Source organism: Apostichopus japonicus, chromosome 11 (assembly GCF_037975245.1).
Source record: "Apostichopus japonicus isolate 1M-3 chromosome 11, ASM3797524v1, whole genome shotgun sequence".
In the NCBI taxonomy this organism is placed as follows: domain Eukaryota; kingdom Metazoa; phylum Echinodermata; class Holothuroidea; order Aspidochirotida; family Stichopodidae; genus Apostichopus; species Apostichopus japonicus.
This window is the reverse complement of record NC_092571.1, coordinates 24,856,581-24,994,094: the sequence shown is the minus strand read 5'-3', so window position 1 is coordinate 24,994,094 and position 137,514 is coordinate 24,856,581. Positions and strand designations below refer to the sequence as shown.

At 37.5% G+C, this 137,514-nt stretch overlaps 5 protein-coding genes and 1 long non-coding RNA gene across 10 annotated transcripts; all 6 read right to left on the bottom strand.

Annotated features, from left to right (window-relative positions):
• Positions 1–5,466: 5,466 nt before the first annotated feature.
• Positions 5,467–44,636, bottom strand: LOC139975646 (eukaryotic translation initiation factor 4 gamma 1-like). 2 transcript variants are annotated; one of them, XM_071983731.1, is made up of 24 exons: positions 44,479–44,636; positions 43,550–43,693; positions 42,605–42,667; positions 42,098–42,223; positions 40,974–41,177; positions 40,093–40,200; positions 38,600–38,731; positions 37,630–37,791; positions 37,025–37,162; positions 35,637–35,696; positions 34,797–34,931; positions 34,094–34,330; positions 33,373–33,477; positions 30,722–30,970; positions 30,234–30,406; positions 29,307–29,485; positions 28,586–28,683; positions 12,520–12,692; positions 10,935–11,139; positions 10,081–10,179; positions 9,421–9,567; positions 8,442–8,523; positions 7,961–8,107; positions 5,467–7,353 (listed from the first exon to the last, which is right to left on the bottom strand). In XM_071983731.1, the coding sequence occupies exons 4-24, from the start codon at positions 42,098–42,100 to the stop codon at positions 7,175–7,177; spliced, it is 3,015 nt and encodes a 1,004-aa protein (XP_071839832.1). In that variant the 5' UTR covers positions 42,101–42,223; positions 42,605–42,667; positions 43,550–43,693; positions 44,479–44,636; the 3' UTR covers positions 5,467–7,174. The 2 variants fall into 2 exon arrangements, with proteins under 2 accessions (XP_071839832.1, XP_071839833.1); XM_071983732.1 differs by having other exon boundaries at positions 37,630–37,770.
• Positions 44,637–46,438: 1,802 nt separating this feature from the next.
• Positions 46,439–54,124, bottom strand: LOC139976142 (cationic amino acid transporter 4-like). The gene is made up of 4 exons (XM_071984595.1): positions 53,537–54,124; positions 50,355–52,257; positions 48,420–48,528; positions 46,439–47,503 (listed from the first exon to the last, which is right to left on the bottom strand). The coding sequence occupies exons 2-4, from the start codon at positions 52,230–52,232 to the stop codon at positions 47,340–47,342; spliced, it is 2,151 nt and encodes a 716-aa protein (XP_071840696.1). The 5' UTR covers positions 52,233–52,257; positions 53,537–54,124; the 3' UTR covers positions 46,439–47,339.
• Positions 54,125–58,437: 4,313 nt separating this feature from the next.
• Positions 58,438–64,072, bottom strand: LOC139976298 (uncharacterized). The gene has a single exon (XM_071984958.1). The coding sequence runs from the start codon at positions 63,640–63,642 to the stop codon at positions 60,106–60,108; it is 3,537 nt and encodes a 1,178-aa protein (XP_071841059.1). The 5' UTR covers positions 63,643–64,072; the 3' UTR covers positions 58,438–60,105.
• A 6,041-nt stretch (positions 64,073–70,113) lies between these two features.
• LOC139975637 (uncharacterized) lies at positions 70,114–121,540 on the bottom strand. 4 transcript variants are annotated; one of them, XM_071983706.1, is made up of 13 exons: positions 121,004–121,540; positions 111,707–111,787; positions 108,016–108,093; positions 98,947–99,093; positions 94,732–94,980; positions 94,316–94,330; positions 87,894–87,979; positions 86,091–86,196; positions 84,064–85,286; positions 81,007–81,081; positions 80,096–80,200; positions 77,769–77,943; positions 70,114–75,764 (listed from the first exon to the last, which is right to left on the bottom strand). In XM_071983706.1, exons 1-13 carry the CDS (start codon positions 121,283–121,285, stop codon positions 75,567–75,569), a joined length of 2,820 nt encoding a protein of 939 aa, XP_071839807.1. In that variant the 5' UTR covers positions 121,286–121,540; the 3' UTR covers positions 70,114–75,566. The 4 variants fall into 4 exon arrangements, with proteins under 4 accessions (XP_071839807.1, XP_071839808.1, XP_071839809.1 ...); XM_071983707.1 differs by lacking the exon at positions 94,316–94,330; XM_071983708.1 differs by lacking the exon at positions 81,007–81,081 and having other exon boundaries at positions 121,004–121,539.
• A 2,619-nt stretch (positions 121,541–124,159) lies between these two features.
• LOC139976071 (protein SCO1 homolog, mitochondrial-like) lies at positions 124,160–132,812 on the bottom strand. The gene is made up of 7 exons (XM_071984507.1): positions 132,667–132,812; positions 131,172–131,327; positions 130,041–130,131; positions 129,046–129,243; positions 128,352–128,444; positions 127,245–127,360; positions 124,160–125,571 (listed from the first exon to the last, which is right to left on the bottom strand). The coding sequence occupies exons 1-7, from the start codon at positions 132,772–132,774 to the stop codon at positions 125,431–125,433; spliced, it is 903 nt and encodes a 300-aa protein (XP_071840608.1). The 5' UTR covers positions 132,775–132,812; the 3' UTR covers positions 124,160–125,430.
• Positions 132,813–132,818: 6 nt separating this feature from the next.
• On the bottom strand, positions 132,819–137,215 carry LOC139976072 (uncharacterized). The gene is made up of 3 exons (XR_011795985.1): positions 136,841–137,215; positions 135,697–135,992; positions 132,819–134,555 (listed from the first exon to the last, which is right to left on the bottom strand). It is a non-coding gene; the product is annotated as an uncharacterized lncRNA (long non-coding RNA).
• Positions 137,216–137,514: the final 299 nt, after the last annotated feature.

Sequence of the window (137,514 nt, the reverse complement as noted above, 5' to 3'; positions counted from 1 at the left end):
CTAGAAGATATTTTTTTTACTATTCGTTCTAGTATGTAATAGTTGCTTGGGTTTCCATGGATTATTGCTTGCTGGTTCTTTAGTGGTTTGGTATGATGTTGAAATGAGAAGGTAAGATATCTTTACGATTTTTTTCAGAAGGTGTTTCGTTTGAGTGTTTATCAAGGGATTGGTTTCAAATACGTGATATGTGACAATAGAAATGTACTAGAAGACATTTTCTTAACTATTTGTTCTAGTATGGATTAGTTGCTTGGGTTTCCATGGATTATTGCTTGCTGGTTTCTCAGTGGTTTGGTATGATGTTGTCATGAGAAGGTAAGATATCTTTACGATTTTTTTCAGATGGTGTTCTGTTTGAGTGTTTATCAAGGGATTGGTTTCAAATACGTGATATGCAAGGGCGTAGGAACCGGGGGGCTGGGGGCGCCAGCCCCCCAGTGAAAAATATGGAGGGCGGAAGTATCATTCCGCCCCCCCCCCCCGCTTCGCAAGTCAGAAAACCCCTTTTTCATTTCCAAATGGGAAAAAAATCTCATTTGGAGCACCAAATTGCATCTACGGCCAGGTAAAAATGCAAAATTATACACAAAAAGGAGTGGGTGGGTTGAAGTGTGATATATTGCACCAAATTGCATCTGAGGCCACCTGGAATGCAGGGAGGTCCCTCCCCTTAGACCCCTCCCCCAGGCCGGACATCGGTCTGCAGCACCCCCCCCCCCCACTCAAAAGTACCTTCCTACGCCACACTGGTGATATGTGACAATAGAAATGTACTAGAAGATATTTTCTTTACTATTTGTTCTAGTATGTAATAGTTGCTTGGGTTTCCATGGATTATTGCTTGCTGGTTCTTCAGTGGTTTGGTATGATGTTGTAATGAGAAGGTAAGATATCTTTACGATTTTTTTCAGATGGTGTTCCATTTGAGTGTTTATCAAGGGATTGGTTTCAAATACGTGATATGTAACAATAGAAATTTACTAGAAGATATTTTCCTTACTATTTGTTCTAGTATGGAATAGTTGCTTGGGTTTCCATGGATTATTGCTTGCTGGTCCTTCAGTGGTTTGGTATAATGTTGTAATGAGAAGGTAATATATCTTTAGGATTTCGTAGATAGTGTTCCGTTGAGTGTCACAGATTAAAACATGAACACGTAGTAATTTTTTGCAGGATTTTTTAAGCAGTCTTCCGTTTGAGTATCACAGCTTCGATAACAAACATGTAATAACCGCTTTATAAAAGAACGTGGCACACATTATCTAAATGTAACCAAGCAGTTCATCTTTAGAATTCAGTCATGACGTTTGGTTGGAAGGAAAGAAAATTCAACTTTCAAGTAGAATGTAAGACTTAAAGGTAGAGTTATATAGATGCACAGAATAATTCCACAAAATGTTTAATTTCTGGTCGGGGACGGTAGGGGGGGATAGGGTGTTACCGAGGTGCTCGGTAACCAATTGGTGCTCGTTAACCAAGTTACTCCGTAACTAAAGTACTCGTACCAGAGAGAGAAGAAATCATGACCTATCAGTACTTTGATCCAGCCTACTATTGTTACGTAACAAATTACAGTAAGTTGTACCACAAAAATAGCTTACTATAAGAAAAATCTTTTATTAAGAAGGTTACTTTGACTACTTACGAAGGTTTAATCACCACATTTACGATAAATATACGTTCACACATTATAAATTATCCGGCATCAAATATGTTTAGCTCATACACAACGATTGCTGTTGCATGGTTGGTTCTTTTCTAAGTTTAAGTCATCACAATACACTAATACGGGTCGCTGCATCCTTCAAGCGGGGTAAACATGTACAGCATTTACTGTCACGTGACATCTCTCAGATATCATGAAGCACAAAACATAATAACTTACTACTACAAACTACTATACTACTATTATAAACACGTTACACATTTTGGCAAATGTTACAATTCTAAAATAACGTTGATTGACAAATCAGACAGTCTGCATGCGTGGAGCTACCTCTGCTCTTCTAAAGCTGCATCTAGTAGCTTGGAACCTTCAGAACCATAGAACCTTCAGATGAACCTCCTGCATCTAGTAGCTATTAGAACTTTCAGGAAAACTGTCCGTAAAAATCCCAAAGAAGCCAGAAACGACTACATTTCTAATACCCTTAAAAACTCGCTAACAAAACCCCATGCATGGCTTTTTGGTCCTACATAAATGACTAAACAATAACTCTGTGGGAGTGTCTGACCTCTCAAGCAATTGCAAACTCCAAAGTGACAGCAAAACCGAAGCAAATCTCCTAACTGATAAGTTTTTCAGTGTATTTACTAAAGAAGATACTTCCCAAATCCCAGTAACCAAACCAATTATAAACAGCAACATAAACCAACTTATATTCACTCTGAAGGGTGTTTACTAGCAACTACCAACCCTAAACCTAAATAAAGCCACAGGCCCTGACCAAATACCATGCACCATGGTTCTTACGTTAAAAGCACATGCTGATAATTTGCATAAAATCCCTGAGCACATAATCCACTCACTTGTGATGAAATTCCTTGATTTGCATATTATCCTAACTGATTCCCAACATGGCTTTCGTGCTAAAAGATTTACTGAAACCCAGCTTCTCCTAACAATAGATGATATCTCTAAACAAACTGAACAAAACAGTACTGTCTCCATGGCTTTACTTGATTTCTCTAAAGCTTTTGACAAGGTTCCACACCAACTCCTTTAAGTTTTAGCTAGAAGCTATCTGCCTATGGCTATTAATGGAAATCTTCTGGCTTGGTTTGCATCTTTCCCCAGCAACCGCACTCAGCATGTTGTCTGTGACGGTGAAATATCAAATTTTAACAATTTTATCTGGGGTACCCCAAAGCACTGTTTTGGGTCCTTTACTTTTCCTTTTAAATGTAAACGACATCCCTGTTAATATCAGTAGCATTGTTAGACTGTTTGCTGACGATTGCCTTGTGTATAGAAAACTTGATAACCCAACTGACCAGCAAATCCTTCAAGATGACCTAAATAAACTGGAATGGCAAAATAAATGGCAATTTAATTTTAACCACTCTAAATGCTACATCCTCTCAATTTCATTTAAGAAATCTTACAAAACACCCGTCTACATCCTATGCAAAGAACCCCTAAAATCGGTTGACTCTCACCTTTACCTAGGTGTTGAAATTGATAACAATCTTACACGGGATAAACATATCAATAACATAACCATTAAAGCAAACCATGTTCTTGGCCTTCTAAAACATAACTTCTCAAGCTGTCCCAAAGATGTTAAAATAACAGCATACAAAACGCTTGTCAGGCCAGTACTCGATTATGCTTCAGTAGTCTGGGACGGCCCCTATCACCAGTGTGATGTGTAATCTTTTCAGAGAAGAAAAGCCAGATTTTGTATGGCAGACTCTAATTAGAAAAACCCAACAGGGTCCACCGATTCAAATCCACATATGACATAATTTGTGATTCATCTAGCATTCCCTTCTTGGGGAATGGTTTACAAGCTTTCTCAAACTTTGATTACAGACCTTTGACCTTTAATGAAAATAACATGGATCAACATGCATAGGCGTACGGGACCATTTCAGTTTGGGGGGGCAGAACTTTTTGTGCCCGAAAGTTCCCGTGACACTATCTAAGTGGAGCGCCACCATCGGTTGGCGCGTAGCGTACAAGAAAAGTTTTGGCAAACAATGCCTCTCAGATTGCCGGAAACGGCACTTCTGAGGCCTTGCAAGTTGCATCTAACATTCTTTATTTTATAATCTCACGTTTTAAAAATTTACACTTCCCCAAAAATTTGGTAAATTAGAAGAAGAAAAAATGGTAACATCACTTTGAAAAAAATTGATGGGGAAAAATGGGACAGTATATTTTTTAAGCTCCTATTTAGTTACCTTATTTATTATTTTAACACAGTACTCAGCTACCTCCAGAAAAAAAACATACATTGTTCAACGACACGTAGGCGGGATAATGTCGCTGTGTCGGGTGAGACTGCAATTGGTCTCACAAAAATGTATAAAATATAACAAAGAATATGATAAACCTGTACTTCTAGGCTTATAGGCACTCCCCCCCCCCCACCATCCATGGAAAAGAATATATTTCTTATATACACTCATGTCGGGGATGTCCAGGTCAAGGGCGGCGGAAGCACTTTAATCTGGGGGGGGGGGCACCGACATCAAAGGGCACTTTGCAGAAATTCGATTGGACTGATGCAGCCTTATATTTAGTACCCTTTATAACTCTTATTGTATTATCTTATTTGCGTATACACATCACTCCATCAACACCCCCCCCCCCTCAAAGAAAATATGTATACTAGCACTGCAATATCCAATGCGCAAGTTGGGAAACAAGGAACAAGTTTTCTTTTGAGACAAAATGAGGTGAAATCATGCTAGTTGCTAATGTAGGAATCTTCCGAATTAGAGATTTTTTTCTTGTTAATATCTTAACAATTTTTTTTCCATTCGAAATAGCTTTGAGTTTGACCCACAGAAATTTATTAAAAATCACGGGCTTAGCCAGGATTTGCAAAGTTGTATGCACGACTATCTGAGCGGAGCGCCACCATCGGTTGGCGCGGAGCGTACTAGAAAATTTTTGGTTTTACAAACCCCTCAGATGGCCGGAAACGGCCGTCCCCGAGTGTTCATTCTGGTTCCCTGGCCTCTTGCTAACTTGAGGCACCTCATTTTTTATCTAGAAAAAAGGCACATTTTTAACCTGAGGAAAAGTGGGGGGCACGTGCCCATGTGCCCCCCGGTTCCAACGCCCTTGGTCCAGGTATACAATTGACTAGTTAGAAAAAAATTGATCGTGCAAAAAGCGTGGTAGCCCAGATGAACTGCGCTTACGGTGGTGTTACACGGAAATATTCGGGCATCATGATGCTAAATAAAGAAAATCATGGAATTGTCGGGCAAAAATTTGAAAAAGATTCGGGCAAGCTACTGCATATTTATATATATATATATATATATATTTCCAGAGGACAAGAAATTCGGGCAAAAGTCCTGAAAAATTCGGGCAGCCTAAGAGGAGAAAAAAAAAAAATATATATATATATATATATTTTTTTTTTCTCCTCTTAGGCTGTCCGAATTTTTCAGGACTTTTGCCCGAATTTCTTGTCCTCTGGAAATTTGGGGGGGGGGCAGTCTGCCCCCCCCCCCGCCTCGTACGCCTATGTCAACATGAGGCATTGACATAATAAATCAGATTCATCCAAGTTTCTATTCCTGGGATCTCCTGTTTTAAATGTTTTAAGACTTTGACCTTTGCCCACTTCTACAAACTAGGGTTCATCTAATCAATATGCATGGGCATCCCATACTAAATATGAGATTAATCTAAGTTTCCTTTCTTGAGATATTGTGTCTGCATTTACATATGCACACATAATTATAACAAAATACATCAATACAAGATGACAAAAACAATTCGACTTTTTTTATAATTATTTATAAACACTAATTATGTTTTAAATAAATGGTTATACTCCAAATTGTAAGCAGTACACAAATGAATACATCTGTGTGTGATTATACCGCTTGTTTTAAATCCATACAGGTTGGACACGACCTGGAGAATGTATTGCAGAAGTAGCACATGACTTATCCGTCAGAGATTACGTAGGGACAAATCAGGACATTTGTAACTTTGTATCTTTCACAAACTTCTGAGTATTGCTGACTTAAGCCTTCATATCATATATTTATTTTTTTCTTCTTCTTTTTATTGTTGCTAAATATTGAATTCACTTCTTCATCAATTACTTAATATTTCCCTTTAAATTTAACCTTCTTTTGGGCTCTACAACAAGAGATCAACATTGCCACTCTTATTAACTAAAACCTATCCCAAACAGCGACTGACATGTTTGTGTTATTGTCAAAAGTTGGCACCAATAGTCCCTTCACACATCATAACAGCTGTTACGTTTAACACCCAAAGTCTCATCTTAAAACCACATATTGTTAACAACCACACAAGGTGTTGTAAATTAAACTTGTATGGCATACAAATATTTCTATTTGACTATCTTACTCAATGACGAGCTCCTACTAACAGATTGTTCTGTATACTACATCTGAAGACAGTTTCCCAAAGACAATGATACATTTCGACCATGTTTTAATCATTTTAAGAGCATTTGATACGAACCTAAACACATTTTTTCAGATGCACAATTTAAAACAAAGTGGCTTCTTTCTTATTCCTACCATCTTGTAAACTTTGCTCAATTGAGACATGCAAGGAGGATCACCTACTGAAACTTAGAAAATCACTCACTACATAGCATATATTACTTCCACAAACTTGCTACCTCCCAAGGGTAGACACCTTACTGAAAGAAGTAGGCCTAAACATTCTTCTCATATTCTCCATAACATGTTCCTTTTTTTCTTTTTACCAACAACTAACATACTTATTAATGAAGTGGGGGATCACCTGGACCCACTTGTACAGCACTAATGAATCTGAAATGCTAACATTCCCTCAGAACTTTTTATGGTTATTTTTAAATACATGCTTCTTTTTCTTCCTGTTTCTTCATTAATAGGAACTTAAGCATCTGACTATATTCCTTCAGCAATATTTGAGTTAATGCTGACACATTTTTAATAAACAAATAGAAATGAAATTGTTTCCTTAAAATAAAACCGTATTCATAGAAAAAGTTCTTAATATATATATATATATATATATATATCTTTCAATTGTTTTTTATTTCCTATCACCTGTTTTATATTTGTCTCCACTTTGCGGTGTCTATCATTGCCTGTTGTGTACCAAAAAACTGTATGCTGTACCAACATTTATCCCTCCATAACAACCATACATTGAGAGGAAAAGTTTTGCTTCAATTTTTCTCTCTTTCTTTTCTTCGGTTTTTTTTAAACTATTTTTTGTGGAGGTACATTCTTCTTTGCCTCACAATCATAAGCCCTTAGTTACTTCGAGGTAAACAAGCGGTTATGTAGGCAATTGGAGAATTTGTAGAAAATACTCGAATACTGCGTAATCGCCGCAGCCAAATAAAAATGTTCAGCAAACAAGGAAGGCTTGGTGGTTGCTTCGTACCTCAATTGCAAAAGAAGGCTTTTAGACTAACATACGATGACATCTTTCAACTGAAGCTCCGCGCGGTCACCAGTAATTCGGAGGGTTTGATTCCTCCAACCAAGTGAAGAAGCTGGTTACTGATTTCAAGGCGATACCTTTCCCCGTTTTCTCCGCTGCATCGTCGCTGTCCTTCCAAGAGTAGAATGTTTCTTCAGAGATGACATCTTCGTCGTATAGCACATCAAAGTACAAGCGTAGAAGCCCTAATGAAAGATAAAGATGATGTTAACATCACAGAAAAACCTGTCATCCTACAAGAACTATAACTTGATGGAACAAATTCAAGTTCACCACAACTATAGCGGTAACATGGTCAACACCATAGTACCGATACTAGCTCCAAAGGAATACCATCTTTAACCACATCCTCTATAGCTGCCTTTGCAATGGATAAGCTGCGATCTTACTGTGTTATACTCTACAATTAAAGGAACGATAAAGGACCCTTAGACATTTCCTTTTACTTTATTCACCAAAATCAAAAAATGATACAACAAACTCAGGCAAAAAATCAAACCTAAACAGTTCAAGATTAAACAGGAGATAAAAGTTTCCAATGAATGTTGCCTAATCTAAAAACAACAACATATGAACTACTGATGCATACACCTGTTCATTAATGGAACAGCCAAATAGTTTCATCTTTATAGATCTGCTAAGTAAATTTAGTAGGTAATCAATCACTTGCAAATATTACATGGCGTTAGTAACAATAACACACAGTTACCACCAGGAGCAAAATGAAGGCAGCTAGTTGCTGGAACAACTTTCAATAACTTTCTCTGAAGTTTTAACTTGTTTAAAACTCACCTGGTGGGTTTTCTAGACTGTAATTCAAATGTTGGACTGCAAAGAGAGCTTGTAATTCTAGTTTGGCGTCACTGTCAATGTACCTCTGCATTAAGACTGATCGTTTCTTCAGTAACTCATGGTCACCCCTACTATTTGTGCCTTCCCCTATAAGGTAAAAGCAAAGAAGTAAATTGGCAACGAGGTTGGTTGAAGTTCCAAAGCCAATGTTCTTTTCTGTAATTTCACAACCAGTTTTAAAACCAGCCATTCCATGAAAAGCAAACCAATCCTTTTGTCCAAGACTAACCTGGTAAACATCGGGAAGTCCGAGACAGATCTGGTAATTTCTCAAACAAGTAAGGAATGGATTCCGGTGAGCCCACAAGAATATGCACAAATTTACACTTAGGCTGCAGGGTATAGTCAGACCTGAAATGTTCTACACAAAGATGGGGGGAGGGGGAATACTTTTTCCTTCCCCTCATATAAGGTTACTAACCTTTCACAGCTCCAAAGCACATAGCTGACACTACGGCACGTATAAATTCCTTGGTCTTCCTCACATCTGGTGGAATTGATTTCTGTATAAGACAACAGCAAAACCAGTTTCTATTACTAGAAGAATCTTATTTTCAAACATGTTTTCAATAATCAAGAGAGTTACACCATACATTCATGCCAGTAAAAGCTTAATAATTGGAAAAAGACAAAGGAATTTGGCATAATTTTAGTTTATTAGAGTTTTTGGCCAGTTTGTACCACTGCTTAACAATAATATTGAGTTCTTTAAAAGTTGTGAGATTTCTAAGTGCTCAAAGATTAGTTTCTTGCGACTAGAAGTGCTGGAAGTGCTGGGGAGTGCGAGTACAATTCTAGGCAATGGAAAACCCAAGTAATGTAAATTTATAGCATATTGTTTCTGTGACAATAAATGATTAAAATTAAAATCAAAATCAAAATGATATTCCTTCTCATTTTGATAAAGCCCATCTTGAAAATTCCAATGTGACACCTGCCTTTCCATGTTGCAGGGATTGTATCACTCATTGCAACACTACTGTCGTAAGTGCAAATCTAATCCTAATTTGAATATTAAGTGGCTTCTAAAAATACGCACAACTTGTATTAAAACCTTGCGATATCTCTGATCTATTATTGTCTTAATAGCAATAAGGTGTTCCACTTGACTACACACACTTACAGACTCTGCATACAAGGTTCACAGTGATCAATAAGGTCAGACATGTCTCCATGAATATGCATACATTTCACTAAGGTCAGTCAGGTGTCAATGAATTTGCGTAGTTTCCCTAAGATGACCCTCTTCGTCCAGTACCAACACGAACACACCTCAAACAATCGTGGTTACCTTCTTTGCCAAGGGAAATTGTTCCTGTGCCATTTCTCTTACACAATCTTATTCATTTAACTGACATCACAAAACTTGAAATGCAATCTAAATGTTGAAGCTCACTCACCTCGATGAAGTCTTTGACTTCATCGTTAGTAAGACTTTCATTCTGGAACTGAAGGATTAGATCCCGCTGGAAGTTTCCTATCCTCGTCTCTTCCTTAGGGGTGCTCTGTGATACTCTCTCTACTGGCTGCTCTGTGAATGATACTTTCTGTAAACAAAATACAAAACCAACAAATAAACCTACAATGAATTTTTACCCACCAGCAGTGAAAACAATGGTTTACAATGCAAACTACCTGAATTACTATTTGATTCTTTGATTGATTGATTGATCGACTGACATCAAATATACACCAACGTCAGCCTGGCTGTATCAAACTTCTGAATGGCTTTTTTAAAAGGCAATTACCCATACCATAGTTTCAAATATAAATGTACACAATTTCACTCTGAAAGGATCTTCAAAGCCACCAAACAGGTGTTAATATGGATATGGCGAAGTATTCAATGACATGAATGACCGACAATTAACATGCACACTGAATATCAATATCAAACTAACTTGTTTGTCTTATTTAATTGATGAAACAAGGTAATTAAAATATTGTTTATAAATGTGGGGGAAAGGTACATGGGCGAGCAAAAGGCAGAAATAGTGGATGCGAGTAGGGGACCTGAGATGACAATGGAGTATATTCTTTGATTTCAAAATAGTACTTACCTTATTTTTGACAAATTCCTGGATGTTCGTTCTGGAAGGTAAAAATAGACTCCAGGTGAAATTAGATGTTTTCCATATTTTGGCCATATGTGTCTCACTCTGTTGAGGGGGAAAGAACCACTAATATTAATCTCCATGCTTTCTGGTGTAACTCCCATATGATATCATAAAGAAAGTCTATTTTCACAACTCTCACAGATCAACCTAACATATCTCATAATGTCGTCTCATAGTGACTGAGACATCATGTTGGTAGTAAGTCTCAAACTGAAACAGCAAAACTTTCAAAAGCACTTGCCTTAAACTGTCCTGAAATAGTACTGGAATGTCAATAGGATACAATTTGTTTTCTTTTACTGTACATTCTACAGTCAGCTCAATCAGTCATTGGAGAGGCTGTGTGTAGGGGCAGGGAGAGAGGGGAGATAGTGATGGGGACTGCTATGGCAGGGAACATCTGAAGGGTAGAAGGACATTATTTTGTACAGGGATGAGCCTGGGGTAAAAAAAAAATCACAGAATTTTGCAAAAATTGCGGTATAGGCTCCAGTTGCATATGCTACAGTGTGTTAGGATAAAAAAATTGTCCCCGAGGTAGAAAATAAATCATGGAAATTCCGCGAATTCGCGGCAAAAGCTCATGCTTGTTTTTAGGTGTATAATGTTCTACATACTGATCTGATACTACACTGTAAACTACTGATAATACAATGTAAAAACACATCACACAGTCCTCAGTCTGTAACATCTATGACGACGGCACTCTATAAAACACTCCTCTCCACAGACCAATATTTGTCTTTCAATTCATTCCCTAAACCACCAAGTCTTCAATCTACAAAGTCTATACTCACTGTTAAATTAACACCAGCCTTCAGGATCTCAGCCATGCACTCGGCTGATTTCCCTTCCCTGGGTATTTTTTGGACCACATCTCGGAGGAATGCAAAGTTGGTGGCCCCTTCGGCAGCCATAGCTCCGATGATTTCACCCAAGTAAGTCCAATATAGTGGAATTTCTCTCTCCATGTCCTCTGCAAATTCTAATATTTCGTTAAGACTGTAAACAAAATTTAGATCAACATTTGTTACAGAGAGAAGAAAGTCTTTGAAAAAGAATAATTTGCAGAATTCAGCAAAGAAAGGAGATGTCTTCAAAGTATGGCTGCATGGGGAGTATGTTTCTTTGCAAAAAATTATTTATTTTAATTTCTTCATCATGAAGAAGACCAGAGATCATCCACAATGTTTAAAATCTCACCTCTTCGTTACCAAGAAAGCTTTGGTGCTTCAAATGGGGTTACTTTTTTAATATAATTATGTCCATTTCTAATAGTAATTTTTGTCTTTCCACCATTTTATACCTGGTGTGTTTCAAAGGAAACAACCCTGCAAAGATCAGATTAACCAGAAAGTCAGTTGGCTTAGTGATAACTTGATACACTTTGTATGAGAACATTGAACAAGATTCTTATGTGTTGACCATCAGTGATCGGCAAGATTCTTGCACAAATGCAGACCTGCCTATCACGTAAGAAGGTCATCATCCAAGCTTAAGTTTTGTCAGTACAATGTCTACGTGATTTTCAGATCTATATTAATCTAGAATGAACTTCAACAAAGTAAAACCTTTTGAGTTACCAGGTGCGTGCTTACAAAATTAAAAGACTGACCTAATATGACCTTTGACCTCCCCAGAAAAGAAGTTGTTTTTGTACCAAATAAGGTGGATCATTCGTACCAAGTATGAAAATCATCTAACCCTTACTTTAAGGGTAATTATGTTGCAGAGGTTTTCAGATTTTGAGCTTGGTTCACCTCAAACAACCTTTGACATCTACCAGTCTCCATAGCATACTTGCACACATCAAGGGAGAGCTACTTACCAGTACAAACTGCAACCAAGCAGCACTTTTTGACTTATTATGCTGACAGAGTTTTCACACTTTTATCTCTGTTGACATTTGATGATCTTTAACCTCTACTAATTTCGACAGGGTTCTTGCACTCAGCAAGCAGTATCTACATACAAAGTATGAACTTTAACAAAGATGCACTTTTAGAGCTATCGTCTCTACAAGGTTTTCAGACTTTGACCTCTGTTGACCTTTGACCTTCACAGAAAAGAAAAGGGTGCTAGTACTCCATAGGAAGGATCCACATACCAGCATGACATTAACCCACCATGAACACTTGAGTTACCGTGTTTACAAGCAGGTATCTCACACACACACAATCATCATCCCATACATTCTGTCCCTTCCAGCAAGGAATCAATATTTGAATTTGCTACCAGTTATAAAATCTGCTGTTATTATTGAAATTGCTGCAAGTCACTTGCACTTAATATCCAAGACAGCAAATTTTGTCTTTTCTAAATCAATTCTTTCTTTCTTCCAGGTGCAAAAACTGTACCCAAAATATTTCTCAATATACCTACCCATAGTTAAATTGTTCAACTGAGATGGTGGATGATTGTAATAGCCTGTGGAAGAGCCTGCCAACGGACTCTCTCATACCGCTTGATTTTTCTAGAACATCTTCAATGGCTACGCGGACAAATACATGTTGAAGTTTAGGTGACTTCAGTTCCTCTAAACAAGTAATAGCTTCCTGTAACGGATAAAAAAACAACATCTGACTGTTTAACTCCTCTTTCCCATGTTGTGATCATATAATTGTCCCCCTGGGGGAAAAATATTTACACATTGTAATTACTTAAAATCTGTTCATTTTGTCAATAGGGACCCAAGTATTGACAAATAGGTATTGAAATGAGGTTTTAATTTTTATAATTTTCTTTTATAATTAAGCTAATTAGATATGTAAATATGCAAATGAGGTTATGATACAAACAATGTACTTTTTTTGCCCATTTGAAATTATTTTGATGAAATCTGCTGGACTTTTGATAGTATGATGAGTTCAAGACATGTTATTTCATAAGTAAAATATAATTTGATGTTTGAATGTGAGGAATATGACTGATTTTCCCCCCTTTCTCCAAAGTACTGTATTATGTAATACAATGGTAGCCACGCGTAACGGTAAGTCATATAGGCTATACCAATTGCGCTACGACAGTACATGTATACACAATACATAGTACATACAGTGTGCAACTATGCGGCTTACCATATCAGAATTTCATCGTCAGAATCTTCTTCTCCAACGGCTGGATGGTCAAATTGCCCATAAAAAGAAGGTCTAACGCCTCTTAGAAGTATTTAGCCATGATAATATGTGCTATATAGTTACCGTTTCAATTACGTGAGTGATTGCATTAACCCTAACTACGCGAATCGGGCTGAAGTTGGCGAACAATAACAGCGACCAATAGCAGCGAACGTTAAGCACTACCAGCGACCATTACCAGCGAACAATAAGAGCGAACACTAAGGGGAAAATGATACTACGGAGAAGCTTAAGGGCAATTCTAATGTTACGAGGGGAAAAGTAAAGTTTTAAAAACTAAACTAATTGACACACTTATTCAACAGAGTCATGGGTGTGTTATCAGACAATAAAAGTTTTCAAATTGTGCAAGTAATAGCTGGCAACCCTCTCTATCACCCCATCAAAACCACCTTGAGAAAAGATTTCATCAGAGAGGGCATTAATAACGCCAAAACTCGACGCGAAGTCTCATCTACCGTTTATATACGGGTTTTCAACACGATTTTTGGCTAACAAATCAAATCTGTAACTCAGTATCATTGGGGTCCCCAAAGTAGCTGACGTTACCCACTATCACCCATTGCCAACAAACCTCGGGGGACGGTATCATTTAGGGTGTTAATAACACCCAAACTCGACGCAAAGTCTCATTTACAGTTTATATACAGGTTTTCAACACGATTTTTGGCTAACAAATCAAATCTGTAACTCAGTATCATCGGGGAGCAAAAACGTAGCTGACGTCACCAGCTATCACCTGCATACCAACAAACCTCGGGGGACGGTATCATTTAGGGTGTTATTAACACCCAAACTCGACGAAAAGTATCATCTACAGTTTAAATGAGGTTTTTCAACACGATTTTTGGCTAACAAATCAAATCTGTAACTCAGTATCATTGAGGTCCCCAAAGTAGCTGACGTCACCAGCTATCACCCCATACCAACAAACCTCGGGGACGGTATCATTTAAGGTGTTATTAACAACCAAACTCGACGCAAAGTCCCATTTACAGTTTATATACGGTTTTTCAACACGATTTTTGGCTAACAAATCAAATCTGTAACTCAGTATCATTAGGGTCCCAAAAGTAGCTGACGTCACCAGCTATCACCCCATACCAACAAACCTCGGGGGACGGTATCATTTAAGGTGTTATTAACACCCAAACTCGACGCAAAGTATCATCTACAGTTTAAATGAGGTTTTTCAACACGATTTTTGGCTAACAAATCAAATCTGTAACTCAGTATCATTGCGGAGCAAAAACGCAGCTGACGTTACCCAGCTATCACCCCATACCAACAAACCTCGGGGGACGGTATCATTTAGGGTGTTATTAACACCCAAACTCGACGAAAAGTATCATCTACAGTTTAAATGAGGTTTTTCAACACGATTTTTGGCTAACAAATCAAATCTGTAACTCAGTATCATTAGGGTCCCCAAAGTAGCTGACGTCACCAGCTATCACCCCATACCAACAAACCTCGGGGGACGGTATCATTTAGGTGTTATTAACACCCAAACTCGACGCTAAGTCGCATTTACAGTTTAAATGAGATTTTTCAACACGATTTTTGGCTAACAAATCAAATCTGTAACTCAGTATCATTGCGGAGCAAAAACGTAGCTGACGTTACCCACTATCACCCCATACCAACAAACCTCGGGGGACGGTATCATTTAAGGTGTTATTAACACCCAAACTCGACGCAAAGTATCATCTACAGTTTAAATGAGGTTTTTCAACACGATTTTTGGCTAACAAATCAAATCTGTAACTCAGTATCATTGCGGAGCAAAAACGTAGCTGACGTTACCCACTATCACCCCATACCAACAAACCTCGGGGGACGGTATCATTTAGGGTGTTTTTAACACCCAAACTCGACGAAAAGTATCATCTACAGTTTAAATGAGGTTTTTCAACACGATTTTTGGCTAACAAATCAAATCTGTAACTCAGTATCATTGGGGTCCCCAAAGTAGCTGACGTCACCCTCTATCACCCCATACCAACAAACCTCGGGGGACGGTATCATTTAGGGAGTTATTAACACCCAAACTCGACGAAAAGTATCATCTACAGTTTAAATGAGGTTTTTCAACACGATTTTTGGCTAACAAATCAAATCTGTAACTCAGTATCATTGGGGTCCCCATGGTATATCACCCCATACCAACAAACCTCGGGGGACGGTATCATTTAAGGTGTTATTAACACCCAAACTCGACGCAAAGTCGCATTTACAGTTTAAATGAGGTTTTCAACACGATTTTTGGCTAACAAATCAAATCTGTAACTCAGTATCATTGGGGTCCCCAAAGTAGCTGACGTCACCAGCTATCACCTGCATACCAACAAACCTCGGGGGACGGTATCTTTTAAGGTGTTATTAACACCCAAACTCGACGCAAAGTCTCATTTACAGTTTATATACGGTTTTTCAACACGATTTTTGGCTAACAAATCAATTCTGTAACTCAGTATCATTAGGGTCCCAAAAGTAGCTGACGTCACCAGCTATCACCCCATACCAACAAACCTCGGGGGACGGTATCATTTAGGGTGTTATTAACACCCAAACTCGACGAAAAGTATCATCTACAGTTTAAATGAGGTTTTTCAACACGATTTTTGGCTAACAAATCAAATCTGTAACTCAGTATCATTGGGGTCCCCAAAGTAGCTGACGTCACCAGCTATCACCCCATACCAACAAACCTCGGGGGACGGTATCATTTAGGGTGTTATTAACACCCAAACTCGACGAAAAGTATCATCTACAGTTTAAATGAGGTTTTTCAACACGATTTTTGGCTAACAAATCAAATCTGTAACTCAGTATTATTGGGGTCCCCATGGTAGCTGACGTCACCAGCTATCACCCCATACCAACAAACCTCGAGGGACGGTATCATTTAAAGTGTTCTTAACACCCAAACTCGACGCAAAGTCCCATTTACAGTTTATATACGGTTTTTCAACACGATATTTGGCTAACAAATCAAATCTGTAACTCAGTATCATTGGGGTCCCCAAAGTAGCTGACGTCACCAGCTATCACCTGCATACCAACAAACCTCGGGGGACGGTATCATTTAAGGTGTTATTAACACCCAAACTCGACGCAAAGTCTCATTTACAGTTTATATACGGTTTTTCAACACGATTTTTGGCTAGCAAATCAATTCTGTAACTCAGTATCATTAGGGTCCCAAAAATAGCTGACGTCACCAGCTATCACCCCATACCAACAAACCTCGGGGGACGGTATCATTTAGGGTGTTATTAACACCCAAACTCGACGAAAAGTATCATCTACAGTTTAAATGAGGTTTTTCAACACGATTTTTGGCTAACAAATCAAATCTGTAACTCAGTATCATTGGGGTCCCCAAAGTAGCTGACGTCACCAGCTATCACCCCATACCAACAAACCTCGGGGGACGGTATCATTTAGGGTGTTATTAACACCCAAACTCGACGAAAAGTATCATCTACAGTTTAAATGAGTTTTTCAACACGATTTTTGGCTTACAAATCAATCTTACTTTTGAATTTGTCATTAAAATTAAAACCTGCAGGGTTCTCGCCCGCTTTTTTGTCAAACCGGGTGGTCTCAAGTGCCGATGATCAATTCGGATGCCAAAGGTATCCGCGCGATCGCGTACCATAGCGATCGCACTCTCGGCGTGTGGTCAAGGGGCAAAGTTCGTTGTGTGGGTCCCCGGAAGCTCCGCGATTTTCGTCTTTTCTAAGTAGGCAAACTGCTGGAAATTGACTTTTTCGAGCTATGATTTATAAATGCTCAAATATTTTTCAATAACTTAAAGTTATACATGACTGCCGAATAATAAAGACAAAATAAACTGGTCCTGGTGATTTTTCCAGCAGCCAAGCCACTTGAAATTCGCGCTACTTTACAAAGCTATGATTTCTTAAATTTTCAAATGTATGGCAATAACCTGGACATTGCTGTTAGTTATATTCTACAGTATAAAGAAAAATAGTCAGCTGACCATTGACTAGAGTCAACATTACATAAACTGCTACATAAACTGAATGACTATTTATTTTTGTGTGTGTGTCACGGCGATTCAGTTGTGACTTCATTTTTTTCCTGCCCTGGTTTAGGTTATGTACGATGTTTAAATACAAACATTCTGGCATCTCTCAGTACCCAGAAAACACAAACTTCGTTCGCAACCTTTTGCTGTGTAAAAGCAGGGATCGTTTGTGTGGCGATATCACTATACTGAAGCGCTTACGTGATACCTGGATTGTGTTTGCCGTGGTTGCAGTTGGGAATAGGAAGAGTACTGAAAAGTGTGAATATTTAGTCGATGGTTTTATTCACATTAAAAATGTCAAAATGTTTCAGTAGTACTTGCTAACGCTGATTATTTATAACAGCTATAAAACCAGGCACCCAACTTTCAAACAGCTAGGGCGCACAACTTTCGAACCGATCGGCGAGAGCCAAAATCAAATTCAAACCTGGAGCCCCGCCCGGTTAAATCGGACTGGCGAGAACCCTGGCGTTATTACCTGGTTAATACATATTCAAAATTCATGAAGGGCAACTTCAGAACATGGAACAAGAGTGATCATCACAACCTTGGATAAATAACCTTATCATGCATCGATACGAATGTACTAATTGAATTAGTGCTCCTGCTTTTGTATTTTTGATGGTGAGTGTATCTTATCAGATCTGTATTCAGCAGTTGTTAGATCTGTGGTAGAGAAACATTATCATTGGTTGAGTGCACTTTAAAGGGAACACGCATACACCCTTTGTTCATTATATGACGTTTGTAACTTATAAAATACAAGTTGATCCCTTCATATCCAATATATGTCTTCTGAAACATCACGAGGGTACCTTTGTTGGAACATAAAAGGAGATTGAAGAATTTAGCCGACGATAGAAAACAAGATTTAGGTAACTGCATGCCTGTTGATTATGCCCTTTAAAGGAGTTGGTTAACGGTATAGTACGGATTAAACCGATAGTGACTGAAACAAAAAACTTGAGGTTTCATCGGTTGTTGATTACACAGACTTGTGTAGGTACGTTTTGTTGACCTGGATTCAGGTCTCTCTAAATGATACACCAATAGTTAAAAGTCGAAAGAGCTATTTTTAAAATTTTCATTCCAGTGAAGTTAGAGCATGTGTACACATCAATGAAAGATGACCAAACTTGATCATAGTGTCCTTGAGTAGTGGGTCATATGGGTGTTTAGTAAGTTTATGCCAAAGGTTATACAGAGGTCATCTGGGTTAATTGTGTGAACACACTCAAAATGCTTCTCCTATATGGGTGATCACCAGGGTTGTCACCAGACCATTTTTAGAGCCGGGTAATTTGTGACAGTGATCCGCGCCCTGGGGGAGGGGTATAAAGGGAGGGGGTGTCCCCTCCCCTTTTGAAAAATTTTCAAATCCCTATGGTGCCTACATGCAAAATGGTGGCATTTAGAAAGGGTTTTGATCCTCAAAATTCTTCTGAGATACCTTTGTTTTTTCATGTGGATCACTGAATTTTCCTGGGATCTTTTTTTGTATTTTTTTGTATTTAGAGCCCCTCATCACTCACCCCAGTGTTATTGTTCCAAATGCACATTGTTCTCATTTAGTATGCATAACCATTAAATCCCCCCAAAAAGGAATTCACATTTTACCTGTACGGCAGTGTACGCGGGAAATCATTGGTACAGCAGGCTGTCGTCTGATGATTTGCATGCTACAGTACTGTACAACATTCTTACAATGTGCGTGAAACACTTGTTCTTAGTTAAACTTGGCAAATCGCCAAGAAACGATTGGCAGTGGAACGTCTCTACATGCATAGCTAAAGCAGCGAACAGTATCCAATGCACCGAGTCTTGTCTCGACATGTTTTTCGAACAGTACTCAGTGCAACGTTTCCTAGCCTAATGTGCCTAAAGTCCACACAAAACGCGAGGCCCAATGTTACTACTAAAAATGATATGTAACCCCGAAAGGATAAGGCACGAAATTTCCTTCTTGCTTTTTATTACTTCTGGTAACCAGGAAATATCGGGGAATAAAATAAACATGTATAAAAAGGTTTTGCCCTTCAACATGAAACTATTCTCGTTTAAAACTTTCTTTCAGTCAAAGTTCGTAAACTTCGTACTCGTAGGCCTTCTCTGGATGTTTACAATAAACAATTGCATATAACGTGTGTTGGTTACAAGCGATCGGTTTACGCTACCTCCACGCTATGAATAGCGTTGTATCGATCGGTTCACTCCCATTGTGTCGGTGGTGAATAGCGAGCAAGGGGAATTTGCGTTCCTTTATTTGGAGTGCGGGGAAAGTAGCGTTCCTTTATTTGGAGCGGGGTTAATTACAGATAAGCTGCGTTTTGCAGTGAATGGCGCTAATCTTTACCAAGTTACTTATTGGCGGTACTGTAGGCTAATTTGTGCCGGGCGGTAAGGCTGAAATTGACCTTGAGTACCGGGCGGAAATTTTGAGAGCTGGGTAGCACCGCCCGGCGCCGCCCGGCGTGGTGACAACCCTGGTGATCACCATGCTGGGTCATAGTGTTCACTTAATATGGAGGCATAATTATGGTGAGTTCAAAATATGGATGTCAAAGATCATCTACTTATCTTTTGCAGTAAGTTGTATGTAACTACCGAAAGTTCTTTTCGTGCAGTTTGCATTGGATAATGAAGAATGTTGGTCATAGTGTTACTTGAACAGTAGTGGTAAGAATTTGGGGCCAACGGTCATCGGGGCCCAAATTTGCGATTTTGTGTACAACACTGTGATTTTCTTCAGCAATAAAAGTTTTTTCAAAAGAAATATGACTAAATTTTTCAATAAACTTTCAATTTTTTATAATTCAAGAAGGTAATCCATAATTAGTATACCCTGTAATTTGCTTAAAAAGTCATGGTCTTTTCTCTTCTCTTCTACTTAGATATTAATTTCATTACTTGTCGTTTGTTGCATGTCTATTGAAGAATTAGGTTCTTATCAGCTTACTGCTGAATGCCGGAAGATCTATGAAGATTCATGTGGAGTTTGTCTTTGTTTGTTTGTTGTTTGTTGTTTGTTTGTTGTGTGTATGTGTAACTAAAAAAGTCAATGCAACTTAAAACTTCATGAAATGTACGTATAACTTGAAAAGATATCAGCCCAGCTGCTTTTCACGTAGTTTTGGCCGTTATGCGTTTGATTGCAAAAACTGGTACACAATCAAATCATCATCTTAACATTGTTGAAAATATGAAAATATCTCAACTACTTATACAGTAAGTAAACCTTGATTGAAAGCCATACTTGATATATACATTCCCCTTATTATATACAAGAAACATATTGTATATGTGCTGTCAATGTTAAATGCCAGATATCGAGTCAATATATTAGGTTAATTTATGTATTTCGAATCATGAGCCGTTTAATTCTTTTTTATTCACTTTAACCAGTCATTTATAAAATAAGTTTTTTTCGGCACAATTTGAACAAGGAGGTCAGATACGTTATATCCTGTGACGGAATTGATGCTTTAACGCAAACGTATTTGAGAGAAATAACCAAAAACCATGGATTTGATCATCGTGTTTGCAACTCGGTGGTCCAACGTCTTAAAACAATTCACATGCTTATATGCAATTAGGTTGATTGAAGACAATTTGAGAAAAATGCCATGATAACATTTATCGCTAACCAATTTATATGATATGTTTTGTCTAAACCAAATTTACAGTTGGATCATTGTCATTCGACTACCCATCACATGTTATCTCAAATTGGTTCTATGGATCCCATTTTAGGAAAATCGGGCCTGAACTTTCACAATTTACTTATACTGTCGACATAATTTTGTTGTCTGTCAAATAAATCCATCTTTAGTTCACGGCGATTAATTCCTTTGGTATTTAAAAGGAATACAACATCGCTAAGCCTTCTATTCTCCATTGCGGTTGCATATCGATAAACTTCTACACATACATTCTGAATGAAGTTTGGAGACATATTAACTATATTTTGTCTAACTCTTGTAATACGGTGAATAGTGACTGTACACTGACACTACAATCTATTCCGAATTGGTCCGGATATACTGATCGGGGAAGTTTCTTGTTATTTCATTTCAACGATACTATATGAGTAGGGTCATTTTAAGTTTACTTATGTATCTTTGTATATAATAAACGGTATTCCGTAAAAAAATCATAGCTTTCCTAATAGCTTCATTTTAATTTATGGCTTTCTCAATTAACTTCTCTTCTTTCTATAATGTGAGACACATTCTATCTACACTGAATATAAATCGGATAGCTTGCGTCGAGTTTAGGTTTTAATAACACCCTAAATGATACCGACCCCGAGGTTTGTTGGTAAGGGGTGGTAGAGGGTGACGTCAGCTACGTTTTTGCTCCCCAATGATACTGAGTTACAGATTTGATTTGTTAGCCAAATATCGTGTTGAAAAACCGTATATAAACTGTAAATGGGACTTTGCGTTGAGTTTGGGTGTTAATAACACCTTAAATGATACTGTCCCCCGATGTTTGTTGGTATGGGGTGATAGAGGGTGACGTCAGCTACTTTGGGGACCCCAATGATACTGAGTTACAGATTTGATTTGTTAGCCAAAATTCGTGTTGAAAAACCGTATATAAACTGTAAATGGGACTTTTCGCCGAGTTTGGGTGTTAATAACACCCTAAATGATACCGTCCCCGAGGTTTGTTGGTATGGGGTGATAGCTGGTGACGTCAGCTACGTTTTTGCTCCCTGATGATACTGAGTTACAGATTTGATTTGTTAGCCAAAAATCGTGTTGAAAAAACGTATATAAACTGTAAATGCGACTTTGTGTCGAGTTTGGGTGTTAATAACACCTTAAATGATACCGTCCCCCGATGTTTGTTGGTATGGGGTGATAGCTGGTGACGTCAGCTACCTTGGGGACCCCAATGATACTGAGTTACAGATTTGATTTGTTAGCCAAAATTCGTGTTGAAAACCGTATTTAAACTGTAGATGATACTTTGCGTCGAGTTTGGGTGTTAATAACACCCTAAATGATACCGTAACCCGTGGTTTGTTGGTATGGGGTGATAGAGGGTGACGTCAGCTACCATGGGGACCCCAATGATACTGAGTTACAGATTTGATTTGTTAGCCAAAAATCGTGTTGAAAAAACGTATGTAAATTGTGAATGAGACTTTGCGTCGAGTTTTGGTGTTAATAACACCCTAAATGTTACCGTCCCCCGAGGTTTGTTGGTATGGGGTGATAGCTGGTGACGTCAGCTACTTTGGGGACCCCAATGATACTGAGTTACAGATTTGATTTGTTAGCCAAAATCGTGTTGAAAAACCGTATATAAACTGTAAATGCGACTTTGTGTCGAGTTTGGGTGTTAATAACACCCTAAATGATACCGTCCCCGAGGTTTGTTGGCATGGGGTGATAGCTGGTGACGTCAGCTACTTTTGGGACCCTAATGATACTGAGTTACAGATTTGATTTGTTAGCCAAAAATCGTGTTGAAAAACCTCATTTAAACTGTAGATGATACTTTTCGTCGAGTTTGGGTGTTAATAACACCCTAAATGATACCGTCCCCCGAGGTGTGTTGGTATGGGGTGAAAGAGGGTGACGTCAGCTACCATGGGGACCTCAATGATACTGAGTTACAGACTTGATTTGTTAGCCAAAAATCGTGTTGTAAAACCTCATTTAAACTGTAGATGATACTTTTCGTCGAGTTTGGGTGTTAATAACACCCTAAATGATACCGTCCCCCGAGGTGTGTTGGTATGGGGTGAAAGAGGGTGACGTCAGCTACCATGGGGACCCCAATGATACTGAGTTACAGACTTGATTTGTTAGCCAAAAATCGTGTTGAAAAACCTCATTTAAACTGTAGATGATACTTTTCGTCGAGTTTGGGTGTTAATAACACCCTAAATGATACCGTCCCCCGAGGTTTGTTGGTATGGGGTGATAGAGGGTGACGTCAGCTACCATGGGGACCCCAATGATACTGAGTTACAGACTTGATTTGTTAGCCAAAAATCGTGTTGAAAAACCTCATTTAAACTGTAAATGATACTTTTCGTCGAGTTTGGGTGTTAATAACACCCTTAATGATACCGTCCCCCGAGGTTTGTTGGTATGGGGTGATAGCTGGTGACGTCAGTTACCTTGGGGACCCCAATGATACTGAGTTACAGATTTGATTTGTTAGCCAAAATTCGTGTTGAAAAACCGTATTTAAACTGTAAATGATACTTTTCGCCGAGTTTGGGTGTTAATAACACCTTAAATGATACCGTCCCCCGAGGTTTGTTGGTATGGGGTGATAGAGGGTGACGTCAGCTACTTTGGGGACCCCAATGATACTGAGTTACAGATTTGATTTGTTAGCCAAAATTCGTGTTGAAAAACCGTATATAAACTGTAAATGATACTTTTCGCCGAGTTTGGGTGTTAATAACACCTTAAATGATACCGTCCCCCGAGGTTTGTTGGTATGGGGTGATAGAGGGTGACGTCAGCTACTTTGGGGACCCCAATGATACTGAGTTACAGATTTGATTTGTTAGCCAAAATTCGTGTTGAAAAACCGTATATAAACTGTAAATGGGACTTTTCGTTGAGTTTGGGTGTTAATAACACCCTAAATGATACCGTCCCCGAGGTTTGTTGGTATGGGGTGATAGAGGGTGACGTCAGCTACCATGGGGACCCCAATGATACTGAGTTACAGATTTGATTTGTTAGCCAAAAATCGTGTTGAAAAAACGTATATAAATTGTGAATGAGACTTTGCGTCGAGTTTTGGTGTTAATAACACCCTAAATGATACCGTCCCCCGAGGTTTGTTGGTATGGGGTGATAGCTGGTGACGTCAGCTACCTTGGGGACCCCAATGATACTGAGTTACAGATTTGATTTGTTAGCCAAAAATCGTGTTGAAAAACCTCATTTAAACTGTAGATGATACTTTTCGTCGAGTTTGGGTGTTAATAACACCCTAAATGATACTGTCCCCCGAGGTTTGTTGGTATGGGGTGATAGAGGGTGACGTCAGCTACTTTGGGGACCCCAATGATACTGAGTTACAGATTTGATTTGTTAGCCAAAAATCGTGTTGAAAACCGTATATAAACTGTAAATGATACTTTTCGTCGAGTTTGGGTGTTAATAACACCCTTAATGATACCGTCCCCCGAGGTTTGTTGGTATGGGGTGATAGCTGGTGACGTCAGTTACCTTGGGGACCCCAATGATACTGAGTTACAGATTTGATTTGTTAGCCAAAATTCGTGTTGAAAAACCGTATTTAAACTGTAAATGATACTTTTCGCCGAGTTTGGGTGTTAATAACACCTTAAATGATACCGTCCCCCGAGGTTTGTTGGTATGGGGTGATAGAGGGTGACGTCAGCTACTTTGGGGACCCCAATGATACTGAGTTACAGATTTGATTTGTTAGCCAAAATTCGTGTTGAAAAACCGTATATAAACTGTAAATGGGACTTTTCGTTGAGTTTGGGTGTTAATAACACCCTAAATGATACCGTCCCCGAGGTTTGTTGGTATGGGGTGATAGAGGGTGACGTCAGCTACCATGGGGACCCCAATGATACTGAGTTACAGATTTGATTTGTTAGCCAAAAATCGTGTTGAAAAAACGTATATAAATTGTGAATGAGACTTTGCGTCGAGTTTTGGTGTTAATAACACCCTAAATGATACCGTCCCCCGAGGTTTGTTGGTATGGGGTGATAGCTGGTGACGTCAGCTACCTTGGGGACCCCAATGATACTGAGTTACAGATTTGATTTGTTAGCCAAAAATCGTGTTGAAAAACCGTATATAAACTGTAAATGGGACTTTGCGTTGAGTTTGGGTGTTAATAACACCTTAAATGATACCGTCCCCGATGTTTGTTGGCATGGGGTGATAGAGGGTGACGTCAGCTACTTTGGGGACCCCAATGATACTGAGTTACAGATTTGATTTGTTAGCTAAAAATCGTGTTGAAAACCGTATATAAACTGTAAATGATACTTTTCGTCGAGTTTGGGTGTTAATAACACCCTAAATGATACCGTCCCCCGAGGATTGTTGGTATGGGGTGATAGCTGGTGACGTCAGCTACCTTGGGGACCCCAATGATACTGAGTTACAGATATGATTTGTTAGCCAAAATCGTGTTGAAAAACCGTATATAAACTGTAAATGCGACTTTGCGTCGAGTTTGGGTGTTAATAACACCCTAAATGATACCGTCCCCCGAGGTTTGTTGGTATGGTGTGATAGAGGGTGACGTCAGCTACCATGGGGACCCCAATGATACTGAGTTACAGATTTGATTTGTTAGCCAAAAATCGTGTTGAAAAACCGTATATAAACTGTGAATGAGACTTTGCGTCGAGTTTGGGTGTTAATAACACCCTAAATGATACCGTCCCCCGAGGTTTGTTGGTATGGGGTGATAGCTTGTGATGTCAGCTACTTTGGGGCCCCCAATGATACTGAGTTACAGATTTGATTTGTTAGCCAAAAATCGTGTTGAAAAAGCGTATTTAAACTGTAGATGATACTTTGCGTCGAGTTTGGGTGTTAATAACACCTTAAATGATACTGTCCCCCGAGGTTTGTTGGTATGGGGTGATAGCTGGTGACGTCAGCTACGTTTTTGCTCCCCAATGATACTGAGTTACAGATTTGATTTGTTAGCCAACAGTATATATATGCTACGTTTTACTTTCAGTTGCCGAGTTAATTGTTAATAACCCCCTGCCCGACATCGTCCCTCACGGTTGTTGGCATACTTTGGTAGAGTGTAATGTCAGCTTTAACGTTCACCCCACCCTTCTGCATGTTTCCCATTAAGCTTTGTTTCCAAATATGTTATCTTTTACCCCAAACTTACGCTTTTCGCTGATATTCGGGGCAGGTCTGATATTTTAAGAGCTATAATTTTGCTTTACCACGATAATGAGTTAGGCCATACCCTGACTTTGGGGATATTTCATACCCCGTTCCATAATTACGAGTTTGTCGGGTTTGAATCTCTTATAATAAATTATTTAATGCATGGAACGTCCAAAAGCCTGTCTTTCCCTCCTAATTGCAATCGATTGAAAGCATTCGATCATTCAATTTGCTTTAAACACATCATTTTTGCCACATGGCCCATTACGAAGGCCACTACACAACTCCGTAGTATCATTTGCACTTTCTAGCATTTTTTGGTCGCCCTTATTGGTCGCTCTTATTGTTCGCTACTATTGGTCGCTCTTATTGTTCGCCAACTTCAGCCAGATACTACGCGAGCATATCAACTGTGGTTGTGGTTGACCGAAATTCTATACCGTAGAAATGCTTGAGTTGAATTGCTAGGGATTACTCAAAAAGTGGAGGCGCTATTGCTAAATTGTTTCTATGTAGACTAGAAGTTCAGTGTGGCGCTTCTGGAGAGCTAAAAAATTTTTCTGTAGGGTGAGGCATTCGGGAGAAATATTTTCGGAAAGTTTACCGTTTTTTGGCCGTAACATAGACCGAAAAACGTTATTTTTTGAAATATTTTCCCCAAATATAGAGCCATCTCTCTACATATGCCTGTGAGGCTCCTGATTTGATTCCTTGTATGTCTTAGCTAGTTGTATGAGATAAGGTCAGTTGACTTGAAAGTTTTCACTGTTCTCACGATTTTTTGGAAAAAAAGGTCAAAACGACCAGTTTTTTGAATGTAAACAAATCTTTGAAGACAAAAAAAAAAAAAAAGGTCCATGTGATCCCCTCGGAAAAAGGTTGTTTATTGATGCAGGCTGTCTTATGTGCAAAATAAAGCTATGGGAAGCTCTCTAGTGTATTCCTATCTCGAGTAATGATTTTCTAAAGGCATGTGTTCACATACGGGCAATCGGGATTCAAGGATACAATTTGCGAAAGCATGAAGGAAGGAAACATGATATAATGTGTTGCAGTTGTAAGATCTATGAATTTTATTTCCCATAATAGACTGAAAATATTTTATGTTTCAGTGGGCAAAATATGCTATATATGCTTGAACTTATTTCATTGCCCTTGCATTTCTGCTGTGTGACGCCTGATAACATTATACTCCAGTGAAATATGCAGCACCAACAAAAGCTCTTGCCACAGTTTTGTACCACCCCTTGTATCCAAAAGACCTCAATCCAGCATGTCCTAAAGAAAGAAACCTTCCAGACATAAGATAGAAAATGTTCCAGGATAGAATCCCCTGTAACTTTTACCATTGTGGATTTTGCTGGGCAGCTCATTGGATCTTGATACCAATTACATACATTTACCAATAAAACCTTGTCACGATAATAGCAGACTTTAAATTGCTTCTCTGATGATGTCCTGTCTTATGGAAATTTAAAGGCCTATAATAAAGGCTTTCAATCATAAGGTCCCCGGTTCGAGTCACTCACAGATTAATGTATGTCGTCCAGTTACAGAGTTGTTGACAATTAACAATTCATAATCATGGACGTTAAATATGAATGTAAAAGACTGACTTCGGTCAGCTTGCGGCCTTGATAAGCCAATGAGGCTTCTTCGCGAGTTCCTGCTTGCAGGAGGATCTAATATACATACATACATAATATATATCCATAATAAAGACTACATTACTATGCATACAATGGAATAACTCTCTAATCACACTCTCACACAACTTTGGGCAGGACCTGCAAAAATGGAGGGCTCTGGTAGCAGACTGTTACATTTTCTTTCATGTACAAAACAGAAGCACATGGTCACCTCTGATGCATCATTTGAACCCAACCTGGGATTTACTTACAGCCCAGCCAAGGGGTCTGATGCTAACTAAGTGTTTGTGATAACAGCTTGGAATAGGCACATCTAGTAAAGACCATTCAAAGGGATGGCAGGCCATCCTTAAATCCAATTGGCATACAAGTATAAATAGCCTTCATTGATTTTCTTTACTGTGGGCTCGGAATATTGTTTTTAGTTTAGTCTAGTAGAAAAAATGGATCAGGAGGGACACATAAGTCCCCATCAAGGACCCTATAGGAGAGAAAAAAACTGAAGACCCAACACTCAGACCCGATTACAATGCTTAAAGTGCTTGTCTAAAGCATTCTTAAACCCATTGACACTACTTGCAAGTACAACTTTCTCAGGCAAACCGTTCCACTCATTCACAACCCTATTAGAAAAAAAGTTATGCTGAATATTTTTGTCGAGTTGAGGAGAGCGGTGGGGTCGGAAGTAGACATTGAATGCCTACATTTATGATCTCTTCTCACCTTGAAATCTTTGATGCTGACAAATTCCTTTATAGTGGACCTGGACCTCTTCTCATACTCCTCTTCTGATAAGGCTACAGCAGCAGGTGGCTCTACTCCTGAAAAAGAAAACAGAAATAGACAAAATAATCGAATGCAAAAACTAAGATCCAAAACACATTCAAATGTGTTATGAAACAGAATATCTACTTGTTGTGTACTACAGGAGGACTGTTTAAATTTTGTCATCGGTATTCTAGTCCCATTGATGTATGATGTTCCTTCTCCCAAAACCATGCTGTTCATAAGATCATTCCTGCAGGCTTGTCTATTTGAATGGAAACTTTTTTTTACGACTCTACACCTTGTGCAAAACATTTCCAGACCACAATCTAAGATGTTCGCCAGACGGAATCACTCATCACATAACCAACAAAGAGCAGTGAGATGTACTCACCTTTGCTCAATTCTTGGATCCATGCGAGAGTCGACCATATTTGTGTTTAAATATGAAAGTATCACTTTGCAGTCATAACAACAAGCCTAGTTTATCATATGGCATATGCTTACTGTCATTTTACCTCCTGTACACTAACAGTTGAGATCCTTTCGAACATGGTCTTGACAATTGCTAACTTGATATTCTGTATCACACACGGATTAGCTAGACAAACGCCCCTTACACGGATTAGCTAGACAACCACCCCTCATCCCTCCTACTACTTTCCTTTTATCTACTTACTCTTTTCCTGGTTTCTGTCAAGTTCGTTAGACCTTGACTTCAGTGACCCTGTGAATCGCTGCGTGTCCGCTATCGCCGACTGTCTCTCTCTCGAACGATCAATCTCCCTCTCTCTGGACCGCTTGGAGCCGGAAGATGACCTGCCCTTGTTATCCCTCGCTGATGGTGGTAACATGGACCTACAAGCATACCAGGAAGAAAATATTTCAATTGCTGCATTTAAACTGGTGCAAAATTAGGGTGGGTCAGGACAGAGGGTATACTGGGATAGGGAAGAGTAAAGGAACATTATACAGGGTCTCCAATTATTCATCGATTCTCATCAATATCTGAACACTGGATAATGAAGCCAAAAGCAGGGTTAACATGAGTTGAGAAAAAGCTGTGTGTATATGGTCTTGTAGAACCATAACTTTTTGCTGCCTAATACCCCATTGGGTCCTTCCTCAAGATGTAGATTGCTGCCCTTTTATGAGCAATCCCACAAACTTAGGAAGTTCTACTTTGTCTGTAGAATGCTGTAGGTATCCAGCGTCCATCTACAGAACCTTGCTAAGATCTGCTTGTTTATTTTACAAATGATTCTTCAAAAAAAAAATTCTCATTTAGATCATTCCTACTGTATTATTCTTTAACTGAAATGCATTGTTTCAATATTTAACATTTTTTTTATACCTTTAAATTGATGAAGTGTTAACTATTTTCCACTATGCATCATTTGGGGGTGGGGGGGGGGTTAACTTGCAGCAAAAATTGAAACCATGGTACAATATATCCAGTTTGAGCTCAGTTTCAATAAATCCAGTTGACATACCCAGTACAATTACCTATTCTGTTTGCCCTTGTTCTTTATTTTGTAATTCAATATTGCATTTTGGCATCCACATTTTAAATTCCTACTCTACTCTGCACTCTTTAATACATTACCTTGATTGTTGTTTATCCTCTCCGAGCATCATGAACCTGTTACCCTGAGAAATTTTAGCCTCCGAGGAACCCGAGGACGACTTCCCTCCTCCTCCACTTCTGCCTTTGCCCCAGCCCCCTAAGGAGCCCGGTCTGCCACCTGGACCCAACTGTACATTATCATCAATGGTTTGCTGAAGAGTAACAAAGAAGGATTATGCACCAAACATACTAAATGTGAAAACAACAGTGAAATAAAGAAACTTCCAACTGGTGGAACACAAGAGGGTCACCTAGTGGGATTGGGGGGGGGGGAGATCCCATTTCATTTACAAAATGGTACATGGCACATGGTTTTTTATGGGCTCAGGGAATATGGCAGTTTGAGGATATGGTGTATTGTGTATATGTGGGTAGGTTTAGCAGGGTCAAAATACACTCATGCCTATGAAATATAACTGAAGTGCATACCTTGCCACATAATTATAACAAGTTTAATCAACACTCACCCTTGTAATATTAAGCTTGGCTGGGTTGTCAATAACGTTTTGTTTGGTACTCCTGTTTCCTGCGACAGTATTCCATCCATCGTCCTGGTATTTCTCCATGCACCCCAGCCTTCTATTTGACCAATGTTGGGGAGCTAAACGAGCTGTAAGTTGCTTCTGTTCTCTCCTTTGCTTTTCCATCTCGGCTTCCTTTCTAATCTGGTCGATCATAACTGGCTTGGCTTCATTTCGCCTTGGCTTCCAGTTGTTCTGTAATATATCAAAATGGTACCATCAAGCAAGTGTGTTCTACAATGTCGTCGCCAACACACATCGGTAGAAGCATAAATGGGATTATGCATAATCACTGCCTCGACCCGGTAGACCTAAGGCTGTATGGTTTCACTAATGTCAGAAACCAGCTGAGTCAAAGTGAGCTTTCACTAATGATGAAGTGTTTAGTTCATTCAACTATATTCAACCTTCATCAGTTAGTCAAAGGCCCACTTATTATTCTCATAAAAGTTGTTTTTATTACCCATGTGTGACAAGTTCAATACTATAACAGAGAGCATTTTACAATTAACTTCCCATTCTCTTACCCTAGGTTTACCTTTACAAACTCTTAGCTAGTAGCACAGACAGGAAAGGAAGTCCTCCTATGTCACACTTCCCAGAAAGATGACTAACAGTTTCTATTTACAAACCATAAACATAATAACATACTTTCAAACCTCTTAAGTCCCAGTAAATCACTTACACTTTAACCTCCAGAGTAACTCTCTACAACAGAAACCCTACACCTTTCTGTGCACCGAATATCTGATGTCTTCCAATAAAATAACTTTCAGTATGATGTCATTCCCATTGATGTCATAGTGGGGTCATTTCTTAGTAGCTTAACTTCTGTTTCAGGTGAAAGTTAAATATGTGGGTAGAGGAACTTACTGTCCCATCCTCTGTAATCCATTGTCAAGAGTATATAAGATGTAACTTTCACCCATATTAGTCAGTGTGATTCAACCTGTAGGAGCCGTGCTTAGCACAGTTCTCTCAAGCTAACTTTTCCCTGACACACTCACTGTACTCAGTAGATATATCTAGCCAGTTGAAGATCTAAAATACCGTTTAATTCTACTACTTGTTCATGTCCTTATTTCTGGTTTACATACCGCGACAATACCATTGTTTCTTATTTACAAATAAATCTGTACAATTTACATGTACATATTTGAGTGTCTGCTTAGATCAGTTTCATGGATTCTTTCTACATTGTCCCAATTTCAAAGTAAAGCACAACTGCTGTGTAACCAAGGCTTTGTGCCAGCGACAAACAGCCAGAGCATGGCCATAGACACGATCCACAAGGCCACAAGTTTGTCATCTAGGCTATGAATAGGACCACTTGGTACTGCATATTTCAGTGGCTAAAGCCTTGCCTGGAACTGCCGTAATCATGGGAGAACTATGAGACAATGCAGACTAAGAGATCTACAAATTAAAGGCATCGTTAATAAACCAATACAAGCAACCTCTGAAGCTCTGGCGGGTCTCTACTGCAAAAGTTGGAGCTAAATGATGCGTTTTCTTCGCTTTCAAACAAATGCAGAATTTTCCCATGACACAATGTCCTTCAAGCACAAGCCCCTAACAGATAATACTACAAACAAATACAAATAAACAAATAGTACAACAAATACAAACAAACAGTACAATCCAACAATAGTACAAGCAGATTGTATATAGTTGAGTTTGTCTCTTATCATGCATAAGGTCTCAATCTTTTATCAAATGGAAACCAAAGTTTGCACATTAAGAGTTTCTCTGCCCTCCATTACTAGATAGGATTCTTACAAAGGGGAATCATACCACGAGGGTTGGAGCTTTAGTCCTGAGTACTTTCTTCGGTTTATATGAAGAAAATGTTAAACTTTAAAAATAACTTTTGCGTTTAAATAACGTTAACCAAAACATACAGGTCAGAATGGGAACAACCTTTTGCTTTACAATTTGCAAGCAATAAGTTCATGTTTGTTTGGACCATGTTTCCAATGCTAAGAATCTGTATACAAACACTGTGATAAATCATTACAAATTCAGCTTGCATAGCTAGCCATGTGTGGGGAAATAGGATCTATTTTAACTTGTTGCTAGGCAACTAAGCAGGATGTCAGGCTCCACGATTTGTTTACTTTTTGCGTTATCGGGTCACTCGGGAAGGATAACAAGCAGTTTCAGGTTTTATCTCCAAAAGCACATTGTCTCGCTCTCTTTCCATTTGCACATTGAACATATAACACACTCTATGTCTCAAGATTTCCGTTGTAACTTACCTGCAAATTTTACTTTATTCCTTTGTGATTTCAAGACCACAGCTATGTGAGACTCACAGCTAAAGTTCTGTTGCATCGCATTCCTCCACCGCCTCTTGTTTAAGTTATTGTGTTACTGTAAGATTTGTACATTTCACTGGCTAATCATACCCAGTGTGCTGTTGCCGAACCGTTGCAAATAAAAGTGTTCAGAGGACTTTTCTGTTCATGTCATTTGTTGGTCCCACTACACATGTCAGATAAGTTATTTCCTGTAGAATTTTAAATTCCAGAACTTGTGCTTGCCAAATCAAAACAAGACAAAACCCTGTTGATGAAATGTAGTAATATCCACCTTACCTCTCGTAGATCCTTAAGATCTTGCAGCATAAATCGTATCCCAGAGGAAACTTTCTTTTCTTTGATAATTTTGTCTACTTGGTTGAGGATCTGATCCATTAATGCCTGCAACACGAAGGTAAGAACAGGAATTTCGATACCATTGCTTTGATTAGCCCTTCCAACAGTAAATAAGTGGATTATCAAGTCCATAATTTCCAAGTGTAATTAAAATTGCATACGGATAAACATATTGGTCTGACTTCCCCCACCCTGATAATTATATAGCTTCATTCAGATCAGAATTTCACACTTGCCAACTGAAAAATGGAAAACATCGGGGTTTTTCTGTGCTACTTACTTTTTGAAGTGAGCTTTCACTAGATGAGCCTACGAAACAAATTAACTACAACATTCTTCTATGAAATAGCATTGAAAAAGTTTACAAAATCAGCTCAAACTTTTCTGCTTAAACAAGCTGCACACACTTGGACACCAAAAAAATTAACGCCTTAGTTTAATCAAACTGTTATCATCTCTACCCTAAACCAACCTCCTCATTTGATCTAATAACCCCAAACTGAAGCAACCTACACAATACACCTTCCCACCATCATTCAAGTTTCTCAAAACAGTTTGCTCTCTTCCTTCATTGAACACTGCTTGCCACATCATCCCCTTCCCCTCCCTCTTCCCCTCGTCCTCCCCACACTTTCCCATAATAGATTTTCAGAAAACCTGCCTTGCCCTTTTGATGGTCAAGACAGTGTCCGACAGTCGATACCAGCACGGACACGCACTCTAAGGACTCTTCATCGTTAGCCTTTAGTAACAGGAAGATGCAGCCTTGCATAATCTTCTTTGTCAGCAGAGATAGTTTGAAGAGTTCTCCGATGAATCGGATATTGCCAATAATCTGTTTCTTAGCAATCATCTGTTGGTGCTCAAATTCTGCTAGGGCTTCTTCTTGTTCTTTTTCCTTTAACACGTAATTGAAAAGGCGAAAAATGTGAAGGATAAAAGAGATGAATTACAGATATTCTTGGCATCTCAAACAATGCAACAAGTCTAGTGACAGCGGTCCAACAAACCATTGAATGAGTGAGATAATCAAAATGGTCGGGAAATGTTTCACATCTTTTTGTCTGGGAGAAACAGATTTGAAGTAAATCTGGTTCAGATGAAAATCCATTATTTGACTTTTTTCAAGGAGAGATGCAAAGAAATGTACAGAAGAAAACTTTCGAATGGTATCTTCAAAACGGAGTTACATTTTTGGGGGCCAGTTTGACCTAGTCCATCACAGACGTAGAAATGACATAGACCTATTTCTCCATCAAAGACTCCGAATCGTGAATGAAATGACAAGTTTGTAACGATGGTTGTAACTTAATTCCTTTCTTTAAATCATACAGAAGAAATCAGGTGGGTAGGAGATGTCTTACAGACAGAGCTGCGATCCTCTTCTTCTCCATCTCCATTTGTTCATTACTTCTCTGTCGCTCAAACTGTTTCTGACATTTAATTATAATCAGTTTTCTGAATTGCACTGTGCCACCATCCGCCTTAGTCACCTCAATCTAGAGAAAACAAAGGGGAAACAATAAAATCTTTAATGAGCTGCTGGAGAGTGAAAACTTGTAGAGTTTCTGACAAACTCACGGTGAAGCAGATGGCAAGTTATTGATTCCAGCAACAGTTTGACACCAAGACGACAGTTTTATTCCCTAGATATACTACACACAACACTGGTGTCTTTCATTTCATTAAAAACTAGACTTTTGTCTTTGTTTTGTAAGTTTTGATGAATAACGTAAAAATGACTTTATGAAAGTTTTTTATCTTCTTTCTGTCTATTTGGCTTTCAAACATGGTACTATACCTTGAAGCAAACAGTGAGTTCGCACAAGAAAAGATCTAGATCGTAAAAACGATTGTACAAGCAATGATCATACAAGGAAAGATGTACTGTAAGGATTGTACAGCAATGATTGTACTAGAGTGATTCCTTGCAATGGCAATTGCTACCAGAATAGGCTGCTACACCTCACAAAAAGGTAGAGTCGTAAGGAGTGGTGATGGGGCATAGACCTGGAGGTGGGTGAATGGGAGGGGAGGGGCAGTGCTAAACTGTTACCACTTAATTGGCTAGGTAGATGGGAAAGTGCAACAGTAGAGCCCAGAAAGGTTAGAGAGGTCGTGCAGTATATTCATCATGCTACCTTTCTGTCATGGTGATGTTATTGAATTATGACTAGGTTCAATGGTTCACAAAATTAACTTACATTTTGCATGACTCTGCACATGTTTGCATATGCCTGGCTGAAATCAGGTTCCATTATTGCCTGAAAACAAACATGGATCGGTGATTTCAATCAATCCTGAGGAAAAGTTATGGTTAAGCGAACAAAAAAAAATCAGTTCTTTCCATATTTTGAAATATTTCAAAGATTGATAGTTACAACTTTTAATGGAAACACACTTCCAGCTATCACTATTAGTGACAGAAATAACAGTCATGAATAAACCTCTCCCACTCCCCCACCACCACACGCACCCTTATCATCCCACCCTTGACAGCCAAGAGACACAACCCAACCATCATTCTTAGTATATGTGATAGAGATAACTTTCACGAACAACTTCCCCAAACAGCTAAAGGAAAACAAAATGTTATTCCATTCGGGAGATAATCACAAATTGTTCACGTTTCTTCAGAACAGTCTAAAATATGGCATCATTGAGCCATGTGTGCTTCATGTTTTTTGTCTTCTTATATACTTCTTTATTTATTAAAAAAGTAATATTTTTATGTAAACAAGATGGGTTTTCTAATAATGTCAAATCTAAAAAGTGGAAGCTCTTAACATGACCTAAATGATGGCAATGGTTTCAGTGTCTACAATTATAACATTTTACCTGGAAAAAATTAAAAAGACAAACATAAAGAAAGTGAAAGGTTTGAGATCCTAGTAGTAGCACTATGAAATGACAGATTAACAAAATGTCCGCCCCAGGATATGTGACTTGTAAACTACGACATCTATCAAACATAGCAGCATTTTGCTAAGCTGGTTTGGGGGAGTTGATCTTCACAAAGATCTTCTGTCATATAAGATAAAAATGATGGTTGGGCTTGTGTCCCCTTTAAAGGCCAAATTTCAGTTGAAGCAAATGCACCATTTTTGCTTTGTTAAATTGACGAGAGCCTTTGTGACAATAGAAACTCTACAGATATGAGCATTCTAATGACCAAGAACCTAATTGGTGACTAATTAAACTGATGACCATTCCGACCGACCGAGCCACGTAATGTTTGCACAGACATGGGCGGCAGCCCTCAGCAAAACTTAGAAATCTATTAAGTTACAACTGCTCCAAATAAGGAAGACTTTAACCCTTATAATACAATCCAAACAATGTTGTGGCCAACAGATAGTGGAAGTGAACCATCTAATGGATTATTGTTCCTGGTACAATTTTTGAGAAGTATCAGAAGTAACACATTGCCTTTCAGATGACTATCTTACCTTTAAATATGCTCATTAAAATCATCATAACTCTGCCAAAAGAAACTTCTTGTACTTAAATAGGTTCTATTGCAAAACTTAGGCTACAAGGTCTGATATTCCTTGCAATATTTTATATACATAGAGAAAAATAAATGACCAACCTTCTTAAATACAAGGTCAGTGACCCCTGTCAATCTTTCCTCTGAGTTGATGGGTAACTGCATGGTTTGGTCCATCAACTTCTGGAAATTTTGAGGAGTGAGTTTGTTGAGGATACTTTTGAATCTTCTCAATAATTCCTGTTGGGGAGGAAAAACGAAGAAAAAATTAACTACAGCTTTTTTCTTCAAAATCAATTCAAAAAAGGCAGTTTTGTGAACTTCCTAAAATTGCTTATAATTACCTTTCGTAAATACATTCTAACTAAATTTATTCCATTTGTCAACACATTATTTCGCCAAAGGGTGCAATTAGCTTGTAGCACGCCTAATAATTAAATGACTAGCATCTTCAGCCTTATCCTACATGTTATTATATAACTTATACAATTAGGCCAAGTACATAACTAATACAAAAATAACAATAGGTTTATTATCTATGATAACAACATGTGGAAAGTTTAAGCTAGTAGGATGATGTTTGTTTCACAGAGCAGAATATTTTCTCAAGGCTATTGTGGCATTCTCTGTTCAGGCTTATTGGATAGCATGAGAAAAGTATGGCTGCAAATTGAACCACCAGCTTTGGCATGAAGAAAGAGACTCACTTCATCATCATGTTTTCCTTCTGGTGCCTTCTTCTTCTTAGAGTATGGTTTCCAGGCGTTCTCTGAACGCCTAAGCGTCTCCTCCTGAGAGGCAGAAGGCCCCGGTATGATCTTTCTCTCTTTAGACGGTCTGTTATTGCCCTGTGGATAGGAGGGATCTTGCTGGTTATGAATTTGAAGAAAGAAAACATGCGTTTAATATGCAGACTTTGTCTCTACTGCAAAAGTTGGAGCTGATTGATGTGGTTGTTCTTTCGCTTTTCAAATAATGCAGACTTTTCCATAATATGAGAAGGGAGAGGGTGGATTAATGGTCTGTTGAGCTTGAAATAACAAGTACAAACCTTTGGTGGGATACTAGAAGGTGGACCCTACACTTGCCACCTGATAACTGACTATATGAGGAGGGAGAGGGTGGACTATTAACAGTCTGTTGAGCTTGAATACAAACCTTTGGTGGTATACTAGAGGGTGGACCCTTCACTTGCCACCTGATTACTGACTATATGGAGAGGGGAGAGGGTGGATTAATAGTCTGTTGAGCTTGAAATAACAAGTACAAACCTTTGGTGGGATACTAGAGGACCCTTCACATGCCATCCAGGCCTACATATATGGTAAATGGTCTACAGTAATATTTCCAATTCACAACCTGACTATCATTTTGTTTTTTGTTTATTACTTACGTTACATCATTTGACTTTTTTTGTGCACATTAGAAACCTAACACGGTATTTACGCTTCCATTGCGCACAAGCCCATGTACCGTCAGGGGTCTTTACAACCAATTATTGTTTTTACGGCAGACTGTATAGGGACGCATGTTTTCTGAGCTGACACAAACATTGTTGAGGTGTTGCGTCCCAGGGTCGCAAATTTTAAAATCCTTAAGTAGCATTACTGTTTCTATCTATTAATAACTGGTAATTACTGGCATACATGATATCCTAGACCAGTTTCTTTTACTCACCATTGAATTCATTTGTCCTGCTTGAGGTTGCATTCTGTACAACAGTGCTTGCTGGTGATTTACACTCATTGGTTGTTGTCTTCTGATCTTGTCAAAAGTGTGAAACTGAGCCTCCACGGTTTCTTGATTTTTCTGCAATTTTAGAAATGAAAATGATAAATTAAATGTGATGAAATTAAAAATGATAGTCCTTCTATAAACTAGCACATCAGGCACAGCAAAATCCAAGACTGTTTCTTTCACAAATGATTTCAATGTTTAAAATGTTTCATTTCAGCATCATGAAATAAAAATATACAAGTGAAAAAAACTTATCAACTGTATTTATTTTAATAGATACATACCTGATTACATGAATACAATAATATCAGAAAATCAATAATTTACATACTCAGTGACAATATTTAACAATGCCAAAGGGGCAAACCTGTATATTTCTGTAGAAAGTAAAATAACGACTGAAAACTGCATTCAATTATAAACGACTGGGTTAAAGGCAACTAGCTAATTTGACTAACTATTTTAAAAGCTTGCCAACTAATTATACCCAATTCACAATGTGCAATGAACTATGTAAAAGTCTTGCCTCTGTAAACTGAGGCAAGGACTTCCGTGAAGACCACGAGAGCATACGGATATATATTTTGTTAAAGTAACGCACGGACTGTGTCGTCTTTATTAAATTATTTCGTTTACTTTATAGTTTTTCCAAGTGTGACTGGCAGGTCCCTGATATTAACTTCAATTTAAATCCGGCCAGCGTCTACATTTCTTTAGATAGTCTCCACTCTCCCCCTCCCTCCCCCCCCCCCCAAAAAAAAAGATAAAAACAAAAAGAAACATCATCAGAGTCAATCAGCATAATATTTAAATGAGTAGAACAGATTGAAAATGTTTTTATATGATAACATCGTCTAATTTTACACTGCCCTACACGTACATGATGTAACAACAGTTAATGAATGATAAGTTAAATTAATCATGAGTTATAATGTAACTTACTTCATTATTATTTCCTTGTTAATGTCGTACTATTGTACACAGTTAAAGGTCAAATAAAATTTGAATGGGCAAAGGAATTATTGGCTTGAACAGTTGTGTAACCTCCTCCTTGCAATATGAAATAATGAAAGGGCATAGGCCTGACGTTTCAATCCTAGCAGGATCTTCGTCAAGGGCAAACTGAACGTAAAACAGATTATGGACATATTTAAAATGAGACAGACAGACAGACAACTAAATTGGACTGGTGAACATTGAACAGAGTAAAAATAGACTGAACAATGGAGATGATACAGCTAAGAAAAGAAGAATTGGCTATGGATAAAGGTGCAAAAATAGTTACTAGGGTGATAGGGGAATGAAAAATCCATTTACACTCCGCACTTGCTATAAATCTAATACTGAGGGGCGTAGGATGGTATGGTCAATTTTAACTGTTCAGAGTGTACACAGTATGACCACATGTTAATGTATGAAATATTAATCCTTACCTCTTCAAGGTCATTCAAATCACAGAGCATGAATCTGGTTTGAACAGAGAAATGCTTTCCCTGAATCTTGTCATAAATCCTCTGGAAGACACGTTTAAATAGATGCGACTGGAAAATAATGTAAGGATGTGTCAAAAGAATATTTTATTGTTCGACAAAACACACCTGTAGGAAATTCTTAAATAAAAGAGCATATACTGTAGATGGTCATGCACAATGAGGATAAAGAGCAGTAGGGGAGGTGAAGGCAGGGGAGAACGAATGAGAAAAGGCGGCGGAAATAGAATGAGGACAGAGAGAAGGCATATGAAAAGGTTGAGGAAATAGAACAGAAGAGGGACGAGGAAGGGAGAGGAGAGAGGAGGAAAAACAGCAGAAGGGAGAAGAGGCAGGGGAGTAGATAGAAGGGAATTTTAGCAGAGGGGTGGTGAGGCTAGAAAGAAGGGAGGAGGAACTAGAGCAGGGGGGTGAGGCAGTGGAGAAGGGAGGAAGAAATGTAGCATAAGGGGGGTGTGATATGGGAGATGGAGGAGTAAATATAAAAGGAGGGGGCGTGGCATGATAGGGCAATGGAGGAGTGAGAGGAAATTGGACAGGGAAAAGGGACATGTGAGCAAGGAATATATGCATACATTTATATAAATATATGTATTTTTAGGCTACAATATAACTTGCAAACAGATAATTACTTTTTCCAAATTGTTCCTTTCAATGAATCAACTCAATGCCACATACTCTGGTGTATCAGCTTAAGGACTATAACATACATAGTTGCATGTCAAATGAATGTCAACATTATCTTTCAATTAATACATTTTTTCCTCTTCTGTCTTATATAGCGTTTATTAATGGGTATCTTAGACCCACTCTGTCTTACATACCGTTCCAAGACTTTCAAGGTGTACGAATGAGTTCTTCAGTATTTTGGACAAGCATTGCCAAGTAATCTCTGTGTTATGCGCCATCAGTGCATGGATACAAAACAGGAGAGTATCCGAGGACAGGACATCTTGAACAAAAAGCTGGGAGAGAAAAGAACAAACAGCACCCAGTCCATTCCCAGCTTCCTTGCCAGCCATCGACTTCTGTGAGAAATGTTTAAAGAAAAAAAGATTAGATTTAATTAATCTCTTTGCTGAACGAGTAGAACTGAGGTCTCAGGTTGGTGTTCGAATTTCTATTACCGTATAAAGGGTTCCTAGCATAGGATTACCACATTTGCTTTGATTGAAGAGATGGACAGTTCATCCTAGGGGAGGGGTCTAATTGAGAGACGGCTCCCCTTTCCATATCGTGAAATTGGTACATTGACATTAACTGTTGGTACTTTCTAGTATGTAGTCCACATTACACAGCTTTCCCCATTTAGCTGGTAGGGGTTAACATGTGGCCATCACTCATGTTTCCGAAACAGTCACATGTAGTGATGATGCACATAAAAGTGTTGTCTAACTATTTTACTTTACATATCCCAAAAACAGAAATATTTATCAGTACCACAAAAACAGTTTTGAAAATAGTGATTACTTAGTTTCCTGGTGCGACAATATATTTTATTACACACTTTCCTGCAGAGTTTGTCCTCATCTCTCACCCTCCCCCCACCCTTTCTCTCCCTTTGATTCAATCTTTTGAAACTACCGAAAAGTACTCTTATGCGACTTTTAACATTGCAAATTGCCCAATTGTTGTGTGTATGTGAGTATATTCTATGAAAATTGCTCTTGTTATTTTAATAGGTTGGCCTTTCATTGAAAAATAATTAAACACTTAATTTAATTGAGAAGCTGAATCCACACAATTCTCTTTGTTGGGAAGATTCAAAGTGATTTTCTGTCTTGCTCCCATAAAGCTTCATAATAAACAGCCCCTCAAAGTCTTCCCCCTCCTCATGTTGATTCAATCCTCTTCTGGCTCCCCCCCCCCCACAACACCCCTGCTGCTGCTATCAATTTAGCTACTTATAAGTGCACGTAATAGTAAACTCAACAAGCAGTGCTTTTACCATTTGCTCTCCTTTTTTCTGCTTCTAAAGTATCTCTGTTAAATGAAATCCAGCTCTTGATTGCATCACATCTTCAAAGGTCACAGTTGTCTCCTCTGTGCTGGAACCAATGTTTTTAACTTCAAACTGTCAAAACAGGAAACATGAAGAGAATGGGGGAAAAACAATTTTTTAGAGGTTAAATCAGAAAGGACAAACCCTAGTTGTTTATTCCGGATTATTTGTTGTGTGATTCTGTGCAATAAGCTAAAAGGTATAAACAGCAAACACGAAGGGAATGAAAAAAATCACCAGCACATAGCACCTAAAAGTAAACAGTATAATGTATAGCTAATAGCTTGCTGGAAAATTTTACATCAAAATTATTTAAATGAATGAGGTATTGAATATTCCACTGTGAGTGAGAACTATTTGGTCCAGCTAGTATATTTGGAAATATAATATATATATATATATATATATATATATATATATATATATATATATATAAATAGGCCCTAGACTTACTTCAAGCATCATCTTGCATGTATAAACATACAAATAGATTAGGTCCGATGGTTCAGCCGAGACCTGTGAATCCAAAAAAAGAAAGGTATGTAACCCTCTGTATATGGCTTTAAAAGGATTTTTTAGTGAAAAATGGGATTCGGTCCTTCCGGTCATATCATTTTTTTTTTTTTTTTGGTCTTTGTATCACCCTAGACATTGCCCTGTGATGAAGTTTAGTTTCTGTGATAGAGTGCTTGTTGGCGGGTCCGGCCAGAAAACTTGAATCTAACACTATAACTTAGGGTTTACGGGAGAAGCAAATCCAATCACCTTTATTGGTTATGGAATATGTACTGTACCTGTGTGGAAAGACTTGAGCAAGTCGAAAATAGGATATCATCTAGTCACACTTACTTGAATTTTTAATAAATGATAATAATAATAATGGTGATTTATTAGGGGTGCATATCCACCCGGAAGGGTGCTCAAGGTGCGGGAGAGAAAGGAAAAAAAGAAATAAAAAACAAATGAACAAAATAATTATTGTTTAACATTGAAGAATGCTTGACGCATAAGATGAGGTTTCAGTACGTTTCTTTAACGAAGTGAGGCAGCACAACATCTGAATTTATTCCTTTACTACAAGGTCATTTCCTATAGATGCTCTTTGATGTTGATGTGCTAATTCTTCCAGTAAATTCTGATTTCTGGGTATGTTCATACCAGCAGTAGCAACATGGAGCAAAATGCCTTTGCAGGACAAGATTGAGAGACAGGTTAGCAGGTCTGACCTGAGGACCTTTATAACTACTTGTGATGCATGTACTTCCCAAAAGTCTCTGAGTTCACATTGATCATAACAACCTACAGATTGCAGGTACACTCTAGGTCCTTGAACAAATTAAAAGGTCACCTCCACCATATATATAGGAAGAAGATGGTATATATATATTTTGATGTTACCTTTTCAAAAATGCAGTTGACAATCTGAGCCAGTGTATCCTCTGACCAGAGCAAGGACTGTATCTTGAGTATTGAGACTTGATGCTGGATGTTGTGAGGAGTGACCTCTCTGAGAAATTCCTCAAAGGAATCCATCTACAACACCTATGGCAGACAATGATCAATACTAAATATCTTAGAGTTTCTTGAATTTCACTTGGAACTGTGGATGATATACCCATCAGGCTAATCAATAAACATCATTTTTGTAAAGTCCTTGAAAATTTGGACCATTACTTGTAAAAACTTAGTGTTTCTTGAGAACTTAATTTTCTGTATGAGACAAACTTTTATAGATAGTGGTTAAACCAAATGAATAAAAACAAGGATTTCACTGAATAAACGTAAACACCTCAATGCCGTCAAGTTGTGATAATGTCAAGGGAATATCTCTGTGGGACTTATTTTGCAGCAAAGTTGACCTTGAAGACTTGAGGTCTAGCAGCTAAAAAAAGTGTCAGCTAAAAAAAGGTCTAAAAAAAGTGTCTATAGGAACATATAATTTAATGTATTGTAAAAACTCATTGTGTTGATAACAAGTTAGTAATTTGATATAATTATAAAGTATTGATGCATACAATCTATTCAGTAGACTGCACCATGTGACGAAGTTACTCCCTCCAAAATTGGCCAGTATTTTATCTATTGTTTCTACTTTTATCAAAATGAATGTGAATCTAGCTAGTAATGCAAAAGCTAGGCATGTAACATCTATAGATAATGAGTAATAGTTAGCGGTTCAAAGTCGGTAACGGCGACATAATTTACCCCACCAAGATACCTAGGTAGGCCTATACGCTTAGGCCTAGGTCAGTAAACATGTCTGGGATCAAAGGCAGGCAGTATAAGTTTGAGCTGCCGCAAATGGAAGAATCTAAATTTTGACTTACCTGAACTTTGAAGTTCACTTGTTAATGAAAACAATGGCATATAGTACCTGATCTCTGGATTAACAAGAACTAGTTCACTGTGGTAGAAATACTACAAGTGCCGGAATGCTACGTTGTATTTTTGACATCATATTGTGGGTATATACTTTGACGAAAAAAAAAAAAAAACACTGTCGAAATGGATGCTACATATAGAAGGGGAATCCCCTTTATTGCACAATAGCACTGTGTTGCGTTACTGTGACCGAAAGCTTCAAACTGTGTTGTAATGGCTATTGAGCCATTGAACGCCATTCAGGCTACAATTCGTAAAGAATTTGCTGCACATTATAATGACATGGGTGTATTAATGAAAAATATTTTTAAAAGGGGAGGAGAGGGGTACTGGAGGGATTATGAGGGTGTTTATCAAGGGATTGGTTTCAAATATAAGATATGTGGCAATAGATATGTACGAGAAGATATTTTCTTAACTATATGTTCTAGTATGGAATAGTTGCTTGGGTTTCCAGGGATTATTGCTTGCTGGTTCTTCAGTGGTTTGGTATAATAGTGTAATGAAAAGGTAATATATCTTTAGGATTTCGTAGATAGTTTTCCTTTTGAGTGTCAGAGATTAAAGCATGAACCCGTAGTATTTTTTTCAGGATTTTTTTAACAGTGTTCCGTTTAAGTCTAACAAACATATAATAACCGCTTTATAAAAGAATGTGGCACACATCATTTAAAAGTATACAAGCAGTTAATCTCTCAAATTCAGTCATGACGCTGAAAGCAATGAACAATCAAACTTCCAGTCGAATATAAGATTGAAATTTTCAATTTTGATAGGAAGCTGGGTTGGAGAAGAGAGAATTAGCAATTATCACAAAATCAAGAGGCACAGAATAATTCCAATTTTTTTTTTAATTCCTGGACGTAGACGGGGACGGTACTCTGTAACCAGGGTACTTGGTTACCAAGGTACTCGGTAACCAAGGTACTCGGTAACCATGGTACTCGCTCCCTCGTCCCTAATCGCTCCGCTTTCGGGAGTGCTTTGCAGCATTATAAGTATTACTTTACATCAAATATTACATTTCTGGTTGAGGCATTCAGTTTTTGCATGAGAGAATGTGAAAGGCACAGTACGTAGATGGATGGACGGACGGACGGACGGACGGAAGGACGGACGGATGGATGGATGACCATGATTCATGTTGGATGACATAATTAAAACCAGCTGGCCTATCAGCTGAGATTTTACGGAAAATCTATTTGGAGAATATGGTTTATTAATAGGAATATCACTGTCGATGAGAGTATAAACAGGAAAACGATCTGTCATATCATCAATAAGAATTCCAGTAGTAATTGGCCTGTTAATTAGTTAGATTAAGGTCGATTAGTGTTGCTGAAGATTCCGTCACCCTAGTAGGTATCCTTTGAAGCGTGGCTTTTCAAGGCAAACGGTATCCTTTTCTTCTTTATTCTTCTTATTCTTCTTCAAGTTTTCTTGAGTCCAGAGAGGCAATACATAACACGTCCTTTCACAACTAAGTTGTTAATTATATTTTGTATTACGGTAGCTTGTCATGCTTGAAAGGTGTGAAGACTCGCGCAAAAAGAAACGTCTAATGCCGGTAATCTGACCTAGTTTCGAATGAGGTGTAACAGAGGTGTTAGACACCACCATCGATCCCAGATAATACGCACACAACTTACTACCTTCGGTAATTAGACACTTGTGTACAGTCAGTACATACAGCTGCGGTCAATACCCACAGTACAGTGTGCAAACGATATCTCTGGACATCTCAGGTCCAGCTAAAGATAACAAGGTATCACGTGTCATTACTGTCTGCATTTTGTAGCGACAAGCAGAAAACTTCACTTGCAAGCAACGGAAAGTTTAACTTTTTCAGAGCGCGGCACGCGGTTTGGGCGATGAATACATTGAAATGAAACGAAACGAAACGAATTGAAATTTAACGAAATGAAAACATTGATGTATATGTCAAATACTATTTGAGCTGTTGAGTATAAAATCAAGTAGAACCTAACTATTGATTTTTCCAATATTCAATTATGAGTTTGTAAAATGCTTTATATATGCTAATATCTTAATGATCTTTATCTTAAGTGTATCTTCTTTTCACGACGCGCTTACTTTGATTAAGGGTTCTTTGTATTCATAAAATAAAAATATAAAAGAAGTTGGTGATAAAACCGTAAATATTAGAGAAAACACATCTCACTAAGTTTAGTTAATTAAAATCACTAACATCAGTCAATTTCAGTAAATTGTTGTACATTTATGTAATCATTTGTGGTAAAACCAGTGAACGATTTGAATATTTGCAGTCATAGTATAGAGTTTGGTTGAACTCATCGCGTCCTCTTTTGATCCAAGTTACACAACATGCCATTAGCTAGGTTGATTCGCGATAGACAGAATTCATTGGTAGTATAGTTAATATCAGTTACAGTGAAACCATAAACGAGAAAAGGAAATTATTTGTTCTTTTCAGCTCAATTCCCATACTACATGTTCAGGCGCGTAGCCAGGGGGGGCGAAGGGGGCACCGCCCCCACCCCACTGAGCATATTTTTTGGATGTTTTTATGATATCGCTAGTAATTTCAAGCTTAGATGCAACTAACAAGGCCTGGGAAGTGCCATTTCCAGCGATCTGGGAGGCATTTTCAGCCAAAATGTTCTTGTACGATTCGCGCCAACTCATGGTGGCAATACGCTTAGATAGTTTTCAATGCAGAATCTACTGCTCAGATAGTTTGCCTACAGGTTCGCCCCCCGCCCCCCTTGCAAATTCCTGACTACGCGCCTGTACATGTTCATTTATTTAGCGGTTTTCGAATAAATTAATTATTCCTATAAAGTTGTTGAAATATCTCGACAGTCTCAAATTGTTCTTTCGGTGGCACATTTCGATGATAGGAGATATTATATTTTGTGTCTTTCTTCTCATTTCTGTTATAATTTTGCCTGCTGTGAGAGAATCCAAAGGTCAAGTAGATCAACATTCCTGTGTATAGAAGGAGATAAAACAGGACATCAATTTATCTAAGAAGATAAGACATCCTGGCTATGGAAATAGCCATAAGTAAATTTTCTTGTTTGTTAAGGATATATGCGTTTTGAATAAGTGTTGTTCTTTTCTTCATAACACTTGCTGTATAGTCAGCCTAACTGTGATCATTATTGGGTGTTCTTTACTCATGTGCTATGAATATTCATGTCTTCATGAATACATTTTGCTATACAAAATATGTATGTAAGAATATTGACCTGGGCAATGAGACATTGGATTGTCTAATTTTATTGGACAAACCTCAAAATCTGGTAATAATTGAGATTGTCAGAAAATCCAGAAAAAAAACTGTTGAAAACGTTAAGAAGAAATCAAAATTTGGGAGATTTGTATTGTGATAGGTAAGTGCAATAACCATGTGATTTTGATTCTGCTCGTTTTGGGTGTCTGTACTCTCGTTACTAATTCCCTTCTAAATTAGAAGGGGGTCAGGTGGGTGTTTTGAGTAGGTAGAATTGATCGGCCTGTTATCAAATTCAAGTATACATTTATACATTGATAACAGATGACAGGATGTGCATATATAGAACCAACCTAGCAAGATTCAAAGACGTTTCCTTAAAACTACCGTACCATCGATAGTGTGATAGCTTTGCGAATTGTTCTTGGACACCATAGCATACCTTTACTCGATTTGGTCTAATATTACGTGGTTGTTTTTCAGTCTTTGTTTTGTCTTTAACATTAGACTATATTTGATTATTTGATCGATTTGAGATGTGTCGAGCCAAGATCTATTAATTAAATTTCACTTGCATCTTCAATTTCTCACATTTTTGAATAATTGTCTATATATAGTTATCAAGTTAGGAATTATGAGTAAACGGGCACTAAATATTCATGAACTTACCGACTACCAGCCACAGTAGAGATCTTACCCAGGTGGTTGGCGGTATTTGAAAGAGGAACAATATGTCGATGAATATGCTTATTAGGGGTAGCGTTGGCACAAACGGAACCTGTCATAGGTGAAATGATGTCACGTGAAGTATTAGGTTAAAAGTGTTTATTATAAGCATATACTGACAATGAGGCTAGGCGAGGAGGAGGGCCATAGAGGAGTGATACAGAAAAGCAGAGGGTAGGGTCAGAGGGTAGGAGCAGAGGTAGGGCAGCGGGTATGGGCGAAGGACAGGATCAGGAAGGCAGTCTTCAATGAAGGGTACTGCAAAGGGAGGTGGTTGTGTGAGGACAGTAATCTGATGGGCAGGTATATATAGAGAAAGCTAAATGGTAGATGAACAGTTTTCAAAATGGCGCTGACAAGAGACCGGGTGCAGGTGGATATGATGGCAGAAATGGAGGAGGGCAGCTATACTTAGGAGGACATGCTGGGGCGGGGGGGGGGTGCGGTACGGGATAGAAGAAAAAGACAGGTCTGCAGTTTTACAGTAGGATAAGGCAGAAATACACCACCATGGTTATACTTCCTGAAAGGTTTTGAATTAGCAACAGTGTGATGAACATATTATATTGATTGTATTTCAATGGTTTTCTCCTTTCCATAGTATCAAGATACATGTGTGGCATCGTACGTGGACTTGCTAATAACCTCGTTATCTTACAGACACACACGTCGCTTTCGAAAAATGTCAAAATGCGAGACCAACATTACATTTTCAGTCATATTACTTATCATCAAGCTATTAAGAATATACCACATACCACAATGTTCGGGAGGAGGGGGGGGGGCGGGTGTAGTCGAGACCCAACTGTAGCAGATATTATAGCCGATGTATGTTTCTCACAAACAGGGAAAACAAGCAAGTGTTGGGAGAGGTATACTCTGCGCGGGGGAGAAACTGCAACCGTTTACGATTCTTCTTGTTCTCCAGCAGGGATTTTCAAATGATTTAACACACAGTCCTAGTCGGATCTAATGTACAAATCACAAGGCATTCGTATGATTCTCACACAGGCTTATTCTCGTAGCGATTTTCAACACAATATGACATATCAGAAGTAGGTATTACTGTGAAGTAATATTCTAAGGGAAAAATTGCTATTTCGGCTGATTTCTTTCCCGTTGGTATTGATCGTAGACTTACTTCTGATTTCCACGAGTCTGCGTCTGGAAGTCCCCTCCTCCTCCTCCTGCTCCAACACTTAGCCTCCTCCCCGCCTCCCCTTCACTCATTTATCTATATACGCCCCTCATTCTTTTTATTTATTTGAGCTTTCGTCTACCTTTCTCCGTATCACAAAAACGTATACGTTACTGCCAAATATTAGTACCAAAATAGTAACGGAAATATTTTTTAGGCTTACTAGTCATTTTCGATTCCTTATCAAAATGTTAATATTAGTTAGCAGATCTATTTAATTACATCTTGTGATATTTAAAGGGATATTCCAGTGAGTGGTGACAGTCAGTTTAACATCTTGAAGAAAAATATATTCCACACTGCTACTCGAAACCGATTCTCAAATTCTTTTCCCTAACTCAAACTATATTTAATTGCAGTGTAACATATTTTGACAGGGCTATAAACCCCTCTTACTCCAGTATCCGGGAGTGTTCATAGTAATTGTTAACAACAACAAAAATAGCAATAAATTTTTTATTGATTTATCCTTGGAATTTGACATATTATGAATGTTTGCATAGCTGTCAATATTCTATGCAAAGTTTTTTTTTTCGTTTTTTGTAGACACATTATTTTAACACTCTGTTGTTAGAGTATGATTTCGCGGACGTAAATATGCGGGAAATTTCCCTCCATTTTGTAAACCAATCATGTCTGTCAGCCACTGGAACATTCCTTTAATACAAATTGTAGATTACCTCACTAATACCCTTTTGTCGTTCCCTTTGGTAATGTAAGTATATCGGCAATACAGAGACCAGCGACAGGGCTAATAGGATCACCTGTAGCACAGACCAGACTTTCGATTTTGATAAGACGAGAAACCCTGTGCTAGTTACCACCGCCGCAAATCCAACTTGGAACGCGATTGTGGACAGTAAGCAGGTCACAACAACAGCTCCCGGTGAAAATCGTCCAATTGGATCGAAAGCATGATGTAAATCTGCCTTTAACGACCCTGGAATATTCAAAGCGATATTACTATTGTTAAGTTTTGAATTCCTTCCCACCATTTGAAGGGGATTGCTGCCCTCAATTTCGTCGTCGCTACTTGGCAATAGACGCGATAGTTCTGTTTCTAAGAGACCTAATTGCTGGTCGTCTGGTTCTGCGGTAGAAAATAATTCTATATTTTCTTCAGCTGTGCTTGTTTCCTCATCAGTTTCTTGCTTGGAAAGAGCGTCTCGTGAATTTGATATTTTACCATCGCTCTGCTTGGTCACTACAGCCTTGTCGATTGGTTCTTCAAAAATATCTTCAATGTCGTCTTCATTGGTAGGTACATCTTCAGTTACTTTAATAACTTCAACTCGGTAAGGAGTGTAACGGAGGATTATAAGTGCCACACTCACCAGGATCAGAGAACAAAGTATACCTGCTGATTGAAACTGCTCGAAAGCATGTACTTTGATAAACATGGTCACCACGACCAGAATGAAACCAAATATCAACGTTTCTTTCAAGCTAAGACGTTTCCCAACAAATGTATCTTCATCTAAGCACGGGAATAAAAGACCGTCAGTACACATTGAAAGAAGTATCCTTGGAACACAAAATATGTTGATGATTACCGAAGAGAAAACAGTACAAACGGAACCTAAGCCAATAAAATATCTGCCCCACACAAGACTTTTGTGCCCTGTGATGCTGAATGTTTCAAAGTAAGCTTGACCGGATTTAATATGTTCACTATTTACTGCCAAATTAAGCGAAATGGCATTTAAAACGTACGTTATGACACTAATAATCATGTAAATGGTGATGGAACGCGGAATGTGTCTTTGAGGAACTTTAACTTCCGCTCCAAGCGCACCGATAGTATTGAACGCCGTAAATGCAAAATAACACGGAAGAATTCCGCGTATTACCCCAACGGTTCCATAGGGTAGAAAGCCTCTCTTATGAGTAGAAAAGGTTGTGTCACCTGCGGTCACAATACCAATATATATCGTGAAGCAGACGACAGCGAATTTAAAAACTAATAAAGTCGAAATAACCTTGGCAGTAAAATTGGCGCCAAAATAGACGACCGCTATGGCTGCAATGATACATATTGATCCTAATATGTTTGGATAGTCAACGATGTAATCATACGTCCACGGCGTCCCTTGTTGGAACGTAGAGATTGTTAAGTTTTGTATCTCGTTGTCGGTCAGTTGATCTAAGGTATAACTACACATCTGTGCCATAGAGATGGCTCTCAGAACAAACTCCAAGATAAGATTCCATCCAACTAGAAATGCGATAAACTCTCCCATTGTCACATAAATATAATCGTAGGACGATCCCATACGAGGTAATTTAGCGGCGAACTCTGCGTAACACGCTGCAGGAATGAGCGCGATTAATCCAGCCAAAACGAAGGACAAGACAGTGCCAGGGCCTGCTACTTCTTTGGAAACGTAACCATTGACTAGAAAAATACCAAAGCCTAGTGTCTCTCCAAGACAGAGGAAGACAAGGCTGAAAGTAGAGAGTTTTCGCTTGAGCGGAGTTTGTAAGTTATAATCGACGTCCCAAGAGTCGAAAGGCTTTCTACGACCGAGACGAGAGACTTTCTCGAGCACGCCATCCATACTTTTAATATATATTTCGCTGAACCTGTAAGTAAGCAAATAAGAAAAGTATATATATATGCATTCATATATATTCATTCATTCAGTCAGTCATTCATTCATTCAGTCAGTCAGTCATTCATCATTTACATGTATTTTTTTTACAAAACAATTGTACAAACATTGAACTGCGTACGCAAAATGGGCGTAAATCTATGAATATAAATGTGTTCATAGGTTTGGTTGTTCGATCTACATATTTCAACGAATTAGTTGCATTTTAATACACCATATATTGCTTAAGTCGTTGATGAGTTGTTGCCTAGGGTTCAGATCCACCAGAAGGTTAGTTTAGGCAGAATTTAAATATGTCATAGACCAAGAAGTCCAGCCACTTTCATTAATATGCCTCACGTGTTTAAAGGGTCACTTCTCAAAGATTGAAAATAGTATATAGAAAAAACAACAAGGATAGTTAACATTTTATTTCTAACGGTCTCTATACACATTAAATGTAATTTTGTGCCTAAAGTGATCCCTTAAAGGGTGTGCAGACTCGCGAACAAACAAATTTCTCATGCCGGTAATCTGACCTAGTTTAGAATGAGGTGTAACAGAAGTGTTAGACACCACCATCGATCCCAGAAAATACACACACAGCTTGCTACCGTCGGTAATTAGACACTAGTGTACAGTCAATACATACAGCTACGGTCAATACCCACAACACAGTGTACACAGCAGCGTGGACATCTCAGGTCTAGATAAAAGATAACAAGGTATCACGTTTCATTACTGAATGCATTTTGTAGCGACAAGAAGAAAACGTCATTTGCAAGCAACGGATAGTTAACTTTTTCAGAGCGCGGCACGCGGTTTGGGGCGAGTCTTCAATGACTTCAGTAATGTTATAATGCTCATACCAGTGGCGTAGGAAGGTACTTTTGAGTGGGGGGGGGGCTGAAGACTGATGGCCGGCCTGGGGGAGGGGTCTAAGGGGAGGGGGTGTCCCCCTCCCCTTTGGATTTTTTTGCATTTCCAGGTAGCCTCAGATGCAATTTGGTGCAATACAGCACACTTCAACACCCACTCCATTTTGTAAACTTAGTTTTGTATTTTCACCAGGCCTTAGATGCAATTTGGTGCTCCAAATGAGATTTTTTTTTCTCATTTGGAAATGAAAAAGGGGTTTTCTGACTTGCGAAGCGGGGGGGCGGAATGATACTTCCGCCCCTCCACATTTTTCACTGGGGGGGCTGGCGCCCCCCCAGCCCCCCCCCCCCCTCCGGTTCCTACGCCCTTGGCTCATACTGCAGCATACTTACTTCAACAAGGATAAAATCAAACCTTTCAGGCGAAGCTTAGGACAGCCTGCCAAACACGTCCTGCATAAATAACAATATCATAATTAGCTGCCGTCAGACACGTTTTCACGCGGATCGTCGTGGTGTAAGTTACAGTATATGTACGATTCTTGGGTAATCCATTTACAGTTGTTGTCAAAGCGTCCAATAGGATGAGCAAATTTCCGTTACAAATAAATCCTCGACTAAAGTTAATCTGAAGTTAACTCTAAAGTTAACTAAAACGTATCACATAGGCTATGTATTTTACCTTTTATCAGGTTATTCCTCCAATATCGATTTTCCCTGGCTTTGAAAGTTGATATAAAGTGTATAACAAAACCCCATAGCGTAGTTACCGCGTACCATGTACGTATGTTACTAGTTGAGATAACACGTACGACCGTGTTTCATATAGGCCTACATTATGAACTGTCTACAGTGTTACCCTCTATACGCGTTGATATGATACACGCCTGGTTTCAGTTTTGTGCGTTTGTTGTTAGCAAATCTATTTTTCGGGAGCACCGAACCTTCAAGGATTTGGTTATAGATACCCTTCGATATTTCGGTTCGTTTCCCAACAAAAGACGACGACGACGCATTTGGTGGAAACGCAGGTCAATGAACAATGCTGCATGTACAAAGAAGGGTCGTTTAATCCCCATATACATTGTAAAGTCTGTTATAGTATGTGGATCCGTAGCGTCCCCGAATGTCGTACAAGACAGCAAAGGAACATTAATTGGCAATTAGAAAAGACCAAAGATTCCTATGCTCTATAAGCTATATCATATGCTCTATACTAACTAAGCTATATCCTATGCTCTATACTAACCAAGCTATATCATATGCTCTTTACTAACTAAGCTATACTGCTCTATACTAACTAAGCATCAAGCTCTATACTAACTAAGCTATATATCTTATGCTCTATACTAACTATAGGCTATATTCTATGCTCTATACTAACTAAGCTATCCTATGCTATATACTAACTATAAGCTAACTAAGCTATATTCTATGCTCTATACTAAATAAGATAACCTATGCTCTCTATACTAACTAAGCGATATCCTGTGCTCTTTACTAACTAAGCTATATCCTATGCTCTATACTAACTAAGCTATATCCAACCCTTGGTTTATTGCAATCACAATATAATGATCATGTTGGCGAAAATATTGGGTCCTGCATGGTTAGGATAACCTGAGTTGACCGGCTGAGACTGAAGACGGAATCACAATCGCGAGTGTCCTGTTTGCGACAAAGTTAAATTCATATAGGTACCGCACCACAATTAATTGCTCCCATTGACTTACACGTTAAACTAGTCACTTTCCAAGGCCGATAGAGCACAGATAGAAGTTTTCAACTGACATGACCATTTAGATTTTGAGCTAGAAGAGCTCAAAGTTTATCATAGTGCTCCCCTTCCCATCTGCCAGCTGTCGCTGCGGAATCTACTTGTTTCACCCAAGATTATTTCTAAAATACCTTAAATCACCTTCAATCCTCCAGATGTTTAGACCATCAGTAGTTTATTATCATCTTCTTAAACAACCAAGCATAAAAAAGAATGGTGATGACTCAGAAAATGCCAAAAATCCCAATACAGTCGGGCACTTTAGGGCTATTTTCCGACAATGGTTAACCTCTCAGGCGGACGTGCACTACTCTAATTGTGGTGCGATACCTTTATAGAACTTACAATTGAAGAGAGATGACGGGCTGTGCTGTTGTACCTGTACTTTTAACAGACAGCGAACGGTGGCATCGAATTTCACTCTGAATCCACTTATAGTCTTCTTTGAAGAGATTAAGAAGCAAATATTTCATTTGGTATTTCTATCTTGAAAATGTCAACTGTGTATATTGTCTCGCTATATGATAATATTTGGGCTTTGTACCGCATATCCGATAAACGCTGGACTAACTATGTTTTAATTAACATTGTTCCATTATTCTTTAAAAGAGTACATAATTTCGCATGAAATCCCTTCACCGCCGCTTTCTCGGTTGTATCGAATGAAAACTGTGGCGTGATCCCTGGTTACACAGAATACAAGGTACTGTGTCTTCTGAATGGAGGGCGCCCTTGGGAAAGAAATGGCTATAAAGGGATCAGTGGCGTCGTGCCTATTGGGGCCCGGGGGGCACAGGCCCCCAAAGTTTGTCAAAGGTGTCATAAAATTTTGTCATAATTTAAAAAAAGGGTTTTCGAACAATGTCAGCAACTGCATTTCTTGTAGGGCCTACGAGAAATGGGGCTTCTGTTGACTGCTTGGTCAATGGTTATTAATTGTTGATATTCAGTCAATCGAAACAGTTAAATAATAACTGGTTGATAACTAATAAACCAAATGTGCCATCAACGCTGCCATTGTTGAACAATATTATATATACGTAGTCCCAGAGTAAGTGCAACCCGTTACCTTTGCCAAAGTCAGTCAATTTTCCATGAAAAAATGGCAAATTTTTTAATTGTTTTCTAAGCCTGTAACAAAGTTCGGAAATTTAAGATAAATGTAGTGAACAGAGATTATGGGACTCCATGTGAACTTCTTCTTAAGTAATGCAATCAGTTCGCTAAAAGGTCCACCAGAATAAATTTTCCTCATGATCTGATAGGTATAGTTTCGAAAAAAATGAATAATAATAACCATTTCAAATAGAGTCACAATTAACCTGGAATATAATCACTTCGTTATCGCACGTTTGACCTTAGGTTTCGCTACTTTCGCTTTTTCTGCCCATGTTTTCAAACGGCATATATGCTTTTTCTTCACCCAGTCACGACTTCTCACGGTCATGGGCGGCGATCATGGATCAGCCAACACAAAAATGTTTCGATTTCTTAAATTTTGGGCGCTTCTGGGAGACGAGGAATTGGTAAACTGAGGAATAAATGGCGATCACTTCCTTCGAGAATTTTTCCCAAAATAAAAAATTGCCGGAAATTTTTATCAATGTTAAGGGGTGTTGCTTACTGCCATAAGGCACGGGAAGTGCCGTTTCCTGCAATCTGAGGGGTCTGCCAGACGAAAAATTTTCTTGTACGCTGTGCGCCAACCTGTGGTGGCGCTCCGCTTAGATAGTCATCACCTGCTCACGGGCCCCCCAAAATTTATTTTCGCACGACGCCCCTGAAAGGGATCCCACCAACTAAGGGATGAATAGCTCAGTTGGTTGAGCGTTGGGCTTGTAATTTAGAGGTCGCTATTTCGAATCAATATCTTTGCTCTTTTCCATTGTCTAAAAATTTTCCACTGATTTTTTCCATTGTTCATTTACTTAGCCTTATAAATAAATGCTGATTTGGCAGAAAACAGAAATCTACGCAAAATGCTCTTTTCCGCGGTCATTTAAGATTATCAGTTCTACTTATAAAAAGTTCGGTTTTTGTATTATATTAGTGTCATTTCCTATACCTCTCTTCCCGAATACGCTTTCAAACTTGCTGTAACGGTATACGCAAGAGTATCCCGGCATCCCACTCCCTTTGAAGTCTTCATAAATTCATGGTACATTCTTAGGCATGTGCAAGGAATAAATTATTCTTTATTCTATATTTGTCCGTACCCACTTATTTACACAGGGCCGTAGCCCCATCGGACCCCGTACCCCCTTCCCGTCGGCCCTGGGTAAAGAGATTTTGCCTGGTGGTTTATTTGAAGAAAAAAATGACGAAAGTCGTGTAACTGCAGATATGCTAAAATTTGGTTAAAATGGGTCTTTTTACTCCCATTAGATAAAATAAAATTGGAGATAATTATTTTAAATTTGAATTGTATCGTTAAATTAAATATGATTTCAGTCAATTATTTGATATTATCTATGATAATGCTCAAGTTATTTTTCTCCTTCATATTCTACTTGTTTTTATGGTCGAGAATGAATGATCTTATGGTCTCATTTTGCGAATGAATGATCTTATGGTGCTATAATAAATGATCATATATGAGGAGAATGAATGATCTTATGGTGCGAATGGATGATATGATGGTGCGAATGGATGATCTTATGGTGCTATAATAAATGATCATATATGAGGAGAATGAATGATCTTATGGTGAGAATGAATGATCTTATGGTGCGAATGAATGATCTTATGGTGCGAATGAATGATCTTATGGTGCTATAATAAATGATCATATATGAGGAGAATGAATGATCTTATGGTGAGAATGAATGATCTTATGGTGAGAATGAATGATCTTATGGTGAGAATGAATGATCTTATGGTGCGAATGAATGATCTTATGGTGAGAATGAATGATCTTATGGTGCGAATGAATGATCTTATGGTGCTATAATAAATGATCATATATGAGGAGAATGAATGATCTTATGGTGCGAATGGATGATATGATGGTGCGAATGGATGATCTTATGGTGCTATAATAAATGATCATATATGAGGAGAATGAATGATCTTATGGTGAGAATGAATGATCTTATGGTGAGAATGAATGATCTTATGGTGAGAATGAATGATCTTATGGTGAGAATGAATGATCTTATGGTGCGAATGAATGATCTTATGGTGCTATAATGAATGATCATATATGAGGAGAATGAATGATCTTATGGTGCGAATGGATGATCTGATGGAGCGAATGTAGTATAGGTAAAAGCCGTGCACGTTTCCTGCAACACGGATACCATTTCCAGTCGTATATAACTTCGTTACTAATGAAATGTTCCAATAAAGTCACAAAAATCTTATAGGTCTACATTCAATACATTAATAAAATGAATTATAACCAAAAGAGAAGTTTATTTATATCTATCTTTATTGTAATAACATAATGCCACGTTTGCAGAAATTTTAAAACTTGAAGGGAACAAAAAACAACGGTACCTGAAAGCAAGTGTCTAAAGAAATCGACGAGGGATGAGGCATGCCATTAAAGCGCTGTACAATTAAAGGGACTTTGTGCATGATTTTTTTTCAGTATCAGATTATTAACGTTGATCGCAGATTATGCATGTACGTCACGTGACGGCAACATACTGAATGACGTCATATCATGTTTATTCATCATGAGTCGAAACTCTCATTGTTCTTTTGTGTTAATTATGTACAAAATTAATCATCATTCCACGGGTGTTAATGAAGACAATATTCTTCCATTCTTTGCTATCTCTTTTTTTCTTCAATTTTGATCTTCTTTTTACAAATTGAATTCAGATTGTATTGACAAGCAAACCATACTTGTGAATAAATGTATATCATTTCGAGGAGAAAACTAGAATAAGATTATAAATTATACACAGCAATATATATGCACGGTAAAAGGTATAGGCTTTATCTATACCGTTTGGAACAAGATATTATAATGGTGGTCTTCAGAATATTAGATTGAAATCTACCCTATATGAATAGTATAATGTCCTCTTAGTTTCTGTAGCATAGCAAATATATTAAAGGAGCATATCGTCCACAGTGTTACCTGTCCAAAACAAAACAAGCAAAGAGACAGAAGTCCTTCGTAATACTTTCTACTTTCTAGTTACATCATGGAGGTAAAACAGATTTATCTCCATGGTTACATCAAGGAAAGAAAAAAATCTTCTGAATGAGAGTGACCTCAACACCACTGATTCCAGGAAACGTACCTGTGTATTATATTTCCCCATCCCTGTATATAAACGAACCACAACTTCGAAATCTGTTTGAAAGTCTTATGCTCAAAATTTCCAGTAACATATGTTAAGAATTCGCGGATTACACCAATTCCCACTCATAATGAAATAACCGGTTTTTGTTTTTGTTTTGGCATTTCTTCTACTTTTTTTCTGAGTGTCAAATGAACCATACACAGAGTGAACAATAATCTCAAACTAAATTGCAATCAAATAAATAAATAAGCTAAAAAGTACCAAAGAAAAAAAATCGATTTGAAGTGACCAGCACTTAATGTTCGAGTGTAAAGTAGAGATCACGTTCATTGATGAATAGACCACATAATGCGCATGCACATGCGCATGCTCTCTGGCCTCTACAACGCTGTGCATTTGAACCAAAATTCGGGGTAAGTATTGCATTTATTAAGAGGATCAATGGATTGAAATGGAGCCAAAAAACTGCGCTTACGAGAATTGACGACACCAAACTCAGCAAGGAGAGATACCACGGACATAAGTCTTCAAATCCGCCCGGGTAAGAATATATTATAGAATTATAAGAATATTTATATAGTAATTTTAGCTACTTATATCTTCATTGAATGATCTTTTAGTCAATCGAGTGACTTGAGCGCATGAGAGATGCAATCTTCGACGGTCATCTTCGTCAATTTATTCTTAGACAATGAGAATAGGACGGAAATATTCAAAGTTTCATTAATTGGTGCAAACTTTTGAGCTTACTGTTATCTCTGCTATATTGTAAAATTAATTGCTATGGTATAGGTCTATTCTAATGTTACTTTACGTATATACATGAACCAAACTGCAATAAAAAGATGTTTTCAAATAATATAAAAATTACTGTTTTGAATCAGTTGAATATACATCTACAAAGGCCTTATGTATTAAATAAACTATTACAAGAAAACTTCATCAAGTGTATTTTCTTTGTGAATATTTGTCATGCCTACGTCATCGTCTGCCATCTCATCAACTTCCTTAGCAACCATTCCTACCTTTGTGGAATTCTCATTCTCCTGCAACTCAGACAGATCAAACCCTTTATTATTTTCCCCAAATTTTGCAATGATTACGTCATCCTCTGGTACCTCATCATCATCATCATCAGTCGTAGACTTGCTAACCCTTTCCTCATTTACAGACTTGTTATTCTTCTGAAACTCAGATGCATCAAACCCTAGTTTATTCTTCCCATGTGTGTCAAAGGTTATATTTTCAGAAATAGATGGCGCACTTTTATTTCTTATCGCTCTGGACGAGTCCATCGCTGTAGAGGACGATCCGCGGGCTAGCCTATTTTTCCGATTGCCTTTGATTAGGTTAACGTATAACAAGAGCACGCGCCTATTACAGAAGAAGGCAAGAAAGATGAAAACGCCCTGTAAACTCACCAAAATAAGGAATAGGGACCACAGTGCAGTGATTTCAGATATGGCAGCGATATAACCGAATACCCACCCAAAACCGGTAGTGGTCAGTAGCTTAATGTACACCGCGATGTCTTTCTTAGCATTCGCGAAGTTTAATTTGTTAAGCTGATTGGATCCTTGGAACTGTGAAGATTTGATGCCGCTTATAGCAAGAACAAATAGAATGTAGTTAGAGAGTAAGATCAGAGAAGCAGGGATGGTGAAGAGATAAAGGAACCCGTAAGGGTCGTTTATCCAACAGGAGATGTAACGACCGTACCACACAGGGAAGGGACCGCATTCACAATAGTTAAAAATAACCCCCATACCAACCAACGATCCGGGAACCCCCCATGAGAAAAATGAATATAACATGTAACGTTTACTTTTCGGATAATTCGATCTAAAGTGAGTAAACGTCTGTCTACGATTCCCGCCGAAAGTTAAATATGCATCAAAGGCGATACTCGTCATCCAGCAAAGGTTTGCGAGTGTGTAATAGTGAATGAAAACAGCGCCAACTACACAGACGTTCGACCCAATGCTGTTTGTCACACCTAAGAGTAAACTACAGTTGCAACATATGTTTGCGACCATAAGGCCTAACAAATTCAGACCAGGTAACGTGCGCAATTCTTTGAAAATGATGTAGGTGATTATCGTCAAAATTAAGCATATGTCCGAGACACCCCCTAGGATGAATGTCATATAGATTTGTCCGATGGTAAAGCCAAAGAAAAATACATATATTTCATTAATTTGACTGGTAAAGTTAGAACAAACCACCAAGTAACCGTCGTTTATTTCATATTCATCACGGTGATAAGTCTGACCGTTTTCGACCACTGCTGTATGATTCGGGAGCACCGTGTACTCCGACACGTTGTACCAAATGCGCGGACAGTCCGCTGGTAACACCGAGGAACTGTCGCAGAGTAAAACGTAAAATTCCTGCCCGTCCAATCCTTGTTCCGTGTTATAAGCAAAAAAGATGGTTTCGTTACAACCATGCCAATCGTTTTGACCGCTTACGGAAACGTTCAGACAAAACCGTTCGGACTCTTTCGAAAACGTCAGCTCTGACGAGTGGTGAATCCGAAGCGACTCTTCGCAACTAGTAATAACATACCAAAGTTTGTTCAGGTGTGTCGTTACTACATCGATGAATGTCTTTAAGTTCAAACCATTTGTATCAACTTCTTTATCGTCCACGTAGACCTCGTAGTCGGCAGCGACTACGAGAGAATGATCGTTGTCCAAGTTTTGCAGGAATTCTTTAACAGCGACATCAAACGAAAGATCGAAAGATGGCAAACTGGGTGTAAAGGTTAAGACAATAAGTACCTGTCCATCGCCCGATGCGTTGTAGGTAGCGTCGATCTCCGTACTGTTCAACCAACGGGGTCGCATCGGAGAAAACGCAGACGTCGCGTTTTCCTTGCTTTCTTCACTGATCAGTTCCGTCGTATTGAGAAAGCTGACGAACCTCTGCAAGACGGAATTATTCTTCAAGAATTCGAGAACGGGTCGACCGTCCATACTGACGTTAACTGTAATGATGAGCTTGAATCTGTGTCCCATGGGCGTGCCGTTACGGCCATCGGCCACTCCTGATGCTAGCTCAGTTAAACTGTTGACGATTCCTTGAATATTGATGTCCAAGACACATTCGTTTCCTTCGAGTACGTAGCCACTCTCACAGTGAATTTGTCTACATTGTCCTTGAAACGGATCAAATACGGCGCCGTACGGACACTCGTGAACTATCGGTACGATATACCGATCATCTTCGTTCACGATTACAGTCCGTGTCATGTCAGAGTTATAGTTGATTATCACGTGATGCAATTCGTCTTTCTTATTTTCTTGCACCTCTTTACTGTCCATATATAGCTTACCGTAAATATCGGTGTGTTCGATAATCGAGCCGCGATTTAAGCCAACAATTCCATTCAGTGCAGCAGCAGCATCGTTCTCTGGATAAAATTTGAAACATCTCTGTTTCCTCGCAGGCGAACCGTTACAGACAGCACATTCAGGGTTCTTGTAGATAACCGGTTTATTCGGGTTTTCATAACTTAGCACAGGAAACTGTGTAGGTCCATCACAACCTTCGTTAATCTTTTGCATGACGTCGATATTGTAAGACGACTTTGGGCAAGTATTCAAAGTTTTCAAGCATGACCTGGGTGGTTCGGAGAAACCACTTCTGATGTAAGTAACACAGTTTTTCTTTAAAAATGCAGAGAATAACTGGCGTTTGTTGATGATGTTGGAAGGGATAAATAACTGACATACCGAATCTAATAACATGAACTTGTAAGTCCAAATACCGTTGCACTCGGCGCAAAATGCATTTCGGTATACGGTTTTGTCGGTATCGATTACCGGCAACTGCGTCAACATATCGTCTGGATCAGGATTTAGACATAAATCACTTACATACGCGTCTTTCCAATCAGACCGACACATCGTTTTGGCCCAGAAGGAAGAGGATGGGTACTGGTCCACATTAATACACTCAAAACTTTCCTGCTCCTCGATAAAGGACGTTCCATCCACTTCCGGGTAATTAGTGGCCGAATAGTGCATTTTTTTCGTCGACAAATGAATATGTTGATCTTCATCGGTATTATTATGAGCACAGTAAAGGTCATAATCGTAACAACAATCGGCGAAAATTTGACATCGAGAATCACAAAAACAGATGTTTTCCATTGTATTAAGAATCACGCGCCTACTTACGTTCGACACGACATGAACCGAGGAGTAATCATCTTCTGCGCATGCTTCGTAACATGAATACGCAGATGAGCAGACGGACACATCTTTAGAGAATGGTGCTGTTGCTAAGAAGATCAGTTGTTCTGTACCAGAGCTGTTAGTGGTTTCTGTGTGATTCTCAATGCGGTCTTCTTCTGAAATAAAGGCAGGAAGTGCCGACACCTCGTGAGCTGGAACCACTATGAAGAACGGTAGAAATAGGCATAACAAACAATAAAATAGTGATGTTGACTCCATCATTATAACTCAAGTATTCCTTAGTGTAAACTAACTGTCCAACACAATCAGTACACTAGTTTATACGATGTTTTTGTTCCTGTATAGTGCCAACGTTATGCTTTGCGTCAATAACAATGCAATGCAATGCAGTATTAAATATTTCTCGTTTAGAAACTGAAACGTTCTGAGTATGCACTTTGAAGTATGTGTTTGCTCTATCGATACTTCTCTGTCTCCAATAAAAATGCTTTTACAGTTCGTAGTATAACGCTCTTGGTGTTATCGTTACAATTTCATCTGTTGATTATCCGTACGATATACACACATTGGCAGCTGTCGTCTCCCATTGAATCGGCCACAATCTCCGAGTCGGACAAACGACGAAAGTCCATCTTACCGATTAGGCTGTCAATATCTTACTAAAAGAAATTCTTGTCAGGTTAGCTACAAGTCTTCATGCAACTGGTGTACGTAAACCTCTCTGCTTTGGTCTTGAGCTTAATATTTCCGTATAGTAGCCAATCAGAATCATGTTCGAAGCTGTTCGACCAATAAGCGAAGCGATTGTAATACTTGCGAAGATGATAATGTTGCTATTGCGTTGTCAAAGTCACTTTCGAAAACAAACCAGTTTGACTTTTTATCTCTAGAGGTGAAGGACAAAATTTTGAGGTCGAAAACAATCATTTGTCTACTTAAACCAGGAGATTAAGAAACAAATTTGTGCGTTTCATTAGCTACTTTTTTTTTTTTTTTTTTTTGCTGTCTCCAGAAACTTTTAAAATGAACTTTCACGTAAGTTTCAAACATACCAAAGTATTATCGACAGGTTCGCGTGGAGCATGAAGGGATATGTTCGGCGTAATAGTTAAAGGATACACGCAAGTAAATCACTGTACTGTCAATGACAGCGTTTGCCCCCAAATTAAATCTGGTATTTCAGGTAGAACTATAGGTAAGTTTTATTGTGCAAGTTATCATAACTTGCACAATAACACTTACCTATTGTTCTACCTGAAATACCAATAGTATTGGCCAATAAAAGCAATACTCAGATTAAGATTAACTTCAAAATTAGAGTTCGGCGTGTAAACAAATAAGTACATTGATCCACGCATTTGCCCATCTTCATATCAACCTTTCTCGGAATTAAGTGAGGTCAAAATCATGAGTTATTCAGTTTATTTTCATTATTAACATTATTTTTTTTTTGAGGTGCTACTATAGCCGGATCGTTTGTTTTCCCGCTCTTCATTGTTGTTGTTATTATTGTTGTTGATTCCTAATGGAATTGTGTTTCATGACTCGAACTGAACATTCACAGATGAGGCTCACACACACATACAAAAAAAAATCTTGCCCGTGCGTTATAACTCCATTTACTACAAGGCTTGACTGAATTTCTCTCTAAGTCATGAATTGTTTGAAAGTCACTTTCATCTGTTTCAATCTTAGACGGTATAGAAGAAGAAAAAAGAAGCAAATCGCACTCCGGAATTGAAAAACCCTACATCAGGATCAAGGGCGGCGAAACCGGGGGGGGGGGGGGCACAGGGGGCACGTGCCCCCCCCACTTTTCCTCAGGTTAAAAATGTGCCCTTTTTCTACATAAAAATTTCTAAATAAAAAAAGAGTTTACAAAGCGAAACCCACGTCGAATGAAATATTTCGGGAAGTTTTAAATGTTTACTACCACAGGCGTAGGAGCCCAATTTGATTGGGGGGGGGGGAGGGGCTGTAACGACTTGCCCGAAAAATATCATCAAAATTTTTCGCGCGCTACGCGCGCGTTCAACACCTTAATGTGCATATCATATAGGCATGCGTTGGTTATTACATCGCATGCCAATAACATACAATCATTTGCCGTGTTATAACCCTTCCAAATTGGTTATAACTATTCAAAAAGTCGTTACAATAATAATATCATAATAATATCAGTTTAACCATTGAAAAACACATGGATTTTTTTTTTCTTTCAGTATTTTGACATATTTCATTTGCTTTCATGCATGTATCGATCGCGTGTGCAGGGAATTGGACTTTATAATGATTTCACCTCATTTTGTCCTTTTCCTTGTTTCCCAATTTGCACATTAGATATTGCAGTGCTAGTATGCATTGTTTCCTTGAGAGGGGGTGGGGGGGTGGCGTTGATGGAGTGATGTGTATTTGCAAATAAGATAATACAATAAGAGTTATAAAGGGTACTAAATATCAGGCTGCATCAATCCAATCGAATTTCTGCAAAGTGCCCTTCGACTTTGGTGCCCCCCAGATTAAAAGTGCTTCCGCCGCCCTTGATCAGGATCATTCAACGTAGTTGATTACCAATTTCTAATGATGAGCCAGTATTCCTGCATTAGTTTAACGATCCAATGTGATAGTACACGAAACAACATCACCGAATCGAACAACATCAGCGTGTTTTTAACGGGGGGGGGGGGGGTGGCGTGGGAGGGGGCAGTTGCTTCAGGTATCGTCCTCATATAAATGCATAAACAACGGAAAACCAGGAAATCATACACATATATCTTTCATATGTGAAAAATGAAGAAATAAATCCATTTTTGTAGATGTATAGTCTACAGTTGTATACTCTAATATGTCAACTGAATGTTGTTTGATATATTTATATGTTTAAATAAAACAAAATTGTTAGCAAGCTGCTCATACTCTCAAGAGCCTGTGTAAGAGAATGTGTAAAATTAAGAGGGCCTGACGTTTCGATCCTAACAGGATCTTCTTCAGATCAGAAGCTAAATGACACGTCACAGTAACAGAAGTGACAAAACTCGCACATAATTTTTGTTATTAACATTTGCAAACTTTTTGTCATTGTGTTACAGAATACGGACATGTTAGTTGCGAACTTCTATCCTAAAAGCAAATCACCACATCTGTTGTTATCGTCCTAGGTACGAGGTGTTTACAAAGGCAATTAAGAAGTTTATTTCTCTCTTTTCTAATTTTTATTTTTATAGAAAATTAAAACCTTCAGATAAGGAGGATTGTCATATGATTGGTTGTCTGGTCTGTAGACTAATGGGAAAATTGAAGTTGCTTCGGTCAGGTTGCCACGGACTGGCACTCGCGAAGGGAATGCTCGGTAGTGACGCATGCCTGATATAATCTGCGACCGTTTTGTAACAAAACATAAAACAGATCAACTAAAACAGAAGCTTGCATAAAAATATTATCAGCTAATGGCGAAGGCCTAATTAACCTATAACCATTGAGCAAACAAACGAGCGGGAATCACGCGGACATGCATTCTTTAAAGTGCGACTGTCTGTGTTGCCAGGGTAACTTCAGCCATGCACCATGTTACAAATACGTTAATAACATAACATAATACAGAGGTCTTTAATAGTATGTATTTTAGATCCTCCTGCAAGCAGGAACTCGCGAAGAAGCCTCATGGCTTATGAAAGCCGCAAGCTGACCTAAGTCAGTCTCTTAGATTCATATTTAACGTCCATGATTATAAATTGTCAATTGTCAACAACTCTGTAAATGGACGACATACATTAATCTTGGAGTGACTGGGGACCTTGTGATTGGAAGTCACCGGCGTTAACCACTGAGCTAACACTCCATTAACACTCCACATAGTGTCACAACTATGCGTGTGAGGTGGGGTGGACTGAGGCTCATCCAAGTCTTCGCCTTCCCCTCTCATTAGAATGTCTTGAATGGTTAAATTGTCTTCATTGATTACCATTTTCAGCGAAAGAAAGTCGTCTTATTGAAACATATTGTCTTTACATTAATCGGGTCGTTGAAATACAAAAATAAAGGCAATATTGTCTTTTCAAAGCTGATGTATCATGTCATACTTGTATGCTAATCAAAGTCAGTGTCATGTTATTGTTGCAAAGACGAAAGCGAAATGAACACTTTCTCTTTAATTTAACGGCGCGGCGATTCTTGTTCTTATTTTTGGGTCTCGTGTAATAGGTTGTCGTCTGCCGTTGTCTGGCAACGAAAGATTGATCACGCGCCATGTTACCATTGAATATTTACTCTTAATCATCTCCGAGTCTTATCCAGATTAAGTTGGCTCCAGTTTTGTATTTTATTTCTGTCAATAAATATCTTTAACATTCACATTTTGTCCCTCAATTTATCAAATTTCTGACTCGTTGGAAAACGATAAACAATCACCTTATATTATGGCTCGGTGAAATTGATCAAAGAGCATAATACGGCACTACCGCCAAGAGAACCCTTTTGTAATTACGATATTTACAGTCTGTTGCCTACGCCATGGGTGACAAACCTTTCTTAATTAAACGGAAGCCATTTGGGGGGTGGGGGGGGGTAATCCTTGGAGTAGGGAGAGCATAGTAAACCGACAACTTGCAACAGTTACCGTGAAATATGCTATACTTTGTGTTTTGTTCTGATTGTTGTTTGTAATAGTACAGACTGTACCGTTAGTCGTAGGAGGATAGGATATTGGCTTTTGAGGGGGGGGGGGGGGATTATTAACTATTATTGGCTGGGAAAAGAGAGCTGCAGGTGATTCGACCCGTGGTGTTCCATGATGCGGAAGCTTCAGATTTGTCAGCTATTTTCGTGTTCTCGAAGATCCCGGAAGCTCCGTATAACCAACTACATATATATAAAATCTTTGTAACGATAACCAAACACAATGGATACTATCTACTAGTTTGCATACATGGACATTTCTTCGGGGAATAGGGTGGAGGTTGGGGGAGATGTGACCCTCACTAAAAGTAAGTGTCATGACCTCTGACCCCTTCCAAACCAACCGACTTCTCCTCTTCATCCCCATTTCTGCGTCTCAAGTTGAGCCTCTTACTACAGCACCCTGTCGTGGCATTTCAGTGCCTCTTGGAGTTAAGCGCCTAGTTAGACTCGACTATATAATGTCACACGAGTCAACACCATGTCTTTAAGTGACTGTCAAAACAATTAATAACTCTTTCTTTGCGGTTAATGCGTCAACAGAGATGCTTAAATTGAATAAAAGATCCAACTTCCCGAGAATGATAAAAGCAAGGGTATATTTTTGTGCTGACTCATAAAGAGGACAAAAATGCTTAGTTACCAAAGAATGATTAAAATATATTCACACCTTATCGATAATGTTGTGTCATGGTTAATGATTTTGGAACATATATAGGTCAGTCATGGACTGTTGCGGTGACAGGAGGAGAAGATTGGCGAGCTGAAATTACCCAAATACATGCACTTCACCAAACCAAAGAAAGTTTGGGTGAGGGGGGGGGGGCGCGGAACAGGGGGACGGGAGTAATCTCCTATTTAGCCACGTGGTTAAAGTTTTTTACCATCGTAGCGTGAAGAAAATTGTTAGAAGATTGTTTTCCTGTCAGAATACAGAAAGAAAAAAAGACAGCAAGATGTTTTTTTATTCTATTTCTGTCTTAATTTTGACAATATTGTTTAAGAAAGTTTCATAACCGAAGTTTCGTTTGTCTTCTGTAGTAACCATGGCGACAAATAATGACATGAAATTGAACCATCTGATTGTGCACATACATCAAGAAAAGTGCAAAAGAAAAATAGGGTGGGGTGGGGGGGGGGGGGGTTAATGGGCAGTTTCAACAGATATATCCACATATCAAGTTATGGTTCATATACCTTCGACGAATGCCGAAGTGCATAAAGTTGTACTTTATGTTAGTAACGTGGTGCGATTTATACGGATTCCAACAAAATTTCGATCATTTCTATGCAGTTGAAGGAAATGTCGTAATTCGCGTGTGAAAATACCGGCCCATTCTGGCTGAATGACCGGTCCACCAGCGAGTGGTGCTCTGGCAACATCTCAAGGTCAACTGGGAGAACTGCATACAATCATGGACGACTGTGAGTGCAATAAAGTTTACCATGGTATAAGGTAGCATACGCCCATTAAAAGCCCCATTGACTTACACACTAAATCACAAAAGTAATGTGGTGTCTAAGTCTAGATAGAAGTTTTCACTAGTTAAACGCTACCCATCACCGGATAGCTGACAAGTTGGCCTTTCATGGCACCATCAATTTTCTGTACCATGACCGCGCAGATTCTTTGCTAACCGAGCCGGAAGTTTTCGTCACTTGTAAACAAACCTCTCTACTCAGTAGTAAACAATTTTCCTACGCTGCTCCTGGGAGGCCTAAAGGAGTCAAAAATTGCCTCAATTGACCCAATTTTCTCACCACTTGTACTTCCATTCATGCTCTTCAACATGCAAGCCATAACAAACTAGATCATGATTGATAACAGGTCAAAAAAGATGTTTTCCTGCTGCTTTTTCGCACTTTTCCCGAAGGAGAACAATCGAGCAGATGGATATAGACTCTAATAGGAGTATGCCACCATAAGGACTGCCATAACTTTTCAGTTTTGATTCTTTCTGCAGGTAAAAGTTTCGAGTGCCATTCCATATAAAAGGTATATAAAGATTTGTATACATTTAGAAACCGCAGAAACAAAGAGTGGAGAAGGCCAAGAAATAGTTTCTTCTCTTTCCGTTTATTACAGCATTAAGTCATTGCATTTCACTCTTCTACCAAACCTTTCATAGCACTTAAAATCTTATTAACTGAGTACGTAAATTTCTCACTTCTACACGTTGCAATGAAGAGTATAGTTAACAAGAATCGGAATTGGTGGGGTAATTTTGGCTATTGCATTGAACTGATATAAGCATACCAACAATCTACAGGGCTATGAAAAGTGTTAATGACAATTTGACAAGCCCCATTTTACCATATAAGATAAGCAATGTTCATATTTGTTCTCCAAATTTTAGCGAGAATCACAAAATTGATACAAAATCTGAGAGAAGAGTAAACATAATAAGTGACTGTATTTTCTTTACAATAGTGCAAACATTTGGCAACATGGCTTTCATAAAACCTGATAAGTCAAAAGGACGGGGGAGGGCAAGAGGGGGAGAGGAAGGGGAACAGAATATGGAGAGGGGAATTATTCATACAAAATAATCTTATCTAGACTTAAACTTATCTTAATTTTTTTTTTTTAAATGCAGCTTATTGGAAGACTAAGTAAGTAAGGCCTACCAATAAAATGTTTTGGAAAAAGTTTGTTAAAACATTTGTCATATCTACAACAGCATTTCTGAGATTTATGTACAGGAGTTTGTCCTTAACTCATGCTGCTCCCATGAGAAAATATTGCATGGAAGAGGGAGGGGCCGGGGGTGTAAGAATATGGTCTTCATCAGAATATGGTCTTTCATCATTGTATCAAAATACTAAAGACATCAAATGTTTGACATTAGATCTTTCTTCAAAAGATCTGAAACTGCTTTCCTTCTATAAACATAATAGTCTGTTGTACTTTGTGGTAAATTTGCATTAATTATAGATAGTTGTAATGAAACAATCAAAGCAAAATTATTTTGCAACATGGCTAAACATTATGATGAAATTTTCAAGGCTGAAATTTTTAAATATAAGTTCAAGCACCTACAAAATCCTTCATAACAACAACCTATGCATATATATCAAGGTTTGTTGTACATTACTGCAATTCTTAACATTTCACAAAACCCTATATTTAATAATCTCTCTTTCCAGATACTGTCACAAAAACAGAAGTTTTGTTTACAAAGTTTTAAGTAGATAAGTTTCGTGGAATTATTATAAACAGACTGACGGTGTTTAGAAGGAAGACTAGTGACAGGCACTACAACTTTTAATATGTGACATACCATACAAACAACTTGTATCAATGCAGGTTGCATTTTAATACCCACTTTTGTTTTCAGGAGTCACCCTTTAAACTTCCACAAGTTATCCATAAGGAGACATCATAGATAATGCCTTAAACAAATACAATCTTTATCTTATTTGGAGGTGTACAAGCTTAATAACCTTAAAGGGAAACTTTATCATAGCAATAATCTACACAAAAGAAAGTATGTATTTTGCAAAATCACACATAGGCACTTATTAGTAAAGATTTTGACCAAGTAAAAGGGAGTAATGTAGTGTTCAAGTTTTGTTTATCAGTTTCGAAGGCTCTTAACTCTTATAAAATACTACGGTTCCCATGGATTGATAAACAACACTGCCATATCTCTTGCATCTTGCATAGCACTTTGACTGCTTCGCAAAGCATTTTAAAGGGTGTGAAGACTCGCACAAAAAGAAATGTCTAATGCCGGTAATCTGACCTAGTTTAGAATGAGGTGTAGCAGAAGTGTTAGACACCACCATCGATCCCAGAAAATACGCACACAGCTTGCTACCGTCGGTAATTAGACACTAGTGTACAGTCAGTATACAGCTGCGGTCAATACCCACAACACAGTATATAAACGATACAGCGATGGACATCTCAGGTCCAGCTAAAGATAACAAGGTATCATGTTTCATTACTGTCTGCATTTTGTAGAGACACAAACAAACGTCACTTGCAAGCAACGGAAAGTTAACTTTTTCACAGGGCGGCACAAGGTTTGGGGTGAGTCTTCAGTGCCTTTAAGATGTGATATTGGTTGAATGATTCCCCAAAAGTAAATCTCTGTAAAGGATTTAAATTTATAGTCAAGAATAGAATCAAAGATTCTTGACAGAGAAGCAGCTGTTGTTGCATACGCTTTGGTATCATATATGAGTTTTCTGATGCCCGAATATTTCATATTTCTGTCAAAGAAATATCAGTAGAAGTGTGCTTGATAAGACACAGTACTAAATACACGACTTGTCATATTTTATTCAATATGCTCATTATAATTATTTAACTGATACCGATAAAAAGATGTGTACTTTACAGGCACATGTTACTTACTAAACATCCCCTTGCAGTTTCTTATGCCTTGATTAATTCCATTAACACCAGGTAATTCACGAGACCGACCTTGCATGGTTACATACGGCACAAACATTTGGTTGCTAGGTGAAATTGAATCATCTCATTAAACGTAATCGATTTTAATAATCAAAACTTTGGCAACCTCATCTATCAAAATTGACTTTGTATCCTAGTGATAGAAGTATTCAAAAAGTATTCTGTCTTCTTCTTATTTTCTACTTAATTCTACAAAATAATATTTGCCCCAAATTAGGTTGTATCAAAGAAAAACACAGAGAGTGATGATAACATACATATTCTGCACTGAAGAGGTACCTTTGAGTGTTCACTTCAGGAAACAGATTTTAATTTACAGACCAAAGGTTTTTAACCAAAAATTCTTCCACAACCGTAATTCCTTTCTTCCTCTCTTCCCATCGGCTTTTTATGATCCTCACTTTATCCAATCACACAAATATATAGAAATTAATATGAAAACTACTTACTGCATTGCAATATGAATATTCATAAAGGTCATATGCCTTATGGAAAGCTTCTTTCTTTATTACTCAACTACCAACAACACCGTCCATAATTTCTAAGACTTTAACCATTACTCTTCTTTCCTTCAAATACCGGTTACTATATTCTTCACTCACAATAACACTTTTTACCTTCCAGAAATTTATTCTACACTCTGCCAACTTTTTTTCTTTTTCACAAAAATTGCAACAGAAATATAAAGTTATAGACAGAAGGACAAAAATAAGGAAAATTCCTATTTTACAAAATATCAAATTGCAGAAAATCAAAAGGAACTCAAAGCCTTTCACCCACAAAACTACAAAATACCTTAAATTATTTATCATTGTCTATTTTTATTTACAGATTTAATTTTTTCGCAAAGAGTGTCGGCAGACAAGTTGACTAGACTTCCATTCGTAAAATATACATTTCGATTGTAAATATTTCTTATACACCTGCTACTCCTTTTAAATTCTTTCAACAAGCACCAAGCACCTTCACTAGACAATCTTCTTCTTAAAATTTTATTTACAACAGATAAAGCACAATTTTTTAATCTATGTAAATGTATTGGTAACTTTAAAATAAAACTCTCCCGTCATCACAAACTCCACGTAAAACATAAATTTGTATTTGATGATATTGCAGTAGCACTTTGACATGACCACAATTTACCAAGTATTCTTTAAAATTAGGATTGCAATTGTTTAAACAACCCCTGCCCACCCCCACCCCCCAACCTCTCACAACTTTCTTTGCTCAAAGAACAACGAAAATAGGAGCTATTTGCAAGCCAATCACATAGGGATTAATCAGAAACACAAGCCAATAATTTGGCACTACAAGCAGCCAGTGGCAGGTTGGATATTGGTCAAGGGGGTCGAAAATGGTCTGTAGGGGCGCTTTCGACACTATCTAAGCGAAGCGCCACCACAGGTTGGCGTGGAGTGACAGAATTTTTTGAGTAAAGATACTCCCTAGATCGACGAAAATGAACCTTTCCAGGCCTTGCTAAATTGTAGATCAACGAAGAATAAATAGGTGTCAGAAAATTACACCAACAAAATGTGACAAATGTCAATAGGTAGATGAGAGAGCAATATAGAAGTCAATAATCGCGAATAGGAAAAAGTGGTAAATAGCTGAAAAGGGCGCCAGCATTCCATTTGAGTCCGTCATGGGGGGCATCCGCCCCCTGACTGTATGGACACTCCGCCACTACAAGCAGCACCACGCAGCCAAGGCCACCAGGGACATAATCTTTTACACTCTGCCGTTTCACACAATAGCTAGTACTGCTGGTCTGTTGAGTTCAAATCTCTATTCTTTGATATCGACTCAGCCTTTGCTGCAGGCAGAATTTTGCAGCTGCCGTAGTTTTATTATTTCTTTCTAACGAGTTGCCAAACTCATTTAAATAAACGAAACTAGACCAACTCTAAAGACAATGAGATGTAGTTGTAATTGCTTATAACCAGAAAAATAATCACCAAAATGTGAAAAATGATGATTTAAAGTTCTGCCACCCGAAACCATTGACATCGAAGGAAACTTAAACTTAAACGAAACTCTCATTGATTGGAATTATAGACACTTTAAAGGCCCACAGGGGGAGGTGGCTTGACGGGGGGGGGGTGGGGCTGGTGGTCAAGAAGGAGTTTAATAATTAAATTCAAACATCTCTGTGAGTAAATGAAAAGGGTTCAAAGTTTTTTTTAACCACTGTGAAAGTCCTTTTTGGAAAACTGACAACAAATATTATTTCAATTTAAATTTTGATACTTTTATTACAGATTACAATCATTATTCATATTTAATAAGTTTAGAAACTTCTCAGTGACAATAGGGCATCAAAAACATTTGTTTATTTCGTTCTGTGTATAAGGCGTTTTTAAGGCTATCATATGGTACCAAACCTAGACACACCTGCTTGTTAATATTGAAAGGCACGGAGAACATTCAGGTGTCAAATGTAGGAAGAAATTACAAGAGTTTTAATCCACTTTCAAACAGAAAAGAAGTATTTGGTACAAATGAGTGGGTTGAGAACTCACTGTTGAATTTTTATAAAAATTCACCCTAACCTTAAAGGCATGTGAATCTACCCATAGGTAGCCAGCTGCTCAGGAATGTTCCACTGTGGTTTACCAGTACTTCTGGAGTAAATCTATATACTACTAACGCACCTCTTACACAATCTACCCTCCCCCTCCCCCTTCCCTCTTATCCTCTATCTCCCCAAAAGTTGTCTTCTATATCTATGAAGAAGATATGCATGTAAATCAAACTCACAAGTACAGCTTTTTATTACAAAGTATCAATTTTTTTTTTCTTTTTTTCGGATTTGGCATCTATTTTTTGTGAAATTTCTATTTTATCAAATATATACAGTAGGCTCTTCTTTCGTAATGTCAAAGATTGTGCACCGATCCTAGCGTCAGGGCTGAATAAACCTCCAGCATGCTTCGTCGAAGGAGCTCGGTACATGTGGGCTGGGTTGGGCTGCTGTCAATGTCGGGCAAGATGTCGTAATCTTTACCCTGCAGATTATTAAATCGTTCGTTCCAAATACTTCTTTTTTAAGTCGTAGATAGCCGCTAGACTTTTATACAAGGTCATCTCACAAGAGCATGGAACTAAAATCGGTGAGTTTTTTATAATCGGGATCTTCTTCTCCGTCCGATTCTTCCCCCTGTTTGCTCCCTTGCTTGTAAAGCGGGTTGGTCCCGGAGAAGACCAGTTTACAAGGGAGCTGTTCCTTGTGCAATGAGTAATAATGGACGAGTCTGGGCAGGTCTGGAAAGTCTCTGCCAAATCCCTGGAACGAGAGAAAAAATATGTAAAATGATTGGTTATGAATATGAGCTCAATATAAACTATAATTTACTATGATTTCCAAAACCGGATAACTATGGGGAAGATATTAAATTATACGAAAAGATAAACACTCTTAGAGCTAAAAATTACATCAAACTAGAAACAGATATTGTATCAAATAGTATCTCAGTGCTAGTATCAAATTACAGCCTGGCCATTACCGAGGCAATTGTAAACTTGTATTTACATCGGCATTGTCATATGTTTGGCTTCCTTATCATCCAACCAGCTAAGAGTTTGTCATCTTAGGCAAACTGACAAACAAAAAGGAAAAACCCCTTATCTTCTGCCAACAAAGGTCTCTGATAACGGATCTAGAGTTTAGACAACAGGTGTTTGACACCCATGTGAAGAAGTGAAATGTGTCCTTACTGTGAATACAGTAGGCCACAGGGACCTGAGTCTTTGTCTAAATATGGAAGTTGAATAAACTTTTGGAAGGCAGACCCATAGCTTGGCTAAAATGAGATTGTATGAATTTAGTTTTCTATCTGTCCTTTCACCTAAATGATTTTAATTACAAACAGCAGAATGATTCAGTAAAAACCAATAGATTGGTCTGTACTGGAATGATGCCTTCATCTCTTAAATCAGTGTGCAAGAATATGATTCCCATTATGAAAGATGATCAATTCTCACTTTTCATCAAACTCACACAACACTGCATCTGTTTCTTTCTTTCTTTTACCTTCATGGAATCAACCTTGACATTTCTCTCACTCGTGAAATATAATGGATGAATTATTAAAGTGGGGGGTAGCAGGATTCTTATCGACATAGAGGGCACTACATATATTAATCATTAGAGAAAAAGCATAAAACACCTGTTTTACATGCAAGTTAAACATAACCATCCATATATTAAAACAGATCATAAAATACTGCAGTCAGGTAGTACAGAGGCCTAGAATTCGCAAGATTTTAGCCACTTGTTAAGAATAACAAGTGTTTTTTTAAAATTCTAATTGGCTCTCACTTCTCTCATAAATGAAACAAGTTTTAATATAAAGGCTTTTTCAGCAGCCGGATAATATTTTCTGGTAATAAAAACGGTAAATAAGGGACTTAATGTTAGGTACGGAAATCATGCGGATCCTTCAACCGATGATTGTGAGCTGTTTTTTTCTCCAAGTGTTTAAGTTTTAAATGTTTACTGGCTCAGTGATGTTAATGCTTTTCTCTTTATCTACTGGCAAATGGTAAATAGCAGCAAAAGTTTTGAGGTTTGGTAGTTAAGAGTTTTCTTGAAATAGAGGGCAGCTCACTTATTTGTCATTGCCATGCTTTACATGCAGATATAACTTACGACCTGCATTTTGTGTTGAGTTGTAGGTTTTTATCAATCTGAGCATTACCTTTTTTAACCAAATGCTGATTAGTGAGCAAGGAAAATATTGATTTTATTCGATTCTTAACATTTTTTCAACCAGAATTCTTTCAACATCCTTTCAGTATTAATCACATTCAAAACACAAATTGCAAGAAAAATTATCAAATTTTCAATTTTAATATCAATTATTGCAACAAAGCTTGACTCATTGGCACTGTATCAGAAAGATAAGCTGCACCAGCTGCAAAATCCCCTGCAGCAAGGCTGACTGAAAATATCAAACATCAGAGATGTATCTAGTTAGACCAGCAGTGCTTAATTGTGTGAAACTGAAGAGTACAAAAGCCCCCTCAGCACCCTACCTTTTACATAGTGACTAAAGCTAATACACTACTTTAGTTATAGGATTGAATAATTGATCAAAATCAACTTCTCAAGAAGTATTTTTAATAGAGGGCAGTAGACTGAAAACAGTATTTCTTAGCACCATTTGAATACTCAGTCGTTCGTCAAGCTACTGAAAAGGATCCAAGTATATACGGTCCAAAGTCTATAAACACCACAAAAATGGCGACAATTTAATTAATAAACTACAGCAGTCTGATTCTTTCGTACCTTTATCGTGTAGCCGCCATTTTTCGTTCTAACGACCAGATAATTAGCGATCCTGGAATCGTTGAAGTTGGTGTCCACTTTGATAGATATTGCATAGCAACCGGTGTGGCTCTTACTCTCTCTGACGATGAATGCACCTTTCTCCTGTTGTCTTAAAATTTCAAATGCGATATCTCTGCAAGGAATTCCATCAGAAAAGAGAGACCGTTATAAGTAAAACTCAAAAGATAATAATATGGAAGAATTTTTATTAATTTTCACTACTGATCGGCAGTAACTTGGGAAAGCTATATACTGAAAAACTTTATTCACTTTTATACAAACTCATATATTAAGAAAACTTATCAATATATTTTTGCAATAGTTAGATCCACATGCTGCTACGGCAAAATTGTAAAGCATCCACCAGGTAACAGAAGAATGAGTTTGAGAAAAGGATTATTAATTTGGAGACATTTTTCTCCGCTAAACTGTAAAATATCAGACGAGAATGATGATGACATAAAACAAAGAATTGTAAACTTCACAATTTTATTTCCATAAATTTTAATATTTTGGTGGATTGCGCTTTGAAGAAGTTGCCTGAATTGCTGTTGATACAAATCTCTTAACAAATATGTTGTTCAATATAGCTTGACAAGCCAAGGATCGTATCAAATAAAAGTTAAAATTTAATTTCTTTTTTACATGTGATTAATACTAACATGACAAAGTGTTGATAACAGAATCAAGTTCATAGGCTACTCTGTAATGGAATTGTTGGCTTCAAATATACTGAGCTAAAAGGGTGTCTCAGTTTGACCTTTCGCTATCTATATATTGAGTAACCATCGATAGGTCTGTTTAAAATATAGTTAAAATATAGTTCTTGTTCTTGAAGAATTTACAAGAAGATGTGTTAATCAACTGGTTGTGGTCGATCATTAAAATCACAACGACTTAGTTATAGGGCCCTGTAAGACCCGACGTAATTTGTCGATCAAGATAGTAGTTTTATTATTCTAATACATGGATTCCGAAGTTATCTCTCTTTTCACTCAATATGATGCAATCAGCCAGTGTTTAAAACATAAGTCAATTGTTAGTAATGACTTTTTGTCATTATCATGCAAATTGAGGTAAACCAAGGCACATTAACCATGTAGGTGTTCTTGTTACAGGCTAAATCTTTCAGGTGACAGGTGGATGTTCCAACTGAGAAATCACGCAATAGTTAGAGGTGATTCCTATGCAGGGTACGATGGCTTCTGGTACCCGCCAAAAACCCACCTCTCCTCCCTCCCACCAACACAGAAATGGTTATATGAGGATTGCCACCATGTAAGAGCTTGATGCCTCAGTTGGTTGCACAGGGCATGAAATCATATAGTTGTTGGTTTCAAAATTTTGTTTACCATTTAAAAAAGTTTGTTTTGAACATTAACATTCTTAGGCTATCGCAAATCAAAAGATAATTCAGCTGTTAATTTAATCCATGTAATCTTCATCTTAGCTCCCATTTACCAAACTAATTTGACCAAATTCTTTCAAAAAAAATCAAGCTGATATCTCGAACAGAAAAATAAAATGAAAAAAAAAGAAAATAAATAAATAAATAAATAAATAAAATAAAGCTGGAATTTTATAATAGACTTATAGTTTTTGTCTCTGTACATAAAAAAGGACAGGAAAGACAGCAGCTCATTCAAGTTTATCAGTTTTCATAGAAATGTCTCTTTTTTTCCCAAGATTACACGGGATTAGAAAGGCCAGTAAAAAATTGTTACTGCAGCATTTGGAGATGTGAATGAGAACAGATACAGATTTAGTTGATTAAAGGAAATGATGATGACGTGCACAAAGAAAAGTCTGATGCCGGTAATCTGACCTAGTTTCGAATGAGGTGTAACAGAAGTGTTAGACACCACCATCGATCACAGAAAATACATACACAGCTTGCTACCGTCCATAATTAGATACTAGTATACAGTCGATACATGCTGCTACGGTCAATACCCACAACACAGTGTACATAGCAGTGATGGACATCTCAGGTCTAGATAAAAGATAACAAGGTATGACGTTTCATTACTGTCTGCATTTTGTAGCTACAAGAAGAAAACTTTACTTGCAAGCAACGGAAAGTTAACTTTTTTTAGAGGGCAGTACGCGGTTTGGGGCGAGTCATCACTGCCTTTAATGGAGAAAATTGTTTAACATTTTGATACTTATGTGAAGAAATTATAATAGGCCTTCATGTATGATACTTTTGTGCAACTAACAGTTTAGTGTTTTAAGGAAGAAAAGGTTTCTTTCACAATAATGTGCATTGAGTTTCGCTGACTTACTTTGGAATGCCAGCTTTGAACCACGGTGCACGAGTGAACGACTCGGCTGATCTTCTGGAATTCTGCTCCGGTTTTCTTGGTTCTTTCTGATGGAGGGAGGATGATCTGTCAAAAATTGAAAAAAGAGGGATAAATTGATAAAACTCTCCATACTAAAATGAGGATTAATACAATATGACAAAGTGTCTCAATGCTGAAATGTCTCTAACAGAATTCAGTTGATTAAAAACCTAGCAGGATATCTTAGCTTGACCAACTGGCATTTTATTCCGAGGAATAATTGGTAACTTTGGACAAATTTGTTTCTAAAAAAAAATTCTGTTCACCGAATATTTACATTATGACACTACCATGCCATAGCTCAAAACATTGGGGGTGAGGAGTAGGGATGGGGTGGGAAGGGGGGAACAACATACTCTTTCAAAGTCAGCCTTATGAGTAGTCTTCATATGTGCTCAATGGGAACGGCCTCATTCTTTTAATTTAACTTTCCATACTACAAAGAGGATTAATACAATATGTAAAGTGTCTGAATGCTGAAATGCGGATAACAGAATTCAGTTGGTTAAATAATCTATATATATATCTTAGCTTGACCAACTGGCATTTCATTTGAGGTATAATTGGTAACTTTGGACAAATTGTTTACTAATTTTTTTTTTCTGTTCACAGAATGTTTACATTATGACACTACCATGCCGTAGCTCAAAACAGTGAGGGTGAGGAGAAGGGGTGGAGTAGGAAGTGGGGGGGGGAACAACATACTCTTCAAAGTCAGCCTTATGAATAGTCTTCATTTTTCATATGTGCTCAATGGCAACAACCTCATTCTCTTAACTGCCTCCCGCAGATAACATTTTTTTTATCATTTGCTGACAACATTTTGTAATATTTAAATGTTTTATCCTTACTTTGCCGAATCGTCAGCATCAGTGTCATGACCAGTCACGGTCTGTTTCTCGCTGTCTGTCGGTATATCTGTCAGTCTGTTGGGCAATTTTTGAGGATTTCATTGGCATCAATTTTGTAATATACTTAAATTAACCACAAAGATAAAAATTTCCAGTAATAACAATTATTCTATTAGATATTAAAGACTATATTTTTAATACTTTTTAATAAAACATTATTTGAATTGTTTTTTTTTTCATTTGTGAGAACTACTGCAATGAAATAAAGACTCTCAAAATTGCTGGTGAATGATTGAGGCAGTATTTTTTTTTTTTTTGCAAAACAACTAAACTTGGAACACAAGTTTGGTAAACACACAACAACATTTTTTTTGGAGCCACTAACAAAAATTTAGTGTTTATTTCCATGCAGAGCCTGCATTTAAATTGTAGTAGCAAGTCTTTCTTATAATATTTTCTATTCTTTCATGTTTTCTTTTAATAATGCTTTTGCACAAATCTAGCTAAAAGATTAATAGCTATGTAACATCAAAATATGGACCCAAGAGTTGTGTCATTAATTGTGCCAACTACCTCATTAGTGATACAGAATGAGATTTATTTTATGAAGAGTCATATCCGTATGGGTTATCAGGGTCCAATCACCACTTTTATTAATAGTCTCGGTTGCCATGTCATCATGGTGTTTGTTATTAGTAGTTGAAGCAACTGATATAACAGTGCACTGGTAGCTTGTATTAGTACATTTAGCAGTCAAAGTAATTGGGTTTCCAAGGTAATGTGGTTCTTTGCTTTAGAAGAACAAGTCATACAGTTTATACTAGGGCACTGGTAGCTTGTATTAGTACATTTAGCAGTCGAGTAATTGGGTTACCACGGTAATGTGGTTCTTTGCATTAGGAGTACCAGTCATACAGTTTATACCAGGGCACTGGTAACTTGTGTTAGTGCATTTAGCAGTCAAAGTAATTGACTTACTATGGTAATGTGGTTCTTTGCATTAGAAGTATCATTCATACAGTTTATACCAGGACCTTGTAGCTTGTATTAGTAGTTAAAATCTTTGAGTTATAAAAAGCATTATAGCCCTCTCCATTACAAGTATTGGTTCACTGGGTTACCGGGACACTGGTTACTCACAATAGAAGTCAAAGGGTTCCCAGGGCACTCTTGATTTAACTTCTATTAACAATCGAAGATCCCTGGGTTACCAGGGCGTTATAGTCCCTTTACATTAGTGCCAGACTGTCCTCTGAGCTTACTTGGGCACTGGTAACTTGTATTAGCACACCTCATAGTCAAAGACCTTAGTAACCGATACATTATGGTCCTTTGCATTAGAAGTACCAACCCTCTGGGATGCCAGGGCACTGGCTACTGGCATTAGCAGTCAAAGTCCCCAGGGTTACCAGGATATTATTTTCCTTTGCATTAAGTTCCTTTGCAAGTACCAGACCTCTGGGTTACTGTGATTCTGGTTACTTATACTATAAAGTCAACGGTCCTCTGGTTTACCGGGTTGCTGGTTACTTGTACAATTAAGTCAGTCCTCTGGGTTGCCGGGAACTATGGATGTTTGTACTAGAAGTCTAAGTTCCCATGGTTACCAGGACACTATGGTCCTTTGCATAAAAAAATGTCGCACCTCTTTGTTACCAGGTCAGTGGTAACTTGTTTCAATAGTCACAGCCCTCTAGTTAGCCAGGGCATATCATTGTCTCAATTAGAAGTCCAAGTCCCCTTTGGCACACCATGATATCAAAAAGAGTATTAGTAATTCAAGCCCCTAAGTTAACGGGGCATATATGACTGTTGAGTTTAATTAGCAGCCCCCAACCTCTGAATTTCATTTTATATACATTTTAATAAACAAAAAAATGCAAATGCAGGCAAAATTAATATTGACATACACTGTCACTCCTAACAATTAAACTCTTGCTCTTGTTTTATTCATTTTTAACCTTAAAGAGAACTACGCAGTCCGAGAGGCAACAGACGTTAAGTAAACAAACAAAGTGTGTGTGGGACAATGAAACATTTACCCGCACGTCATTCAAGGTACAACAAGTTCCTTTTTTATCAGCTTTTGTCTTCCTGCTAGCCAAAACTAAAATCCCACAGCAATATTATTCAATAGCTTGATTAGTCCACGGTTTCAAATAATGAAAGTAAAAGTAGCCCGTTTTGAAATTTTCCCAACAAGAGAAAGTGTCTGAGTGACAAACAATTGAGGGGCAAATGGAATCAGGAAATGAACTCACTCATTTTAATCTACCATTTGGTGAAAGAATCTAGGAAGGAGACTTAGTCATTAGATGAATTTCAGTGTTCTTTGGAGTGTGTTTTTGGGGAGAGTTAGTAAAATTGCTGACCAATTAATGCCAACGAGGTACTTCGAGATTTCAGATTTTTAAAACTAATCTTATTTAAAATGGGTAACAAACTAGCTGGTTATTAGCCCATCCAAATACTAGCTGTAAAGATCTTCCACCCTGATACTTATATGCAAAGTAGGCTAGGCTGTGAAACTGATGCACATATTAGTTTTGTAGCATTAATGCAATTATATGTACAATGTAAGCTCAGCCTCAAGGGTACTGCTTTTAAAACTCAACAGTGTTAAACCACACTGGAGCAAGAGCATAATCAAGAGGCTATAAAAACACCGAACATGAAGACCCTATCAGCTGAAGAGAGATTAAGTACAGCAGCTTTGGGGAGCAGTGCAACATAAAATGAACTTCTTCACCATAGAAACATACACTGACGGTTGGCCCAAAGTGAAGATTTCCATTTATGGGTTAAAATAAGAGGTTTGCCTTCCTTGGTTAGTTTCATGATGGGATCATGACAACATAGATAAATGTCAATACATAATCCCTCTTTCGGCTAAAAGCTACGTAGAGCTAGCGAGATTCGAACAAATACATCTACGGTTATAACAAGCAGACAGTGTGAAATATTCCATTTTTTAACATTTCCAAATAGCCAATAAATGGTAAAAGGAACAATTCAGCAATGCTTGCTAAGACGAAATGATAAGACAATATAACAAACCTTGGAGGTAGAGGAGGGACAGAGCCTCGCTGTGATGTCGCAGTCTTCTTGACCTTGAATTGACCTATCTCAATCTCCACCTTGTGATTGACGTGACCCGGCGCCCTCTTCCTTCTTTCGTTATTGCTGTGATACGAATGAGGGTAGTTTTCTTTGTTATCAGACATCGGGGACAGCAGCCTGGACGCGGTGCCCTCTGATTGGCATTTGCCTGCGTCCCCGTTGACCTTTGACCTTGTGCTCAGTTCCTCCGCACTCTTGCTCAGTTCCCTCCGATGACAATCAACCTGAAGTTGCTTTGGTCTGATCGGAGTTGCTTCGTTCGAGTCATTTTGCTCAGTTTCTGTGGAATTTTTGTGCCTTTTCGATCTTTCTTTCTCCTGCGGTTCAGAGTCTTTTATGACCGAGTTTCTGGTATTCTTCAGTCTGGACGTTGGCTTCGGGGGCGAGTAGCCGAGCCTCTGGTACGGTGCACCGTCCTCTAACTCGGGTATGGCCTTCGACTCGCTCGGACGTTCGGGATGTCCGTCCGCCCGCTGGGCGCCTCCCGATGGGTAAGGATCGCAAGCGAAGATTGCCCTCGTGGGAGGTCCGGGGATTGCATAGTTAGCTTTGATAAGTTTTTCTCTCTTCTCTGATTCCGTTAACGGTTCTGTTGGAGTGGTCAATCTCTGTTCCTCTTCTTCATTATCTTCATCTTCAGACCACATTTCACGCCTATAGGGGTACTCCAGCTCATCATCTGTGGATTCAATGTCACCGATGGCATTGATAAATTGTTCTGCACATTTCATCTGATATCTGAAATCCTCGTCGTCTTCCTCTCCCTGGGTCAGCAGACAAACCGTGTCTTCCATGTCGTCCTCTAACGGGTACCCGTCGCCATCCAGTTCCTCGCGAGAGCTCCTCCGGCTGCGGCCCTCGTCCCTCCCATCCTCTCGCGGGTTGTAATTGAAGGGAGGTGGCACGCTGGAGTCCTGCAGGAGTATCTGCCCCGTGGCTCTGCCGTTGACCTGAGTTGTGGGACCCGACTGGGCGGCCAAAGCGGGAGGAAGCAGCTCATTCTGTAGCAGAATGTGACAGGCCTGATCACCTTCTGCCTCTGGTACCACGGAGATACCCGATGGTGGTATGACACCCATTGTTTCCCAATTATTGCTCAATTGGGCCTCATAGTATGGTGCCGGTGGAAGCTGCTTGGATTTCTGTGTTTGTTTCGTGAGCTTTATCAGGAAATACAAAAAAAAAATTAAATTAAAATTAAAATTAAAAAAATTAAAATTAAAATTAAAATTAAAATAAAATTATTAAAATAAAAATAAAAATTAAAATAAAATTAAAATTAAAATTAAAATTAAAATTAAAATTAAAATTAAAATTAAAATTAAAATTAAAATTAAAATTAAAATTAAAATTAAAATTAAAATTAAAATTAAAATTAAAATTAAAATTAAAATTAAAATTAAAATTAAAATTAAAATTAAAATTAAAATTAAAATTAAAATTAAAATTAAAATTAAAATTAAAAATAAATATAAAAACAAAAATAAAAATATATAAAAACATTTGAGAGACTATAAGGTAATGCTTTCAATTGGTTAACATTTCTGTTAGACTTTATGAACTGTTGTACAATACCAATGATGTCTACCACTAAGAATCTAGCAAGTGTAGAAATGAAATTTCAAAGTGAAACTGTCAAAACACTGTGATCCTCTCCAGAGTCTGCTCCTTGGTTTTGACATTCTGTGATATACAGAATCTTACCTTTCTTCCTCAAGACAACTAAAATTGAGAGAGAATTTTTACTTGGTAATAATTTGGCTTCTTGATGTGGAATCAGAGTAGTGTTTCAGTCATTTCCTGTTTGCTGCAGTGCATCTAATATTACCGAAACATGATAATCCAGACAGACAGACAAATCGACAGACAGACATATTTAATGCTACTAATAAGCAAAAAAGACTTTAGGATTACAGAATGGCTGGCGAATTAAAATAATGATATTTGCTATTTTAGATACATACCACCTCCTGTTGTCCTTGGGATTCCCCTATCGATAATGGAGGCGCCGAGGGTTTGGAACCAGATTCTTGACTTGTACCCTCTTCGTCTGAGAAAACCTCATTGGAGCTAAAAAAATATATAAGAGACAGAAAAAGGATGAATCAGACCGATAAAAAGGAAACTAGGAGGGAACACATCATAGACAAATATTAAAAATGCTGTTTTCCATGGATCGGCAGATAAAAAAACGATTAGGTTACCCAGTCATGCTAGCAACACATCCCTGTAATGGAAATATTTGCAATACTGTTTATACACTTTCTCCCCTTCTTGAGTGGAACCAAACAAAACCTACGTCCCTGATAAACAATTCGTGAGATTTTGTCCAATTTAATGGCCATATCTACTCTATCACAAATCATTAACTAAATCTTATTCTTACAGTATATATATATTACAAGCTCCATAATTAAACTTAAAAATGTCTTTGCTTTCAACTCTTGTTATGAAATCTGTTTGAACTGACAATTACGTTGTCTAACATCTTGGTGAAAGTCACCAGGAGGCAAAAATTTTCTTAAACAGTAAGAGTGAACTGGTCATCCTCACTCACCACCACCCCCACCTTCCCTTCCCACCCACTGTCTTGTTGTGATTGAAACACAAAGTCTCTAGTGAATCTAAACATAACATTTTCCTTTACAACCTCTTCCACGATCTCCCATCCTTTTGGAAATCTGGTTAAATTCACTTCTCACATCTAGCTATCGAAAGTGACTTGATCCAAAAGAAGGACTACACACTTGACTACACAAGTAGTTGCAAACGGATAAAGAAACTCCAACTCAATAAAAATATTTTCAAATGTTTTCAAAGTAACATCCATAAATCTACATTTGTTAGGTCAGTGGAAAATAACTTAAGACAGTTTTGCTGCGACAATTCCAACAGGTAGCTTTACGGTTACCACTAACTGTGGTAAAAATTTCTCTCCTGAATATTTAATATCTTCCCCGCCCCCCTCTCTCGCCCCCTCCCCTCATTTTCATATTCCCTTTGCATCTGTTCAACAGCTAACAAATAAGTTTGATTTAAAGTATAAAAAAAAAGACAGGTATCCTTACTCCATGATAAACATGAATCCAGTCAGGTGAACATGGATCCAGTCAGATAAACATGAATCAAGTCAGATAAAACATGAATCCACTCAGATAAAACATGAATCTAGTCCGATCATGTACCACATCCGACCATTGAAACTGAGTTGACTACAGCAAAGCAAAAACCGCAAACCAATAACTGTTGGACTAGCGGGATCAAACAGGACAGCGAACACACTGCACACTCTTAAAGCTTGTATGTACTTCCAAACTGACAGTGATGGTGCAACAGTACCATTTAGAACTTCCAGTTTTATGCCACTTTCAACGTCGAGTCAATGCCAACTGTGGGGTTTTGCTCAAAAGATTATAGTTATGTCCACAAGAGAGGGCTATTAACTGCAGAGGACATTAAAAACTACTACAGTTCTTTTCCCTTTGTTAATGCAACCAACCAAAGAGCCCGACAACTCAGAAAATATAAAAACAATACTCCGGCTAGCGGGACGTGGCATGGAGTGGATTCCGTATACACTTTTACCAATGACATTCAGCACACAAATGTATGAAACCTGTGACAGAACGCATCTGGCAGAGATAGTTAAAACAATCTTGGCGAGGTACAGTAGTACCGTATAATAGTATCCTATCGACACTTGTCAGAAGGGGAATTCTCAATTATGCCACTTAAGTTTTAAGTGACCGCAGCGTGACATCAATTACCTGTAAGTAAAGTGATTATTTTCTCCTTCCTCTGTTTGGTGGATGTAGGGCTGTTTATGGCTTACTCTACCAGCGATCTGCTTCGCCTACAAAAAGGTTGAAACAGAACAGAAAGAATTAAGCAATTATCATGTTTTAAATATACTCCACATTTTCACCATTTAAAACAGGAGGGGGAAATATATCCTATCTTTTTTACGACAGTTACTTTGCGAACTTCCTTCCCGTCAATCTTTACTGTCGGTTAACTTCCTCATTTTCCAAGTTAGATGTTCTTCAGAGCTTATCAAAGTTTTACATCGATCTAGCCTCATATGAGGTAGCACACCCATGTTATACATCAATAGTAGTGTGAGTGTGTAACAGTGTAAATAACTGGCATGAAGCCTTTGAAGTGATAACAAAAGGTATGGTCACCCGATAGAGATCATTTCAAAATGGTCGAAAAAGTTTTCCAGGACTTTGTAGATTTAAAACATGAAATTTAATAAGCTGATTTGAAAAATATGTGAAGCAAATTGCGCACAGTTGTAAAAAAAAACACTAGAGCTGTTAACTTCTTTTTCTAAATAGCAAATACATTATTGGGCCTTGCACCATTATTGGGCCTTGCACCATTAATCAACCATGTTTCGTGACATTTCTCTGCGATAAAGCTAAGGAAGGTGAAAAGAATCAAGAGATGTATGCTACATCAGGTGCAAACTTGATCAAGAAACACTGAAAAATGTGAAATATTAAAATTGGTCATTCAGCAAAAAAATGTTTTCTTTCATGATACTTCATGAGATTTCTCTGATTTTAAACTAAAGAAGGTTAAGAAATGTATGTTACATCAGATGCAAACTTGATCAAGAAACACTGAAAAATGTGAATATTAAAATTGATCATCTAGAACACGTTTTCATTTCGTTCTACAGTAGTGTATGTAGATATTAACGTTTGAAAAAGCGTTTACTGGAAGACTCGTTTAGTGAAGCAGATAAATATCTTCACATTTCCGCAATTCTTAAATCCCCATCAAAGAAGAAATACAACTTTGATCACCAAAGCTCCAAATCCAGAAAGACCTTTTCATCCAAGTTCCTTTCATCATTTTCATTATTTTGGCCAGGGCAAAGGACAGATACGACCGGACTCATACGAAATGGATAATTCCAAGAATGTTCACCCAGGAAGGGAGGGGGGGGACAGGGGTTTGGATATACTTACATCCATTTTCTAAGCCCCTTAATAAATAACAGTTTGCACATTATATTCCATGACTGGTGACAACCTTTACCCTTGTTTTGAAAAAAAACATATCTGTGTTTATTTTTTAAAAGAGTTTCTGACCATAATAATGACCCTCAAAAGAAAATAATAGCTTGTGTATCTGTTTTAACGGAAGGAAAAGTTTCTCCTTATTTTGCTCTGTAATACACCCCCGACTCATTTAATGTTTCCTTCCTGCTTGAAAATACATTCAAAGCGTATACACATTGACGTGAGATAATAATAATAATAATATTCAAGTTTGCAGAGTTTCGCTTTCTCTTAATAAACAGCGTGAAAGTTCAAATTGACATGGCACTGTTGACAATTTTTATATTTAAATTTGTGCCACTAGCTTATAGTACATAACTGTTACAATTATCAATCTGAATACATGTACTGTACATGTTGTAACCTTGAGCTAAAAATTGTATCATTTGCGGAAAATTCATTCTTTAACGTCTAAGAAGGCAAATGGTCTGAACTTTGTCTTTGGATATGTGACACAACTTGAAAAAAGTTTTAAATTTTAATATGCAATATTTTCAGCATTTCTGTGGAGCTTTGTTGACCAAGTATTTCAAGTACGACTGACCGATCATCAATAAAAGCCTTGAAGATTGCCACTGCATCAATGACATCCAATTTAACAGGCTAAAATCACTACAAGTTTGCAAATGACATAAAAAAAAGGAAAACATTAAAGGAATAACAAAAACAATTTATATTATTCAGTACCTTCAAAACTATCTAATATTAATCAATTTTTAAGTTAACCGCTTCCTGTTGGACTGAATACGCTGTCTTTGAAAATTGGCTCCCAAGGCCTCACCATAGTACACAGTAAGCCGCCATTGATTACGTAATAGGCTTAAAATTTCATAATTTTATATTTTCACATCTTAGCAAAGTTGGAGAAAACGAACTGGTATTGAATATTTACCAACGTCAATCAAAGATGATAGTAAGTGAACATTTCTGCACTGGGTTTTGTCAGTGAACTTGTAATCCTTACAGACTATTGTTATCACGCTGAGGAATAGTCGCGGCCGTGTGACCACAAATGCTCTAGGTAAACACTCCACTCTTTTGTTCCTTTTAGGCTAGTAAACTTTACCTCAGACGTTTTCGGACACTTTGAGCTTTGGATACTGGGTTTGAGGTGTTTTTTTTAACCAGACGCTCAGACGTAACCAGACAGATCCAGACGGAACACCACAGAAGTCACAGTCTGTTATACTTCTTATGTATCCAATCAAAGAAGTTCCAAACGTTTTCGTTTCCACTGAAAAGAGTTTTTGATGCTTATTATCTGTATCGTCATTGCCGCCCTTTCACATAATTCAGTTGCCATGACAACAGTGATGTGGTACAAGGGGCAGGCTATCGATATAATGCCCACTCACTTGTTGGAGTGTTATCCAAATTTTTATTTATAAGATGACGAGAGGTTTTAAACAAGTAGGCCACAAGGACCTTTTACTCTTTAATTTGTTTGATAGTAGTTATGAAAATATCACAGACCTGGTTGGGTGAACTTGTTATCTCAAAATTTAATCAAGTTAAGTGTTCATGGACAATCTGTTTGATCAGTGTGTGATTTCAGTTGTATTTTACTCTTTCAATAAACTGTCTCCCTCCAGTCTGCTGTTATTTTTTGGTGACTCAGTGACTTTAAGATTTGTTAGCAAGACCTAGTACTCTAATACCAAGCTGTTTAATGTGCAGTCCACAATGTAACAATGCAAGCCTGAAGTATTACTATTAACATGTGTCTTGTTCATAATATTTACTTAGCTTTATCAATCAAATCTTTTGAGCTTGCATTTTTCTTTCATTTTGTCAATAACTTTCGTCATCTTCACCAGTTTGGGTATAATTTATGTAAATAATGCTGTCTTTCCTATCAAAGCACAATGATCCTTTCGACTCAGTTTCAATATTAATCTTGGTGTCTTTCCCCCCCCACCACCCCCCATGTCAACCCCCACTCCAACATCACAAATCTGTCAAATTATAATCTGATCTTTGTCCTTGAATTTGGTTTCAAAACCACAAATTGCATTTACATCACAGACAATGCCATGGTAACAGTTCTGGCATGCTACATGTTACTATCTCCACTGTGCTCCATACTGTAGTTACCAAAATAATGCTGACCGCTAGGTTGACTCTTACGCCAACCTTCCCTAGGTGAGAATAAACCCTCGGAGATAATTCTGTGCCACAATAGCTGATAAAGATGCTGCTTATGACCACCCTTTAAAAATTAGAACTTATATCTGCTACAACCCCCCCTCCCCCACACCTTCCTCTCCCTCTCTATCTCTCCTTCTTCCATCCCTGCAATGTAATAGGCTATTCACACTGCCCCCTTCCTCAAAACACCAGACTAAAGTCCTGTTTGAAGGCACCATAATGTGACGCTGTAATTATTGATATACCACTAGCGTCTACCAACAAGTAAAAAATTCAATCAGAGGGCACAGGTACCAGCTGGTACATGTTTTGTGTCACTATCTCTTCAATTGTGCTTTTGTTAGCTCCACAGTTGAAACATTTGAGACCTTTTTTTCTCTCTAAAGTTTGGTAAAGCATCACAAAAGGTTTAACACTCTGTGCACACAGCAATTTACATTTGACAATGACAGAAATGACAATGACTGTCATTGATATTTTCAACCTTGACCTCTCAAGGATTACGGTATATACGTGCTGTAATTTACAGTGGGTTATAAGCTATATTGAGCTAGGTCATACTATGCACACACACACACAAACACAAAGCTGAAAGCCCATCAATCTACCTACAAAAATAATGTGATACTGTACAGGAAACTAACAATTCATGACACTCAATTAACACACTACTTAAGCCATTTCATCTTAACACCACTAGGGTGTGTTTCCCATAACACTATATTGCTCTGCTCTAGTGTATATGCCTAAAGTTATCTAGATACTCTAACAAATTATTTGCTCAAAGTATAATTAGATTATGTTTCAATTACAGCCAGTCATTACAAGCACTAAGAGAAGAGAACGTGTTCATAAACAAATTTGGTCGTTGACCTACGATGCATCCTCTCTCGACAGCAATACATGCTAGATAAAATGTTCTCACAGCCAATATCCTGGATTGTTAACGGAGATTACAACTTTACGTCAGAGACGACCTGCAAGAGCTTAGATCCTGAACCTTCCATGCAGCTCAACCCAGATCTGTGGTTGACAACAAAATGTACTAATTCTTTACAAGACCTGGTTTTAATTCCCAGGACAAAATAGTTGATTGATAGGTTTTCCACTCTCCCAATCCGATTAGCAGAGCCAAAATAATTTCATGAGCCTACTTAGAGGTTTATTATTATTATTATTATCGAGAACACAAACTATTTTGCCATATGGAAAGCTTATGACTCACATAATAGAACCTATTGCATTAAAAAAGCCTCTCTTTGATGACAGAACTTATTGACACATTATTTAGGATAAGATTTCTGCTTTCCAAGACATCAGATTGAATCCTTTTCATTCAAAGTTTGTTATTATCAGCAGTGTAAAATTTATACATTTTCTTGATTTTTTTTTTTCCTTTCTTAAGATATCTTTAAAGAAATTGTCAATGTTGCCAAGAAAAAAAGAAGAAAAGTTAAATAACCAATGGAAAGATGACTTGGAAATTTATAACAAAATTATGTGATAACGAAAGTTTGGGATTAAACAGGATTCAAACCAGTTACCTCAGGAGAACAAACCAGAGTTAGTTGGCATCTGATTTGTAATTCTGTGGTAAATGATTTAAATACTGTTTAGCATAAAAAAAAAATTAAATTTAAAAAAGAAAAGTATTTTTCTGACCTTTCCTACTGCTACTGTAGAAATGTTTCAGTTATGGGAAAGGTTTTAGCTATATCTTTTAATTTTAATATTAGGGAGTATTTATATCCCAATATTACTTTGATATGATGGTCATTCTTCAAGCGTTTGTAAGGAAGCCGCACAGAATGATGACATCACTTCTGCAACTAAGAAATTAAAAGTTTTTGCTTGTGAAAAAATTGAGGAAATCGTTTAATGACCGAGCTTTTTTCCCAGATTATTGCCAGATATTTCATCAATGGGGGTAACCAAAATTCGATGATATTGAAGCCTTGCTTTCTAAACAAATATTTTATTAGAAATTGAATGAATACAAAAATGCTGCATTAAAATAAGATTAGAAAAATGATCTTGCTTGATACTGTAAATATTGTGTAAGCCATTAAGTATGATTCTTGAAGTTGAATGAAACCCCAAAAGTTGCTTAAAGGAGCTTAGCATATGATCTAATACTTGATACTGTGATAGAACATGTGAGCTTCCCTAGTGCAAATTTTTAAGCTGAATTCAACCATAATCATAATAATGTTATAAATAATATTTATCTAGCACCTGATACAAAAATTTGTAAGCGCAAAGGAAAATGGAAACAAAGCAAACAAACACCGAGAAGAAAAAAGAACTGATTTAAGCTTGTCATCTGAAAATTTCAAGTGTGGTGGAATCACGAGCCTAATACAAAAAGTTTCTTACACAGGCTCTTTTGTGGATATGCAGTTTGCTAACAGTTTTATTTTAAGCGTTTAACAAAGGAAAATAATCATGAATGCTGCTTTAAGAAAAAAAACTTGCACTTTTTTCTGGTACTATTTTTGCTGATACTATGAACACTATCATTCGATACTACTTATTGGGCTGGACACAAAGAGTCAAAGTATTTCTTCTTCCAGTAAATACCAAACACGGATTCTAGGACACCATTCCGATCGAATTAAGTAGATAATACATCCACTAAAAATGAACAATGTAGACACTTTGGGTGGTAGAATGAGAAGGAAAGGGCATTGTCATAGAGGGTGCAGCGTCAAAAGGTTACCAGTTCCTTATTCTAGACATGGTAGAATGAGAGTGCTAAGGTTGTGGGGAGACAGGTAAGCGAGGAGCGAAATAAATCTGAAATGAGATTGTTTGACACTGTCAATGTTGTGTAAGCGATACTTGAAGTGGAATAAAAACAAGAAATGCTGCTCTTAATGCTTTTCAGAATGTGCACATGAAAGGAGACAAAAGTTGGCAGATGTTCATTTCAAGGGATGAAGCCTCCCTTAATTTATAACTGTACTTACTAATCTGTCAGTTTTCTGCAAAAATGAAACAAAACAGAGATAATGACATCGTACGACGAGACGAACATCTGCTTAAATAGTGACACTGACGTTAGGGATGAACAATTTTTTTAATCTGTGTTATTTTACTCAACCACCGAGGTGGCAAATGAGATGCAACGTGTCTTCATCATCGGCTCCAACTGTCTGAATTAATGCTAGCTAAGACTTCCTTGTTCAAGGTGCATCAATGTGTTAACAAAGATTAAAGTAGCTGCCTAGAAGTTACCGAGATGGCCCTAGAAACCAGATCTAGACACAGAACGCAGCACACAAGTTTTACGTACATCATCACCTTGAAGAGAGAGCGTACGGCTAGCAAGCTTAGTCTGTAGAGAGTAAGTAATTAATGTCCGTAGATGGACCGACTTTCTTACCCAGACTCGGCTCTGGCCGACGCCGACGCCTCGAACTCTATCGGGAGAGATTAACGGTAGTTTCTCGGATAATTCTTCTGGGTTCACCCTCTGGTCTTCCTTCGCTTCGATGTATTTCTGGACTTGTGTTTGGTATTCTTCCTGTTCCTTGTTCAGCTCGTTGACCAATCGAACAAACTGTCTCTTACTGCGGATGCTGGCGTAAGCAACTTTGAAGGCTTTGCTGACAATGGCATTGATTTCTTCTACCTGTGGAGAGGAACGACGGACACCACATCAGAAATTTAAAAAAAAGAATATCATTAAAAAATATGAGGGGAAGAAATTGTCAAAACAGAGTGCATATCTGCTGTGAAAAGCCTGTGTACATAAATATATATACAAAAGTCAGAGGGCCTGATATTCCCTATCTAGCACAGGAGCTTCTTGAAATATGCAAAGTGATTGCACCTACATTCACCTATGTTCTACATGATAGCGTGACGTAACTGTTTTTGTCTTTGTTCTTGGTTAAAATCAAAATTATTTAAGCTTAAATTGTAAAGTCTGACAAAATTGATCACCTTTCTGCCAGTTTTACTTAAAACTAAGAACAAGAATTTGCATACTAGTGCCAGATGTCAATTGGTTATGGAGGCTTGATGAAATGTCTTCCCCAAATAACCAAATAGTTGCAGCTGTACTCACTGTGGTATACATGACCAGTACAAACAAACAAAACTTTGAGGAAAAAAATTCCCTTTTTGTTTCTGACCTTGTTACAACAGAATATTTGAAACTTTTGTGAATGACAATTTAATCATAGTTAACCAAAACAACCAGCATCATTTTCACAATTCTTTGTAAACAAACAAAACTGCTGGCATGTCCATGCATTTAAAGTGCTACTGGCTATATGGTAGTCCACCTCCCCTCCCCCCCCCACATCCTCACCATAATATGACTTTACTACAGGATAACACATTCACAGCCATACAGATCCTATAGTGCAAATACATAGCTTTCCTCAGATATACACTTCCCTTCCTTCCCCTCTCCCCTCTTCACCACATGTCATGCTTCACAATGTCAATTTACAACCTTGAAGATATCATAGTGTACGTGTGTATCATATCACCCCTTCCTCTCCCCTACTAAGCCCTCTCCTATCCCCTCCCCTCCCCTGCCACTCCCTCTACCAATCCCTACATCCATCCCTTTTGTATATATGCGTTATTGCCCTAGCATAGAGAAACAAAGTGTGCTTTTGTCTCCTCAAAACGAATTCTCATCCTAGGTCAAAGGTCGCTTGGAAAACGAGTCAATATTTGTATGTATCAACTGAGCCTCCACCCCCTGGTGAATTGTTTTGTGCTCTCATGGGAAAGTTCAACAAGACAGCAGCCCTGCATAGTTCATCCCAGCCGTATGTGGTCTCAATGCATGACAGGGATATCATCTCTAGTTTCAATGCCAAGCTGTGATTCAGAAGATAAATTAACTTCTGCGTCCCATGGCTCGCCAATGGCACACATATAAAACCCCTGCAAGTTGTTGTTATTCACGGTCGATTCCTACCGTGCTTTCTGAATGCCGAAATAAAGAGATATCCTTGTGTCCCGAAAAATACATCCTCAGAGGTATGTCGACATTGTGCAACAATGATCAACGTGTAGGGAAGTATGACTTAACAACTGCTGAGGGTCACTCGCTGGTGTATAGCCCCAAAAATAACAAATCAATAGAGATTGTTTGTATCCCCAAAACATTTATTACACGAAATAGAAACCCGGTTAAAGAACTATGGTCTCGTCTTTCTGAATTAAGATGATTTTCAATGTCGCAATAACAAGTTTACCGACATGGGTGACCATTATCTGACAGTCTAGCATATCTTAGGGAACAAAGTTGATGACCTTCAAAGGTCATTTACAATGTGCAATGAATTATTAACCATCAGGAAACAGACAATGAAAATCTGACATAATTCGGCGATATAATTAACTGCACAATTTGGTAAACTATCAACTGCAACTTTGCACAAAGAAAATTGTTTTGGAATCTCATTGTAATGTTAGAACGATCCAATGAATATATGGAACATAAAGCAGAGAATGAATACACTCTGTTTTACACGGTTGAGTAAATGTCATGCATGATTTATTTTTGATATATATCGACAGTCAGCTGTTGGTCTCTGACATTACATCACCCGCACTCACTATCAGCCGACCCCCCCCCCCCCCCCCGCAGTGAATATTAAAGAAATCTGATCATATTTTACTGTTGATAAGGCAACAATTAAGTTAATTATACAGGCAATGTACAGATGGAATATTTCAGGGTTGATGGCAGTTTACAGTCAGTGTGACATGTACCATTGCTATACATATATACTGTACATCATCATCATCATCAGTAGGATATGAACTATATAAATACACTGTCAGCTCCGTCTCAGGTATGTATCTCTCTGTGTGTTTGGGTTTGCGAATGTGTGTGTTCGTGTGTGTGAGAATAAATACTTAACAGAAGAAACGTGGTACATATCAACTATGAAAAGATAAAGCCGTTGACTTGAAATGCATATTAAAAATGACACATGTACAAAATGCCAATATTCCCAAAGGACAACGGGAGCTCCCTTTATGGGTAAACTTCGGTAACCAATGGAGACACCAGCAATTAATGACAGTTTTAAGATATTCTTCAGTTAGTGGATGAAATGCAGTGTGTTTCTCTTACCACTGTTCTACGTAATACAGCAGTCCGGTATTTTTACATATTTATTTATAGAATGACCTAGCCGAAATGTTAAACAAAGTTCTGTCAAGTATTATTACCTATCCCCAAACGGTCACACCAGTGCTGAAATCTTCCAGTATAGTACTTGGGGGGTGGGGATAAATAAATATATTATGTAGACAATCTATGACATCAGAAATAGAAATGTCAGGGAAGGTCATGGATCTTTTGATTAGAACTTGAAACAGAGTACGGGCAGCCTTCAAAAAATGCTAAAATGTACAGTAATACTAAATTTTGGAAGGCATAGGTTGATTTGAGTACATATGTAGTATGGAGACAGGTAAGAGAGGTGTGAAGTAAATACAGACAGCCATCATGAAAAAAAAAACTACTAGATGGTCACACATGACATGTCGGCAATAACCTGACCATCCAGTCTGCTAGATCCCGGCAGCTTACACAAGACAAGAGGTACTGTAGTGTGCGTGCATCAACTAGCTAGCTCGGGCTGACATAATTACAGGCAGGCTCATTAGCATGCAGATTGCCAGGATGTATTTTAATTGTACGAAAGATTGATTGATAACCCAAAATTTAGTGGAAAATATTAAATGCAGAATGGATGAACTGGAGTGACTTCTTCTTCACTAATATCTTACTATAGCCACAAAATACTTTATCCTATTGCAATGTGAATAAAGCCATTTTGATACACTTGAACTTTTATCCAAGATGGATTTATAAAGATGTGTAAAATTACTTACAACTACCTCAATCATATGAAGTGGCCCGGGATGCAGTGTGCCAGCATATTTTAATGTTCTGAGTACTATATCAGGGCAAAATAACAATGACCAATTCAAAATGTATACTGTAGGAGAGATGTGTAGGTTTGGTGAATAGAACACCAATATGTACACTGTAGGAGAGATGTGTAGGTTTGGTGAATAGAACACTAAATGTACACTGTAGGAGAGATGTGTACAGTATGTTTGGTGAACAGAACACCAATATGTACACTGTAGGAGAGATGTGTAGGTTTGGTGAATATAACACCAGTATGTACACTGTAGGAGAGATGTGTAGGTTGGTGAGTAGAACACCAACTGTTGGTTGTCCAAACATGAAATTTGGTAGTCTCGATCGACCGGACTACCATTAAACATTTGCCCTGCATATATCCTGTCAATACTGTAGTCACCATACTGTAAAGATGAGGAGTGCAGTAGTCAGGAAATAATAAAGCTTTCAAATTTCAGGTATCATTTTCAAAGGCTCTGATATTTGTTCTCTCATTGAATACTATATAGTTCCTGTGTAGAAAACTGCTATACATCTTAACACTTGTATAGCAGCAAATTGAATATTTAGCATAGCGTTTTGAGATGAGATACCGGATAAATTAGTCCCTGTTAGTTCTTTCAGCTCTAGAGTCAGAAAATTATGTCAACTTTTGTGCTTTTGACCCATAATTTTACAAATGTTTACCTCATACTTCTCTGACGTGATGAAAACGTGGCAATACTGAATGCCGACTGGTCCCTTTGGGTTCCTGGCAAGAAATGCAAACTGTTTGAAATCGGGATCACAAGTGGCGTAGGAGATCCGCTTGAGGGCATGGGCCATCAACACGACCTGTCAAAGGAGAAAAAAATATGAAAACAACTTGAAGAAAAAAACTGATTATGATAAAAAAAAATATCTGATACGTTTCTAGTAAAAGCCATTACAGGCCTTAGTGTCGATAAAGTTACAAAGAAGGGACTGCATTTCAGGGCTAGAAGAAATGCATCATGGTTGTTATGTTCTCAGAAAACATGCTGATCCCGATACGAATTGAAGATAGGAAAAAAAATTCCACATACAAAATGGACGTCAAGGCACTTTGGCTAGTAGAATGAGAAGGAAGGGCTTTGACCAGAGGGGCCGGTCATAGAGGGCGCACAATGATGTTAGGTTACCAGTTCGCTCTAGGTAGAATGATAGTGCTAAGGTTGTGGGGAGACAGGTAAGCGAGGAGCGAAGTAAATTCAACATTATAACATATCTCTGGAGGTAATCACTGCAGCCTGATGTTATTGACATAAATATGGACAATTAAGCAATTTTTTGTTTTCTTGGGGGGGGGGGGGGGAGGAAGGAGGATTGGGGGCTATTTGCAAATACAGATATAGTAAAGATGATCTATGGCTGATTTAATCCTTTGGTAGATTGGTAGATTTGGAAGGAAGATCGGTGGGCAGTGATATCTAGGGACTAGTGACTTCCCAGGACACATGGTCTTCCAAGAAGTGTCACAACCCCCACCAGACCCCCTCCACCTCTCAGAATTTCTTGCATCAACTATGGACCTGACGTTAAATAATTTACTTAATCAATACCCATCTGCATGTACATAAATTTATCCCGCACGGTCTGGGAAAATACCTACAACCACCTGAGGAGAATTTAAATGAACCTTACTCTACTATCCTTCAAATAATATGTAAAGAATTACACTTTACGAACAGAAGGGAAGGAATTCAACACAGAACTCTCTGTACAATTTCTCGGTATACCGTCACAAATATTTCCCCTTCCAGGTAAAAAAAGAGAACTATTAACTATATTGTTAGTTTACTTGGATCTGAAAAAGCTACGCAGCTCCCTAGTTGGATTCCATGGGGAAAAAACAGTAAATTGCAAAGTCATTGGAAATCAATGCCCTATTAAACAGAACCCCTCAGATTGCACAGGCCCTGCATACACTGGGTCTCTACCCTCCATGTGTGTGTATTCTAACAACACTTCACAGACACGTACTTCACGTCCACCCACCATATTGTCTGAAGTTTTGAGTCAAAGCTTTCAAGTGTGACTTTAGTCTCTGTAAATAAATCAATTACCTGGCAAGGTCATACCAAATCATGGCTGTTTATAGATATTAAATCTGGCTGCTCAGTTCAACAGTACATGTTAACGAGAACTGCATGCATGAAAATCCCTTCAATTGAAAGTTAATTAAACGTTAATTGACATCATTGTCCTCAAATTTAAGAAAGTTTTAAATTTCTCAAAGTTTTCAAAAGAACACAACACATGTGCAAAGACTTTTGTACGACAGGTATTTAATTGCCTTGGTATGGGAAAGTGTGGGAAGATGTTTAGAGGGTGCCAAATGAAAAAAGTGTGATGTCTCAGCTTTGGGTGACCTTTATTTGGTTCTTTCTAGCATATCTTGAGCCATGTACTGATAACCTATCTGCATAAATTCAGAATGAGACTCCCTGCTGGAAAATGTCTTTGTTGAATTTTTTTCATTGTACAATAAAATTTAAAATTTAATCAAATAAAAATTATTCTTTACACTAATAAACAGAGACTTTTCATGTTTTTATGCTATGTAGTATATTTATACCAGACTTTCAGACTTTTTTTTGCTTTACTCATTCAAAACAATTCTTATGCCATACACTTTCAGATACATGTATGTAGACAACACTGCACTGAGTGGTACGACTATCTGGTGACCAGATCTGTACTTCTAAGCCTAATTCTGACAGTTAATTTCATGACAATGATTCTAATACAGTAATTATTACTAAAGGTAATATATCATACATGGCTTCCTCATGCATTTTACATAATGTTTCTTTTACAAATAAAAAATCTTACTCGTATTATGGACTGAACTCAGTTCGCCAGTGAAGACCAAAAGGTCAATGCATCTCTGACTTGAAACATTTCAGTATATGGGCCTTTTGATAATTGATATACATCAGAGTTTTGTTAGATACCTTTTCTGAAATGTTTGATATTTCAAATTTAAAGCAGTCACTTTTATTTGCACCATTATTGCACCATGTTTACACCATACAAATGTATTTGAGAACACTGCTATTAGTGTAACTTTCACATTAGTGGCACCGTAGGAGAGAAGTCATATAGCAGAATAGAGATTTAAAACCTGTCAAAGATTATCTGTTCAGTTTTGATAAAAACAAAATAAATATTTTTTTTTATTAATTTTTTTATATATTTTTTTTAATAAGCCTACGTACATTGTAGTTCCTAGAGGATATGTTATGTAGGCCTACAGAAAGAAGATAAACAGGCTTATACAGTAGCACTTTATTGCTTTATAGTACATTGCATACAAGATTCAAGGCAGACTTATTTTCATTCTGTGATTAAGCTAGAGCTATTAACAGGTGACATTTTACTATTTTAACAATTCCATGCGTTCTTATTTTTAACAATTCAATCATCTACAGTACATGATGCATACTCATGCAATATGTGTGAGAGTATCACTGTACAATGGTTAAGTCCCTACATTTTTTTACATAAAAACACAATTAAACGAGAGATCGACCATGAACCCCCCTTTCATCAACCAAGCCTTCTAGTTTTGAAAGCTGTCATAATGCAATGAATACACCATGTACTACTTGTAGGCATGTAAGCATGGCCTTCACAATAAAAGACGCGTGATTTGAAGGAAAAACTTACCAAAGCATAACATCATGAACTACATGCACGGAGTTCTTTGAATATATATACGTTGCGCAGGATATTAAAAATTTGTTCAGTTTCCAGTTCAAACTATATATTCGACTTGAGATTACGTCCACACGACCAAGCACTGGCTGATTGACTTATGGAGCCTTCAAATTGTGCATGTGAAATATGTAGACGACTTAGTAAATTCCTTTTGCAAAGTTTTTTAAGTCCTTACGTCCGATACTTCCTCTTTGGTAACTTTGTATATACGCTGTGAGTACTGTGCAACTGACGTTAACTAATATCACCAAAAAACACAGCTAGATCGCAGTGTAAACATGCTTTTCAAGGTTTGGGACACAAAAGGTGCTGCAAAGCAAGCTGTACCTGAACTTTGTATGGCAAGCATGCTCGGAATAGGGACAATCAATTGGTCCTTTTCTTTGTCAGGTGTCAACAATATTTTTTTTCCCTTTATACGATAAACTGCTTAGTTTCCAAAACTGTCACTTAACTTTAATATTTTTTATTAGCTCTAGTTTATAGGTCACTGCAGACAGTATGTAGATCAACAACATGCAGTATCCTGATATTGATATTGGTATAATTTAAAGATTTTTCTCCATAAATTCTAATTCTTTCAATTTTACAATGAGCAGTTTGAAATCGAACAAGTACAGTAGACAGGCTACAGTGACTTGTAAAATCAACTTTGAATTAATACTCTGGTAGCCTCTAAAATTTTAATTAGAAAATTTATATATATTCCCTCTTTGATTCGTGGCTTGCTGTTCACTTAAATATTCAAATGAATTCCACATGATTTGATCGATTCAATCATTCTCATATGCATATGCATAAATTTATTTACATCCTTGTTGGTATTTAGGGGAAAAAACACAAAAAGACAACACATGGTAATGAACAATTGATATAATATTGTGTTACACTCAAATTCTCTGAAATTTTTTACAAATTTTCTACAAGTTAAATTTACTAATCCCCTTACATCTGTCTCTTTGTGTTCACCATGCTCATTAACCTGTCTGTATTCTGTGCGTGTTTTTGTCCCTTCTGTTACTGTTACTTGTCATTTCGCCTTTGAAGAAGATCCTGCTAGGATCGAAAAGTCAGGCCAACTTACTTTTACACTTTCTCCTATACAGGCTCTCTAGTGGATAAGCAGTTTGCACAGTTTTATTTTATTTTGAAGTTAAATTTACATAGTTATGTATGAACTTGATTTCTAATATTTTCCTATTCCAATGAAATTCCCACGAGAGCAATCAATGTACATGGTGACAAAGACAACATCCTCTGTTGAACTCATATTTCTCCATTTCCTGAGCTAAGAAACTTTAATGTCTATTGCAGGCAAGCTTTTACTGAGGTTACAACGACCTGCAGAGTTGATATGTTTTAAATGCCTGGCAGCTTCACAGCGAAGGTTTTTATATTGCTTTCTAGACCAGACTTGGGCTATAATAAGTCATAATTCAGTTTTATTAATTAGCTTGCCAATACTCATAGTTATTATTTAATAGTGTCCATGACCTTGATCATACTGTAATATGATGGTCTTTGCAGGGTGTCTCCATTTTCATGGCAGGGATGATGTGAAATCCAGTTCCGTGGTTGAAACCATAAGGATATTTACATATATTCATGAATATTCATATCACACTATATAAAGGTTAGAACCACAAAGATTCATTACTGTACTAATATCACACGGTCACAAAGGGTTTACCCACAGAGATATTCACAGATATGTATATATCTCATTCCTAATTCCTTCGATGGCTTGCTGAGGCGCCCATGAATATGTGACCTTTTTGAGTGAATTTGGTCATTGTTCATTCACATTACAACTTTGATTATATGCAACTTTCCAGTCCGTTCAGAAACCATGGCAGTCCACAATATATTTTTGGTTATCAGCCCAAGAACCCATACTGTACTGTACTGTACCAATAATTTGACCCTGATATGCAAACGGACAACTGCTCAAGTGGGATCGTTTTATATAAAACTTTTACACCACCATAACTTTTACAAAACTCCATGTGGTACATATGAATCCATAATATTTCTGCACAGAATTTATATTTTTAACAGAAATTTGCAGAAATTATGCAAAAACTGGTGAAATTTACAAAATTCCGCACAGCGGGTGTAAATTAATCTGCCTCTGAGGCAACCCTCTTCATAGCAGAAACCCACCAGGAGTTCTTGAAGGGATAAAGTAAAATCAATTTACAAGTTACTGCAGCATTTTGATTAGGTCAAAAAAAGGCATTGCAATATATATCCCCTTGTGCAGAAACACTTCTTCAAACAGGATGCCCTCTTGACCCTGCAGACCATAGCTGTGACCCAAACAAGCGGACATGTCTCTAGGATCGCAGAACTTGAGACAGGACTTGAGACCTACAGTTCTGTCCGGTCTTCTGACCGGACTCGGTCTTGAGCGGTCTCAATACATTTTTCAGTCTCAGATTAACATGATTTAAGTGGTCTCAGACAATGCGATGTCTCAAATGAGAGCCGATGTCTCGAATGCGAGCCGATGTCTCGAATGAGAGCCGACGTGTCTCAAATGAGAGCCGACGTCTCGAATGAAAAATACTTTGAAAATAAATTTCTTTAGTTTCCAATGCATTTTTTCCCCTTTATTATAAGCTAAAATGTAATTAATTAATGTGTTTTATAATTCTTCAACAAATAGAAAGAAAACAGGGACCTGTAGCAAAGGTGGTTGTAGAGTGTGGAAAGGGAAAATTGGAATAAGTCTGTGCATACTTCAGTTCCCTCTAAATAATTGTGTCTCGATATTTGAGAGAGTCCAAAGGCAGGTTAACTGTACTATATAGTTAGTGCATTGTCACCCTGTCTGGATATATAATACAAAGTATTATATACTGTATGTGTGTTTGTCTGTGTTTGTGTAGCTGTTAGGGATTTCAGTTCCAAGAATCTGAAACACAATTCCTTTTGTAGTGGCTCCTTCCAATGATCTTTTAACCCCCCTGGTTTCTATTTCACTCCCACTCCATCTTGGATTATAAACCCCTACCACCACATCTATGCATAGTGATCTACTTTAGCTTATAACACCCAGCTATATACTATTTTCTTTTACAGTCCAAAGCTTGTGTCCAAAGTTATTTTTACCTTGAGGGCAAAGTAGAAATGTAATTAATGCTGGTAACTATTTTACATTATGTATGAGATAGGAAAAAGTATTTCAAGCCGTGTTATACAAACTGTAAACACGGTATCAATCTGCTGATACAACAAAAAGGTCTTTGACTCTTGAGGGGCTGAGGGCTGTCTGCATGCTCTGGAAAAACTGAGACAGCTTCCTCCCATGAGATACAGAACTTGTTCTATTTATGCAGCTATGAATAACTGACAATGTAACCCTTTCAGAAAAGTGCATTTCAATCTTTGAGTATAAACTGACTTACAGTATCACGATTGAATTCGCTGTGCAAGGGGCCTCGAAACAGATCATCATACAAGATTGGGTATAGGGTGGAGGGGGAGATGAGGTGGGGTCTAGGATAGGGGGGGGGGTCAGACCAATGTTTAGTGGTATTGACATTATCACCTACTGTACTTGCATCATGGGCAACACTTTGTTGGTGTAGACAAAATATTATGGCAGAGAGGTTACACCTGATGGTTTATAATAACAGCCAGCAATTAAACATCTTCTACATTTGCTTGAATTTTGATTAAATGCATTATGGTTAGTAGTTTTACAAAACTTGCTAGTTATTTCACAAAGTACGATTCATTGATCAATCTTTTTTGATCAACCTTTTTACACCGAATGAGTTTACTCCAGCTAGAATATGATGAATACCGTTACATCCTCGACATTTTGTTACTCGCACACTTTGCATACAGAATTTTAAATCATATGTTCAAAGGACCTTAGTTGCAAATTTTCAATTTAATTCCACATTTAACTTCACCATTTGAATGGAACTTTGAGTTGTCAAGCTATTAAAGACCCTGTTACATGGAAATTTTCGAATTGATCAAACTCAACTTTAACAGAGCTCTGCTTAAAACAACACAATTTAAATACAGCATAACATATTAAGCCAGCTGTTGTTTTGCTTTCTTTTGAGGGAAAGTCGGGTTTACATTCCCAATTTACAAATCTATTTTTTGGAAATTCTCTTTAACCAGCTCTTTGAATCAATATTGAACACAAAAAAAAACATTTTTGATGCTATCTTTCAAAACTGATAAATTATATCATGCATTAATTTGACTTGTAGAGTACAATACCAATTGCAAGAACGATCACTGTATAAGTAATTACACTAAAATATTTATTATAAGCAATTATGATTAATTTATTAATTAATGGATGAACAATTTACAATTAGTGTCTGGGCGATGATCAGCTGAGAAATAAATGGAATCATGAAATTTCCGGAAAAATTCAGGCTTGGAAAAATTTCTGAACTAAAGTAAAATGCTACTGTGGATAATCAAAACATAAGTCATCACAAATGATGAACCCTGCTTCTGGTTTTAACGAAGACATTTCCTTTGTATTTTCTTTGCCAAGATACGGGAGAGATCAATTTCTTTGTTCGCCTAATTTCTTTGTCAACATATCTAGACCTATATCCTGTTGTTATCAATATATACTGTACTCTGCTTTACTTTGTTGGTCAAAATATCCATCCATGCGCCTATAATTAAATTTACAACAGGCCTGGTTCATCCTGTTGTTTAATATCTATTGTAACCTCTTTATACTTTGTCTCCTGTGTAAACATGCATTTCACTAGGATCTCTACCCATTTCTGATTTTCCATCCTGTTTTGCAAAATATGACTTCCTGTTGGTGCATGTAAACCTGTATGTCTACACTCTAATGGACCTTCCTGTCCTCCTATTCTACTGTCAAAAGGCGAAATGTCGAGTCTCGTTTTTACAACCTGGCTGTTCAAATGTAATTAGACGAACATCCACCCGTGTCGACGACAATATGCAACAACTTCCTAATTGTTGGCATGCGCGCCTTTGACATCCGACAGGTGCTATTAAATGTATAACAGCGAGGTCAACCCTATGGTGGAGATCTGAAATGTGCACACTACGAAAGAAAACCAGAAAGCTTGTCTCTTTGACAGTGTATTTATCAATGATAAGGCTTACATGTCTCCTCTCAACTTATGTACTTTAGTCCAATTAGCTTTCAAGTATTTTTAGGATTTTTAGAGGCAGATTCCCCCTTTGACCCACTTTAGTGTTACCCACTTTAGTGTCACCAACTACTATAGCTTTGAGGTTGCCACCCACTTTTATCTACCTTCAAAATGTAATATTCTGAAGATTTTCAATTCCATTTGCAACTGTATTATCATCGATTCGAACCTCTCGTTGATTTCACCTTTTTATAGTCCACATTTTACACTTTATTCAGATAATAAGGAGGGCTCAAAAGATACCATGCTTATAAAATGGGGCATGTGATGCACACAAATGAGAGTTTAGTAGAACTTTGTCAGTAAGCAGATACTGTAAGCATAGCATGATTTAAGGCTGATGTCTACTAATTCACAAACAATTCCATTTTGTTAAGTAGAATACAGAGGGCAGTATATATGTAAGGGACTTATGTTAATTTTATATATGTACATCTATGCCTTTGATATTGACATGTCTGAAGGTCACAACAGTTTACACAGCAGATCTACAGTACAGTAGTACTATCAACTCTATTTATTGATACAGGGTTGATGTTAAAGAAATTGGTGAAGATTGCGTTTTCCAAAATAAAGCCACATTCACAAGACATTTGTCTGAACAGTAAGCCTACTGGCCAAGGATATCATAACAGACTGTGTGAAGCTCAGGATTAACCAGATATTAAGAACACTCAAGATCTTCGGTCAAAGTTTGAAACTTAAAAGGTTGGAAAAAAGTTGGAGATGAAACTTTGATGATGTTACAAAACTTTTGAGGAGACAGGTAAGCGAGGAGCGAAGTGAATATGGGATTTTAGCATCTGAAATTGAGCAAATTAAATATATTAATACTCACCCCATCATCCTCTGGGCTGCAGACCTTGATCCCGGACATTGAGATGAAGAGCGACACTTCCCTTGACCTCTTTGGTGTCTGGAAAGGAGCCAAATTTTGAAGTATTAAAAACTTCAACTAATTAATTATAATTTTATAATAATATCATTATATTGCAGATTTATAAGGTGCAGACATCTCCACCAATTTACGGTGCTCAAGGCACATCACAATATTACCCTGGTCAATGATAACCTGTCAAACATAGAGACAATCCCTCCACATGGCAGCAGCTAAACAGCGCCCATCTGGCATTTTATCTCACAGGTCCCCATTTATACACCTGGGTAAAGAGAGGCAATGGAGATAAAGTGCCTTGCCCAAGGACACAACGCAATGATCTGGCCAGGGCTCGAACCTGTTATCCTTAGATCACAAGTCCACTGCCAGTGCCTTAACCACTTGACCACAACCGTTTTACAATTTAATTGTAAATTATCCGTGAGATAATTTGTAATTTAATAAACATAAAGAGAATTGGATACTATTGAGATATGAGTCACTAAAACTTTGTCAAATACCACAAAAAAAGAAAAAAGAATAGAAGCGGACCTCTTACCTGTCTACACTCAAAATATGCACTCTTATTAACAAAGTCCTTACTAAACAAATGGGTAACAGTTTAGAACATACTGCCTGTCCACAGAGCTAATACTTTATATACGACAGAGATCTTTGTGCAGAACGTCTCACATATAAAGAAACATTTTGCTCTATTTGGGAGATATCCTAGTGTAGATGTCATGTCAGAAGGCTGTCATTTGATTATTCTGTGTTGTCTATAGTGCTAAGTACTGCAATCTGTAAGCTTTTAGTTCCCTTTTGGTTTTTCTTGTCATATACTGTATAGTGTACAGTATATTCAAGGTAAACTGTTATAGGTGTGTCCATAGGTGTTATAGGTTTGCGAAACCAAAAGCCATAAGTAGGAGGTCATGTTAAGAGCTTCAACCTTTTTTTAGATTCAGCATCATAGCAAAATCTACCTACTGTACAAATTACAAAGTCAATCAACATGTTGCTAACGAAGAACATAAAACAATGAAGCACATGCGGCTTGAGGCAAGTCTTCAGCCTAGTGTGTGAAGAAACATTAAATATGCGATATCTCCAAAACTACTGTAAGCTAATAGCAGGCTTCTTTTTCTTATCTGTTTGGGAAAGGTTTTCATGTCGGTTATCTCTATCACACCCGCACTCGTTATGGCGATCGTGCCTTTTCTGTCGCTGCCCCTTCTCTTTGGAACCAACTCCCATTTCACGTTCGTGACTCTCCCTCCCTTTGTATTTTCAAGAGACAACTTAAAACATTTCTGTTTGATTCCTAGTTTCTTTTTTGCCTTGGTTTCCTTTGTCTCTTTCCTACTTTGTAAAGCCCTTTGAAACGCTGTATTAAGCGCTCTATAAATGTAATTTGTTATTAATTTATTATTATTATCATAAAGACGTAGTAGACTAACAATGATGGTTGGGTTTGTGTCTCCTTCGCTAACAACTACAGTACAATACCATGCAGTGTTCATTTCCATCTGCTGGACTCCTGTTGCAAGCAGGTGTTACCAAGTTATAAAATACTGTAAATACACTTTGACATACAGTAGGGTTTTTTTCCACCCTTTATTTGTCACCAGCCAGGCCTGCATCCAAACAGGACTTTGGTTGTCTTCAGGCAATGTAACTTGGAATGAACAGGTGTGATGTTACAGATGCACATAAAACTATTTTTAGATTTCTTCAAACTATGCGTCTATATATCTTCTCCTTCAAAGATGGTATGCATCGCATTACAAATCACAACACATTCATTGGTGTCCCCTTCATTCTTTCCTCACTGTGAAATTGAAACTAAAGACCCCTCCCCACATCCAACACACCCCTGCCCCCCCACACATTCTCTGGTAATATCTTGGAGATAATCAGAACCTATTGGAAGATAAACTACATCTTTTAAATTTAGGACCATTAAGTAATGCTGATCCTTTAAATGTAATCTGACATAATTCCCTTGTACACCTCCATGATCAGAGAATAAACTTCCATTGATGTCTGAGTGGTCTTATTCTTTCCAGCGAGAAAGCCATGAGTCACATGACACTTGGATAGCATACAACCCTAACTGATGACTTTGGAGAGAGGGTACTTCAGGCACAGCAAATTTCACTGGTACTGTTCTGGTGTTTTCGAAATATCCCAGTTCCCAAGGTCAGGGCATCTGTACAGTAGGAGCACTTTTCACACGAAACACAGTGCCGTGAAATTTTTCCTTAGCAACAGTAAATACCTGCATGTTTTAAATTTTCTGGGGACTACCGTTGGGAAGTAAACAGAGCTGTATGACTCAGCCAACAGCTAGTACTCGATCTACCTACCATACATACACTATAAACTATACTTCCATTGTAGCGACCATTAACATCACTGTGGGAAATGACATATCTCCTATATTCAGAAATCCTGCATATTACTATTGAGCAATATATGTCCACATTTTGCTATGCTTTTTTTTTGGGAGGAGGGTGGGGTAGGGGTTCCATTTTATTGTGTTTGTGTATTAAAGCTACACCTATTGCTTTAAAATTGTTTGGAACAAAAAAATGGAAAATGACATAAATATTGCATAATTTATGAAATGAGAACTTGAAAACAGAACTTTTATTCAAACAATTCATGACAACAATTCATGAGCTAAAGTGCGAGTTCCTAGCTCAGCTCTCACCAATTTTTGTAAATATAGGAGGACCAGAGTGTATATAAGTATACATGAGACAAGTAAGCAAAGGTAAATTCCTATGTAACCATGGATTGAAGTTACTGTTATACTTTCATAGTGTTGCTACATGCACTCACCCTATACATTACCAACCTGTTTATTGTTCACCCACTCCCTTGTAGTCAGTCCGTCTATATACGTGTATGTTAAATGTTACAAATGTACAATTTTCTTCTCTCGCAGACATTGGTCAAATCGCAATGTGTGACATCTTTGCATCATATTTAAAATCATGCATACATAATCAAAATAGGAAAAGAAAACAAAAGACAAGAAATTTAGTACCAGACTACCCGTCATCATCGAAATCTCTAAAACAAAAAAAAAACCCAGGTGATATTTTCAAATCTTTACTATACACTTACTACTGAGGAGTACTATTACAGAGGCAACAGGAAAGAAGGGATTTATATTGCAGGTCATGGTTTCTAAATCTGTAGATCCAATCTAGAATTGGAACTTGTGTTAGATGGCTGGGCAGGGTAATGCATGTTGTACGTACAGCCACAGTACAGGATATATGCTATCACACGTGTCAATTCATGAATTCATGCATGGTTGTGTGTATATACTGACATACATATGCGGTTACAGGTTGTGGTCATTGGTCTTATGCACTGCTGTATATGGCGCAGTGTGAACTCAGTGTTGTACCTCATGGAAAAAGAAAGAACAAAACTTATCAATGATTGAAGACAATATGTTATCTAATTGTACACTGTAATTTATTGCACTTTCAATGATGTGTCTGAAAATTCTCCAGATAAACCCTTACCACTGCATGTTTGTGGTTTAATGCACATGTCAAATGTCAAAATAAGATATCTATTTACACTATAGATGTGTGGTTTCAATAATGTTAGTAAGATTTTGTGTCCATACCTGTAACGTCTGAAGCTGCAGTCTGACAAACTCAGCACGACTCGGAGGAGAAAGGTGGGCGACCGTGAAGGAGCCGACATACTGAAAGATGAGAGTAAATTATTAATAATAATAATAATAATAATTATAATAATCATAAAAATAAAAATAAGAAAAATAATAATAATCATAATAATAATAATAATAATATTAATAATAATAATAATAATAATAATAAATGAGACTTATATAGCGCCAAATCAGTCTACAAAAGTCACTGCTTAAGGTAAGGTGCTTTACAAAGAAAGCAAATTAATAAATATTATGAATATGTTATGAACATGCTACTTTTATGACATCACAGATTAATTTTTAAAACCATGACAGCTCCCAGATAAGACTCACTGTATACACTAGGATATCTCCCAAATTGAAGGGAGATATTTCTTACGAAGTTAATTGTTCTTCACAGAGATCTGTCATGTAAGCTAGACACGATGGTCATTCGGGAATTGTGTCTACTTTTAAAGTAACTTCTATTTTTCATATTTTTACAGCTGACCTCAGGATACTAACAACTTTTTCGACAATTGAAAACGTAATTTATCTTTAGGACACAACTCAGATAAGACTATTAGAGATACTTGAGCACGAAAGGTTCCAAAATGTTAATCGTAAAGAAAAATTGAAATATGGGGATATATTTCTACTTCATTCACATAATCTAGAATTCTATTATTTGTGATGTGAAGAGTCTGGCAGGAAGGTGCAAGCAAGACTTGTAACATCCATAGGATTTATAAAGGTGGTGAGGGAGAGGTAGGGGAGCCAAATTATAACATTTCGGTCCACCCTCCTTGACTCCTCCCTTGCATATACTACTTCAAAGGTGGAGAAGGGAGATGTATGAGAGCCAATTATAATATTCCAGTCCACCCCGCTTCCCTCCTCCCTTGAACACACTACTGCAAAGGTGAGGGGGATGTAGGAGAGCCAAATTTAAAAATTCAGTTCAAACCCCCCCCCACCCACCCCACCCTTGCACGTACTACTGAGCAAGATATTCCACAGCGTAACAGCATGTCTTGTAAGTTACTTCTCTCTTCATTAACCTTGAATTACAGACAGTAATGATTGAGTAATTTTATTTTGTGAAGAAAAAGTCTTATTTTGCTTCTGTCACTGGCCAGCCATTAAGGTAATGTTGACTGACAACTCTGCTATAATGATACATGTCCCATCTTTACAGTATAAGTTACTGACGATGTGCTCACATCTATAACGTACAGTTTGTGCAATGACAGTGGGCTATAAAGGGCACACAGTGTTAAAAGGTTACCAGTTCATTATAGGCATGGTAGGAGTGCTAAAGTTGTGGGGAGACAGGTAAGCGAGGAGCGAAGTAAATTCATCTATGTATAAAACTTGACAAACTTTATGCCATAACTTTTTAAACTAATTCAGTGATACTGTTGTTGATAATTTGCACAAAATTTTGGAACACATATCAAACACTACATGGTTCAATGATTGTTTATGCACATCCCCATACCTAATTCCTGGCGGTTTTTAAATAATTAAGAAACGCTCACTTTAAACTCAGTCAGTGTATGTTTTTTTTCTATTTGTACTGCATGGTCACTCACTACATGGTTTTGGCAGGGAGTAGCAGCTCCCTGGTTTTGGAAACTATTACCTACGTATGTAGTCAATACACATTACAATCTTAATAACTGCACACTCAGTACATATGTGCTAACTAAGTACAAGTTGTCATCAATGACTTCAAAGTTACTTTATAATCTCCCGCTGGTGAATTCCTGGGATAGCAATTTTCCAAACATACCCTGGACATGGAAGTGGTTCAAAGTGTTTTAATTACTACAGAACTTGTCAAAACAAAGGTTGAAATTGATCTGTTGTAGATCTTACAGGGATATAGGTATGTGTAAGGCATAGTCATGTAGCACACTGTAAGTGTGCTAATGTATGTAACTTACGTGTAACACTATTAACATTGTGAATTAGTCCTTGTTGAAAGTATACATACTTTCGAGTTCCCAAGCATGAAATGGATGCGTGCAATTACAGAGCAGCTAGTGGCAAGGTTCCAGTTAGTCAGAAACAAACACATGTGTAATTAATGGTTGCTTCATGAATGCATCTTCTGCACTTACATGTATTATAAGCAAGAGAAAGCCTTACTAATGAAATAAGTTGCATCATTTGAATTATCTCTGTTGTTCCCTTTTGTATCTCATAGTGATCATACAGAGTTTTGAACCATTCAGCCAGCCATATTTGGAAGAAATTTTAAAAAGGATGACTTTAAGCAAAGTTTAGTCTTCATATGTTATAGTTCATGAAAATGTAAAAATTTGGGTGCTGGCTATGTTTCCATAGTTACTAAATTATTCAAGATTTGTATTTTACTTTTGTCTACTTTTTAGGCGCTATATATGTCTCATTTATTATTATTATTATTATTTTGTTGAAAAAATGCTCGAACTCTGGAAATGGAATGCTCCTTTAAAACATTAAAAACTAACATCAGTCTTGATATGTGATGGTTCAAATGTAAAAAAGTAAAATTTGTGTGCTGGGTATGTTTCCATAGTTACTAAAATATTCAAGATTTGTATTTTATTTGTCTACTGATTTGGCACTATATAAGTCTCATTTATTATTATACATTATTATTTAGTTGAAAAATGCTCAAACTCTGGAATGCTCCTTTAAAACTTTAATCAGTTCCTCAGTGTACCTAGGTCTAAATGTTAATGCAAACCCATTCATTGTTTAAATAAATGATAATAATTCGACCAAACCATGTTCTTTTTAACTTCATACAAAAGAGTAACCTTGGATGACAGTCACAGCCATTTGTCTTTGACAAATTTGTAATGCATCATAAACATGTAATTTAAGGCCACAAAATATCTTATGTTTTACCATTGAGTTTTCTGTCAGAACTAAGGAACTGACCTAATTGGTCCTGTGCACACATTAGACGCGGTAAAAAAGTTGAAATAATGTTATTACTTAGACCCTTTCACACTAGAAACCATGCATTGCGATAAAAAAAAAAGTCAACTTTTGTCACTTGTCGCCGAGTGCCTTTCTTTGTGTGACCAATCATTGCCCTCTGTAACATCACATGATTAGCAGGATAAAAGTGAATACCTTTCTAATCACGTGTTGGCTATATGTCTTGCTTCGAAGAAAATCTAATATTGACTGTTTGTTCAGGAACACCACAAAGATATGGGATGTAGGCAGCAGATCATACAAGGACTCTGAGAAGAAACAAACATGCCTGGAAGGAAACAGCAAGCAGCCTGAAAATAATCGCTGAGTAACTTCTTACATCGGAAACTTCAAGGCCATATCAATACATGAGCATACTGTACACCTCTAGTACACTTGTTGAAGGCTTGCATTTTCACAGGTCAATTTTGAAGGGTCATATCATTCCGCGCTTGATCCAAACGAAGTTATTATACCAGTTGGTGGTATTCACCCGAGACCTTTTTCAACATAGGGTGTACCCACAATGATCTATATCTCTTCTATGTTACTCTTCCATACAACAAACCTATGTAAACTAAATCTGTATCATCACAAGTTTGTAAAACCTCTTGCACGGTTCATGACATGATGTCGAGTGTCGTTGTACAAATATCGCACATATTATTTTTAAATATACTTATCATCATCTGATCCAGGATACAGGAAATTTCCTTCCATGACAAAAAATCGCCGAGCGATGAATAAAAAATCGCCTATAATGCAAAGCAGAAATATCGCCGGCGACTTTTTGGTTGCGTTGCATCCTAGTGTGAAAGGGTCTTTAGACTAAATAGTTCAGTCACTTTAATTGATAGCCCTCACTCAACTAAAGGATCATTTGTCAAATCTGACAAAATGTCATTGATATCCATCCTTATAGATAGCAACGTGCTTTAATGGTCTACAAGATGGCGGAGTGTATAGTCTAGTGGTTACGCCGGCGTCTCCCAGTCATGAGATCCCCGGTTCGATTCCCCGCCGACAGCAATGTGTGTCGTCTGGCAAGGGTGTTGTTCAATAACAACTTCCCGACATGGACGTTACCTGTAAATGGATGTGTGCCGAGAGATTGGCTTCGGTCAGCTTGCGAGTCTATAAGCCTCCATGGCTTCTTTCGCGAGTTCCTGCTTGCGGGAAGATCACATATACATACATACATACATACATACAAGATACCAAATTTACTTCTTTTTTATCTTCTTTTTTTTCTTCTTTTTTTTGCCATAAATCATATTTAAATACTGACTCAAATATAATGAACTACCAGATACCTTCATCTGAGATCTCAATTTTCCTGGCTGACTCACTGGTCTTGTTTTACCTCCGTGAAACATAACAAAATGTGCTCATCAGTTTCTAAATTATTATCTTTTTCATCCAACGGCATCCCTGGACCATTCTTCATCGTTAAAATTCCTTGTTTTTACTCACCTGTTGACAGATATTTAACTCTTTGAAAAGCCCTTTGATTTTAATCTTTCATATTTTGCTTTCCATGACTGGATTTTAATAGAACCTAAACAGATAACTTCGGGGTGAGTCACAAAATATCATGTTGATTTTGGATTCCTAATTTAGTTTCATTTCTAGACTTAAGTATAGACTTTAATAGAGATTAATAAGGACCTTGCTGGACAGAGATATTCCTTTGTGACCCTGAAGCCAATTAAAATATCATCAGCATAACTACCACACACTGACGTTTACTTTTAATTGCTTTTAAATTTAGTTCCATAAATTAGCAGGTGTCTTTCATCAACACCATCTTCAAACAGATGGTCGCAGATGTAAATAATGCATATCATACAAGCAAGGAAAGCTGTGAATAGGCCTAAAAATCAAATTATTTATCCAATATTTTCTCTGAAGGGAAGGTGGGGACGGGGGTAGAGGTAGGGGACAAGGGAATAATTTTGAGCTCATATTTTGTGTACCAGTTTGCAAGCCCTGAATTTTGCCTCTAAAAATATTATGGTATACATTATATAAAAAAACTATACATATTTGGAATTTTATAGCAAATTTGACAATTATGCATAATATTTTGAGATGAAATACCAGATAAATTCTTCCCTGGGGCAGATTGAATAGAGACATACAAAATAGAAAATAGTGTGTAAGTGTTTATTGTGTTATCAAATTACATAAAATAAATCCTATGTAACACAATCAGCAACTCTACATAATTTGAATTATTCATGGGTAAGAATTTCAGACTTGTAACTAAACAGTTACAAAGTTGAAGAATGGTTCGTTCATATTTAATATTCATATACTGTACATACCTTTGGGATATTTCACTTGGTATTCTACACAGAAGTTGTACTTTTTATTTTTCCTATACAAGTGTTTGAAATCATGTTCAGTTAACTGTTATTGTAAACACTCAGTTTAATCGACCATATAGGCTAATAGAGTAATAAGTACTGTAGTCTTTATGAAACTGTCAAAACACACTGGCAAACAATTGAAAATTGTCAGAATGCTTGATAAGTAACAGTAGGCATTGTCAATCACATATCATTAGCGGGCAATAATTCTGTGCAAAATTGTGCATAGATGTTTCGAGGCTATGAACTTTACTATGGTTCTGTGGTGTATTAACGCTGAGCACTACTGTACAGTGTACATGTATACATCTTGACAAATTTTGTATAACAAATTGCCCCATTTTGCAGAGCATCTTGGCTAGACTTTCACAATAAAATAAACTGTATTTCAAGATCAAGATTGGCTAAACCTGCAGTCATAGTAGCTGCACAGGCCCGTCGGTCAACAATGGTTATCTTCTCAAACATGTAGTTAATGAACACTTTATTCGTGCACCAAACTAGCAGAACATCTTGGCTAGACTTTCACAATAAAATAAACTGTGTTTCAAGATCAAGATTGGCTAAACCTGCAGTCATAGTAGCTGCACAGGCCCGTCGGTCAACAATGGTTATCTTCTCAAACATGTAGTTAATGAGCACTTTATTCGTGCACCAAACTAGCAGAACATCTTGGCTAGACTTTCAGAATAAAATAAACTGTATTTCAAGATCAAGATTGGCTAAACCTGCAGTCATAGTAGCTGCACAGGCCCATCGGTCAACAATGGTTATCTTCTCAAACATGTAGTTAATGAGCACTTTATTCATGCACCAAACTAGCAGAACATCTTGGCTAGACTTTCAGAATAAAATAAACTGTATTTCAAGATCAAGATTGGCTAAACCTGCAGTCATAGTAGCTGCACAGGCCCGTCGGTCAACAATGGTTATCTTCTCAAACATGTAGTTAATGAGCACTTTATTCATGCACCAAACTAGCAGAACATCTTGGCTAGACTTTCAGAATAAAATAAACTGTATTTCAAGATCAAGATTGGCTAAACCTGCAGTCATAGTAGCTGCACAGGCCCATCGGTCAACAATGGTTATCTTCTCAAACATGTAGTTAATGAACACTTTATTCTCGCACCAAACTTGCAGAACATCTGGCTAGATTTTCACAATGCTGCAGCCCAAGCGTATCCTTACTATTCTCAATACCAAACTGGGAGATGGAGGGAAATTTCCCTTACCTGACCTGCTAAGCTTGTGTTTGATGGAAACTTTACAAGTACCGAAAAGACACTTGCTGTAGAAATAACAAACACACATGGCAAAGCCTACATGTAATTTAAAGTGTGTTTAACACATCCTGTTTGGAATTCCCCTTTCCCTAGATCTGTATTCAACTGAACTATATTCTAGTCCTTTCTGACATTTTGGAATTTTTAAGATGTAATCAAACTTTCTCAAACATGCTTTACAGGCTATCCTGCCTATATTTAATACATTAATGTACATGCACAATGGTACATATATATATTGTAAAGTGTGCATTACACTTGAGCCAAGAATTCATATCGATACAGTAGCAATAAAACTTGATGCAATTTTGAACTTCAAATCACTTGGTCAATTAAAATATATCCTTGGAGGTATTAAACATTCAAACCACATTCAAACAACGATTTTGGTTTATTATAAATTGTGAATGCCATTAGAGGCCTTATATTTTTAGCACAGTTATTTTGCTGAGGAGGCATTCCAAACATATTTTGTTAGTGTCTGTACTGGCTATATAATAATAGAAAGTTATTTAATAACAGGAGAGAGCGAGTCTATGGCAGGGTATGTTCCACCAAATCTTATCAGTTAACAAACACCAAACAATAATCAAGGCTGACATTTTCATGATGTTATGGAAAACAAAACAGAAGGACTGGCATGAGATGAACTTCATAGCTAGCCTAGTAGTGTCCAGTATCATCTAAGGCAGGGGTGGGCACCTTTTTGAATGAATGGGCCAGATAGAAGGAGTGAAAAAGATAGAGAGAATATACTCTGAAAATTATACAGCAAAGGGAAACTAAATTTCAGGGCAGACTTATAATGCAACAATAACAGAAGTTGTAATGAGCCATCAAGTTTCCTTTTGTTACTATTGTTACTATGCACCATTACAATACTGTATGACCTTTATTTGAACACTAAACAGTTGGTAAATATCGCTGATGTTTTGAGACTGCAAAGGAAATTTGGTAATTACTGTGAGGCTGGTTATTAAGGTGATTGGATAAACTTCATCCTTTGCAGTACAGTATATGTATGAAACCAAAACCATGACACCAGGAGATTGCTATACACACAGTGCAGAACTTAGTACGTTATAGGTCTGTAGAGTGCATACAGTTTAATTCTTACTGTAAATATTGAAGTTGACCTTCAAGGCTCCATCATAAATTATAATGCACATGCTATTTAAGGACTGTATTTTATTTTTGTATAATTGTTGTATAATTTGCATTTTTGAACATATATAGTATATATTCTACAGTACTGTATGTGTTATATAACTATAAAACAGAATGGGTATAAAAAATATTAGTACTTTTTACAGTAGGACAAAAATGTTGTCACAATAAAAATTTGAGTTTTACTGTGTTGATACAGTAAAGAAAAACTTAGGATGTGTAATTCTCATATAGAAGGTCAGGCAGTGCTACATACCATATGCATATACTGTATGACAATGTCTTCAGTGAGAATGTTTGCATCTTTTCACAATCACCAGAGTTATACTGGTTATTAGAGACAATTAAGAGTGTTATCATTAAATGGAAACAGTACAATCATCCCTCTAACCCCCCCCCTCTCCCACCCCTCCCTCAAAATACCACATTCTCACCCTCCTAATAAAACAGCTGACTAGTGGGAATTTGTAATCAATTTTTGCTTTAATACAAACCGACAGTCAAGTACTGTACACAGCAGCAAAGTTACTTGTTAGACCTACTGTAAGTACCTGTAGGCAAACTACGTGTCTAACTTTCAGGTTTTACAAAAGTTGAAAATGGGAGAATTTTCCGCCATAAAGATATGATTAATGAGAAATGAGCATGATACCACAAGATGCATTGAGTCAGGGATCTTGTCTGCAGCCATGTTTGGGTCCTCAATGTTCACACCAAATTTGAATTCAATGATATTGACGGTTTTGACCAGATTAATGGCAATATTTCACGTCTTACAAACGTGGTTACCGTTGAAGCAGATCCTGCTATAGGATCAAAAAATCAGGCCTTGCAACGTTCAACTGTTATTGTTTTAAATATTTTATCAAAGATTGGACCTTGAAGTAGGCTAGCCTTGAAATACAATTAGTCACATTGCAAAGAAAGTGGGAGATTTCTCTCTCAAGGATGTCACTGCAAAGAGTGACCAATATCCTCCCACTTAACTCCCACATGCTGAAAGCCACAAACTGTTTGTTTGTACAAATTTTGTACCATATATGTTTCTTAGTCTAGGCTAAACAGAAGATAGCATAGAAACCCCATTGATAACTAAAGGCCTACAGAGGAAATAACAGTGTTAATGAAATGAGAGTGAGAAGTAGGCCTAGGATAGCCTAGAAGTAGAACCCTAACCTAATGTAAGCTAGGCCTAGGCCAGGTTCCACAAGTTTGGCATTTCTTCAAACATAGGCTACAACGTTAGCACACGGTATGCTACGTCTAATTATGGCGTTAGTGATTGTTGTTTAAAAATAGGGCTCCGTCATGTCAACATAATTTCACATATGTATGAATGATGTAGGACTAACTCTAGGTTAATTATTAAAACGTAACTTTAGACCAGGAGTATCAAGAAACTACAGTAAATCAAAACTATACGCCCTAAGGCCTGACTTAGACCTACTTTCTGTTGGATAACTTACGGAACAAGTTTTCTTGACAGACTTGTCTGAAAATTCATCATCATCTGTTCCCACATAAGAATTCCTGTTCTGGTTTTTTCTTGGATTTGGCTTCGCTCCTGGTGAAGGTGATGGACTGGAATCAGTCGCCGGCGCTGCCGGTACAGGAGCCTCGGTTGCTATCGGTACTTCATCGTCACTTAATATCTTACTCCTCCTTTTGATGTGTTTCTCTTTCTTTTCAGCAAGTACTTGGTCATCCTTTTCAGAAGGAGAAGGCAACTGTTTCTGAGCGTGCGGCATCTTTCATTGTGAGTGAAAGAAACAGGTAGAATAACGCCAAATCTAGCTGTCTTCACCCACGTTTTCTACAGATTATGATACACAAATTTAACCTTTGACGTTTGTTTGTTGTTGTACGATAAGTCAAATATAAAATGGTGTGAAATTCTGACTTCGCACAACAGATTCAACACTGACAGCAGTGTCACTGACAAACAGTATCAATACACTTATTGTGTACAGCCGGCTACGTGTGTGATTACACTGCACAGCTGTGTTGGCATGAACTATCGTATGCACATCAACCCGGAAGTCTATTGTAGATTAAAAATGAATATTCATATATGAATAGTCATTGCTGCAAATTCCGGAAATAACGGTTACAACAACTGATGATTCGTGCAGTAACCTTCTCAGTTCTGTTTACCTACAATAACAGTACGGTACTAAACCTTTTATTGAAGGCATGTATCTAGGAAATTGTGACATAATTTGAGGTAGTATTCTGTTAAATTTACTATGAAATTTTGAGGTAGGCTACGTTGGAAAGGAGACAGCGAAAATAGTGATCTGTTAGAGGCACTGCTGTCACTCTTATCAGCCTTATCAGTCAGGCTATGGTTTCCGGTAATACTGACAGTTACTTGCATAATTTCAAAATGAGCTACACCATAGCTAAGGCAACTGAATTAACAGGAAATGGGCTTTTCCACAGGAATCTTTCAATAGTTTTATTCTCAGTGGCATATAATGAAAAATTAAACACCAAAATATCAAGCATAAATCAGTCCAGAAAAAAAAAACGTTTAAATTGGATTCTCGGCTGGTGTCATGTGAGTCGGCTAGCCAGCATATGTTTAATTTTTGGAGTAAAAACGGGCGTCGCAGTCCACGCATGTAAATTGATATATTGTTGGCAACAATTGATGCAAATTTTGACTCTTGGAGTGAAATTTAGCAGAGTAAATAGTGCACGAACCCTCCATATAACAACTCACGCCATGGCTTTATGACGTGTTCGACAGAACTTATAGGCCGATGCTGGTCATTTGCTACGTCGATTCATCCCCTCAACAATTAGTCTTTAACAAAGACGGGCGCGCGGACTTTAGGCTAGGAAGAGAGATACAGGACAAGTCATTTATGCCACAATGCTTACAATGAGTCAGATGGCTCAGTGGTTAGAGCAATGGACAGGTAATCTGAAGTTCCAACCTCGAATCCATTGCAAACTATGCTACGTAAAAGATTATTCCATAGGTTCTTGATCTCCCTCCTCATCCCAGTCTCGATCCCATATTTTCTATCACTTCAGCAAGGTCATAACTTGGAGAAAAGAGGGCGCCATGCAACATTGTTGAAGAAGGCGATTGACACGTCTGTTATATAGATTCTATTCACATGATTCCGTTCTAAGCCCGTGTTTCAACGAACTCGGGATTTCGTCACGGTCAATCGCAAAGTTTTTAGAGATTTCGATCTTCGAATGTTGGCTGATATCATTTGCATACTTAGTATTCGAATCTATGGATGTACCTAATAGTGAAATTATTCTAAAATTGAGTGTTTTGAGGGTGGAGGTAAAATATTTCTAAAAGGTGGTTATTGAGACACTAAGTCAAATTTTCTTGTGCGTTTCATTAAGCAACTCTCGCCGGGAGAAAAATCGGAAGGATTTAAGGCGATCTCAAGAAACAAAGAAATTTATTTGGTAAATGGGAGATAACTCCACGGAAGTACCATCACAATAAACCTCTTCTTTGAACTCGAAATATGCCGAATACCCTGCTTGGTCACATATCACGTGTCTATTGGTACATCAAGATGTATTTAAGGCACGAAACACAAACGATGTACCTGATCCACTCTGAACCCCAGTCCCTTGCACCGAGACTGTGACCGTGTGATCATCGCTGAACTGATCCACTCTCAACCCCAGCAGACCCCTTGCACCGAGACTGTAGCCGTGCGTTCATGACTTAACTGATCCACTCCCAACCCCAACCGTCCCCCTTGCATCGAGACTGTGACCGTGCGTTCATGACTTAACTGATCCACTCCCAACCCCAACCGTCCCCCTTGCATCGAGACTGTGACCGTGCGTTCATGACTTAACTGATCCACTCCCAACCCCAGAAGTCCCTTACATCGGGACTGTGGCCGTGCGTTCATGACCTACTGATCCACTACCAAACCCAGCAGTCCCATTGAATCGAGACTGTGGCCGTGCGTTCGTGACCTACATATCCACTCCCAACGCCAACAGTCCCTTTGCATCGAGACCGTATGATCATGCCGATGTTATGTCAAATGAATCTTGGAATGAGATCATACTGCGCATGATTCTATTGGTATGTCAGTTTGTTCCAGGTCTCTGACAGCCAAACGGACTGAAGCAAGCAGAGTACAATCTCTACAGAACATTCTCCCACAAGCGGGGATGTCACAGATAAGATGAAGGATTCTCATATACAAATTAGAAAAATACAAACATCACCAGAGTGGATCCAGAGGGAATGAACCTCCCACCCCCCCCCTATGTACTTTACCACCCAGGGGCACACCCTATTATGTTTAAATCCTGTATTCACCCCTAAAATTCACAATACGTAGTAAATAAGATCCCCCCCCTCAGCAGTTGTTTTACATCCAAGGTCTTAAAGCAATTAAGGGCTGCCGTACATATATTTCCAGCTTTGGGATTAGATATGCTTTGAGGATGAGCATATTTAATGAAAGGTTGAGGGGAATGTCAATATATTTTTTGCAATGCAGCCTACTTTCTGTACTCTGGATACAAAAGAGTTTTTGTCTCACCTAAAACCCTTTGTTTTACCTGTACAATTCTACCTGTCACTTGACTGACAGAAAGAGTAACAAATAGTCCACAGCTGTTTAATTAGTATTTATCCATGTATTTGCTTTTGCACGCAAAAGAAGATCCACACACTCTGTGAGAACGTCTAAGTCGAATAAAGCCATTTAAATTGCTAAATTTTCTGATACAAAGAAAAAACCTCAGATCTGTGGTTCATCATAAGCATTGTTATCATTAAGTTCAGAAAAAAGCCAAATATGAAGATAAAACATTTCATACAAGGCTTCATCAATTCTTCTGCTCATTCTCTAGAGGAGGGTAATTTAATACACTGAGAAAATACCATAGATTAGTCCGCAAACTTTTAGGGGGTAACATAACCCAGGATCATCCATGAGGACACAGCCACAACCCACCAGATCCCCACCTGTTACAATTGGTGCTCAGAATCCATTAAAGCTAGCTTGAACTATGGAATTGATGTTACTAGAAAAAAATAACTGAATCAAACTCCTTTCAGCAATTCTGTGAACTGTTTCAGGTCTCATTATCCGAAATCCGGGAAAATCCTGAGACCCATTGAAAAATTTCCATGACAAACTTTTGGGTTGAGCACCACAGTTTGCGTACCACTGGAGCATATCACCATGAGAGGCCATGAAAGGGTATTTTGGAATTGTTCACACTATAATTTGAATCTCTTCATATTGCCTTTAAGGGCCCATCTTAATAAAAGCGTACTTTTGTTAGGCAGATGTCCTAATTTAAACGTTTGCAACTGTACGAGTAATACCAATTATTCGTGTCCTATGACTTTTTGGCAGTTTTCTCATGTGGTTAGCATAGGATTCTTAGCCACTCTACTACATTTGTAAGAAAGCAGAATCTTTCTATTGAAAAGATGCCCCACCACTCTCTCTACAAAAGGAGAACTATGTCAAGTTCAGATGTGTACGAGAGAGAACTTTGACACCTAGGTGAACATTTCCATCTATTGACAGGTCTATCAAATTTTTGTTTTTCTACTGCAACATTTTCTGTCAAATTTCCCTCAGTAAGTTGGAAATATTCAATCCATATCTTTTCATCTTTCCCACCTAGCAAGTTATTAAAATCCTGATCTGGCTACTACTAATCCGGAAAAACTTGGAGAATCTTGACCAAAAGACATTCTTCTCTTTGTTTCCTTCTCTATAAGAGAAAAGTATTTTGTACCTCACACGAGAGATAACGACTAGAGTACAACACTAACATGCAAACAGCCACTATTTCCCTTCCACATATCTTTGTAACACTGCATTTTGAAAACGTAATTCTTTTGAAAGCTCTTCGTGAATGAATGAGGGCATCATATCCCTTTAATTTTTTTGTATTTCCTCATATGAGAAGCGATCCCTCCTGCTACTTCTTCGTCTGTTTTGTTCTGTCCGTAATAGTCTACAAAGTCTCCTTCTGGGCTCAGTAGGTACATGATGATGGTGTGATCAACCTATGGAGAAATGGAGAGAGAAAATGGGAAGAAAGAGAATTGTTTAATGGATTCTTTGTTATCATCCAACTGTTGAAGAACTTATTTGTGAAGATGATCAAACGTTATAGTTACATCATTTGGGATAAAAAAACATCCTGAAACCAGTGTAGGGGGGAGGGGGAGCATAGGGGTGCAAAGTGACATGATCCAGATTAAGGGAATGGTGTAAACAGACAAAGCAAAAGGAAACAACATTACAGAAAGTATCTGGTGACAATATTAATCGTCAAAGATTATATGTGTAATTTTTATGTAATCGTAGGGTGAAAAACTGCATCATGACAGCAAAGTGATTCTGTTTACACAAAATTAATAAAGCGATGAACCTATCATACTAAGCAAAATTAAAACTCATGTACTCTTACTCATTCTTATGGCTTTGTACTCATACTCTTACTCGGGATATTGGTATTGGTACTCCGGAAAAGTATACCGGCAGAATTAATATAATATTCTAAATAACTGAATATAACCAAATCAACATTGCGATATGCATCTACATTATCCTGTAATTTATATTAATTATAATGTTAATTACAGTGAAAGTTACAAAATAATGTTTGATTACGTTTTAAGGTTGTACAATACAGAAGACTTTTAGAATGAGTACCACAAGCAAGAGTACAAGAACAAGTTGAACTTCCCTTGGTATGAGTACCAGTACAAGGCTCTAAGCATGAGTGTTTTGATGCTCAAAGCATGAGTATGATTATGTAATCTTTGCATTAGTTCTTATACTACTTTGGAATATATGGAGTAGGAGTACAAGTAGAGTTCACTTGATATGTCATACCAGTGCGAGTACAAGGCTCTAAGTGCAAGTACTACAATGCTCCAAGCATGAGAATGATTATGTAATCTTTGCTCTTATACTACTATTACAATTCACGTGCAGCTGTAGTGTATAATGTAATGTATAATGTAATGTAGGGTAGTGTAATGTATAATGTTGTGAAGTGTATAATGTAATGTATAATGTTGTGAAGTGTATAATGTAATGTATAATGTTGTGAAGTGTATAATGTAATGTATAATGTTGTGAAGTGTATAATGTAATGTATAATGTAATGTAGGGTAGTGTAATGTATAATGTTGTGAAGTGTATAATGTAATGTATAATGTTGTGAAGTGTATAATGTAATGTATAATATTGTGAAGTGTATAATGTCATGTATAATGTTGTGAAGTGTATAATGTAATGTATAATGTTGTGAAGTGTATAATGTAATGTATAATATTGTGAAGTGTATAATGTCATGTATAATGTTGTGAAGTGTATAATGTAATGTATAATGTTGTGAAGTGTATAATGTAATGTATAATGTTGTGAAGTGTATAATGTAATGTATAATGTTGTGAAGTGTATAATGTAATGTATAATGTTGTGAAGTGTATAATGTAATGTATAATGTTGTGAAGTGTATAATGTAATGTATAATGTTGTGAAGTGTATAATGTAATGTATAATGTTGTGAAGTGTATAATGTAATGTATAATGTTGTGAAGTGTATAATGTAATGTATAATGTTGTGAAGTGTATAATGTAATGTATAATGTTGTGTAGTGTATAATGTAATGTAGTGTTTAATGTATTGTATAATGTTATGTAGGTTTACTCTAATAATACTTACAATATAATCATTATCTTCATCTCGAGGTCCTTGACTGTAATAGACCCTAAAGTTCCTGGCTACTTCGTTCACTTGTTGTTGATTACCTGTCAATCCTATCAATCCATCAAAAAATTCTGCAGTCAAAGATGAAAATGAAAATGTAAAAGAATACATAAAACATGTTTAGAATTACCTAACTTATGTATGACGATGATGAGGAAACTATTTCTACATTTGAAGTTGTCTAATTCTGGTGAGCTACTCTTAGTCCTGATTGAGAAGGAAGTTATGAGCAATTGTGAATCGTACAGTACAGTAAAATAGCCCAACTTTGTTTAGAAATATAAATTTGGATTTCATGACTATGGGATGGGGTAAGGAGGTGAGATTGGTGATGGGGTGAGGATGTAAGTGTGGTGATTAGGTGAAAGGGTAATATCTGATGAAAGAGCAAACAATTACCATTGGCAAATGGCCAACATTTTGGAAAATGAGGCAATTACTTTATATTTTCAATGAAACACCTCCTAGCAGGCTAGCACATATCCACTGTTGGTGTGTTGCATCAGGGACCACAGACATTGCAGACATCTCCCCTTCTGTACCAACTCAGAAGTCTAATTACAACTATTTCACATTATTATAGAGTGAGAGAATCTGCAATAGTACCTTGAATTAACCTGTTAGAAGGAATATACTTGTTATTGTAGCAGTAAAACATAACCAAATTGTGGTTAGTCTGCAGTATGCATCCCATCTGGGGTTACTGCCTTTCACTAAAATCTATTTTTTTCCTGTCCCTTTTTCATGCTCTCTGTCAGGGATAAGAGGCAATGGGATGATGGGACTTACAGGGTATGGATGCTCCGATATCTGATCCTGATTCAACAGAAGCGACGACAGGATGCTCTCCTTTAACACCATAAATCTGTTTTCAACCTCTTCCTCACATGCCAACTTAACTTTCTACGATATTACTGCACAAAACAAATCAAAATCTTAGATACGAATGTCCGAATAAGTAAGGCGTTAGATTGTCACAAAACTGTCTCTATTACAGCAGAAAACAGGTTGAAACGGATATCTGATAACCTCTTCTGTAAAATTATTTGACAAACCACCTACCGTGAACGTAGTCCTTAATGACTTCAGGTGTGTCCCTCTCTGGGTCAATGCTGATGAAGAGTGGAACGACCTCCATGAGATTCTTACTGGAATCTACGATGAGAGGCAGAGAGATATAACTGTACGACAGACCACTAAATATTAAACATTATTAAAGCTCATACTGCTGTTGGAATGACCATCAGATTCTTACTGGTTTTTTTAAAGGTTGTAAATGAAGAAATAAAGGTTTTTAAAGGCTTCAAACAAGAAAAAAAGGATTTTAAAGGTCCAAAACGAAGTTAATTTGTAACATACTCATCATCTACGCCCATTTTTATATCATCTGTGGCCCTTAAATTCAAATACCTGACTGACATTAACTGTTGTTTATTAGTCTGGTTTATATCACTGCATGACTCATGCCTGGCTGTCCACAAAAACTTAATAACCAACGGTTAGCTTGACTGAATACAATATTTCTACTCTAAACTAAATCTTTAGACAAAAAAAATTTAACTTAAAATAATAATAAAGGTTTTCAAAGTTTTTAAAGAGTATTTTGGAAGAATAAAGAGCTGGTTTTGAAATAAAGGTTTTTTAAAGGTTTTGCTGGGAGGTCTGTGAGCTCTTACAGTGAGATGATGATGATGGTCACTGTTTCTAGTGAAGAGTATTTCAATTTGAGAGAGATCAAACAATAGACAGAACTCACTGATCTTCTTGACGGCAGAAATCATCTTTTCCAGTTCGTCCGGACATATATCCGGGCAGTGAGTAAATCCAAAATAGAGGAGAACCCATTTGCCCAGAAAATCTTTGTTTGTCTTTGGATTTCCGTCTTGATCCACCAACGAGAACGGTCCTCCTATCGCTGCTTTACCCAGGGCCTTGTTCCTTTCTTTCTCCATCTCTGAGTGAAATGAAATATTCATTATTCAAATCATGAATATTTATGAAGCAGTACAATGGCAAAATTGTGCAAACAAAATTATAAATTTGAGAAAGAGTTCTATGAAAACTGATCTTATTGCACAATAGCATAAATGGAGGAATGGAATACTCAGTAAATGTTGCTGGTAAGTTTTGAAATACAACTTTTCCATGTATCCCCAACTTCCAGAACAGTTGGTACAAATTTGTCAATATTCAAACATTTTAATATCATGTGTTGCACCAATACACTAATCTAGTTTACAACAGGTTTCCTATTCTGAGAGAGAAAACTAATAATAGTCCATTCCTACAACAGTTCAACTAGGTCACTGTTACCACATTCCCTTATGAGCTATGACATACCCATCAAATTAACCTTTTCTCTGGATTTCAGTTTTGAAATTTTAAACTAAGAGGTCTATGCCATTACAATCATTTGACTACTTATAATGGATTTAGTTTATTGCACTCACAGGAAAAAAATTATGTCCCACAAAATTTCATATAATTATATTTTTCATATAAAACAAGGTTGTTGCCTAATTCCAGTACTTTGTGGTGTGATTTTTGGGAGCTACCAAGTAAGTCTTGTGGGCACTTTTTGTTCCTTGAAAGGGTAACCTTGGTATATACCAACAGACTGTGGCCTATTCACAAAAGACACACAGTTTTACACACAGGTTTAGATGCAGTTAATTTAGCATGCTAACAATTAGAGGCAAAGATAATAATTTAAAGTACATGTCAGAGAGTCTGTTAAACTATAATATTTACCGAGTTCCTTTTGTTTCTGTGCATATTTGAATCCAGCTAACAGAATACCACCGAGTCCAAAGGTGATGATTAGGGATTTCCATGTAATGGGCTGCAGAAAGAAGGCACAGAACACATCTTCAAATAACATTGATAAATTACATTAATTACAATTTAATATCATGTCAAACTTTTATATCCCAGTTACATGCTCAAAGTGATGCACATCATACTACAGGCATTGAAAACCATATCTGTTGGATAAAATAATACAGTCTGTGAGTTGTAATATAGATAGGAATTCATGCACTAAAAAATAGCAGTAGCTAACACTATGTTATTATAAAATAAACTAAAGGTAATGTTAAGTTTGAGGCATGCAATCTGTATTAAACAAAAAAAGTGAAAAACCAGAAAACTTGTCATCTGAAGTTTTTTCTTCATGCACTAAATTGTCTCTAGTTTGCATTGAAGGAATATGTTACAGTCAAAGGGAGTTACTGTTTAATTTTGATGAAGTCACCAAATAATACCTTACCAAAATTAAAATAACATCCCTTTGTAAATGCCTATTTATTTCCATGGTAACAGAGTATTATAAAGGGAAGCAAAAGCAGTCATTAGTGTACTCCATGCATGACATCACAGATTATTGCACAATGCACACATCAAAATAAAGCTAAAAAACTGACTGTCGATATTTTGTTCTTCAACATACTTCATTTTACAAGATCTGTATTTCATACTTTTATTTAGCTTTCAACATATCCTATATAGATACAACATATACAGTGTCCAGCAGTTCTTGTAGTAAGAATACCCCGTCATGAGTATGTGTGCAAGTGAAATTCCACTTGTTATAAGTACGAGCAAAAGGCTCTAAGCAATAATACAAGCAAGTAATCTTGCACTAGTTCCTGTATATCTATTTACAATGATAAGTGAGTACACGTTCACGTACAGGAAGCTCTGCTAGAATGCAAGTACGAGTACACACTATAGTCTATTGTCCAAATAACTATGGAGCCTATGAATGAGACTTCTGTATGAATCAAATTGCAGTAGTTGCAAAGGAGGAATGGAGCGTACAGTATAACTTCTCAGCTTTCCAATACAATTTGCAATAACTACAAATTTTCATAACAGACTTACCCCTTTTCGTCCAGTCTTTGGATCTTTCCTTTTACTTGCTAAAGTTCTCTTGATGATGTGCCAGTCTTGTCTCTGGAGATGCACAGGTCTGTATGACCATATCGCTTTATTCCTAGCTGTTTTTTGGTAGTTGACAACTTGAATACCACTCCAACACTTCAGTATAATAAAAGACGAAGGAAAAGATAAGCAATTATATTTCTAATAACAACTGGAGTAAACCTCCACATAAAATTACTGAAAGAATACTGATGTCACTGTCACTCATATAAAACAACCATACATACTATTTGGTACATTTAGCATACTTTCTTATTCAGATTAGGGATCAAGTCTCTTATTCCTACGCTCTCCCTCCCCCCCTCCCCCCAACCTTTTTCCATTGGAATATTCCATTAATTTATTAGTGGTATTTTATAGCAACCAAGTAGTTTTTCTTTTGAAAATACACCTGACTAGTGTAATTGTGAAAACTCTATTTCGTCTCAGATTAATTTTAATTAATTAAACTTAGTAAGGGTTGAGTATTGTCATTCTCAAAATAATTTGGAAATGACAAACAAGCCTGTTGCTGTAAAATACCCCTAATAAATAAATGGAACAATCAAACCCAGGAAATAAGAGATTTGTACCAAAGTAGTGTCGTCCTATCTTGATATATTGATAACATGGGGTCTGCTTCAATCATTGTCAACTCATCACTAATGTTCATTATAAACAACTGTACTAGCCTTTCAGTATTTCCTGTTCTTCCGTTTAATCGGACTAGTAATTTAGTAAAAGCAAGATTTAAGTCAAGTCAAGTTCAGACAACATAAGTACAAAATAAGTAACATTGGCATTATTGTTCTGTGGTGTTCTGACATAACTCCCTAGCCAACACTACAAAAAATATCATAGCCGATTGGAATGTCAGTTAGCTTCGACTTCAGCATTTTATAATAAGTAAGCTAGGCCAGGGAAAGGCTATCTGCTTTATATGATTGCACTGCAAAGGTACCTCAAAGGTATGCTGTATTGGCCCCAAGTACGCCAGATTTTCATATATGGTCACCTTTGGTCAAAATCCTTAAACAATTTTTGTTATCACCCTGGAGGTTACCTCCCTGGGACATTCAAACATATGTTCATTAGAATGTCTGAGAACAAATTTGTATAGTTAAAACCTCTAGGATAGTACTTTCTGAAAACTTCTAGCAATTATAGCATGCTACAATTTGGGGCCTAGCCTATACAGACTACCTTTTAAAATTTGGACATTGATCATACTTCCACTTTACAACATTTTTTTCAGTGATCATTAAGTTGTGTGTTTTCCGTTTGCCCTGCTGTTTTGTGGAAGACAATTCATGAATGAATGAAAGAATAGAAATAAACGTAGGCCTATGTATTTCGCGAAACTGGTACAAAACAAACGTAACGCAGGCTACTTTCTGACAGTCTTCAAAACACAAGCCACAATAAAACAAAATATATTGTGTTAGTTATAAATTACCATCGAACACACTGGAAGATTACTACAGCTCCTTGAAATTGTCTGCTGAAGTAGAAAACATGGTTTCAGCGTTGAAATAGTTGGAATCCTTTGCATAGCAGACAACATGTTTAAGCAGGGAACCACTTTTTTCGTAACGTAACAATTAGGCCGTCTTCCATGTGCCAAAAAAGTGCTTAGTTTTTGGATTTTGCTCAATTTTTTAGGGAATACTTGATTTGAGTGAAAATGAGTACAATTTGATATAAGGTTTGGTTTTCTGTTTGTTGGCAGCCACCAAATGTGCACACGGCTGTGCCAAGAACCAAAATGGCGGCTAGCTGCCCATATATGGCTATGATGAATTTGGAAGTTTTTTTAATAGCCAGGGTGGAAGAGTAGAGTAATATAAAACAATCTCTATGAAGGGTCTTCTGGAGAACAAAAAGCCCACCAAATTTGAAATTTGTCCGATACTGACTGGGGGAACTATTAACAGAAAACCAAATAGAGGGCGCCCTTTACTCGTTGATTAGACTTTTTAAGAAAATCTACCGACCTGTTTAAGAAACAATGCAGAGGTTGTATGTAATAATTTATGACTGAAAGTTACATACACATGTGAAATCTTGTATCATAGAATATTCAATGCTATTATGATGACTTCAGAAAGTATTGCTGTTGCCAAGGTTACCAAACATTTTGTCGTTTTTTAGGATTGACCAGAAGGAACTTTAGCTGTGATATCTCTATATCTACTTGAGCTTTAACCTCGAATCTTGATAGGAATGTATTATTCTTGATTGAGACCAGTTTCATAACAACTTTTCTTTGGTTTCTGTGGTATAAATAGATTTCTGGTGGTCAGAAATTCATGATACACTTGCTTCAGCTTTCTGTATAAATTATAGGGCATATTGTAACGTTAACTCACTCTAAGATTCTGGGTATTTGGGGGGGGGGTGGGGTTGGTGCCTGAATATTCCCTACTGAGGACTGGTGGTGGTATGGAAACAAATGTGGCTTCGATGGCAGTGTGTTAATAAGGACGAGTCTTGAACCTCGCTATTGCATGCAAAGAATATAACACATAGATTAAAGAGTAAAAAAGGAGCGCTGAGATTTTGCAATCTATTACTATAATCAGCCACGGTACAAACAATACATCGGGACGAAGCCTCAATAATAGGTAGAAAACATGCACTTAAACAAAAATGGTCACAAACGAGGTCTCAATACGGAAGTAGTGTCCTATAACTATACATACAATAGTGTACAAAAGACGAATACAAAACAGATACAAGTACGACCACAATGATCGGAGCCAGGGCTACTACCGAACCAAACGATTCAGAACGGGAGGGAAGACTGATTCACAAGTGTCACAATCTGATCCAGCTGAGTGGATGAACAAACGTCACATGACCTGTAATACTTATGTCACTGTTTGCATCGAATCCACATGTGGCTGAAAACAGTGACATGTAGCCTAGATAAATAGAGGGCGACAGACTTTAGGTCAAACGAAGTGGGAAGTTGGTTTTTTATTAGAATTAATATTTTTCATCAATGTGCATTTCTGTATGTACACCAATGTATATCCCCACTAATTTTTCACACTTGTTTCACTTATGTAGTTATATTTCACATTTGAAAGCAACAAAAACATAGGGTACTTGCAAATAGATGATACTTTTTTAAGCAATTTGATGATGACTCTGGAAATAAATTATAATTGCTGGTTAGTTAGATTTGCTAAAGGCCTTCCTTCATATTATAGATTATACACTCCTCTGATAGCACATTCTGTGACCTTGATGAGGAAGAAGCCAACGTTGATGATAGGAGTTGTTTTTCCAGAGGTTCATCAGTTTCTGTTTGTTGATCTTCTTCCATAGAGGTATCTAGATCTGAAATCAAATTAAGAAAATGTAAAGCAATTAAAATCCCTCAGGATACCTCCTATATCTGAAAGTGACTTACAGTTGCTTTGTTGGGTTGATATGTTTTTTGTGTATGACATTCCTATGTTGAGTTGGAACAATTCCTTTTCAGAGATGTCTGTGAGTGACAGCTTTTCTCACATTTTATGTGGGCCCAACAGACACTGACTATTCGTTGCACAGAAAATTATTTTTGTCTTAGAAATGGCAGCATGACACATAGCACAGTGAAGCCTCACTCAATTTAGAAAACATACAACTGATCTTTATCAATTTCAAATTATTCCTTTCTGCTAACAGATTAAAGCTAAAATGATGATTGAACATCCTTTTTTGTTGATAGTCATAACAAACTAGCCTCATTTTAAAATTCATAAATGATAACAAGATGTCTAATGGTCTTTTCTTCCTTCATTTCACCTAATGTTTTCAAAATTCATATTGCACTGCAGGTTTTCTAACAATTCTTCAATTCCCAATTTCATGTGTAATCAGATAAACTCATTTAACAAAATCATGACTTAGAGGCAACTACCTTCAAGACAGGATATCTAAATACCAGGATCAGGCATAAAAAGAACATTTGGGAATCAAACAATAAAAGGCCCTTTTTGCTCACATTAAATCTTCTAGAAATCTGCAGTACTTATTGACCACATATTCACATACCAATGTAAATTCAAGCAGTTCAATTACATTGTATGCAAGGGAAATGAGCTTTTAAAGTTCCAACAAGTGAATTGATCCAAGAAGTGTTACATCACATCATTAAATCAATTTGTTTGTGTTCATTGACATGTTTCTGTATTTCATTACTGTTTAAAGGTAGTCTGTATTAGCCCCAAATTATAGCATGCTATAATTTAGAACAACAAGTTTTCAAAAAATCGTTCCCTGTGGGTCTTTACTTTCCAATTTGTTCTTAGACATACTACATGAGCATACAAGATGACTGAATGTCCTGGTGAGGTAAATTTCCTCCAGGGTGGTAATAAAAAAAGTTAAAGAATTTTGACCAAAAGTTACCATATTTGAAAATGAGGCATATTTGGGATCAATACAGTATACCTTTAACTCATAACAAAATGCATTTTGACAAACTTCTTACCTTCAACTGCTTTATGTTGAGGTTATTTCATCTGTCATTTCTTGGCTCTGATAATATCTGTTTTGTTGGTAAAAGCCGCATAGCAATCATGATGTTAGAAGATGTCCTCAAAGCTGTCAGGCTGTTCTTTGCAGGTGGATAGAACTTTGTGAGCAACATCACACTGTGGGTCAGATAATTTGCACCATTCCTCAGCACTGGCAATAACTTTAGACCAACTGATTGGGGTGAACCTCATTAATGGCCCAATCTTCCCAGCACAATGGAATGCACATTTGTGAGAAGTCATCATGGAACTGTTAGAGAAAATAGCAAAATAAAACAAAAAGCTGGAACGTTACTAGTTCAAGCATTCATAACCATAGCTAGTCGATGTGGAGTGTGAGGCACAGTGGCTGCTTTCCTGGTCCATGGGATAGAGGGTAGGCCAAGTGCAATCCACTTGAACAGATCCTACTGTTATGGTACTTTGCAAAGCCTTGGTTGTTTTATCAAAACTTCTTTGTCTCTTATTGACTTGTGCAGCGCCTAGCCCTATTGCATCTAATGTACAGTTACAGTAATTACAATTATAAATCAAGCAAATTTGGCAAAAGGATAAGTCTAGCATCTATGCCAGTAGGCTAATCATTAGGGTTAGTCTGAGCAAGTATACCATCTACGATCTAACGTCACCATCAGTTAAGTAGGCCCATGCCAAGGATGGTTCTGATTATTTTTTATGCTAAAACTTAATAGGAGCAACAACTAACATTAGGCGTAGGCCTACGCCAATACAAATTGATACGAAAGTCAACCCTGTTCATTGCAGCAATTCCTCGATTAGAAATCTAGGAATAAACAACATTGGATGTACCAACGTTCAATCGTCCGTACTATAAGGATATCATAAACTAGGCCAAGCATATGCATAGCCTATATTGTTTGCTAAGTCTAACGTCAACGAAGACTTTGGTCAGGCAGATATATAATGTAGGCTAATGCAATATCGCAATCCCAACCGGCGTTATGCGTTACAACTTTGCAGCGTCGGCCTACGTACTTAATCAACAGAAATTTCGACCTCATTTGCCTACAATATCATACAAGTGTACACATATATTTCACGATTTTTTTTTGGCGTCTACAGTTATTCTATTCTTACCTTTGTCAAAACGTTTTCTGATCATTTGGACTGCCATCTCCGATAGATTGGAGCAATGGATGGGCTACAGGCTCTATATGCAGACAGTGCGTGATTTAGGCTCGCCACAGTAGATGTAAACAAAATAAGTTCGGGCCGGGTCAAAAGGTCGCGAGAAGCAGCCCTATGATTGGTCAGTTGCCTAAAATCAGGCATGTCCCATAATCAATTAAAATACTACAGTTTTACTGCATTTTTAGAGTAATGTGCAACAATCCTGTTGTTGGCATAGCAAATTATGAATCTCGTGATTATTCTCCGCATTTTAAGCTACAGTAACACCATTCCCCTAAAAAGTTGAGCAAAGGAAGCGAAAAGCAAGCCATGGAAGACGGCCTAAATGTAGAACCTACTAACCTAACTGTGGAAGCAACTTCCGTGGAATGTGCGTATACACATGTTCACGTCTCAGTGATTGCGAAATAACAATTTTAAAGGAGAACTGTTTGTTAAATTTTAACATTACATAAGAAATGAGAAATGACATCTATACTTCTACATAACATTAAGCGGGTACAATATATTGTTGCAACAATACACGGTGTGAATTTTCAAGTCTTGTTTTTCTATGACTAGGTTTCTCCCGCTCTGGATATGTTTGAGTTAGGCCTGTATTTTATGTTGCCCCAAGGACA

Coding starts and splice junctions, on each gene's coding strand:
- LOC139975637 (XM_071983706.1), bottom strand. CDS start 121,285: ATGCCGCACGCTCAGAAACAGTTGCCTTCTCCTTCTGAAAAGGATGAC. Junction 108,094..111,706: donor TGCAGCTTCAGACGTTACAG/GTATGGACACAA, acceptor GCTCCTTTCCAG/ACACCAAAGAGGTCAAGGGA. Junction 86,197..87,893: donor AATAATCACTTTACTTACAG/GTAATTGATGTC, acceptor ATATTTTTTTAG/CTCCAATGAGGTTTTCTCAG.
- LOC139976142 (XM_071984595.1), bottom strand. CDS start 52,232: ATGGATGGCGTGCTCGAGAAAGTCTCTCGTCTCGGTCGTAGAAAGCCT. Junction 48,529..50,354: donor GACAAAAGGGTATTAGTGAG/GTAATCTACAAT, acceptor CACCTATGACAG/GTTCCGTTTGTGCCAACGCT. Junction 47,504..48,419: donor TCTACTGTGGCTGGTAGTCG/GTAAGTTCATGA, acceptor TTCTATACACAG/GAATGTTGATCTACTTGACC.
- LOC139975646 (XM_071983731.1), bottom strand. Junction 40,201..40,973: donor ACCTTGAAAGTCTTGGAACG/GTATGTAAGACA, acceptor ATTATTTTCCAG/TCGCATCTATTTAAACGTGT. Junction 34,331..34,796: donor AGAGGATCGCAGCTCTGTCT/GTAAGACATCTC, acceptor TACGTGTTAAAG/GAAAAAGAACAAGAAGAAGC.
- LOC139976071 (XM_071984507.1), bottom strand. CDS start 132,774: ATGTTGTCTGCTATGCAAAGGATTCCAACTATTTCAACGCTGAAACCA. Junction 131,328..132,666: donor ATCTTCCAGTGTGTTCGATG/GTAATTTATAAC, acceptor ATTATACTGAAG/TGTTGGAGTGGTATTCAAGT. Junction 130,132..131,171: donor CAAAGACTGGACGAAAAGGG/GTAAGTCTGTTA, acceptor TTCTTTCTGCAG/CCCATTACATGGAAATCCCT.
- LOC139976298 (XM_071984958.1), bottom strand. CDS start 63,642: ATGATGGAGTCAACATCACTATTTTATTGTTTGTTATGCCTATTTCTA.